At 41.7% G+C, this 113,764-nt stretch overlaps 2 protein-coding genes and 1 pseudogene across 11 annotated transcripts; 2 read left to right on the top strand and 1 right to left on the bottom strand.

Moving 5' to 3' along the window:
* The first annotated feature begins 3,454 nt into the window (after window positions 1-3,454).
* On the top strand, window positions 3,455-40,441 carry Nod2 (nucleotide binding oligomerization domain containing 2). Of its 4 annotated transcripts, none has more exons than XM_048355626.1 (12): window positions 3,455-3,479; window positions 9,206-9,672; window positions 16,926-17,031; window positions 19,222-21,034; window positions 26,091-26,174; window positions 26,395-26,478; window positions 28,881-28,964; window positions 30,410-30,493; window positions 30,996-31,079; window positions 33,907-33,990; window positions 37,401-37,484; window positions 39,067-40,441. In XM_048355626.1, exons 2-12 carry the CDS (start codon window positions 9,214-9,216, stop codon window positions 39,137-39,139), a joined length of 3,039 nt encoding a protein of 1,012 aa, XP_048211583.1. In that variant the 5' UTR covers window positions 3,455-3,479; window positions 9,206-9,213; the 3' UTR covers window positions 39,140-40,441. The 4 variants fall into 4 exon arrangements, with proteins under 4 accessions (XP_048211583.1, XP_048211585.1, XP_048211584.1 ...); XM_048355628.1 differs by lacking the exons at window positions 37,401-37,484; window positions 39,067-40,441 and adding an exon at window positions 34,388-34,726 and having other exon boundaries at window positions 19,222-19,361; window positions 19,812-21,034; XM_048355627.1 differs by lacking the exon at window positions 39,067-40,441 and having other exon boundaries at window positions 33,907-34,001; window positions 37,401-37,485.
* An 8,111-nt stretch (window positions 40,442-48,552) lies between these two features.
* Cyld (CYLD lysine 63 deubiquitinase) lies at window positions 48,553-112,755 on the top strand. 6 transcript variants are annotated; one of them, XM_048355631.1, is made up of 19 exons: window positions 48,823-48,984; window positions 49,250-49,329; window positions 55,473-56,098; window positions 58,301-58,603; window positions 61,291-61,396; window positions 84,676-84,774; window positions 87,220-87,336; window positions 97,427-97,522; window positions 97,613-97,806; window positions 98,615-98,780; window positions 99,605-99,746; window positions 101,151-101,273; window positions 103,213-103,304; window positions 104,417-104,483; window positions 106,987-107,119; window positions 109,132-109,240; window positions 110,083-110,201; window positions 110,461-110,677; window positions 111,766-112,755. In XM_048355631.1, exons 3-19 carry the CDS (start codon window positions 55,595-55,597, stop codon window positions 111,948-111,950), a joined length of 2,772 nt encoding a protein of 923 aa, XP_048211588.1. In that variant the 5' UTR covers window positions 48,823-48,984; window positions 49,250-49,329; window positions 55,473-55,594; the 3' UTR covers window positions 111,951-112,755. The 6 variants fall into 6 exon arrangements, with proteins under 6 accessions (XP_048211587.1, XP_048211591.1, XP_048211589.1 ...); XM_048355630.1 differs by lacking the exon at window positions 48,823-48,984 and adding an exon at window positions 48,553-48,609 and having other exon boundaries at window positions 97,427-97,806; XM_048355629.1 differs by having other exon boundaries at window positions 97,427-97,806.
* LOC125358474 lies at window positions 91,257-91,756 on the bottom strand (annotated as a pseudogene). The gene has a single exon (XR_007212313.1). The product of XR_007212313.1 is annotated as a 60S ribosomal protein L27a-like (transcript).
* Window positions 112,756-113,764: the final 1,009 nt, after the last annotated feature.

Genomic DNA, 113,764 nt, shown 5'->3' with positions numbered 1-113,764 from the left:
AATAAGCAAATAAATAAATAAAACAAAAAGATGAAAAAGTAAATTTTGACCGAAAAATAACAGACCCAAAGCAAAATGCATATATCATAAGCATTTAACTTTTACCTATTTTCCTAAGTATTCCCATTCATGCCAATACCATTCAGATCCAAACCAGAATGTTACCAAGAACCCAGATGTCTCCTTTGTCCTTGCTCCCAGACATTATTATGACCAACCTCCTTCCATTGGCAATTTCTATCCTGGCTCCTTCACTGTGATGTAGTTTTGTCTGCTTTAGAACTTGGTATGAAGGTTCCCATACAACATTTGAACTTAGCACTGGCACTTGGCTCACAGTTTGATTTTTGCAGGAAGACTCTAGTTGAGCTGCTGCTTTGAAGAAAGTTGGCCACTGGATTCTTGGTCAGTGACTAGAACCCGGCTCAGGGATGGAGGAGATTGGGATCCGGTGGTTGTGGTGGTACTGGTATGAAGTGGATGTATTTTGGACATACTTGGAAAGTCAAGGTGGAAAATGAGATGATGCCACCAGGGTTAGTTAGATATGGGGTGTTGGGGAAGATGGGTTTTCCAGTTTCCAGTGCATGTCAGCTTTTCTAATGTTAGGGCTGACCTGAAAACTGGAGTAACTAAATATAAGTTTTAGTGTTAAAATTATAACAGCTTCTAAACCCTGGTGATGACTCCATGATAGAGGGCTGCACCCCCACCCATGAGACTAGTTTGACATTTACAAATGTAGGGAGCACTTGTTCACCTCTGTACCTGGGTAGCAACCATGGTAACGGACAGTAAAATGATCATAGTCATAGGCTATAGAAATAACCATAATAGTAGTAGAAATGCCATGGTAACTGTCAGGTTGGTTTACTTATGATTGAGTACTGGATTGTTTTAGCCTGCTCAAGCTTGCTTAGTGGTAATGGGAAAACATGGTCGCAATTGTTAAAATAAAGTTGGTACTAGGTCAGCCTGACCACAATATTCTGCTTCTGTAAATGGCTTACTTAACCCATTTGTGACTTGCTCTACCCCCTGTACTAACCCCCTGCATCAGTGCTACGTGACCACCTGTTGTCAGTTCCTGATATCGAGGCCAGTTCCTGATATCAAAGCCAAAATAGATAACTGAAAGGGTAGATAGCCAATAGAAATAGGACAAGACTTGCTTGCTAAATGCCATCCAATCAAGTATCTGCCAAGTTGGAAATACCCTGCCCCGTTGTAATCACAATAAAAATCCTGCCTATCTGAGGGTCGGGACTCTCAATCCAGATCCATTGCATCGGTGACGGTTGGGAGTCCAGGCTCGAGCTTGCAATAAAGACTCTCGTGTGTTTGCATCGGTATCAGCTCCTTGGTGGTCTTTGGGGACCAGAAATCTAGGCATAACACTAACAAGCATCCTGTGTCCAGATGCATCAGGTGTTCCGCTCAGCTGGCTGGCTACCACCTGGACAGGTGTTTACCTGGAAGTGGTGTGGGGGAGTGCTTAGAGCATGACCTGTGAGGCCAGAGACTTAGGGCAAATCTTAGCCCTGTTCTCACTACTGGGCAGGTTAACTAAGTTTTGACCACCTCAGTTTCCTCATCTGTAAGTTAGGGATAAAAACTGCCAGTTTGGAAGTGGAGCTGTGGTCCACAGTGCTAGAGCACTAGCCTTGAGTAAAGAGCACAGTGCCCAGGCCCTGAGTTCAAGCCCCATGACTGACAAAAAAAAAAACCCCAAAACCCCAACCAAACTAAAAACCAATCCTGCCAGTTCCCTATGGGTGGGATGAACTGAGGTGGCATAGTGACGGCAGACACATGGGAAATACTATGCCAATGATAGTTATTTTCATCATTATTATTACTTTGTGCTGGTACTGGGGCTTGCACTCAGAGACTTATGCTCTCACTTGGCTTTTTCCACCCAAGGCTGATGCTGTACTACTGGAGCCACACCTCGACTTCCTATTATTATTATTATTATTATTTTGCCAGCACTGAGGCTTAAACTCAGGGCCTGGAGCACTGTCCCTGAGCTTTTTTTTTACACAGGTTGCTCTCTACCACTTGAGCCCTAGTTCCACTTCTGTCTTTTTGGTGATTCATTGGAAATAGTCTTCCAAACTTTCCTTCCTGGACTGGCTTTGAACCTCAGTCTTCAGATCTCAGCCTCCTGAATAGCTCTGATTACAGGCATGAGACACTGGCACCCTGTCCAATTATTTATTTATTTATTTATTTATTTATTTATTTATTTATTTATTTATTTATTTTTGCCAGTCCTGGGCCTTGGACTCAGGGCCTGAGCACTGTCCCTGGCTTCTTTTTGCTCAAGGCTAGCACTTCTGGCCGTTTTCTGTATATGTGGTGCTGGGGAATTGAACCCAGGGCCTCATGTATATGAGACAAGCACTCTTGCCACTAGGCCATACCCCTAGCCCCACCAATTATTATTTTTTAAACAAGACTGGGGTTGTGTTTTTAAAATAAAGTTTATATTATTGACTTCTTAAAAAGAAAGCCAGCACCACTTGCTTGGAAGTAAAACATAGTGAATGGAAACAAATCTATGCTGTTCTGTTCTAGTTAGAGATTGTTACAGAGCAGGCAAAGAGACAAGTGTTCAGGCTGGGTTAATCTAAATTCAGACTTTCCTGCTCAATGTAGGGAAAGGATTCACTTGGAAAAGAGGAACTTTAAACGCCCTGTCTCTTCTGCTCAGAAATGTCATCTGAGGTTTCACAGGACTGCGGCTTCGATGACTAAGAATTTACCAATCCTCAGAGGGCACAGGGGTTCCTTCTGGGCCCAAGGGCTGTCCTTAGCATTTAATGTCACGAGTGTGTGTGTGTGCCCGCGCGCGCGCACGTCCGTGTGCTGGTGTGTGTGTGTTTGTGTGCACACCCATGTTAGGGTAGGATGAGGCTTGTTCCTGTTGTTCACTTTCCCTCCTGATTGATCCAGTACAGCAGATGGATGCATAGAGCCCGAGCCCACAGCCCAGGCCGCTCAGTCCTGGAGGCAATCTGGCCTCTTTCCTGACCCAGACTCCCAGTCCACTTCCCAGGTGAGGTGGGAGGAGCCCGCAGGGAGGATGTTAAGATGGAGGTGGGGGGCAGAGGCCGGCAAGGATGTGGCCATCACCTGGCCTACCACACTACACTCAGAGGGAGGACCAAGAGCAGGGTGGGGGCTCCCCCGGGGCGGGACTAGGGAGGGGGCGGGGCCTCCTGTCGGGGGTTCCCGACAGGGGCGGGTCCCAGGCCGGGCCGGGCCGGGGCGGGGCCTCCCCGGGGCGGGCCTGGGGAGGAGGCGTGGCCTCCTCTTGAGGCCTCCCGCCGGGGCGAGGCCTCCTGATAGGGGCGGGCCCCGGCCCGGGGAGGGGCGGGGCCTCCTGTCGGGGTGGGTGGGACAAGCAGTGCTGCCGGAACTAGGCAGCCACTGAGAGTGCTCGGGCACCGCTGGATCCTGGCGCCGGCCGGACGGTGAGTGTCGCTGGTCATGAGTGCGGCGGGAGCTCGGCCCCTGGGACTCATCACCTGGCTCTGGAGCTTCCCTGGTCTCCCTGGTCCCGAGGTTGGGGAGCCACTGGCGGGCTGTGCCTGTAAGGGGGTGGGGAGGGGTAGGGCAAGGGCAGACTCGGAGGTGTACGGGAGGGTGTGGCCGGGCCTGTGGGACGCGAGGCCTTCGCCCCTGAGAAAGGAGACTCGTCTTCAGGCGTCAGAGAGGGCCGCTCCCACTCCCGGGGCTTTCCCTCTCTGCCAGCCTCAGTTTCCCCATCTTCACCCGCGGTAGGTGAGAGACTGCCCGGATGACCTGCCCTGTAAGGCTTGGGGAGTCTCCGGCCTCATCTGCTGCTCTGGGGCGTGAGAGCCGGGTTCAAGTTCGATCCCCGCCGGCCCACTGCCAGCCCAGAAGCCTGTCCTGAGGCCTGCTGGCCCTCTCCTTGGCTTGGCAAGTCGGTGGAGTGGCGTCTGGTCCTCGCCTGTGACACAGCAAACTACCACAGTCCATGTGCCCCCCCTCCCCCCACTGCCCACGGACCCCATGGTGGCCTTCCCGCTCACGGGCTCCTCTGTGCCCCAAGATTCTGCCTCTCCACACTCCAGCCGCCTCCCCGAGCTAGGGAAGGAAATCCCACCCTTTCATTCTCTCAAGTCATCTTTAGGTCCTGGATGGTACTCAGGAGAGAGCATCCGAAAAGTCAGACTTGCTCCTTGCCCTCAGGGTGGGCGTAGAGTCCAGAAAATAACCCTTGGCAATGGCATGCAAGAATACATGGCTTCTGGGTGGAGGAGAATAAAGCAGGGGAAGGGCCCAGGGTGCTGGGGCTGGGGGCTTCCATTATATAGTGACTTCAAGAAGGCCTCTCACAGACAGCACCTGAGCGAAGTCTTAAGAAGATGAGGGCAAGTCATGTGATTATTGGGGGGGGGGCGGTAACAAGAGAATGCTCACGGAGCAAAGAGACTATGCAAAGGCTCTGGGGCAGAAGCAGGATGGTGGCTGGGGCGAGAGACAGGCAGGCCCGGCTTGTCCTCACAACAAAGATGAGGCCAGGGTGGCAGAGCAGGATGGTGAAGAGTGGGTGGGGATTGGGAAGACTGGATGGGGAGAAGGGGGTGTGGGGAGGGAGGGTCCCCCAGTCCAGGATTTGGTTTCCACTCAGTAATATGGGAGCCAAGAGAACACAGCAGTGGAGTCCTCAGGAGTCTCCCACAAGAGGGTGGAGCAGGCTTTTCAAGCTGAGGGGTTGACAACAGACCCAAAAGGGAGAAGGCAGCAGAGAGGACCAGAGGGGCTGCTGCTGTCATTTTAGGGAGAGACTGTGGCACTTGCTTCATGGCATAGAGGGGTGGAGGGAGAGCAACATCCAAGCTTTTGGATCTGGGATGTCAACAAGGCTTGGGGAGAGTCATTGGCTCTGAGGGTTTTGGCCAGAGCACCTAGAAGTTTGGGGCTGCCATTGGCTGGAGGAGTTTGGGGGAAGATCAGGAGTTCTGCTCTGCGCTCATTTGCTTTCAGATGCCCCATGGTCACCACAGTTCAGCGACATCCAGTAGACAATGGGGAGATGTTTCTGTGGGGCCAGAGCTGGCAGTGAAGTTTGGGCATTGTCATGGTGTAGCTGGGGTTTCGTGCTAGGTAGGCTCACTCAGGAGAATAAGTGATGGAGAGAGAAGAGGAGAAGAGAAGGGATGGGAGGGGAGAGAAGAGGAGAGGAGATGGGAAGGGACAGGAGAGGGGGAAAGAGAGTAGGGAAGAGGAAAGGAGGGGAGAAAAGAGGTGGACAGGAGGGAGATCATCCAGGTCTGGGGGCTGCAGGCACAGAGGGAGCCCAGGATGAGATTGGGGAGGAATGGAAGAAGGGTGTTCTGGCTGAGGAGAGGGAAATGCTCGGGGGGGGGGGGGAATGGGGGAAGAAGAGAAGGAAGGAGAAGAGTTACAACAAATGTCTTTGATGGAGTCAGCAGGGGAGAACTGAGGATTGAGCTCAGAGAGGTGCTGGTGATTTTGAGCAGTCTGGGACCCCAGTTGGAAGGAAAGTGGGGAGGCCTTTGGCTCCACACCCATGGGACAGCAGACAAGGGGAGAAATGGGATCTGAGCTGACAAGGTGGGCCTAGAGAGGGCTTTGCCCTTCCCTTGGGGGAACGGTCTCCCCACGGGCAGCTTAGAGCCAGGGAGGACAGGTGGAGCCATTGCCCTGAGAGGCCCAGCCCAGGCTAGGACCAGGAAGCTCAGCAGTCCACAGGGGCTGGGGCTGAGACCTCAGTGCTGAGCCCAGTCCCTGGCCAGGGGCTGCAGGAAGCCAGCCTGGCCACCATCTTGATCACCGGAAGCAAGGAGGTGTCAGTGCCCAGCTGTGGACTGGGAATGGCGCTGTGGAGAGGGCTTGGGGGTCACCCCCTAAATCTGCTTTAGCAAGAGGGTACCCCTGTTTTTGCTTGGGCTTCACTTCAGGGAGAACAATAATGACCCCAAAGTCATAAAAATTGGAGTAGAGAAGAAAAGGCAATGAAACTAAACAAGGATGTGTGTGTGTGTATGTGTGTGTGTGTGTGTGTGTGTCTTGCACTATCCCTGAGCATTTTTTTTTTCTCTCAAGGCTGGTGCTCTACCATTTGACTCATAGCTCCACTTCTGGCTTTTTGTTGGTTCATTGGAGATAAGGATCTCATGGACTTTCCTGCTCAGGCTGGCTTTGAACCCTGATCATCAAGTCTCAGCCTTCTGACTACCTAGGATTACAGATATGAGCCACCAGCGCTCTCTTAGACTAATGTATTTAATCTGAAGAGGGGAAGAATGCCTAGTAAGGTCATCCAAGAGCTACCTTTTGGGATGATTCTTTTTTTACTAATAGGTGATAACAGACCATTGATTTGTTTTTGGTTTCCCCCACCCTCCTAATTTTAAATGAAGCAGGATAATAGTGAAGACAGCATGAAGGCCAGATCTTACTTTTCAGGTGTTTAAATGAGATAAAGTGATGCTAAGAGATGGAAGCTGGCCAACTTGGTCCATGAGGACAGATAATGCTTGTTCTGAAGTTTCTAGAAATCTTGTATGGCTGGGGCTTTCCAGCTACTGGGTGGGAGGACAGAGCACCAGGCCTCATGGCTTGGGCCTGTCCCTCTCTGTTCCCACAGGATCCTCATGTCAACAGCTAGGGTGTGTGTGTGTGTGTGTGTGTGTGTGTGTGTGTGTGTGTGTGTGTATGTGTCCAGGTGTCTGGCTGGAGCATTGGCCATCACCTGGGTATGTGTGGGAAAGACCCCTGCTTGTGTCTCCTTGAGGACGAGCACATTTTGGAGCAAAGGGGAGGAGCCATGTCGCCAGCGTCTGCACCTGGATGACTTAGGCTTTGGAGTTATTGCATTCTGGCCGGTTGGCAAACTGGCAAGCTCTGGCTTCTGGGCCCATCCTTTTGGGATTTCCCTAAGGTAGAGCTGTGACAAATTCAGAATGGCCAGGCCAGTGCCTCTGGGCTTTGGCCTCCCTATTGAAGACTCCCCCGTAGAAGGCCCTGGTGGCTTCCCAGCTCTCTGGGGCAGGTGGGCCAGCCTCTTCCAGGAGAAGGAAGCAGAAAATGCCCCTGCCTGGGATTCTGTAGGTAAGGGGCACTGCACGGTCACCTCTGTCTCACTCCAGCCTTCTTTACTTCCTAGCTGTGTACACACATGCTCATCAGGCCTGGGGCCCAGGCTGGCTCTTTTGGGGCATTTTCAGAGGGTAGGTGGTTATTTCTCCAGGACTTAGGGGTTTGGGCTTAGGCTGCCCTTGTTCTCCCCATCACCCTACCAGGGAAGAAGCTGCTGGGCCAGGGAGCATTCTTGTAGTACCCAGTCTCCAGTGCCCTCTGCATTGGGGCCAGCTTCAGAGTTCACCTTGCTGCCCCAGTTTCCCCCTCTGGCCAGAACTTGCTTGGTATCATTCTGACTTGTAGATTTCTCCTTTTGTTCCCTTGGGCTGTCTGAGGATGGTCACAGGGTGTTCCAGCCCCTGATCTCCCTTTGTAGGTTGGGATTCAGGAACATTCCATGGATCTTGGGTGTGACTTGTGTAGGCAAAGGTAGGATGAGGACTCGGGCTGCTCCATGGAGAAAGACAAAGACATCCCACAGAAAAGATGAATGCTCCAGGTCACTTGGCATCTGCTGTGGATGTCTGGGAATGTCCCCGGTGAATTAGAGGAAGCCATCGCCCATCTTCTGACTCAGTGCCAGTCCTTTTTACTTTAGTTTGCTCTGGGCACAGCACAGGCCCTGGTCCCCAGACCCTGTGACAATCACAAACAGACCTGCTGAGATTTCCTGTGTACGTGGGGACCCTCCCAGGATCTGAAACTCTGGGAGGTCATCTCCTGGTCATGTCCCAGCATCTAGAGTCTGGGGTGGAGCCCACAGCCTGTCCCTGATGACAGTGGCAAGGTGTGGACATTGTGGTGGACGCTGTGTGTGGGAGGAAGTGAGGGCCTCAGGGCAGGTGTGGGTGGGTGCTGACAGAACAATGCCAGCAGACTCTAAAATGGCATTGTATGTGCCATTATCTGCCACCTCCTCTGGGGTGGGGTCTTTACTGCAAGAAAGATTCTATGCAATAGAGCTTCCCTGTTGGGCACATGCACATGAGGGCACACGCTCCACAAGGAGCCCAGGCAAATGGCACTTAAAGACATCCTGGGGTCACATTGCTTGTACTCAGATTCCGGCTCTGCCACCCCAGGATGTGGCAAACTGTACAAGTACCTTCCCATGGGCCTCAAGTTTCTTCTTCTGTACAATGGGGCCAGTCATAGCACCCACATCTCAGAGTCTGGAAGGTAAGTGACTTCACATAGGAAAGCCCCTGGGACTATGCCTGGCAGGTCACCGGGGCTTCATGGCTATCAGCCATTACTGAAACTGAGTGGGACAGAGCCACCACACTGCTGTGGAGAATGAATGGCTGGGCTGGAGTCCTTGGTAGCTCTTGTGCCTCCTGTTGGCCCTCGCTTTTCCAAACCTCCTCCTCTTCCTTTTCCTCCTCCTCCCCTTCCTTCCTTCCTTCTTTCTTCTCTTTGTAGCAGTACTGTGGTTTGTAATCAGGGCCTGGGCACTCTTGCGTGGCCTTTTCACTCAAGTGTGGTACCCTACTATTTGAGTCATGCCTCGACTTCTGGCTTTTTGCCAGAAGTCTCGTGGCACTGGATGCTGGTGGCTCATGCCTTTAATCCTAGCTTCTCAGGAGGCTGAAATCAGAGGATCAAGGTTCAAGGCCAGCCTGGGCAGGAAAGTCTGTGAGACTTTGATCTCCAACTACCACAAAAGCCAGAAGCAGAGCTGAGGCTCAAGTGTTAAAGCACTAGTCTTGAACAACAAAGCTCAGGGACAGCACCCAGGCCCTGAGTTCAAGCCCTAGGACTTGACACACATAAAACAAAAAAGCACTTAATACACTTTTCTGCTTGGGCTAGCATTGAACCATGATCATCAGATCTCAGTCTTCTGAGCAGCTAGCTTTATAGGTATAAGCCACCAGCACCTGGCCAAACTTGTTAAAGCAGAGACCCAGGGGACTTGATATAACATTTGGTCGCTTCAAACCCTGAGGGAAAGATCTTGAGGCAGTTCCTGTCCTTCTCTAGGCCTAAGTTTATGTGTCTGCACACTTGGCAGCTTGGGCTGGATAGGCTTGAGTAGACATCAATGATGTGATTTCTCTTTCAGGTTGTGATATGTGCTCCCGGGAAGAGTTCCAAGCACAGAGAAGCCAGCTGGTGGCGCTGTTGGTCTCAGGGTCCCTGGAGGGCTTTGAGTGCATCCTGGACTGGCTGTTGTCCTGGGAAGTGCTCTCCTGGGAGGATTATGAAGGTCTCCGCCTCTTGGGCCAACCTCTCTCCCACTCAGCCAGGTGCCTGCTGGACATGATCTGGAGCAAGGGTGCTTGGGCCTGTGAGAAGCTCATCACTGCTATCCAGGAGGCACAGGCCAGCAGCCACAGCCCCAAGGTACATGCCTGCTGGAACCCCCATTCAAGACAGCCAACCCAAGACCTGCAGAGTCACCGGCCAGCCGTGGTCAGGAAACTCTATGGCCACGTGGAAGCGGTGCTGGACCTGGCACAGGAACGGGGTTTCCTCAGCCAGTACGAGTGTGATGAAATCAGGCTGCCAATCTTTACGTCATCCCAGAGGGTAAGACCCTCCAGTTCGGTCAGCAGAATTCCCAGGAAATGGGTGCTTAGTCACTAAGACTGTGGTCTGGGGAAGTCCCACAGGGGCTTCCTGATCTGTGCAGGGTTCCCTAGAAACCATCAGTCAGAGAGGCCAGGGTTGTTTTGGGTTCCTGGTGTATTGGACCTGTGTGGGATAGAGGCTGAGTGTGGCTGCCCAGGGCTGGGACTCTGCAGCCAGAGTGACGGATGTGTGACTTCAGCCTTCTCTATAGAGCTTCACCATCCTGGCCCTCCCGTCTCAGTCTCCTCACCTGCAAAACCCTGGCAGTAGTCACACAGGGTGTATCCTGAGAGGTTTGGGAGGGAACTCCCTGGGAACATCACCCCTGGTGGCTGTCATTTCTGCATGGAGTGAGCAATGTTCTCTCTTTGTACATTTTGATTGTACAAATAAGATGGTGGTGTTTTATTTTATTTGGGTACTTATTCTCACTATCCTCATTTGTTTAAGAATGGTGCTCTACCACCTAAACCACAGCTCTGCTTCTGGCTTTTTGCTGGCTAGTTGGAGATAAGAATCTCTATGATTTGTCTGCCTGGTCTGGCTTTGAACCACAGTCCTCCAGAGCTTAAGCCTCCTGAGCAGTTAGGATTACAGGCATGAGCCACAGGCACCTGGCTGATGGTTATGTTTTAAATAAACAGCTCAACAGAGTATAGCATTTCATTATATTAAATCTGTACTGAAATATATAGCACACTGAATTCAAATATAGTTGAAATGAATACCTAGGGGTTGGTTCTGATATAAAAGTTTATTAGATGAGTTATTCAGAGTTGGAATAAGCCCACACTTGAAAATGCAATGGTTCCACAGAGACCACAGGAGTGGAAAAGTGTCTGTTGGGTATGTTTGAAATTCCATTTTATTTTCCTTTGCACAGTGCTTCTTAGGCAGATGGAAACAGTCACTGTGTTCCACTTTGTAGATTGGGAAATGCAGAAGCAGAGAAGTCATCAGATGGATAGGCCTGGTGTTGCCCCCGCAGCCTTGGCTCATTCACTCTTCATTCACTTATTCATTCATTCATGCCCCCAAAGTCTATTAGGTGTGCTCAAAGTGCTCTGCCTATGATGTGTACTCAGTAAATACTTATTGATACAATAAATGAAGATTATCAAATGAATTATGGTGATATTGGAAGGGTAGGATGGGCTGAGTTGGGGAATGGTCTAGTTTTTATTTTTGTGTCTTAAAATACATATGTATGTGTATAATTCACATATATGTATATATATATATATATGTGAGTGATGTTCAAGTAAGTCTAAGTAAACCTCCCGGCAGTGCATATGAAACCCACAATTTTTTTTTCAAATTTTTATATCAAACTGATGTACAGAGAGGTTACAGTTTCATACATTAGGCATTGGATACATGTATTGTTTGTTACCTCGTCCCTCATAGCCCCCTCTCTCTTCCCCCTTTCCCTTTCCCCCCATGAGGTGTTGAGTTCACTTAGACCAAACAGTTTTGCAAGTATTGCTTTTGTAGTTGTTTGTCTTTTTTTACCCTGTGTCTCTCAATTTTGGTATTCCCTTTCAATTTCCTAGTTCTAATACCAGTATACATGGTTTCCAATATACTCAGATAAGATTACAGAGATAGTGTAGGTACAACCACAGGAAGGTGATACAAGAACATCATCAATAATAGAAGCTACAGATACACATGGGACGTTGAAAGTAGTTACAACTATGATATAACAATAGTTTCCATAACATGGAGTTCATTTCACTTAGCATCATCTTATGTGTTCATAAGGGTATAGCTGTTGGGCTCTTGTGATCCTCTGCTGTGACTTGCCTAAACCTGTACTAATTATTCCCAATAAGGGAGACCATAGAGTCCATGTTTCTTTGGGTCTGGCTCACTTCACTTAGTATAATTTTTTCCAAGTCCTTCCATTTCCTTACGAATGGGGCAATGTCATTCTTTCTGATAGAGGCATAATATTCCATTGTGTATATGTACCACATTTTCCTGATCCATTCGTCTACTGAGGGGCATCTGGGTTGGTTCCAGATTCTCGCTATGACAAATCGCGTTGCGATAAACATTGTTGTGCTGGTGGCTTTACTGTGATTTTGTTTGTGTTCTTTTGGATACATAACCAAAAGTGGGGCTGCTGGGTCATAGGGAAGCTCTATATTTAGCCTTCTGAGGAATCTCCATACTGCTTGCCAGAGTGGCTGAACCAGTTTACATTCCCACCAACAATGAAGTAGGGTTCCTTTTTGGCCACATCCCCTCCAACAGTTGTTATTGTTAGTTTTCTTGATATATGACATTCTTACCTGGGTGAGATGGAATCTCAATGTTGTTTTGATTTGCATTTCTTTTATGGCCAGTGATGTAGAGCACTTTTTCATATGTCTCTTGGCCATTTTCATTTCCTCATCAGAGAAGTATCTTTGTAAGTCTTTAGCCCACTTGATGGCTATTGGTTCTTTGTGGTTTTGTTTTGGAGGAAGGTAATTTTTTTTACTTCTGCATATATTTTAGATATGAGGCCTTTGTCCGTTGAATGGCCGGTAAAGATCTTCTCCCAGTCTGTGAAACCCACAATTATATCTCCATCACCAGTTCCTCGGATCTGGCTCACTCCAAGGAGATTCAAAAGACATATTACTTATTGTACTTATCTTGATGTGTGTGTGTGTGTGTGTGTGTGTGTGTGTGTGTGTCTTTCTGTGTGTGTGTGTGTGTGTGTGTGTGTGTGTTAGTACCAGGGCTTGAACTCAGGGTCTCAACCTTTCACTTGGCTTTCTTGCTCATGAGTAGAGCTCTAGCTGTTGAGCCACACCTCCAGTCTGGCATTTTTGCTGGTTCTTTGGAGATGGGGTCTTTTGGATCCTCCTGCTGGGGATGGCTTGAAGCTTCAGTCTTCCAGGTATCTTCCTGGGTAGCTAGGACGGGGGTGATCCAGAGATGTGCCCTGCTCCTTGGTGTGTCTGTGGTAAGAAAGGAATCAGCCCCCTCAAGAGGTAGTATTGTTGTGTCTTGTCATCTTTGGCTGAGTGTTCTCAGTGTATTCTGACTGGATGGTCTCGCGTGTTTGGAGAAGGTGGATGAGACCCATAGGGCCCAGAGGATATGGCAGGAATATAACATGTATCTGGATTGGTGAGAAAAAGAAAATGAGACAATTCATTGGCAAAAGAAAAAAATCACAATGGATACCAGGAAATATTCAGAACCAAACCCCAAAAGAAAACATTACTTGATCAAAATCTGTAAGAAGAAGTTAGGGCTGGGAATATGGCCTAATGGCAAGAGTGCTTGCCTCATATACATGAGGCCCTGGGTTCAATTCCCCAGCACCACATATACAGAAAATGGCCAGAAGTGGCGCTGTGGCTCAAGTGGCAGAGTGCTAGCCTTGAGCAAAAAGAAGCCAGGGACAATGCTCAGGCCCCGAGTCCAAGCCCCAGGACTGGCAAAAAATAAATAAATAAATAAAAGAAGAAGAAGGAGAAGTTAAAACAACACAGAGGGAAATTTATAGCCTAAAATTTTTAGGTTAGGAAAGAGAAGCTAGATTTTAATGAGCTAAGAAAGAACTCAGCAAAAGCCAACTTTGAAGGTTGGGGCTGAGCTGAATGAGTGGAAGGAACAGTGGACTCTTAGTGTAGATGACAAAGCCACTATATTGCTTGAGGTTTAAGCTTTTTTTACAACCCAACTTTCTCTCAGCCTTCTTCAAGCTTTGGCATTCTGTGGTCTCTGATTTGGTGGTTTCTCCTCAGTGGCTGCCTTTCTGATAAAGTATAAAGGGAACTTGTGGCATTGTCCCTCAAGTCAGCCTTTCTATTTTCTATATGAAGGTGACTGTCATTGACTGCAGGCCGGGGGACTGAAAAGAGTGGTGGAATGGAACAAATGCAGGTTAAACACTCAAACCCCTAGAAAGGCTGTGGCTGCTGTTCACTGCTCAAGTGCCTCTGGGTGGAGGCACCGTACTCAGCCCTTCCTGTATTGTTTAATTTAAGCTACGTCACATCTTTCCAACAATGTAGTGTGCCCACACTATTTGTGAACAGTGTACCCTTAAGGGCTAGAAAAGATCTGAATGCAGGTCTGCATTTCTCGGCAGCATGTGCACTTCTCTCTGTTGTCAAATCCAAGAGTGTCACGTGGCTTTGCTCTGTTAACAGTTGTTAGGAAACATAGGCTAGTTTCACCAGCTGTAATAGCAGCTGTGTGCGAGGCTCAGCCAGCTGCCACCACTGCTAGGGCTGAGGTGTCAGGGTGTGCTCTGAGATGCTTGCGCCCATCACAGTGAGGGTGTGTGTGTGTGGGTGTGTGCATGCACACACACACCTGAGCTGGTACTGAGGCTTGAACTCAGGGCCTGGGGGCTGTCCCTGAGTTTTATCAAGGCTGGTGCTGTACCACTTGAGAGCCACACCTCCACTTCTGGATTTTTGGTGGTTAATTAGAGGTAAGAGTCTCAGGGACTTTCCGGCCTAGGCTGGCTCTGAATCTCTCTCCTCAGAGCTCAGCCTCCTGAGTAGCTAGGATTATTGGTATGAGCCACTGGTGCTAGGTTTAACTTGAAAATGTGTGTGTATATATGTGTTTGTGCTGATACTGGGGCTTCCTCTCAGGGTCTGGGCACTGTCCCTAAGTTATTTTGCTCAACGCTAGCACTCTACCAATTAGAGATACAACTCTCTTGGATTTGCCTGCCATCACTGGCTTTGTATTGCTGTCCTCAGATCTCAGCCTCCTGAGTAGTTAAGATGACAGGTGTGAGCCCCCAGTGCCTGGCTTAACATTTTAAAGCAAGGAAATGTACCAGGCCTACAGAGGATTCACTTGATTTGTGCAGGATAAACAAGGTGTAGACATTGAATGCCCAGGCCTCTTTCAGTTGCTGCACTGATCCAACTTGAGCTCATCACTCATTTGCTTTTGTTTGTTGGTTTTCATACCTTTTACAATCAATTCCCAAACAGCGAATTGTTTCCTTTTGGATAAAAAAGGGCAGCAAGCCAAATGTATGTATGTAAGGAAAGAGAAATACTATCCTTTCTAGGCTCCCTGTTCAGGGAAGTTCCACAGGGCTTGGGGAGGTGGCCAAGGATGTAGATAAGTTTGGGGAAATGTAGAGTTCATCATGGCTGGAGGACCCGAAAAGGCTGGTGCGAGGCGGGTGCTGGGTGTCCGGTGGGAATGCTGTCTAAGGAAGTGGGCTGCTCTGTACACTCTGTAGAAAGACAACAAAAAAGGGCCCTAGCTCCCAGGACAGAGGAAGGATAAGAGTCATGGGCTGAAATGCATGGGATGAAGAATGAATGGTTGTTAGTCCATGGTGAAGTGAAGTCAACGTGGAAAAGGATTAGGGCCAGGCTTACCTGGCCATTTTGGTGCTCATTTGTCTCATTTTCTCCCTCCAGACTCTGCCCCAGCCTGGCAGTCAAGTGGCTATCTAGCATCAGCCACCATCCTGATATTTGCCTTTGTAGTCTTCCTCTGCCCTGGTTCACTCCATTTCTTCTATCAGATTTCCTCTACTTAGTTCTTTAGACTGAATATGAGAGGTGAAATTTCCTTCTTTTGCTCTTTCTCTCTGTCTGACTCCTACCTTCCTCCTTGACTCGGTCCCTCCCTCCTTTCCTCCCTTCCTCTTTCTCTCTCTCTTCTTGTTGCTGTGAGCTTACATGCTTTCTTAACATTTTCACTTATGGCTTGTGCTTGGTCACTTGAGTGACAGACAGCTCCACTTCCAGATTTTTGCTGGTTAATTGAAGATATAAATCTCATGAACTTTTCTGCCTGGGCTGGCTTTGAACCATGATTCTCAGATCAGCCTCCGTAGGATTCTGAGATCCTTCTAAGTTTCCTGAGTAGCTGAGATTACAGGCATGCAACACCAGTGCCTGGCCATAGTTAAATTTCAGAGCATGTTTAAAACTGGTGTAAAATCCTGAGTTAGTCACTATTTTCCTTCCAAATTTTGATGTCATTCTTTGTTCAGCTCATGCTCTACTACTTGAGCCATGCCTCCAATCTAGACTTTTGCTGGGTTATTTTTTTGTAGGTGTAGTCTTGTGAACTTTTCTGCCTGGGCTGTCTTCCAATGGCAGCTCTCTGGATCTTGGCCTCCTGAGTAGCTGGGATTATAGGCACGAGCCACTGGTACCCAGTGAAGTGACCTCAATTTTAAATAGAATAGTGAGAGTTGTTTCATCCAGAAGACAGAGTTAAGCAAAGACCCGAAGGAGAAGAGCCAAGTGGGGGCAGGGCAGCCTGTGCAAAGGCACGGAGGTAGAGAAGAGCATGCTCTATGGAGGAACAGAAAGCTGCTCTGAGTGGGGTGAGTGAGGGGAAGAGGAGTTGACATCAGAAGTGGAACCTGGGCCCAGTGTCACAGAGGGGGATTTTTGTCCATGTCAAAATAGCAATATTTTGGATATCTTTGGTTAAATAGAATATAGGATTAAGCCCATTGTGTGTGTGTGTGTGTGTGTGTGTGTGTGTGTGTACTGGGGCTTGAACTCAGGGCCTGGATGCTGTCCTTTAGCTTTTTTGCTCAAGGCTGGCACTCTACCACTTGAACCACGCAGTCCATTTCTGCCTTTTTGATAGTTAATTGGAGAAAAGAGTCTCTTAGACTTGCCTTCCTGCACTGTCACTGAACCTTCATCCTCAGATCTCAGCCTCTGAATAGCTAAGATTATAGGTGTGAGCCACCAGCACCCAGCCTTCGTCCTACTTTTTACCCATTCTTTGGTGTGTTATGAGAGAGTTCAGGTTAGAAGTGTGCTCACTTCAGTATCCAATACTCTATCAACTACTTTAAACTCAGGTTTGGCTGCTTGGTTTTCTGGCTTTTTATTGTGATAGAAGAGAGATGTAAGGTATTGCAGTAGAGATTAAATGTCTGTTATGCTAAATGCTTGGGCCACAAGTGTTTCAGATTTTTTCCTTCAAAGTTTGGATATGTATAATAAACATCTTAAGTTTTCATTTGTGTTTCCTATACACCTTATGCAAGCAGACTGAAGGTAATTTTATGCTAGATTTCAAATAATTCTGTGCATGAAACATAGGTTCCATGGCCTGGAATTTTATGTGTATGGAATGCATGGTTTTAGATTTTGGCTTTTCAGATTGAGGGAGGCTCAGCTGATGCTTGTGGGAAGGCCACCTGTACCACACCACCAGCCTTTCTGAATGAACAATGGCCTTTGCTTTTCCCATAGGCAAGAAGGCTACTAGATCTTGCCACAGTGAAGGCCAATGGCTTGGCTGCCTTCCTTCTGGAACATGTTTGGGAGTTGCCAATCCCATGGTCCCTGCCTTTTGAGGGTATGTATGTGTTCCTCTCTGTTAATCAAAAAGGGAAAGGAAATCCACACAGATTTGTAATTAAAGAGCAAAGCACAGAGCAACACAGATTTCCATAGATTGCTACACAAACTTTCCTGAGACTCCGTGTCCTCCTGGTAAGGCTAGCACAGCCACCTGGCTCAGTAGGCTGCTGTGTGGACCATGGGGATGGAATCATTCATGTTGGCTTTTCCTCTCCCTACTCTGCATGGCCTGCTGATCCCTGAAGTCCCCACGGGAGGAGACTCACCATCAGTGCTCCTTACTATTCAGTTCACATCAGCTGTGCTCAAAAGATACAGATACACCAAGTCAGGGTTGGAATCTCTTGATCTCTAAAATTAAGCAACTCATGATCAGAAACTCATGAACCAAGTAGACTGTCTGTCCCTGGCCACTAGCCCAATTGAAGAGCCTGTGAGGCTTGGCTAGCAGAACTGGGGCACAGCTGGCATTCTGTCCTGCTGGGTGCTTTATGGCATTCTCAGCCCTGTGTGAGAACCCTGAGAAGTAGGGGTGATTTCCACCTATAGACATGGAAACTGGACAGACAGGTTGAGTGATGAGGTCTAGGAAGATAGGCCTGCCAGTCCCCGCCTATACTTTCTGTCTTCTTAGAAGAGGAAATTGGCAGTTGCTAAGACCAGATGCAAACTTGGTACTCTTTTGAGTCTTGTTAGCACATCACTGAAGGGGAAGCTCTTAGGTGCTGGAGCCCCTTAAGTATTGGCCTGATGCAGTGTTGGATTTGCCCTAGCCCCTGCCCTTTGAACATCAAACTAGCCTGTGAGCTGGATGGCTGGGGCCCAGGGTGTGGCACTCAAATGTGAGCAATCTTATCCAAGAACAGGATATAGGTATCAATGCACAGTGCCTGACACACTCCTTGGTGAACGTTTGCTGATGACACCATTAAGCACAGATAGCTGCAGAGACATTGCAACAGCATGCCATGGGACAAAATATACTTCTAAAAGTGACACTAACATATGTTTTTCTTTAAAATGAAAAATTTTTAGGCTACTAATATTATTGGTAATGGCTGAAGACCTGTACTAGAAGTCAGAGTATTGAAAAGGAAAATGTGTGTCTTATTGCACTGGATATCCAGCAGGTGGGGGGGAAAGGGGGCGGTGAGGGAGAGGGGGAGGGGAGGGAGGAGGGGGAGAGAGAGAAGAAAGAGGAGAGAGAGAGAGAGAGAGAGAGAGAGAGAGAAAGAGAGAGAGAGAGAGAGAAACAGCACCAGTTCTGGGAGCAAGAGAGGCATCTTACCTTGGGTAGGGTGACACATGCCTGTAGCCTCAGCCACTTGGAGGATTGCTTGGAGGATAACACAACACAACTCTGTCCCGTAAAAGAAAGAAAAGACATGGCTGTAGGATACCTGTTTTGCATGGTTCTTCCTGTGCTGCAGTAAACGGAGAGCTCTCTGTGTGGAAAGTCCCTGCTGGCCTCTGAGTTGAGAGCAAATGGGCTCAACCACCATATTGAAGGCCCAGTCTGGGCCTCTGGGTCGGCACTTCCCTGTTTTCTCAAAAGGAGAACTGAAACTTGCAGGAACTGGTTGCCACACACTGGTATGGGGATAATAAAGGCAAGCGGCCGCTTTGCATGCTGGTGTGTGTGTGTGTGTGTGTGTGTGTGTGTGTGTGTGTGTGTGTGTGTGTGTGTGTGTGTGTGTGTGTAGATGAGGACAGGAAGGCAGAACCAGAGAGTCTTGTCCAAGTTGTGTGTGCATGCACACACACACACATGCATGGGGGCACACACACCAGTACTGGTGCTCTAACTCAGGGCCTGAGTTGTCTCTTACCTTTTTCACTCAAGGCTGGTTAATTGGAGATAGATAGACTCTCATGGACTTTCCTGCCTGGGCTGGTTTTGAACTGTAGTCCTCACATCTCAGTCTCATGAGTAGCTAGGGTTCTAGGTGTGAGTCACCGGTATGTGGCTTTGACTACTTCTTTTCCTCTAACAAGGGGGATGAAATGAAGGCTTCAGAATGTTCTGTGTGTGTCCTCAAAGTGCATGAGTGAAGGAGCCAGGGCCCGAGGGCCGCAGGCTCTTCTCTGCCCAGCAGTAGCTCAGCATTTCCCCAGACAGTCTCCCTGCTTGCCCAGGTTCCATCTCGTCCCCATTCCCCATTCATTCAGCTCTTCTGTCTTGCAGCTTCTGAATGTCAAAAGTACATATCCAAGTTGAGGACCACGGTGTCTGCTCAGTCTCGCTTTCTCAGCACTTACGATGGGGCAGAGAATCTTTGCCTGGAGGATGTCTACACAGAGAATCTCCTGGAGGTCAGGACAGAGGTGGGCATGATCGGACCATCACAGAACAGCCCCGCCACCCTAGGCCTGGAGGAGCTCTTCAGCACCCACAGCTACCTCAATAAAGATGCCGACACTGTGCTAGTGGTGGGTGAGGCAGGCAGCGGCAAGAGCACGCTCTTGCAGCGGCTGCACCTGCTCTGGGCTATGGGGCGAGACTTCCAGGAATTTCTCTTTGTTTTCCCATTCAGCTGCCGGCAGCTGCAGTGCATAGCCAAACCGCTGTCCTTAAGAACACTACTCTTTGAACACTGCTGTTGGCCTGATGCTGGCCAGCAGGATATCTTCCAGTTTCTGCTTGACCACCCTCACCGTGTCCTGTTGACCTTTGATGGTTTTGATGAGTTCAAGTTCAGATTCACAGACCAAGAATGTCACTGCTCTCCCCAGGAGCCGGCATCAGTTCAGACTCTGCTTTTCAACCTTCTGCAGGGCAATCTGCTGAAGAATGCCCACAAGGTCCTGACCAGCCGTCCAGATGCAGTGTCAGCCCTGCTCCGGAAGTTTGTGTACAATGAGTACCAGCTTAGGGGCTTCTCAGAAGAGGCCATCAAGCTGTACCTGAGGAAATGTCACCGTGAACCTGGCATGGCGGACCGCCTCATCCAGCTGCTACAATCTACCTCAGCCCTGCATGGCCTGTGCCACCTCCCTGTCTTCTCCTGGATGGTGTCCAAGTGCCACCAGGAGCTGCTGCTGCACAAAGGGGGCTCCCCAACGACCACCACAGACATGTACCTTTTGATCCTGCAGCATTTCGTGCTGCATGCCTCCCTGCCAGATTCTGCCTCCTGTGGCCTGGGCCCAGCCCTCCTCCGAAGCAGGCTCCCCACCCTGATGCACCTGGGCCGCCTGGCTCTCTGGGGGCTAGCCACGTGCCGCTATGTGTTCTCAGCCCAGCAGCTCCAGGCAGCACAGGTCGACTCTGAAGACATTTCTCTTGGCTTCCTGGTGCATGCCCAAAGTGTGCCAGGGAGTGTGGCACCCCTGGAATTCCTGCACATTACTTTCCAGTGTTTCTTTGCAGCCTTCTATTTGGTGCTTAGTGCTGACACATCAGCAGCTTTACTCAAACATCTCTTCAGTTGCCACCAGCCAGGCAGCTCACCACCAGCCAGGGTGCTGCTCAGGCTGTGTGTCCAGAGCTCCAGGCTCAAGGAGGACAGCGAGTTGGCTCTGCTGAAGAAGGCCGAGCCTCACAACCTGCACATCACAGCAGCCTTCCTTGCAGGCCTGCTGTCCCAGGAGCACCAGGTCCTGTTGGCCCAGTGCCAGGCATCTGAGAAGGCCCTGCTCCGATGCCATGCCTGTGCCCGCAGGTGCCTGGCACGAAGCCTCCGCAAGCATTTCCATTCCATTCCGCCAGCGGTGCCTGGTGAGGCCAAAAGCATGCATGCCATGCCTGGGTTTGTCTGGCTCATCAGGAGCCTATATGAGATGCAGGAGGAGCGGCTGGCACGGGAGGCTGTGCGTGGGCTGGACATCGGGCATCTCAAGCTGACATTTTGCAATGTGGGTCCAGCTGAGTGCGCGGCCCTGGCCTTTGTGCTACAGCACCTCCAGCGACCCATAGCCCTGCAGCTGGACCATAATTCTGTGGGAGACATTGGTGTGGAACAGCTGTTACCTTGTCTCAGCATCTGCAAAGCTCTCTAGTGAGTGTTGTGGGTACAGTTGCCCAGGTGTATGGGAAAGGCCACTGTCAAAGCCGGTTGGGATCAGAAGTCTGGAAACTCCAGCTCTGTGCTTCACAGGCCAACCACTGCCTTCCTGTTCTGGGTCTTAAGTTCCATATGAGATAGTGAAAGCTACTGAAGCATCCTTTGATTGTCCTGTGTGCTGGGCTTGGTGCTATACTTTCCAGAATGAACTTATCAGATCTCTACTCTGGGCTGTCAGCAGGGATGTTATTAGCCCTTTTATCCTTGATTTGAGGCTCAGAGAAGTGAAATAACTTGTCTGGAGTCACACAGGAAGTGGCAAGTGTGGGTTGTTTATTTTTAAATTTACTTTTATTTTTCTGCAGGTCCTAGGGCTTGAACTCAGGGCCTGGGTGCTGTCCATGAGCTTCTTTTGCTCAAGGCTAACACTCTACCACTTGAGCCACAGTGCCACTTCTGGCTTTTTTGGAGTAATTTATTGGAAATAGGAGTCTCACAGACTTTTCTGCCCAGGCTAGCTTTGAACCTTGACTTTTGTATCTCAGTCTCTTGAGTACCTGGGATTACAAGCATGAGCCAAATTGCCTGGCTCAAGTTTGGGTTAAAAAACCCCTCTCTTTCTGGTCCTGACAGGCCTGGTCCTCTCAGGGAAGCTAGCTGTGGATGCACTTCAGCAGCTCTGGGAAAATCTCAAGGTCTGGGGTTAAGTCTGTGTGGCACAGCACATCAGAGATGACTTGTGCCCCATCAGCCTTTAAAATCCCAACCAGAGCCAGGCGCCACTGGCTTACGCCTGTAATCCTAGCTACTCAGGAGGCTGAGATCTGAGGATCTTGGTTCAAAGCCAGCCTCTGCAGAAAAGTCCCCATAAGACTCTTATCTCCAATTAACCACTAAAGAACTGGAAGTGGAGCTGTGGCTCAAATAGTAGAGCGCTAGTCTTCAGCAAAAGAGCTCAGGGACAGCACCCAGATTCTGAGTTCCAGCATGACTCCCCCCCCCACCCCCCCACACAAATATTTCAACCCAATGGGGATTTTAGGACTTGAGAGACAGAAAGTGGTTGGGGAATCTCTCCCTTTTGCCATTACCCATGCTGCTTTCTGCCCTGAGGCTGGAAATGAGAGGGTTTGCTCTTTGAATCATGTGTCCTTGAAGATGTGGGCCTTTCCCCACGTTTCCCCACATGGGGGCAAGTGAGGACAGAGGATATGCCCATGTTTGGTGATGAGCATCAACCCCCCCCCCCCAACTTCCTTTCTAGACTCTAGAAGGGGATGTCCTGCTGTCTAACTAGACCTGTTAGAAAGGGGAAATTGGGGAGGACAGTTAAAATCTATTCACAGCTGCCAGATGCTGAGGGCATCTGGTAATCCTAGCTACTCAGAAAGCTGAGATCTGACAATCATGATTCAAAGTCAGCCTAGGCAAGAAAGTCTGTGATACACTTACCTCCACTTAACCACCAAAAAGCTGGAAGTAGAGCTGTGGCTTAAGTGGTAAAGCACTAGCCTTGAGCACAAAAGCTCAGGGACAGTGCCTAGGCTCTGAGTTCAAGCCCCAGGACTGGCAGGTGCACAGACACACGCACATGTGTGTACATATCCATTCATAGCATCCTGAGGCTTTTGGGCTACTTCCAAATAACTTTGATTGACCTTGAGCAAAGGAAAAGGCTTGAATGTATTAGATGGTAGATCTTCTCTGTGGCCAAGCAGCATGAAACAGGCATATCTACCTGAAATGGTACAGTGACCTTTGTTAACTCTAACATTGATGTCATAAGTTTATGACACAGTATGCTGCCAAAGTGCTGTTCATATATACAGTTAGTATATAATAGAAATTTGAATATTCACATTGGGGTCTTGAAGGAAATATATGACCCTTAAAGTGGGGAGAGTCCACCAAAGGGACTGCCCACACAGATGAGGCCATGAGTTAGGAAGGATACAGAGTTAGGAAGGGTCCAGGGTCCTGGGGTTCCTGCCAGGTAGAAGTGGTCTGAGGAATGGGGTGGGGGTGGGACTACTTACTAGTTGCGTGGAAGCCTAGAGAGGACCATCTTAGCTCCTGAAGCTTTGAATGGTGGGGTTGAGGGGAAGAAAGCCTGGTTATTTCTCTCCCTTCAGGCGCTGGCTGCCTCAAAGAGCCTGAAGTTAGCTGAACCTCATGGGGAGGGAGCAGGCTGCTTGCTGTCGTTTTGGAAGGGAAACAGGCAGCAACTTCCTAGGATCAAAGCCCAGGAGAGAGAGCAAGATTGGAGAGGGGGAAGCGTGTAGAGAGGGACAGTGTGGGAAAAGGGTAGATCTGGACAGACAAACAGAAGATGGAGGCCAGTAGAGTAGTTCATTCCCTTGGGAAGGAAGGAGGCTATTCTGATGGAAATTGAATGTGTGTTTTCTTTGCAGTGGGCCCTTAGTCTTTGTGTGTGTGTGGTGCACACACACACACACACACACACACACACACGTGCACCAGTATGGGGGCTTGAACTCAGGGCTTTAGTTCTCACTAGGTTTTCTTGTTTGGGGCTGGCATACTACCACTTAAGCCATACCTGCAGTCCAGCTTTTTTTTTTTTTTTTACTGGTTAATAGTAAATACAGTATGTATTGTGGACTTTTTGGCCACAGCTAACTTTGAATAGCAACCTGCAGATCTCAGCTTTCTGAATAGCCAGGATCAGACCAGTTCTCAGAGGAATCCTTGAGTCCCAAGAGGTCAGGCACCCCTGGCATTCTTGACGGGATCCCTTCTCCTCAATCAGGGATGTTCTTGTCATCCCATAGTATGCAAAGGGGCTACAGGTAGCTGGATTTCTCTCTCTGTTCTCAGAGAGAGAGGCTATCTTGTTTCCAGCCTGATACTCAGACTGAAGTGTGCAAAGATTCTGTGGAAATGCAGATTCGGGGACTTCTCTCAGGGATTCCTGTCCAGTAGATTTAATGGGTGAGGCTGACAGTGTCACTTGTGACTCAGGTGGTCTCACTGTGAGAACAACTATTGTAAAAGAATCAGCTTGGTTTTTCCATTCACACTTCTATGATTTGGATAGCATCCCCTTAAGGTCCATGTGATAAAGACTCGATCTCCAGGATGGCACCATTGGGAGTAGGCCCTTGTAGTAGGTCTTTAAGTCATTGCAGGTGTGCCCTTGAAAGGAATCATGGGATCCATCTCATGGAATCCTTTTCATCCTGGCCTTAGGATGTAGGCTGTTTTTCAAACACTCCCACTGTGATGTGTGCCTCCGCACAGGCCCAAAAGCAATTGGATCTATGGACCGTGGACTGGACTCTCCAAAACGAACCTTTTCTTTTTACAAATTAATTATCTTTGGTATTTTGTTACAGTAGCAAAAGCTGACTAACACAGCAATTTGTCCTTGATTGAGTTCTACTGCTCCTTGTTTTATTCACAATCATAGGATTGCTATGTGGGTATTTTGTGTGTGTGTGTGTGTGTGAGAGAGAGAGAGAGAGAGAGAGAGAGAGAGAGAGAGAGAGAGAGAGAGAGAGAGAGAGAGGAACAGGCAGCAGACATACAAAGATTGAAAGAGGAAGGAGGAAGGGGGACTTACCCCGCCCTCACAGTGCTAGGCTACATTGCTCCCACTCTGTGTGTTTCCATGCCAACCCAAATCCTCAGCCTCTATAAAACTACAAATGCAAAGTGCCCTATGCAGGTTTCTTTAGACCTGGCTCTCTGCCTTTAGGGTGATAGGTTTCAAAGTTTTCACTGTCACTTACAGTGAGAGAGAGAGCAAGTTAGAGAACCAGACACATGGTGTGTGGGATTGAAACAAAGCTTAGTGAATGACTTTCCTAATTAATTTGGATATGCTCTACTCTCTTTTTCTGTCTTCTATTTCAGTTTTTAAAATGCTTCTCAGGACTTTCAAAATTGGTTTTATGACCCACAAACAGATCACACACCTGCAACCTGCAAACCACGGATCCCCAGGGCCCATGAGAGGTGACATGGTGACTGCATGGTGCTTTGGTTAAGGCTGGGATTGCAGCCATACTACTTAGGCTCAACCCTATTCGTGCTGAGGCACTTCAGCAAAGTTACTCCACCTGTCTCTGCCTCAGTTTCTTCACATTATAGTAGCACCTCCTACATGGGCTGTGGTAAGGATTATGTGATGTTGCTATTGGGAAGTACCCGGGTCAGTGCTAGGAACTCACCGTGCTTTTGAGTGTCCATGGGTACTCTGATCGTATGCTAAGTGCTCCAAGGGCTCTGTGCACAGCCCAGTGAGATAGCAGTGCCATCATTCCTTCTTGTGAAGGGAGAGACCAGCACACAGTAAATGGCCCACCAATGGTCAGCTGATGGATGACCACTTAGAGCCTCCAAAGTGACTGAAGATAAAGAGTCATGTGCATGCAGTTAAAATATACAGATCCCTGTTTCTGGGTGTGTCTACAGGTATGAAATCACCAGTCCTGGGAAAAGGTCTAGGAACATGTATATTTTAGGGGCTTTCAGATGACCTGATGACCAGGTAAGATTTGGAAATGGTGCCTCCTAGAGGCTTGCTGGAAGGGATTGCTCTGCAGGATGTTGCCCTCAGCAGTGACAGGAAGGCCAGTAGGGCTTGACTAACCACACACAGCTCCATGCATATTCCCAAGGTTTGGTCACTTGTCCAACTGGTCTACCATCTACTGCTTGCTAGAAAATGGTGATGACAGATGTCCCAGTGGTGGCCTGCCTGGTTCTGGCTGTACCTCTCCCACAAGCCATACCCTTTCTGCCTTTGGACCCTTTGGGGGATTGCTGTGATGGTCATTGCCTTTAGCAGAGATGGGAACTGGGCCTGAAATGTGATCCAGTATTCTTCAATCAGAGTTCTAGGTCCCCAGTCTTTGGACTGTCCCCTACATGATCAAGTTCCTAGCTCAGAGATACTGATGGGCTCCCAACTTTCAGGGGTGTTCTGACCCGTGGTCATTCCCAGAAGCAGAGAGGTTGACACTCTACTTTTAATTGACTTTATGCTGTCTGATTTATTTGTATGTTCATTTATTTATGTTTTTAGTTTGCGAGATAACAATATCTCAGACAGAGGCATCTGCAAGCTCATCGAACATGCTCTTCACTGTGAGCAGCTACAGAAGTTAGCGTAAGTGGGCCTGTGCTGTGGACACTGGATCCCGTGTCCTTGAGTCTTGTTTTTTGCTGTGTTGCTGGGCCAGCTGAGTGGGTGATGAACTGGGCTGCAGTGTTGTCTATCTAGGGTGGGTAGGGTGGCTCCTGGGAGGAGAGAATGGGCACCCCTGGGTATCATCACTTCCTGGCCACATGCCTTGTCACCATGTCCCCTCTCCTCTGAAATTTAACAGTCTGTTCAACAACAAGTTGACTGACGGCTGTGCGGATTCCCTGGCCAGGCTCCTTGCATGTAAACAGGACTTCTTGGCATTGAGGTGAGCTCTGGGTTCCCCCAGTCCCCATGACCAGAATCATCTGATCTCCACTGAGGCCTGCCTCACGTGGCTTGGGATCCTTTACTGCACATAGGACTCCCTAGCTTTGAAGATTTCCTGAGAATTAGGATTTCCTGCCTGCTGGAACATTAGCCCCAAGGCAAAGAGGAGTTTCCAGGCCTTTTTCTTCCTGTGTCAGGCTCGATGAGTGTCAGGCTCTCTGGGTTACTGATGGTACACTGAGTATGTCCTGCTAAGGGAGGCCTGGTAGTCCCTTACCACCACAGCTGTGGCATTCAATTGCTCGGATGTCCCCCCAAGCTCCTTTGACCACTCTGAGTAGGCAAGGGTTGCGCTTCAATTCCAGAAGTCTGCTGCTCTCTTCCAGAGCCTCCTGGTCTCACTGGAGTCTCTCTCCTACCAGATGCCCTCAAATGCCTTCCCAGCTAGTCCCCCTCCCACCTCCTCTCCCTCTCCTATCCTCCTCTCTCCTCCTCTTTCTTCCCCTCCCCTCACATTTTCCCTCCTCTGCTTTCCTTTCTTCCATCTCTTCTCCCATCTCCCCTCTCATCCCCTTCCCTCACCTTTCTCCTCTGCTCTCCCTTCTTCTACTTCCATCTCCTTTCCTACCTCTCCCCTCCACCCCAACCCCATGTCTCCCAGAGCTATGTGATGCAGTAACTGAAGACAGCAGCTGGGCTGGGTTGGGGGAGCTGTCATTTTTAACTTGGCTATATATCTCAGGCTCATCCAAGGCTACGGAGACCCAGGCCAAGGTGCCCTGAGAATCAGAGTCTGTTCTGCCACTACCACTTGCTCCCCCAGGCTCACCTGGCCTATCCAACCAGGGAGAGCTATGGGTATCATAAGGGTGGTGGATTCAGAATTGGAGGCCCAGGTTTGTGGCCAGTACCTGGTCTGACTTGGGAGCAATGGGTTTGGAGCAAGGATGCCCACTGTGAGGGTTTGGAGGCTAGAAATCCCTGTGATTTGAATACTCATGAGCTTTTGGACCTTGGATCAGCTGAGTGTCTCTGCCTGAGAGTCTCTCTATAAAATGAGGATCATAATTATAGCCGTCTCATGGGTTGTTGTGGTGATGAATTTGATGAATTGAGTTAACATGCATGAGGAGCTGGTGCAGTCGAGGCTGTTCTTTATATAGTCCGCTCAGGGACTGAAGGATCATGGGTAAATTATATAAGCTCACAGCTTGTTATCTCTGTTTTAGTCCGCAAAGGATTGGACGTGCAACAAATGTATTAGGGAAATGCCTGTGCGAGGAAACAAGGGAAGGGGGCTGGAGTAAGCAGGGCATCAGACCCTGAGTGGAGGAGCGATACGGGGAAGGAATGAGCAGCAGGGAGGAAGCACGCTAGGCTTTGGTGCAGCTCGGAGAATTTGCAAGGCCATTGGGGCACCCTCAAGTCCTGTTTACCCAGTAGGACTCCCATGAGTCTTGATTAGGGCTGTCTGCTGCTGGGGGCAGCTTGTGGAAAGCAAGCCTTGCTGCAAGACCTTAATGTTAATTTCCAGAGCCCAGCATGCCATGCTTGTGGCCACCTCCAGGAAACTGGTTAGAAGCGTTTCAGGTGCATTTCCATGGTGCCACACACCTTCTCAAAAGGGATAATAATGATATGTGCCCTATATGGTTGCTGTGAATCAGAGAGGCTTAAAGCCCTTCACAGGCACCATGGCTCACACCTGTAATCCTAGCTACTCAGGAGGCTGAGAGCTGAGGATCTGTATTTGAAGCCAGCCCTGGCAGGAAAGTCCATGTGACTCTCCAATTAACCAGCAAACAAAACAAACAAAACAAAAACCTGGAAGTGGAGTTGTAGCTCAAGCGGTAGAGCACCAGTCTTGAGTGCCAAAGCTAAGAGACAGCACCCAGGCCCTGGGTTCAAGCCCTGTTTCTGGAACACAAACAACACTTCTCTGAACTCACAGAGGTGGCTGGGTTTGGTTGTCCCCAGAGGCCTCCTTCTCTTGCTGAGATTGCTCCCCAACTCCCCAGCTCCTAGCAGAAGTAAAATGCTCCTGCGGTGACACTGGATCTGGGAAGTTCATGCAGTGCATTCTGGGGTGTAGACTGAGGATGGCTGAGGTTAAGGGGAAAGAGGTTAAGAGGAAATCTTAAGTCATCTGCGTCCCTTCCAGACACCAACCTCCCAGGATAGCTCCCTACTATAGGTCCTGTCCAGACTGGTGCTTTGCAAAACAAGCCACTCCCACTTTGCCAGTGGACTATAACGTTGAAGTGGTGGGAGCTGTCTGTAAGCACAACTAAGGGGTACACAGTAGCCCTATGGTGGGAGAGGGTTCTCAACCCAAGGCTCTGTCCCGTCCAGCCCTTGCCTCTGGCTGTGCTCTCTCACCCTGCTTTATCTTCCTTCCAGGCTTGGCAATAACCACATCACAGCTACAGGAGCCCAGGTGCTGGCCCAGGGCCTCAAAGACAACACCTCCCTGCAGTTCCTGGGGTAGGCTGGGGTTCAGGGCCCAGGGGCCTGGGAGGCAGTTTGAAGAAGGATCAGGTGGGTAGAGAGTGAGTGAAGCTGGTGTCTTTGCTTGATAAACAGGAAGTTCAGCTTGGCAGGGTAGGGGCAGCGTGGGCCTTGCCCTGGGGATCTGAAGCCCTCTAGTCCTTGGGGCTGAGGACCCGGCTGTGGCTTAGAATCACTCTGTATTTCCGAAGAACCTCACCAGACTGCAGTTATCTGTAATCGAGCCAGAACACTTGGCCTAACAAAGGATAAGGAAAAAGATGAGAAAGGATTTGGGATGGGAGGGGCTGTTCTAGATCCTTCAGAGTGACTGCCCACTGTTGGGCCCTGATAAGTCCTGCCGGGGAAGGGAGAGAGTCCAAGCTGAGCAATAGGAGGGGGTCCCACATCCAGCAGGGCTGCAGAGGGGAACTGTCTCTGTCTGTCCCCTTAGTTTTCACCCATGCCAACCCCAGCAGTCCCTTCCCTGTCCTATGTGAGCTACTCACATCTGACAAGAAGTGGGAGTTTCAGAATCCAAGACTAAGGAGAAAACCCTAAGGCTCAGGTGGTTAGCTCACTTCCACTTCCGTGGCAGGGAGGTTGCCCACCAGCTCAGCATGAACCAGGAATAGGACTGTCTTGTGGCAGAACTTTGCCTTTCTTCAGTCTGCATTCAAGAGCCACCCTTGTGCCCTCATTTTATGAGGAAGAGCTGCATAGTATCCCACCACTTGGATGCCCTTGATTATTTATTTAATGTCTCCCTGCTTAGAACAAACTATTCCTATTTCATTTTTGCAATTACAGTGTCTCATCCATAGAGCATAGAGCAATGTTTACACGCAGCCAGAGCTCAAGAAGTATTTACCTGAGGAGGCAAAGAAGTACAGTGAGCATCTCATTCAGCTGTCATTCATAAGCAGCTGGATTGGGAGCTCTACCTTTACAAAAGGGATATGTCCAAACTACAGTGGGTCAGAGAGGAGGACCCAGAATGTGGAGGAGCTGGACACCATGAAGAACTGGGTATTTTAAGAATCCATAAAAGATAGGGAGCTAGCTTGGGAGAGAAGAGTTAGCCTTGTCCTGTGTGATCCCTAGGTAATTACAAACATGGAGCTACCAGGAAGAAAACCTGGTACATGTCAGGGGGAAACGGTCACAGTCATGTGAATTGCTATTGGGAATGGGTTTCCAGTCTTTGAGGGTATGGGGTAGATGGGACCCCATTAGTAAGTCTGTAGATTAAAGCTAAAAAGTCTGAGTGAAGTCTGGCCATCCCACACCAAGGATGGCAACAGAACCACTGTGCTGGGATCCCAGTGCCCGATCAGAATTCTCTGAAATGGATTGCCCAGTCCTCAACACTGGGGTGTAGCATATAGAACATACAGTTGGTGCTCATATACATTCTTTGTGGCCTCTATTGACCTTTTCAGGTTCTGGGGCAACAGTGTGGGTGACAAAGGTGCCCAAGCCCTGGCTGAAGCCTTAACAGATCACCGGAGTCTGACATGGCTTAGGTAAGCTACAGGTTTTTAGTGAATTGCTACAGGAAGGTCCAGGAGAGGAGGGAAGGAGGGATGTGGGGAATATTTTGGGGGTTATTGAACTTCGTTTCTAACACCCTCTCTGGTGTATTAGGTAGTACGGTGAGAAAGACCATTGAATTTAGAGTCAGGGAACTTGAGACTGTCTGAGTGACTTTAGGAGTGACTCCTCCCCTATTAGGGTCTCGATTCTCTGTCTGCAAATTGAGAATCTTGAGCTTTAACAGTCACTTTTTACCTTAAGGATTAATTCCAATCCATTACTATTGGTGGCCCAATGTGCCATGCTGGGAAGGATTCTAAAACCGCTCCTGGTCTTAAAAAGCACTGTCATCTATTAGTAGTATCTGAAATAGAGCAGACTAGGAGGGTGTTGTTCAGTGTGCCTTTCATTTTGCCTGTCATTGGTAAAATTATCTCCAACTTCAAGGTCCCTCCCTGCTCTAACATGTTTTTGTTCCATGATTATGTCCAGCCTGGTGGGGAACAACATTGGCAGTGTGGGTGCCCAAGCCTTAGCACTCATGTTGGAGAAGAACATGGCGTTAGAAGAGCTTTGGTAAGTTTGTGAGATTCCTCTGCCCTGGGGGGGAGGGGGGCAGGAAACAGCTGGTACCGGAGTTGGAATTCAGGGCCTTCTGCTCTTGCAGTGGCATTTTCTGCTCAAGGCTGGCTCTCTACCCCTTGAACCCTACCTCCACTTTCAGCTTTTTGCTGGTTAATAGGAGATAAGAGTCTCACTCACAGATTTGTCTGCTTGGGCTGATTCAGAACCGATCATCAGCTTTCAGCCTCCTGAATAGATAGGATTACAAGAGTGAGCTACTAATGCCTGGGTCCAAGCCTTTGTTAATTGCCTGACCTTAAACGTCATCAATGGGAGCAGCTATATACATAAGAGGAAGGTGGAAGGTTGAGTAATTTTGTCTTTTGTTTTGTTTTGTTTTGGCCAGTCTTGGGGGCTTGGAATTCAGGGCCTGAGCACTGTCCCTGACTTTCTTTTGCTCAAGGCTAGCATTCTACCTCTTGAGCCACAGTGCCACTTCTGGCCTTTTCACTTTATGTGGTGCTGAGGAATTGAACCCAGGGCTTCATGCATGCTAGGCAAGCAATCTACTGCTAAGCCACAGTCTCAGCCCAACTGATTTTGTCTTTTGTAGTATGAAACCTATAAATCCTAGGGTTAATGTAATTATATTTGTTGGTTTGCTGGTTTATTTACTGCCTGAATATGATATAATGGTGAAGGCCACAGACTTGGGAATTATACAAGCTGTGATCTTAGGTAAGTTAAATATCAATTTCTGAATTTCAGGTTTCTCACCTGTAAAATAAGACTGTTTCTAACTATAAAAAGACATTTGTAAGAGTTAGGTAAGGTAATGCTTGTGAAGGACTTAATATAGCCTGGCATGTGTGTCAGTTCTCCTTAAGTGTTAAATTATAACTGTGGCAAGCTTATTGCTACAGTTGCTGATGCTATGAAAACAATCTCTCCTAGTCCTCTGGCTACTACTAGTAAGGACATTTTGATATTTCAAAGTGATTTTGAGTACCTAAGACCTCTGAGTATTAAACCAAAGTCACCTTGAAAAGTGAATGGAGCACGGGGCCCTGCAAGATGACCCTTGATGTGTGCTTCTATTGTTGACTTGAAGTAGATCCTGGACTTACCCTCTTTTAGATGCTGCTTGTAGAGTCTTCAATTGCAGGGACATCTTGCAGATTCTAGATATATCAGGGAGAGAAAATGCCGACTGCTTGGTATTTCTAGGAAGCAGAGAAACACTAACGCATAAGCATCGCTACAGAGCAGATACTATAGCTAGGCAGTGGCTGTTGGCAGGGGTCACTGATGCTGAATTGTCATTGATTATGTCCTCATTGGATTGTTGTTGTTTTTAAAGAGTGGCATCTTACCATGAGTGTATCACTTATGGTTACTATTCAAATTAAAACTTATGACAAATTAAAATTAGCAGCATTTATTTGACCAAAGAACTCTTATGAATTGGGCAGCACTCAGAGCAGGGATGGGCTCAGAGAGCCCCACATAGCAATGTGGGCAGGTGGTATTGACTGTTATGCCCAAGTCGCGAGACGACCACCAAGAAGACCACCGAGAGCCAGACGTTCTGAAATGCAAAAGCAAGGCTTTATTCAGGCGGGCTGCAGCTCGGGCCTCGTCCTATACTCTGATGCAGTGGAGGTTAGGAGGAAGGCCCTGAGCTGAAATTTCACAGGGCTTATAAAGGCAAAAAACCACAAAGTTACAGCAATCAGGTGTTCAAGCAAGATTAGGATATAGGTACAAATCTGATTGGCTCAGGGCTGGAGACATTCCGTGGCGGTTAGAGTTAAGCATTCCCAGGCAGTTAGAGTTAAGCAGGGAGTTTCCTGGTACAGGGGGCTCTGTGGAGAAAATTCTCCTGCAAGCCTGGTGGTCACTGGGGAAGCTGGGCCCTAATAAGCAAGCTTGTTCTGCTAGCCGGGATAATTGGTGGCCTGGGTTACTCATAGTTTAAACAGTCAACAAAATGGCTACTGCCTCAAAAATGGGGTTTACTTCAACTCAACATTGACAAACAGGAAAAGGAATCGATATTCAGAAACAGTCTGATTGGTTACAGCTGCTCATTTGCCTTATTTGGGTATGATGTGAAGAGTTGGCAGCCTGTGATTGGCTGAGACTTAGTTACTTGTTACCAGAATATAAGCTTAGTTAGGTTGCAGTTTGTTTAGGTATTAAATTAGATTGTAGCTTGCTGCATAGGAGCATGTGGAAGCAGCATCTAACCAAATTTACTCTAATTTAACATTGCACTAGGCTTCAGCAGTGTGGAGCTGTTATGGTGTCTACAAAAGACTAGCAGGGGCCTCGATTCTCCTCATGGCAGATTGCTTCATTATCACAAGATGGCTGCTCTGCCTATAACAACTACTTCTGTATTCTGGGATCTACTCTGTATGTCTGAGAAGGGCTAATGGTATATGTCAGCTGGCTCTTGTCCTTTAAAAAATTCCCATGTATCAATTTCACGTGGCTAACCCTAGCTGCAGTGGAGAGGGAAATGTAGGTGGTTTTCTTTGTTTTGTTTTGTTTTGTTTGCCATCCAGCACATGGCTGTCTGAAATGAAGTAAGTGTTCCATTAATATGAAAAACAAAAGCAAGGGTATTGGATAACTGGGGATGACAGGTCTTTTATGTAGTAGTGCTTTGGAATGAATTCCTTGCACAGATGTCCTGGAACTGAGAATGATACTTTATCTGAAAGCTTGGATTTTCGAAATGGGGTTGGGGTGGGGCACATAAGGAAACTGTTGCTGACATCCTCTTCTGCTGTAAGTGTTATCAGATCAGCTGGATTTTCTCTTTGTTCTTCAGTCTGGAGGAGAACCACATCGGGGATGAAGGAGTGCATTTGCTCGCCGAAGGACTGAAGAGAAATTCGAGTTTGAGAGTCCTGAAGTAAGGACTCTGTAAGCAGGAGCTGGGTCTTGGGAGCAGGGTTGCAAAGCAGAGCTCAGGGCAGCGTCTCAGCCCGGATAAGGAGAAAAGCAATGCGTGTTGGTCTGGGAGGGGAGGGCTACACCACATTTGGCAGTCAGTATGGGAGGTGGCCCCAGGAAGTGTGGGGCCACTATCGTGGGGAAAGGAAGGTCACCAGTGGAGGTGGCATTGAGTCAATAAGCACAGATGAGGCTTCCTGTGTGGGCTTCACACACATCTGGTTACCACCCAAACAATACACCTGTATCTCCAAGTGCCTGACCTCCATGGTGCAGGGGGCTCTGTGGAGAAAATTCTCCTGCAGGCCTGGTGGTCACTGGGGAAGTTTCAGCCCACATCGACCATTCCTGTCCAGCTCCTGTCACAAAGCCTTCAGACAAAGTGTGGGAAGTCTGCCAGCATGCAACTCAGTGTTGGAAGAGCCAGCCGAAGGAACAGGGATGGGCAGGTTGCCAACTGCACCCACTGTGTGGCAGGCAGGGTGCCTCTTCCTGTTCCAGGGCCACCACTGCTAAGGAAGGAGGCTCCTGGCCCATCAGCATGTGCTCTGCAGATGTGCTAACTTGCCTGTATTTACAAGTGCATCCTTCACTGACATTCATTCATTCATTTACAAACCACTGATGTATCCATATAAGAAATCTCTCTTGTTGGGCTCTGGTGGCTCACACCTGTAATCCTAGCTACCCAGGAAGCTGAGATCTGGATTGTGGTTCAAAGCAAGTCCAGGCAGGAAAGTCTATAAGACTCTGATCTGCAAATAACCACCAAAAGCCAGAAGTGGAGCTGTGGTTCAAGTGTTATAGGGTGCTAACCTTGAGCAAAACACTCAGGAACAGTGCCCAGGCCCTGAGTTCAAGCCCCAGGACTGGCACACACACAAAAGGCTCATGTGGCCTATCTCTGTGCCTAGCACTGTTTGAGCAACAAAGGTAGAGTGATGAAAAGGACAGAACAGCCCCTATTCACCACATTCTAAGGGGACAGGTGACAAACCAATGAACCACTAAGCAAGGTCATTCCTGGTTCAAGAGGGATGTGTGGCAGAGGGTGGTGGTAACAACCTTGGGTAAGGCCTGTCTGGGAAGGTGGCATTTAATTTGAAACCTGAACAATGAGAAGGCACCTGCCCCAAATCTGGGTGGAAGGAATAGTGAGTGAACATGCCCTAAGGCAAAGAGATAGGCCTGTGGCTTTGAGGACAGAAAGTAACCTGGGCAATTGGAATGTAATGGGAGTGAAATGGGGCAAGAGGTAGGGAGCAGGCCCAGAAAGGTTTGGGATTTGCATTAAGGACTTTGGCCAGGGCTTTACAGGGTGCAGTGATACACACCTGTAATTCCAACTACTCAGTAGGATTATGGTTGAAGGCCAGCTTAGGTTAACAGTAGTAAGTCAACCCCATCCCCCACCTGAACAAAATAAGCCAGGTATGGTGGTAGGTGCCTGTGATCCCAGCTATGAACAAGGCAAGCAGGAGGATCATGGTACAGGCTAGCCCAGACAAAATCATGAGGTCCTATCTGAAAAATCAGAATGCCAAGGACTGGGAGTATAGCCTAAATGGTAGCGTACTTGCCTAGCAAGTACAAGGCCCTGGGCTTAAACCTTAGTACTGCCCCCACCAAAATAAATCAATAAATCAGGACAGCTCTGTATCATAGGAGGATCATTCCTGTTCTGGTAGCAAAAGCCTGGAGAATGGCCTGATAGAGACAGGAAGGTGAGAGACCCAGATGAGAGAGGAGGGCAGCCTGGATTAGGCTGATGATAGCAGAGCACTGAACAGGGCAGACTCATGGCTCAGTGGACATAGGACTTGAGGACTGAAAACAGCCTGAGCCAGAGGGTGATGGGGTCCTGCATCCTCTGCTGGCTTCAGGGGCCTGTACCACAGGGACAGGGATGGTAGATGAGAGCCAAAACCTACCCAGAGGCTACCGGACTTATGGCTGTACACCCTGAGCCTGAGGCAAAGGTCTCCCTTCTCGGAGATGGAGGACACCCACTGGCAGTGGCTGCTTTGGCTGAAGAAGGTGACATCTGCCCTGACAAATGTGGTCCAAAGAATATACTTGTCTTTGGAGATGGGGGGGACAGCTGCCTCTGGCCTGGCTGCCAGATTGTCAGCCGCTCTGGCAATGTGTGTTTATGGTGCTTTGCAGGCTAGGAAGTTGCCAGTGTTTAGAGAAAACACTTCCACAAGGTCTCACTTGAATGCAAGCAGGCGAGGAGCCTGGCTTTGTCCAAGAGAGATGCTCACTTTGCTCTTGGGGGGCCTTTGGTCACACTTGAGCCTTGATTTGGTCAGGTTTGTTTGGGCCAGGTTTGGATGTAGCAACTTTGTCCTCCCTCACTGTCACAGCTACCCCACCCCCACTCAGTCCCTACCGAGGGGGCCAGGCACTCACTGGTAAAGGGGAGGGGCATCCTGCCCTATCTTGCCACCAGCCACCTATTCAGCAGCTGGACCATATCACCTCTTCATTGTTTCCCCACAAAACCTCCTTTATTTTCCCACCATCATCTCTGCCAAGTGTTGGTGCGCATCCAGGCCTACAGCCAGATTATCTGCACCGTGGCTCTCCCATGCCAGCAGTCTCTCCTTGTTCCAGCACCTCAATTGCTCAAAGTGTAAATGGGGGTACTAATTACCCTTCTTCGTGGGGCTGTAAGCATTCACTGGCATAATGTAGGCAATGAGCTGCCACAGAAAGAAACTTTAGTACCTGCTGGTGGTTGACATAGCGGTAAGTCCTTCCTGACATGGGGAGGAGAGGGAGGGAACCAGAAGTTACTAGAAGGCAAAGCTGTAAGCAAAAGGAAGCATGGCAAATACTGGGCTCTTCTGCCCTCTCTGATCATAGCTCATCTTTTCCCTCCCATCTGAGTCTCCTGTTGTTTCTACCTTGTGTTCCTGTATACCCCCAAAGGCTCCCCCCCCCAAAAAAAACCCATTGCTGTCCATTGATTGTCTCCTGTTAATTAGATACTGTGCAGTTAGGCAGTTTTTTGTTCAATGTTCAATACTCCATAAGGTAGATACCTCTTAGAACCATTTCACCAGTGGAGAAATTGGGATGACTTTGAGGTAACAAAAGGAAGAGGGAGAGATTAGATTTGATCCCTGTTTGTCTAATGTTAAACTTCAGCCACTTAACCACAACACTATAATGTCTCCTTCAGGGAGGGCTGCCTAATTCCATCAACTAGTATGGTAAGTGGAAGCTAGAAGGTTCAGTCACTGAAGGTTCTGAGTTTGTAGAGATGCCCCTCAGCAGTCTCAGATGGGAGAGGGACTTGTCTAGGGACAGGTGGCTGCCACAGGCTTCTGTACCTGAACTCCACCATTCCTTCTTCTTCTCCAGGCTGTCCAACAATGGCATCACTCAACTGGGTGCAGAAGCTCTCCTGCAGGCCCTCCGGACGAACATCACCATCCTGGAAGTCTGGTAAAGCTCCCATTGGCCTGGGGATCAACTTGAACCTTGTTTTTCCTTTCTGTGAAATGGAGTGAGGGGTGAGAGGAATGGTGGAGGCCCTTCTGACTCTGACACTTGGTGTCATTTTGCATCTGATGAATCCAGATCTCTGTCTGAGAAGGGAGACTTCAGGTCTCCAAGCAGGAAGTGATTCTTCTACTTAAAACCCAGGGGTGTTTTCATTTTCTGTTTTAACCAACTGGGTAGATATCAGAGTATGGGAAGCATGAAAATAAAAGAATTTGGCTCCCTCCCTCCTGAGAGTCACATCAGCTTTTACAGGTAGAAGATGTTATCTTCAACTCCATCACTCGGGATCCTGGTTCTAGAAGGTGGAGACCAGGACATAGTATGGCCACACCTGTATCATTATAACCTATAGTCTTTCATAGACTTGAAATCAACAAACAAACATCAAGTCACAATTTCAAAGATGTATGCTCATTTCCAGCGACTTCAGATAATGAATAGAAAGGATCCATTTACTTCATCGCTCACTTGTGAGTGTTGTTGTGCATGTTTCAGGCACTGAGCTAGATACCAGTCTTTAAAAACTTAAATTTCCTGCTCAGAATTGTATTTCAGACTAGGTGTGATGGCACGGGCCTCTGTGTAATTCCAGTACTTGAAAGGCAGAGACAGAAAGACTGTGAGTTTGAGGCCAGCCTGGGAGATAGACTCTGTCATAAAGCAAAGCAAGACGAAACAAAGAAAAACAACAGCAAAAAATCCCAACACTGTATTTCAGGGTTTTCTCAAAGGAACTGGTGACTTTTGAGGTCCCTTGTCCATGCCAGTTATTAATTAGAACACAGGGACTGATGCTGCTTAGAGGGGCAGATCTGCTCAGGCTGGCTAAACACTTACCAGGTCTTTTGTCTTAGAACAGGCTACATGGTGCCTTTTAGCTGCCTCTCCATGAAAGCCTGTGACCCTTGTTTTAAGCATGTAGATAGACCTTGTCCCACTCTCAAAAAGCTTATCAAGGTGAGAACAAATTTTAGTTGAAGTTCAAAACAAAAACTCTGTCCCCTGTCCCCTGTCCCCTGGGCTGGAGAGCTTTTGCCTTGGGTAATGATTTAGCAAGTCTGTAGCCCATGAAGTCAGCAGAACAGAGGTTCAAGAGGGTTGTTTTTAAATCATTGCACAATCTTAAGAAATGTCACATTCTGTGTCCAGGGAACAGCCAGCCTCAGGTTGATATTTAAGGGCGGTGATGTCCTCATCGATGGAGCTGAGTGTCAGAACTTGATCCGTGCATTCTTGACAGATTTGGTTGTTGCCTGAAAAAAAGATTGACCAGCCTTGGGGAGTATGTGCCCCACTGGCCCAGTGTTGCACACTTTCTGCCAGGTTACTGAGTCTTGTTCATCATGTGGAATGATTCCTGAACTGCTCTGGGGACAGAGGGTTAAGAACAGAATCACTTTCTTCATTCCATGCTTGTAGCTAGGCCAGCCCCTGGGGCCAAGCCCCTCCCAGGCATAGGTTTAAAGAGTAGCAGCTTCCCTTTGAAAGACCTGTTCTAATTTTGTTCACTTTGTCTCTGCAGGCTCCGAGGGAACACTTTCTCCCCAGAGGAAATGGAGATACTCAGCCACAGAGACTCCAGACTCTTGCTTTGATGTTTCTAGGGCGACATTCATCTCACTGTGTTTGTGAGCTATCTGTAGATTTGGACCCTGGAAGCTGGGTGTCTGGATTTATTTTCTGGGAGCAATGAAGGTCATTTTACTCTGACTGAAGGCTCCTCAGGGCTTTCTAGAATTAACTTTTCCCAAACCAGCTTCTGACATCAAGTTCTTCCCAGACCATGGATAAGATGCCCAGAGGGGCTGCTGTGGAAGGGGGAGACAGGGAATCTTAGTGGGACCCAGAAATGCCTGTTGGTGTAGAAACCTAGACCCCCAGGAAAGGTGACTCCTGACTCCTCAGGAAGCAGTGCTCAGCCACATCTTGACTCAGGCCATTCTCCACAGACATTCTCTTTCTGGTTCTTCCACGTCTTCTGCCTGAAACCCAGTAGCACCCCAACCCTGGCATTCAGGTCATAGCGTACCCTGCTCTTCTTCCTGATGCTTAAAACATTGTTGGAAGGAGAAACATGGCAGTATTTTGTCCCTCAGACAGTCTGGATTTGCAAGAAAAATATGACCATGCTCCAGCTGAGATCACACATGGACATTTTATTTCCAGTGAAATCAATTACTCTCCAGTTAAGCCTTTGGAAGCAGCAACACGTCCAAAGGCAGCTTTTCAAAATTAATCTGGGCCAGCATTTCAAACGGCCCCACTAGGCCTCCGGCTGATGCCTATGAACTGAACTTTGACAACAAACTTCTGAAATCCATCCATAAAGCGATAGTTATAGTTCGCTTGTGACAGAATCCATTGGGATATATTAGTTAGGGATTAGAAGTTTTCAGGGGGGCAAAAACCAAGCTCCTCCTTCAAAGTAAATGTCTTTTTGGATTTTTTCCAAATAATGTAGGTCAAACCTTTGTAAACTGTTAGGTGCTCTGCAGATGGTATTACTTTAAACATTATTTATGTGTGAAAACTGGTGAATATGTGTAAATTCAATTGTTTTATACTCTCAAGCTGATATTTTGTAGAAAACTTGCCTGTGAACTTTATAGTGTAAATTATATGGAAGAAAAAAAGCTTATCGAGTTCCCAGCTTTCTTCATTGTGATCAAACATTTAAAAAGATTCTTTAAACGTGTCAAATTTTAAAGCACAATGTTCTCCTTGAATGGGGGGAGGGTGTTTTCAACCAGATAATTTACTGCTCAAAGCAAAAGCAATTCTTAGAAATAGGCTGGCAATCAGAACACACTTGGCTTCACCAATGTCTAACCAGCGTGAAGTGCTAAGCGACTGGGGCAAATGTGGAAAGGCTTCTGGGTCTTTCTCAAGTCCCTCCACGTGGCCCCAGGAATATGTTAATAGGAGAAAGATGGAGAAGGTTTGTGGGCAGTTTTCCTTTGCCAGCAACCTCCTGTGTAGGTCTTGCTGAGATCATTCTTAGCTTTTTAGCTATTTAATGAGCAAGGGCTCAGGTGGCTGCTGGCCATGGTGGAGTCTTGCTTCCTTGAAAGGTTTTGTGAGCGTCTGGCTCAATAAATGGTGTGGCATATTCCTGGGCTCCTCATGTGAGCGTGCATGTGGCACTCTTTGTTATTAGGCTCTGTCTTGGCTGGACTGTTGTTTCCAGCACAGTGATGAGGAAGGGAAAGGTGGATCTGTCTTCTCTGAAGGGGAACACAAAAGTCTATTTGCAGAGCACCATAATGGGCTGTGAATTCATCTTCAGCAGTGACTTAGTAATCAGTTATGTTATGGCAATCAGTAGTTGGACAAAGCAGGCATGGCCTCTTGATGCCTCTGAAGATACATAGTTTGTGCATAGAGGGGAAGGCAGGCAGAAAACAAATACACTAAAATACGCACACACACACACACACACACACACACACACACGCCTATTGCAGTAAGTACTAGAAAGGAAATTGCCCTCGTTTGATTTTGAATTGTCCATTAAAGTCCTCAGCATTAAAAGCTTGGTCCCTGGCCTGGGTGCTACTGGGAGATGGTGGAGCCTTTAAGAGGTGAAGCCTAGTGGAAAGAAGTTAGGTTCATACCAGGACACTGGACCTTGTTTTCCCCCTGTCTTCCTCCTTTGCTTACTTCCTGGCTGCCATGAGATAAGCGCCCTCCTCCACTGCATACTCTTGTCATAATGCTACATGCTGCCACCTTCCCAAACTATTACACACCAGTTGGCTGAGTGCCTTCTTTCCTCCCCAGACAGAAATTGGGGGTAGGCAAAGGAAAGCTTTTCCAGTGCCCTTTGTGGATAGTTGTAGGATGATCGAAGGCAGTAGCAGTCTCTCCTGGGCTATTGACAACTGGGATGAAGTCCAGCTAAGGTGGCAACACAGGATTTGAGGCTCAACAAAATTAGCCACTGTTTTGCTCTCTGTCACTTGGGTCAGTTTCTCTTGGTCCAATCAGCTCACCAGCCTTATCTGTCTTGCCTTCCTGCCACAGCAGCTTCTTCCTCTTTTATTCCTGTTAGCAGTTCAGCAAAGGTGGGCAAGACAATACACAAGAAAATCTTTATGTGATCCTGGTATTAAGATATCGAGGGGGATAGACAGGAGAGGGAGGGTTGGGTGTGATCTTCAATCAGGGCAATTCCATGATGTTTATACCAATCCTATGATAACCTGTTGTACAAATGGAAGATTGTGTTTACACCAGTCACAGACCTTCTGTTTGACTGAAGTGCTACCCCTGCCCACCCCCCAGTGGAAGGAGTGATCCATCTTATACTCAGCTGGAGTCTGGCACAAGGTGCTGATTAGAGCTGTGCCTTCAAGTGTCCTGCAGTGGGTGCTGGCATCAGGACATTCTGACTGACTGACTGACTTGAAGTTCTTTATCTCAAGGTAGCGAGGTCATGGAGAAGGCTCTAGCAATTAGCAGGTTAAGTTTGCCTTGCCCCAACATCTCAGCACATTTCAAGGAAAAAATAACTTGCAAAAGGATGATTACAATAAAGGCTTATCAGTACCAGGATCCCTCACCTATCTCGAAAGTAATTGATTCAGAGACTCCTACGATAGGTGAAATCCACGAAGATCTGCAAAGTAGTAGCGTTAGTCAGTCGTCCCTCACCAAATCATGGTTCACGTATTGGTGTGTAGCAGATTTTCAGCTATTGAAGGGATCTCTGCAAGGTAACACCTGCTACAGGTGAGGGACCCTTCCAGTCACAGGGAGCCAGCTATGTATATAAAAAAACAACTCTTGTTATAGAATAAAGGATAGTATGTGTGGCAGGCTGAGTAATGAGCCCTAAAAACTTTCAGGTTCTAGCCCCCAAGAACTTGTGAATGTTGCCCTACATGGGGAATTTTGGGTTACATTAGTAGATGTGATTAAGTCAAGGATCTTAAGAATTAAGGATAGGTGATTCTGAATGATCTTCTAGGCCCTAAATGCAGCAATAATGTCTTTATAAGAAAGACAAAGGGAGAGATGACGTGAGGAAGTCAGAACTGTAACTACTGAAGCAGATCCTACACTCCTGCCTTTGAAGACAGAGGAAGGAGCCAGGAACCAAGAACTATAGTGCTAGAAGCTGGAAGGAGCCAGCAACCAGATTTTTCCTGCAGAGCCTCAGAGGGAGAGCAGCCCTGCCTACTTAGCTCCAGCTCACTTTGGGCTTCCAGCCACCAGGACTGTAAAAGAATCACTTGTGTCATTTTAAGCCATCAGGTTGAGGTAGTTTGTTATAGCAGCAGTAGGGAACTAATACGGTCTGTTTCTGATGAGCTCAGAAGGGTGGCACTATATGGATTTGCTGAAGGTGATGGGACCAGTTCTTGAGGAATCTAGATAGCCATGGTGACAAATGTAATCTTGACCTCAAACTAGTAGCAAGTGAACAGAATAGTAAAAGGGAAGGTGTGGCCTAATTACACTTGATGAGGTTCCCTTGGTTCCTGGGTGGGAATGGGACTAGAATGTGTAGGGAGCAGATGTTGGGAGACAGCCCAGGAGCTCTTGCAGGTGCGAGGTAGTGGGCTCACGTTAGGGTGGGCTGTGAAGGTGGAGAGAAGACTCCCAAGATCCTGAAAATGATTTTCTAAGAGCTCTCAGGTGGGGTTTCGATTTGAAACATTCCTTAAAGTTCCCTGTGTTGAAGGCTTTGTTGCCAGCCTGTGGTGCCTTCGGGAGGTGGTGGAACTTGTAGGAGCTCTTCCAATCATTAAGGGTGTGCCTTTGAAGGATACATTGGGACTCTGATCCCTCCCTTCTCTCTGTCTCTCTCCTACATGGCTGCCATGAAGTGCACACCCTCTATCTCATTCACCTCACTATTGTTATATATGTATAAATTATCCAAGAAGCCACATACTGAAGGATCGAATCTTGGAGTTTTTATTAGAGCATTAGCAGTCTGCAGGCAGCCAGTTGTTACAAAGGCCTGCCACCCACACGTACTCATAACACTATCAGGAAACAGGTCAAAGAGGGATGAAAGAACAAAAACCATACTGACAAACCAATTCAGTTCCAGTGGAGAGCTGACTTGGGATGCCATGGTGATGAGTGATGAGCCAGGAGCCAGGATACAGGACATGAACATGGAGACACGTGGCATGGCACAATGGCACCTGAGCTGGCCTGACCCTAAATAGAGTCAGGTCAGGGGCAGAGTCACAGGAAAATCCCAGACCCAGGTACTGGAATGACAGGTTCAGTAACCGATAGGCCAAGTACCACCCCTGTCTCCAGGGATTCAGGAACACCCATCACTTGGGTGATGGGACTTCCCTTCCTCTAGGAATTCAGGCACACCCATAAAGACAAGATGCCAGATAGTATAACTTGCTATGTGGCCAATGATGGCCCTGGCAAGATCTGACCTCCATATTATACTATGAGGTATTGTGTGCAACCACAAGCCACAAACAATAGGGCCAAGTCACCCTGAGATAAAACTGTGCTTCAAAATAAACCTTTCCTCCTTATAAGTCAGTTTTATCAGGTATTTTGTCACAGCATCAGAAAGCTGACTAACACACTTTCCCTGGAATGTCAGCCACCAGTCAAGCTCATGTCATGGTCCTCAGTCTAACAAGGTGCCCAGCATATAGTGGTCACTCAATGAGTATTGGGTAATTTGTGCGAGTAATCCACTCTACTTAAAGGGAGCAGAAAATCAAAGTTGGAGCAGATTATAATGATGGGCTATCTTTTGTCTGACTCTGAAAGTGTTTCCTTTGAAAGAGAGGAAGGATGTGCTGGACATGGGACCATTCTTAATGTACCACCTTCTCCAAATAGGATTACATGCACACACGTGCACACACACATACACACACACACACACACACACACACACACACACACACACACCATTCATCATCCATAGCAGCAAATACCTCCAACAGGACAGCATGGGCTTACAGTTCAGCTGGATTATAAAGATGATCAAAGTAATAATTTTTATCTCATGAAAAAAAGGCTTTAAGAGAGCAGAGGTAAGACCCCCCCCAGATGACTAGGGTTTCCCTTCCCTGAGAGATAAGTATATCTCTAGGATAGAGAATTCTGAGCTTCTCAAGTGATGGAGACATTACATTGGCCTTTTATGGAGAAAGCACTGGGATGATATCATGTCTGTGAGGTGCCTGGTCCAGGTAGGTAGCCCCTTGGTTCGGAGCTCTTTCTGAATGGTTACATTCACTGGATTGGTATGAAAGTGATTAGAATTGTGGAAGGGGGCTGGGTGAATACCTGGGAAAGTCCATTGGCTGAAATGGGAAGGGCAGAAGGATTATACAGGGTAGGGTTCAGTTTCAGCTGCCTTATTTGCAGAAGCAGAGCAGCATTAGAAATCAACATGGAATTTAGTGAGCCAGAAGGAGAGGGCCTGTGGTGGCTCCTAGAAAGCACAAGCAGGATCTGCTCCTTAATTATGGCCAATGTTGCAGAGTCCCCTCCCTCCCTCCCTTCCTCTCTCCTTCCTTTTCTTTCCTTCTTTTACTGGTTTTGCAGATTGAATTTAGGGTGGTTCACTCTTCCTTAGTTTCTTCAGTTATAGTTGGTGCTCTACCACTTGAGCTATAGCACCACTTCCAGCTTTTGCTGGTTAATTGGAGATGAGAGTACCTCAGATTTATCTGTCTGGGTTGGCTTCAAACCATGATCTTCAGATTTCACTTTTGAGTAGCTAGGGCTGGTGTGAATCACCAGCACCTGGTAAAGGTTGTTTTTTACAGTCCTGCCTATGTGACTCTTTGTCATAGACTATGACCAGACTCTGGAATTTACCAATGCCTGGCTTTTTGCTAGGTTCCTGCTGGGGCCCTTCAAAGAGGCCCCACAGCTTTAGGAATGCGGATCAGTTGTCTGAAAGTAGGTTCACATTCTGCGTTCTCCTTTTTCTTTCTTCTTTCAACAAGTGTCACACTTTCCATTTCTCTTTGTTTGGAGTGCTTCCCCTCACTTCACTATCAGGAATCTTTCCTATTTCATCTTAAATGTGCCTTCCTCAACTCTTCCTTGGGAGCATTCCTATGTACTCAAAGACATTCTCCTTCCCCATCTACTATAACTGCAGTTAAATAGGTGATTGTGTAATTAGCTGTTTAATGTCTGCCTTCCTTGCTAGAGGCAGGAGTAGCATCTTGCTTGTTTGTTGTGTTTCCTGGTACCTGCTCAGTTTGTCATCCACTCATTTGCATGACCCTGGGGCCAGGCTGGGTGGAACAGGCTGAGAGCAGGTGGAAAGAGGTGACTGGTGAGGACTAGAGCATCTGCAAAGACTTCTGGGAGTGGCTGGACTTTGGCTGGACAGCAAGGATGTGCCTTTCAGTTGAAGCAGCTATTTTATTTTATTTTATTTTATTGTTAGCAGTTACAGTTTAAAATGTAAGGCAGTGAGTACATTTCTTGTTCAACTTGTTACCTCCTCCCTTATTTTTCCTCCACCTCCCTCCTCCCCCTTTCCCTCTTCCTGCCATGAGTTGTACAGTTGGTTTACACCAAATGGTTTTGTAAGTATTGCTTTTGGAATGGTTTCTCTTTTTATCCTTTGTCTCTAGATTTTGGTATTCCTGTCCCTTTCCCTAGTTCTAATAACACGTATATACAGTATCCAGGGTACTAAGATGAGATACGGTGATAGCGGGGGTAAAACCCCAGGAAGGGAATGTGAGAGAAAAAAAAGGGTATGGTTTCACATGGCATGTTGAAAATAATTACAACAATGATAAAACACTTGTTTCCATAACATGGGGTTCATTTCACTTAGCATCTTCTTATGTTTTCATAAGGTCATAGCTATTGGGTTATTGTGATCTTCTGCTATGACTATGATGCAGCTATTTTAAACAGAGGTGGGGAAAGTCTCTGAGTTGCAATCGAGAGACTCCGGGTCTCAGCTTGTCTCCTGAGTGATAGAGAAAGGTAGGGTGGTTATTTTCCCATTCTGGACCTTTCCCTTCTGTAAAATGAGAGGCTGGTAGATGAGGGACTGTAAATAATAAATAGCACCACAACACTATTGTCCATTGGCAGGCATCTCTTCTTCCTTGGACCTTGACTATACAATTTCAGGGTTGTGTCAACACACAGTTAGTTCTATTACCAATCACCTACAGGACATGGTAATTGAGACAAGCCTGTTTGTTAGGCTTGGCTTAGGTGAGGATTTCTTGGATAAGGTCAGCTTCTGACACTGATTCAGTGAGGGTGTAGCAATGAGCCAGGTGACTGGCCACTGTTGGGGGTGGACAGAAAGCCCTGTGAAGCAGCAGTTTACATCACTGTTCAAAAGGAAGTAAAGATGCTCTTGTCCAAAGGGTACAAATCGAATGCCTTCCAAAACCAATAGTTGGAAGTGAAGGTGTGGCTCAAGTGGTAGAATGCCAGCCTAGAGCACAGAAGTCAAGCAACAGTGCAAGACCCTGAGTTCAAGCCCTCGTCCCTGCAAGAGAAGTGGTCTAGGAAATAAGTAGGATGTAGTAAGAAATGTGACAAACTGGAGAAAGTGAGAGTGCTTGCCTTGTGTTAAGGATTCAAACATTCTCTTCCTCTGCTTCCCCGTCTTTTACATCCTCCTGTGTGGATCAAACACAGAAGGAAAATTCCCCTAGACAGCCTGAATGTGATGTATAAATCATAGCAGCTTCGTTGAAGAATGCAATATAGAGGAAAACTGTGAGGCCTGAGGCCACATTGCTTCGACCTAGAATATGCTAGGAAGCCTGGGCAACAGGGCAAGAATGGACTGAGACAAGACAGGAGTGGACTGATGCTGGAGTTTCTAAACGATTCCCATTTAATTGTGGCAGATTATGGTGAGGGAGAAGGGTGGCTTAAAAAAAAAAAAGGCCTATTGCTAGCAATAGCCGGTGTGATTAAATACTCCTTGGTTTCAATTCCCTAGATCATCAGAAACATGTTATTTTCCATTGGGGAAAATTTTCTGTCATAATTACACACACACACACACACACACACACACACACATCTCCTTTTTCAGTATTAATCATCTTCCCCATAATTAGTACATAAAATGTCAAAGGAGAAGGAATTAATTAACAGGAGTATCCAGCGCAGGAAGAAGATAGATAGACCACAAGGCTCTGGGACTGATTATAAAAAGCATTCCTTTAAATATTTTGAGTACTTTGGGGAATCAGAAGCCTCCCTTCTAATGGAAAGATCCTTAACTACACTCCACGTCCTGGCTGGTGGCCAGGGGTGTAGGACTGAGCAAGCCCCCGCGTGTGCAAACCCGTTCTTCCCCACTTTCAGGAAACCTGGCACCAAATGGCAACAGTGCAGAAGCACCAGGGGTCAAAAAGCCGCAGGGAAGGGGAGGGAAGCGCTTGAAGCTTTGCTGTGCTCCTTCGTGGTGCGAGGAACCTCAATGCAGCATTTCACAATACTCCCATAAGGCAGTGATTCTATCGCCTCCATTTTACAGATGAGGAAATTGAGGCTCAGCATGGTTGTCAGGTCCCCATGTCAAGCGGCGACTAGTGGAGAAAGCAAAACATTCAACCTTAGAGCCTTCGCTCTTCCACAGAATCCTAGAGAACGGCTCTCAGCTCTCTGGACCGCTTCCCACCCTAGTTTTGACAGCTTAGGCGAGAGCCAAACCTGGCGCATGGGGGGTGGAGCTGGGTACAGACAGCACCCCGCCCCGTCCTCGGCAGCAGCCAATAGCAAGGCGGCACCCGGGGCCTTTCCGCCAACCAGCCTTCGCGCCCCGCCCCCACCTCGGCTCTTTTCTGCCCCTCCTCTTTGCTTTCCCTTTGGCTCCACCGAGCTTGACACCGCGGAAAGTCCCTCCGTGGCTCCTCGCCGGCAGCCATTGGAGGAAGGTCTGCCACAGGAAGAGCCAATCAGAACGCGAAGAGGAACGCAGTTCCAGGTGCTATTGGTCCGCGCGGCGGTTGCGGCCTCCGCCCCCGCTCCCTCCCTCCGCCCGGGGCAGTTAGGAGGCGGGGCAGGTGGGGGCGGGCCCAGGTAGCAGGTTCGGCTGCGCGGGGTCCTCGCGTCGGAGGTAAATATTAGGGCGGTGGGTGTGGGGCCCGGGGTCCGAGGCCGGCCTGGGTGCGGGGTGGGATGGGCGGGGCGAGGGAGAGGCGCGGCCGGGCGCCGGGGGTGGGCGAGAGTGTGGTGGCCGCGCGGTGGGCGGCCCTGTCCTCCGCGGCCACCGGGGCCTCTAGGAACTGCGAGCTGAGCCGCTGCGACGACCGTGGGGCCTCGGCACCGGCCCGTTAGCTGCCCCGGCCGACTGCCCCCCGCCGAGCTCGCACGGAGCCGAGTCCGCTGACGTCAGCCCGGGCTCCCCCCTCCCTCCTCACTCCCCCGGTCTTCGGGGGTGTCCTGGGCGGGATCGCCATCCCCGGGACCCCTGGAGAAGTGAGGGCTTGTGGTAGGAGCAGCACCAGACTCAGTTTTCCTCATTGGCACCCTGCATTTGCGGATGGGGAAACTGAGGCACGGGCCGCTGGTTGATTCTCCGAGGTTCCCCGGGGCGTGGGGAGTCCTGTATGGCAGCACCCCACCTCTGTCTGAGCCTTGGGCACTTGGACCTGGCTATTTTCTTTGGAGTGGGAGGGTGTCCCAGCCCCTCTTGGAAGGGAACAGCAGGCGGGGATTCTGGTCGGGCTAATGGCGCTTTCTGCTTTTTCTTTCAGTTTCCCCCTTTTCTGGGTGAGGATGTTTTCCCACGGCAGCTGGGAGTTCTGTCGTTGAAAGGTGTTCCCCGATGAGCCAGGTACTTCTTCCTTTCCGTTTCTGGTGTCATTTGAAGTCTTGATGGAAGGAGGTTGTTGCCCCAGCATGGTCCTCGGCTGCCAGGCTGGCTCTTCGTCTCCTTGACATCTCTTCTATTCCTCCCCTCGATGTTTGCAATGTTTAGGATGATTGTCATCTTCCAGGCACCCAAGCCTCGTGGTCTTACAGTCTTCCAGCCCCCATTATCCCCGTCCCGATCCCTGCCACCACCCTGTCCCTCCTTTTCTCTGGGCACTTGTCTCCTTAGCTTGTTAAAGTTCCAGCAACGTCCCTTCCTTGCTTTTGAATTGGGATTAATTAGGAATCTTAATATGATTGCTCATTTTGGAATCATTGGCTCCGTAGAAAACTCGGGCCCTAAGAGGGCATGCATCCAAGCGTCAGTTTCCTACACTCCCCCTCACACCCCAAAGAGATTGAATGGCCCAAAGAATTCAATTTCTTCCCCACTGGGTAGTGGGTGGATTTACATTAGAACAGAATTAGGATAAAATGATTTGCTGGAAATTCTTAGTGAACTTTATGTACTCTGAACGTTGACAATACTCAGGACATTCTCTAATGTTTGCTGCAGAGTGTTAAGGTACTCTTGAAAAGAAGCCTTGTTTTGGGTAGAAACTTTTGTGAGAAGCCTATAAGGCCAGGGCACTTCTTATATAAGGCAAACATGATTTCTGTGGTCTGGCAGTCCTCAACTGTGGTTTTAGTTGATTTTAGGAAGTCTTTAAAGGAGAAGAGAGAGTAATTATCCTATTAATCAAGCTAGGTATTACTATTTTGTCCCTGCTTTTCAAACTACCATCTATTTGTCTGGGGGATTTTACATTGCTCATGCAAAATTTATAAGCATCATACATAGTGTGAGGTTCTAGGAAGCTAGTTTCAAATTCACCTCAAGACAATTTGGTTTCATCATTGTTAAAAATCACCTTATTTGTTCCTACTTATGCATGTCACAAGGAAATAGTACATCAATAGTCATTTCATTTGGTCAGAGAATTAGTGATGGATTAACAAAATGATTAAATAGTCCCAACTCCTTAGTTGTTTCTTTATAATTTTTCTTATTATGGAAGATACTGTTAATCATTTAAGCAGGATGTGCCCAAAAGGTCCAAAGATGGAGGAATTGGGAAGCCCACAATTTGGGAATGGGGTGGTGAGGTGTCACTCTTAAACACACTTGTAGGTTCAAGAGCCAGAATATGCTTGTTTTATGTCTTTATGTCCTAAGTTAATCTGTCAGAAAATTAAAACCAATTATATATTTTCTGGGCCTGAATTTCTGTTAGTAGGACTATAATAACTCATTCATTTAGTAAGAGAAGTTCTTTCTTAAAGTGATAATTGTTCTAGACATCTAGAAGCATTTGGGGGAAAAAAGACTCATGTGTCTTTTTCTTGGGTGTTCATGAAGACCTTCCCATCCTTTTGCCATTTGTGATCAGTGACAGTATTATAGTGTAGTAATTTTCATTCTGATTTACAGAACTTCCTGTGGATTTTAGAACAAATCAATTTTATGTACCTAATGAGGATTTGTACTCCGCGCAAAAATTTGTACTTGGTATTTTGAATCTTTAATATTTTTGTGAGACTTATTTCTTGATTACCTCTTTTCCATTTCCTTCATGGGGAACTGAGCAATATTTATAAAGACCTTCAACCCTCATTTTGGCTGAATAGTTTTATCTGAGTACAGTTAAAGCCTCCTGTACTTACTCTAAATCTAGACCATTAGCAAGTTCAGATAATCAGGCATGATTTCAAATCTGCGACTCTGAATTGTTTCTCCATCTTCAGGGTCCTCAAAAGAAAGGCCTTATGTTCATCAGTGTATTGGGCTGAACAAGTGGAGGCTGCAATTGTGTATTCCAGCTCTCTCGCAATCTTCATTCACTACATATTCATGCTCACTATGTTATCCAGCATGAAATAAGATAGTATTTAGATGAGTCATTTGTGATATACTAACTCTTAAAATGATTCTACCTGCAAAGTCATGAGACCACAAATGGAAATGTCTCCTTCATGCTGACCAGTTCCACCTCCATTTTGAATTTAGCCAGGCTTCTTTTTCTTTGTGTGCTTATACTCCTCCCAAGACCTATGCTTAAAGGCAGAAGTTGAGTGAAATGAGATGACTTGTTGAAGGCAGTCCTGCCTTAGAGCTTCCATAATTATGTGATAAATACTTTATCATGTGATTTGAACTTGTTTTTGTGGTTGTACTTGAGCTCAGGGCCTCTCACATTTTTGCTTGGCTTTTTCCTCCTCCTTCTCTCCCTCCTTCATCTCCCTCCCCCTCTCCCTCTCCCTCCTCCCCCCCTCCCTCTCCCTCTCCCTCTCCCTCCTCCCCCTCCCCCTCTTCCCCCCCTCCTTCCCCTCTTCCCTTCACCCTCCTCCCTCTCCCCCTCCTGGTTCTCCCCCTTCCCTCATCACCCTCCCCCTCATCCCCCTCCCCCTTCCCCTTGTTCTTTTTTTTTTGGTAGTACTGCAGGTCTGTGAGACAAGGCTCTACCACTTGATCTATCCCTCCCCCCCCATCTCTAATTTTTTTTTAAATTTTGTTTTTGAGTCAAGATTTCTCTACTTTTTGTTTGGTCTGGCCTTGAACTGAGTTCCTCCTGTCTCTGTCTCCCCAGTAGCTGGTGCTACAGGTGTGCTCCAGTACATCAGGAATCTTCTGCTGTGTATTCCAGTGAAAGAAGAATATTGGTATTACATGTATTACTATAGTGTGAGGAAATATATATTACCATATTTTGAGAATATTAGTAACCATTAAATTTGCCATTGTTTTTACCTCTAGAAAAGTTCCCATTCAGCTTTCTCTACCCGTTGTAATGAAGAGAATTAACTTTTAATAGGTATCATCAAACTTATTGAGTGTATTTTCAAAAATGGGAAAGACCACATGCTTTTTTAGTTTGGGGTCATGTTTTAAAATAATTTATAACCTTTGTTTTTGTTATTAACAGTTTGTCTAACTGCGACCCAGCCTGTTATTGAATCTAAGATCATTCCACTTGTGTTATTACAAGTTAGCAAAATGTACCATTTTTTTTTGTATAGTTCACTTTAAAAATAGTACTTGGAAACTACTATATTGCCCTCAACCTTTTTATAAACCTAGTAGTTATTTTCAGTTTTACTGTGTACTAACTTTCTTAATTGAGTTAGAGGAAACAGCTTAAAGTAATTTAAAATATAATGTCCTGAGTATGAGCATGGTTCAAAACCAGCCTGAACAGGAAAGTCCATGAAAATCTTGCCTCCGGTTAGCAACCAAAAAAAGCCAAAAGTGGATATATGGCTTAAGTACCAGTCTTGAGTGAAAAATCTAAGACGCAGCCCCCAAGCTCTGAGTTCAAGTCTTAGTACTAGGACACTCACGTGCGACACACACACACATATGCACACACACAGAGTCCTGATGCATTACATTTAGTAATTTTGTTTTACATTGATAATATTTTATTAGCAGTAATGTTTTTTTAATTTAAATTGTGATATTGAATGTTGTTGGGGAACCACTAATATAGAAATTGGTGACATATAAACAGTGATTAAGATTTAAGGAACCTAATTTTAGTATTTGAAAATAAAGATTTTTGGAAATTACAAAATATTTCTTTTGAAAATAGTACCTTAAAATTTTATTGTAGGCGGGGCTGGGGATTTAGCTCAGCGGAAGAGCACCTGCCTGGCGAGCGCAAGGCCCCGAGTTTGGCCCTCTGCTCTGGGGAAAAAAAATTATTGTAGTCTCCAAAATTTAGATACATGTTAAAGAGAAGCAAAATAATAGCTCACTTTTTCTTGGTCTGGTCCTTGTGCTTGAAGTCAGGGCCTGGGCTCTGTCCTTTAACTTTGTGCTCAAGACAAGACTTTCCCACTTGAGCTACAGCTCCACTTCTAGCTTTTTGGTGTGTAGTTGGAGGCACCAGTTTCAGGGACTTTTCTTCCTGGGCTGGCTTTGAACTTAGATCCTCACATCCCAGCTTCCTAAGTATCTAGGATTACAGGTGTGAGCCAGCAGTGCCAGGCTGTAACTCACTATTTTTAGGTAATAAGTTTTGACTACTTCAACCTCTGGGAACAATCAAAATGATGTTTGTGAAATGAGGCCTTAACACCCTTCCAGCATTTGTGTATTCCCCTTTGTTATTGTGGTCTTGCTTTTTTAATACACAGCACATCTCATCATCTGGCTTCTTAGAACTGATTAGAAACAGTATGCTGGAAAGCAGCAAGGTCACAAAAGGAGTCTACTGCACACTGCAGGAAACCACAGAAAATGGCTGATTACAAGAGAGAAGTATAGATTGCAGTTCTATAGAAAGCAGAGAGGAGAGCTGGAGGGTGGGGTATAAAGCCTTTAGCAGAGAAGCAAACAGCCTTACACATTGAGAGTCACATATGGTTATTTATTTTCCTAACGATAATTTAGTGACCAAGAAAAACATAATTTCCTTGTTGAAAAAAATGCTGACATTTTTAAAGCATTGTCATCACCCCTCCCCCACCCCAACACTTCATTTTGGTACTTTAAAGGCACAGAGCCAAATTATAGTCGAGTAGCTGCTTGGGCACTCTTTTTCAAGGGTTTTGTTTATGTGGTTTCAAGATGGAGATGGCCACAGGTGTCTTATATAAGTGGTAGATATAACTTGATTCCATTTCTGCTGAAGTAGACAGTGCCCTCAAGTGGAATTAAAGCAAGCACATTCTATTAAAAAAACAAAACAAAACCGAACAATGAGAAGTTACCTGCCTCTGCCCTCACTAAACGTAGTTGTTGCACATGTAGTTCAGTAATACTTGTTTTAGAAGGTGCCAGACTTAGAATGTATTTGGTAAGCTATGTGGCTCATTTTGGCTTGTTGAAGGACAGACTTGTGAAAGCTTTACTGTGGTGGAATATTTCATTACCTAACAATTCTTTCTAAAAGAAATACTATTCTCTGTGTATGGGTTTGCTGGATTCTTTCAACATTAAGTTAGATGATTAAAAGTTTAATTCCTTGGTTTTAGGTGTTTGTTTTTTTTTTCATTGCAAGATTGAAGTAGGTAAGTATGATGGTGCTATATCAATTGCTACCATCAGCCAAACTAATAGAAGTTGATAGTACTGTCTCAAAGAAGGATAGAATAAGTACTCTGTTTAGAAACCAAATGTCTACATTCTTGTGGCAAAGATTACACAGGAGCTATTATTTTCAGCATATTTAATGAAAACAATGAGTTTCTCAATTGGAGTGAATGGAAGTGTATAGCTTTTAATCCTAAATTAAAGTAGGCTTGAGGGGGAAGCTACTTAGTTGTGAAAGGTTGTTATTTTTGTAAAAATGAAAAATTGAAGCTGAAAAAATCTTTTGTGTATTTCTTTCTCTTATACATAGTCAAAATTGGTATAAAAACACTGTAGGTTTGATATAAAGATCAGCATCACTATGCTGCAAATGTATTTCTTTGTTATGCTACAAAATGATTTTCAAAAATGTCTTTAAATGTAATCGGATTTTAATGGTTGATATTTGTGATTGTGAGAAATTAAACGATAGCTATGATTAATATGGCTAACACTTGTCTAAGAACAAAATGTTCAAGATTAAGGAAATGAAATGGAGTCTGAGGTAAAATGTTCCATCATAAAAATAGAGCATACATAAATGAGTTGTGGTTTAAATTTCATGTTAGGTTATTTTTATTGATAAAAGAGGTTCAACACTATAATGTAATTCTTAAAATGTATTCAGAAATAATAGCCTTTATTAAAAAGGTAGATTATGCATGATATAGCACTTACCTGTTTAAATTAGAATCTATTAAAATGAAATGTTTTTGAAGTTCAATGTCAAACTATATATATATATATACATAAATACATACATACACTTACATATGTATAGATTTCCTTAATTAAATATATATCATCACAGTAGACACAAGTTAGCCCTTTTAGATACTTTTAGAAATTGTGTGTGTGTGTGTGTGTGTGTGTGTCTATATGCATTAGTCAAATGAGATTTTTACATCTTTAACTGCAGTTTAAGATCATAGAATGAAGGCAAGTTTGCTTTGCTTGCTCAACAAACATTTTGATTTGCTGTCTTTTCACAGCATGGCTACCAAATTGCTAAAAACCTGCTTTGGGACTGCCAGTGAGTTTATCTTTTGTGATTGCACAACAGACTTACTAGTGCTTCCTTTTTCTGAGTTGCTGTTCTGAAGTTGCCATCACAATGAGTTCAGCCCTATGGAGCCAAGAAAAAGTTACCTCACCCTACTGGGAAGAGCGGATATTTTATTTGCTTCTTCAAGAATGTAGTGTGACAGACAAGCAAACACAAAAGCTTCTTAAAATACCGAAGGGGAGCATAGGACAGTACATCCAAGACCGCTCTGTGGGGCATTCAAGGATTCCTTCAGCAAAAGGCAAGAAAAACCAGATTGGATTAAAAATCCTAGAGCAACCTCATGCAGTTCTTTTTGTTGATGAAAAGGATGTTGTAGAAATAAATGAAAAATTCACAGAGTTACTGCTGGCAATTACTAACTGTGAGGAGAGGCTCAGCCTATTTAAAAACAGAAGCCGACTGAGTAAAGGCCTCCAGGTAGACGTGGGCTGTCCTGTGAAGGTGCAGCTGAGATCCGGGGAAGAGAAGTTCCCAGGAGTGGTGCGCTTCAGAGGACCCTTGCTAGCTGAGAGGACAGTGTCAGGCATATTCTTTGGAGTGGAATTACTGGTAAGTTGGATCAGCCATCTGTGTGACTGTGTGTATCTATTTATGGGTATACAAATGTATTTATATGCATATCTGTGTTTTTCTTCATTAAACACAAAAGTTTTTCCAGAAGTCTTCTGAATACTTTTAATATTCCTGACCCTTAGGATTTCCTTTCTGCTGCTGTTGCTGCAGTGGTGGGAATAGATGTCCCAGCCTGGGGTTGATTTTTGAAAGATGCTTAGAAATGATGTATAGAGGATGCTTGGAAGTGTTTAAAAACTGCCTACTACAGTAGGAATATAACAGTTATTGCCATTCAGAGCTTTTTTCTTTCTTTCTTTTTTTTTTTTTTTTTTTTTTGGTAGTACTGGGTGTTGAGCTCCGAGCTTCATTCTCATTAGGCAGGTGCTCTATCACTTGAGTCATGCCCAAGCCCTTTTTGCTAGTTGTTTTTTGGTATAGTGTCTTGAGTTTATGCATAGATCAGTCTGGACCTCCATCCTCCTGTTCATACTCCTTGTGGTAGCTGGGATAAGAGATGTACATTCCTAGTGTCCAGCTATTGGTTGAGATAGGGTCTTGCTAACATTTTCCCCAGGCTAGCCTGGAACTTTTGATCTCTGCCTTCATAATAGCCGGGGTTGTAGGTATGAGCTACAGTGCCTGACAGATTTTAGAAATTTTAGCATTGTCCATATTATAAGTTAGCTCCAACTGTAATTAATCACTTCATAATTATTCATTATGTTGCATTATCAGTTATAGCTTTCTCAGTTCTTTTTTTTTTTTTTTTTTCTCAAATTTTTATTTTCAAACTGACGTACAGAGAGGTTACAGTATCATACGTTGGGCGTTGGATACATTTCTTGTACTGTTTGTTGCCTTGTCCCTCATGCCCCCGCTTTCTCAGTTCTTAATGTATACTATTTAATAATGCCAATTTAGATCTAAGGTTTTTAAATAAGTTGCAGTAGCTTAACTTGCAGTAACTTAACTTTCCTGATTTTATATATGTATACATATATATATATACATGCATACATACATACGTACATATCATCTTAGAAACTATTTGTGCTAAGTCAGACCCAAGATCTTTGTGAGTATTTCCAAGAGGAATATTAATTCTCAAGAACTGAAATTTGAGTTGCTACTTGACATTCTTCATAAATACAATTTCATGCCTTAATTGCCTCTTGATTTAATATTTCAGTATTTTCAATTGTAAAATTATTGAGGATTTGGCATTACTAGTTGTGTTGTCAGGTTACTTAACCAATGTATCTAACTTCTCTAAGTCTATTTTGTCATCTGTAAAATGATGATAACAGCACAACTTGGGTGTTTTTGTGAAACGATGATACAGGATTTAGCAAAGTGGTTGACAAATAGTGATTCTTCAATAAATGGAATTAATTAAGGTGAAGTTTTATAACAGCAGTAGTGCTGGGATCACTTTTTAGACAGCTGAACTGTTTTACTCTTATGGTGGAACTGAGGTTTGAACTTAAGGCTTTGTGCTTGCTAGGCAGGCACTCTCCTGCTTGAGCCATGCCTCCAAGCCCTAGGTGTTCATTTTAGACTGCCCCTTTCTTTTGCAAAGTTTTGCCTTTATGTAGCTTTTATTCACATGACTACATGAGAGTTTTATTGTAATCCTACTGATTCCAACCTAAGACTTAGGGTTAAAAAGTTCCATTTTGGACTATGTTCAAGAAAATGAAGCCATGCCCCTGACCAGTTTTACTCTGGATATTTTTCTCATGGGGTTTTGCATTTATGTTCTGTCTGTTCTGGACCATTATCCTCCTATTTATGCTTCTTACATAGCTGAGATGATAGGCCCGTGCCACACTGCCCAGCTTTTTATTGGTTAAGATGAGGATTCCTTTTTTTTTCCCTGCCTAGGATGGCTACAATACTTCTGACTTCTGCCTCCCAAGTAGCTAGGATTATAGGTATGCATGAGTATCTGGTGAATTCAGTCCAACTCTTACCAGAGATTGATGACTTAAAATTACTAGGTAATTTTACTTCAGATTCTTCCTTAAACACCTTATTTCTAATAGCAACTGCTAATAATTATATTTCTTATAAGAGTGAGTCATTTGGAATTTTTCCAAATGAAAATGAAACCCCTAGAACATCCTTTTACCTGTGGATAACCTTTCTGTATCGGTCTTACTATTCTTACTTTTAAATCTCTCCCTTAAAAACTAGGAAGAAGGTCGTGGACAAGGTTTCACTGATGGGGTGTATCAAGGAAAACAGCTTTTTCAGTGTGAGGAAGACTGTGGAGTGTTTGTTGCATTGGACAAACTAGAAATGATAGAAGATGATGACAACGGGCTGGAAAGTGATTATGCAGGCCCAGTGGACACAATGCAGGCTGAAGTTCCCCCTTTGGAAATAAACTCCAGAGTTTCTTTGAAGGTTGGAGAAACAATAGAATCTGGAACAGTAATATTCTGTGATGTTTTGCCAGGAAAAGAGAGCTTAGGATATTTTGTTGGTGTAGACATGGTAAGAAAATTTTGGATTATATTATCATTGTAAATATATGTATTTTATGGTTAAATTTAGATACAAGTTCATTAAATATTTAAAATGGACTAATTTGGAGTACTTTAAAGAATATGTTCTTGTTTGTCTTTGGTAGCAGAACATTGAAATGCACAGGAATCTAGATTCAGAATTACTTTTCCTCCTTTTGTTTCTGGTTTGAATAAATTGGAATCATCTTTCCACTCTTTTTTTTTTTTTTTTTTTGGCCAGTCCTGGGCCTTGGACTCAGGGCCTGAGCACTGTCCCTGGCTTCTTTTTGCTCAAGGCTAGCACTCTGCCATTTGAGCCACAACGCCACTTCTGGCCATTTTCTGTATATGTGGTGCTGGGGAATCGAACCCAGGGCCTCATGTATATGAGGCAGGCACTCTTGCCACTAGGCCATATCCCCAGCCCCATCTTTCCACTCTTGAAATTTGTCTAAGTAAAGCTGACAAGTAGACAACAAAACAAAAACAAGAAACAAAGCAAGAACAAAATCTAATTAAAAACCCACCACCAACCCAAATATATTATGTGATACCTTATTTTTCTTTATATTGAAAAGTTCTTTCTGTAACATGTATTTTTCTCCTAGTATATTTTACAAAATTTTATCTGCTAGTTTGATTCTAATGAGTAATGTAAAAAATTATAGAAAATAACGTAATATTTTTAGGAAATTTGTATTGCTTTAGGGAATATGATTTTAGGCTATCTTAAACAATCTAATTGAGGTAAAGTGTACATAACATACAGTTTTAATTATTTTTAAGTTTACAATTCAGGAGCATTAAGTACAGTCTCATCTCCTATCATTTTTATATAGAATTTTTTTATCATTCTAATCTAAAACTTTGTACTTGTTAAGTAAATTCTGCCTGTTCCCTCTGCTCTGTGTTAACTGCTACTCTACTTTCTGTCTCTGAATTTGCTAGGTACCTCAGAAAAGTAGAATCATATGATGCTTGTTCTTTTACTTGTCTTATTACCTTATATTCATACTTGTTAATAGTTCATTGTGGTACATTGAATTATACATGTGGCATTGGGAGCCTGAAAGAAAAAGTATGAGATCATTTTTATCAATGAAAACACAGGAAAATTTTTGTTATTTATAAAGGGGGATATTCACACAGAATTATTGGGCACTAAGATATAAGAGGAGGGGCTGGGAATATGGCCTAGTGGCAAGAGTGCTCTCCTTGTATACATGAAGCCATGGGTTCAATTCCCTAGCACCACATAGAAAACGGCCAGAAGTGGCGCTGTGGCTCAAGTGGCAGAGTGCTAGCCTTGAGCAAAAGAAAGCCAGGGACAGTGCTCAGGCCCTGAGTCCAAGCCCCAGGCTGGCCAAAAAAAAAAAAATACAAGAGGAGAGGATATGAGTAATAGACTTGTACTCACGATGGGGATGGTTTTTAATAATCATTTAAATCTATTTAGGTATAATCTGCATAGAGTGGTAGAGGCTGAACATTCTAGCATGTTTCTGTTATGTGCTTAGAAATTCCAGAAAATTGTGTTCTTTAAGATTCATTAGGTGCTAAACAAACATTTGTTGAACTGTTACTCTGTGAAGCTGGACCCAGAGTAAACATGTGGCTCCCTTGGGTTTGCCAACAATCAAAACTTACTAATCAAGAATAATCAATATTTTTTAAATCTAGGTCAGTGGCTTAGAGGGGAAAACATAGGCTGGGAAGATGAAAGACTGGAAAAACAGGGCCACTGGTCATTGGACTAGTTTCCTCTTACTTGGGGGAGCCCTTCAGCTCAGTCCTTTGGCCTGGATCCATACTTAGCATGAGTTGTTCAGGTCTTACCCTGCCTGAGTGGTGGCCTAGGAATCATCTTGCTTACCCCTGACAGCATGCCTAAAGGTTTGCCTGAAGTTCTTCCCTCTGCTTTGTCCAGACACTGTATGGCTTGTGCAGACATTTGTTCCAAATACTTTTTACAGACTCCTTGAGGGAAGGTTCTAGTAAGTGTACCTTTCTTCAGAGCTTGTTTCTAGGGACATTTTAAGCATACACACAAATTGGTGCTCAGGGTAATTGTATGGCTGGCCCATCTACAAACAACACTGTAAACTTAGTGCAACATGCAATGTTTGGAAAATAACCATTTTGTAGGAAGTCTTTGTGTACCCAAAAATGACAAAAGAGGACTTTTTAATACATGGAAAGAAAGGTGTACAATTGACTTAGTGCTCAGGGAATATAAAGCTTTTATTTATACCTTGTTATCAGCTTTTAATGTCAGGTTTCTGTGTGAGATAATGTATTACTAGCAAATCTTCCTATGAAAACAATGTCTTTTTAGATATCAGATGAGTGTTAGTCCATAGACTCGTATTTATTTAGTACTAAATGTTCAGTAAAGTATAAAGAAACCCACCTTGTTCCTCTACAATTTGCTGTAACTTCATTCTTCTTGGTTCTTAGTTTTCCAAACGCAAACTAAAAATGCAAAGCAAACCGAAATAAAAACCCAAAGTTTTGTTACTATGGTAATTATTTCTAATATTTTCTCTCTTTCATTTAGGCAAAATAGTTAAAATTTTCTGATGTAAAATAGTTTGGAGGATTCTTTTGTAGAAAATACAGGCTTTTATATTTACATTTTATCAAGGCGAATATCAAAGTTTATTATGTAATTTCTAGGATAACCCTATTGGCAACTGGGATGGAAGATTTAATGGAGTACAGCTTTGTAGTTTTGCAAGTGTTGAAAGTACAGTTCTCTTACACATCAATGATATCATCCCAGGTATGTTTTCTTTATGTTTTATATATTTATGAATCAGAGTTTCTACCACATATTTTATTAATGAGAATGTAAATATACTCTTCAAGATGCATTTTTTGAATTTGTCTCTTATATTTGTAGAATTGTTATTTAGTAGAATATCCTTTCTTATCCCCAAATGAAAACAGTAAAAACTTCTATTTCCAGAAGTATATAAGTATGGGGTGATATATATATATCATCTTATTTTTTCTTCTCTATCATTGTAGAGAAAAAGCCCCTGGTGATAATTAGAAGGTTCTGAAAATAATAAACTGCTACCCGATGGAGTAAGAGCTTGTTTTAAACTGGAAGACTTTAAGCAGAAATTGGTCACTTCATTGAAACTAATTAATGCTAGACAGGAATCTTAAATGATCTCAGATCCTTTCTAGTTTGAGATAGTATAACTGATCATGCTTCATGACTGTAGTCAGAAACAGATTGTGCAATTTGTTCTTCTATTAGTGCTAGGGATGGAATCTGAGCCTTGCAAATGCTAGGCAAACATTTTACTACTAAGCTATACCTGACTAAAAACTTTTTGCCTCAAGTAGCTTTCAATGACAATTGTCAGGTAATGGACAGATTCTCAGCAATAGCAGCAGCAACTGTACTATTTCTTGCTGTTAGAATCCCTGATGATAGGCTAGATAGGGGAATGGCACTGGCAGGAAAAGGTTCTCTAATCCTGTAAGAGTGCAATAATGCTAATAGAGGTAATCAGAGATAGTGTTGACATTGAGCATTCTGTAGCCAGTTATGTGCTAGGCCCTCAATGAGAGGATTTGTATTCTTATACTTTCTTTTCTGTTTTTGTTTTGTTTTGTTTTCCTTGGTAATACTGGATGTTAAATTTATGTCCTTGTACTAGGTTTCTAATACTTGAGCTGTGCCCCCAGTTCTCTTGATTTTAGTTTATTTTTTTCAGATAGGGCTTTGTGCTTTGCCTGGGCAGGTATCTGTCCACAATCCTACCACTAGCTCTTAAGTAGTTAGAAGTTCAGGCATGTATACCACATCCAGCCCTATTTTCATTGTTGACCAACTGAGAAAGGTAGGGTTTAATGATTCCCATTTTGCTGACAAAAACCACAGCTCAAATAGGGCTAAAATTGCTTACGGCCCAAGTAAGTGATTGAGCCAGAATTCAAATCTAGACCTGTCTTGACTTTCAAGAGGTGCTCTTTTTAGTACCACTCCTCTCCAAACTCAAAGTTCTGTATATGCTCAGACAATGTAAAAATCTGCATTAAAAAAACATACTTTTCAGTTTCTCATGTTTGCGAATATTGTTTCCATGGAGATGTATTTTGCCTCTAATTCTATACAAGCTGAATTTTTACATTAGCAAGTATCACAGATGAACAGGAAGACTAAATTGATTTCCCTTCTGTGTTATTCCATTAATTGTGACACAGAACACTATTCGGTTACCTACAGGTCATTTCTAGCCCCCAGTTTCTTTTGTAAAAATAAAAGGTGAACCTTAGGGTTCCTTGTAGACTATACTGTGTGCCTTCTTGTTTTCCTGTTAATGGGGCAGGACATAAATGGTTGGTTTACAGAGTTAGGAAATGCTTTTTACTTAGTTTTTAGCTTTATAGTGAAAGTACATTAATTTAGTTGGAGGTATAGGACTCAAATTATAGCTTTATTTCAGTTTGCTTTTGAAAATTCTGACCTACTTTACTTTTCTTGGTTTCTTTTAAAGCTAGATTGGATTTCAGCCAATTGGATTTCTGGCTAATTTTTTGTTTCCATTTGGGAACAAATGATTTATACTGAAGGGAAAGCATACATGTGCTTCATATTTTATTTAGTAGTGATATTTAACTTACTTTTCTATGGCTGTTTGTTGAGGTAACATAATTTATGATTTTATGAATCAAGATTCCTTTTAATATTAGAATTAATGCTATTACATTAAGCATTACTATAATATACTAGAGCCCTTATAGATTTCTTATAGGAGATATAGAAAGATAAAAATTCTCACATGGAGCTTTCATTCTAGTCAGTAGAGACAGACAATAAGTAAAATATGTGTTCAGTTAGATGGTGATGAAGATGGAGAATAATAAACAAGGTAAGTGAAAGAGCAGTGCTGAAGGGTGAGATTTTTTTCTATTTCATATACAGTAGTCCCAGTAAGTCTCTCTAATAAGACATTTGAGCTTCTAACATGAAGAAAATTGGGTAATGAGCACATAGACTTCAAGAGAGGGCCCAGAGTTACAGCCAGCTGTTAGCAGTATCAAGAATTCCTTATGATTGTAGCCATCGGTGAGAAAGTGACAGCAGAGAGTGGGAGTTGGCACAGGTAGAGTTAGCTGAGCTGTGGGGCAGGTTCTTGGCTTTTACTCTTGAAGATGGGTTTTGGGCAAAGGATAGCTAACTTTATTTCCCAGTTTGGAATGCTGGGTGTGGATAGAAACAGGGGGCCCTATGAGGGACTGGTGCAGCTTTCTCTGCTGGGTGATGGTTTTTGCACTGGGATGGTCAGATGAAGTGGACGAAAAGTGAATGGATTTGGGGGATAACTTAGAGAAGTAATAAGACGTGTGTGGCTTGTGTGTGGGGTTTGAGTGAATGAAGAAAGAGGGGAGTGGGGAAAGATTCACAGTTGGATTGAGTACCTGTTAAGACTGAAATATCTATTAAGTAATTTAAATTGACTTTTTACATAAATCTTAGAAGACTTTAATCCTTATAGTGAGTAGTAGTGTTGAAATTGTTCATATTTAAGAAACTTGTTAGGGATGTATTTGTAAAAGGATACATAAAAGCATTATCCAGATTAAAAAATAAGACACAAATAGTAAGTATACATGTAATGTCTTCTCTTTAGGATTGTAATCTCCTGCCATTAGTAACCACTATTTTGATTTCTTCACTGACATTTTTTTTCTTTACAGCTTAATCTTTTCTCTAAGCCTAAATACTATATTGTTTGGTTTAGCTTTTTTTTTTTTTTTTGCCAGTCCTAGCACATGAACTCAGGGCCTAGGCAGTGTCTCTGAGTTTCTTTTACTCAAAGCTGTAGCATTCTACCACTTGAACCACAGCGCCATTTTTCTGTTTATGTGGTACAGAGGAATCAAACCCAAGGCTTCATGCATGCTAGGCAAGCACTCTACCACTATGCCACATTCCCAAGAAGTTTGGCTTCCAAAAAGAAGTTTAGCTTCTTTTTTATACTTACTATAAATAGAATCACATTGGCTGTTCATTAATTATTTGCATCATTTATCTAAAATGTATTTTGAGATTATTTTCTGTGGGTGAGAGCATTGATAGTTCATTTGATGTTACTGCTGCATGGTCTATTATGGTCTATTATTATCCGTGGTCCATTGTTTAGTGATCTGTTCTGATGATAATGTACATTGGTGTTTGGGGACCTTCATATTTTCAACAGGTGATTCTGATTAAAATTTCTGCTAATCTGATGACTGAGAAATGGTATTCCAGGGGGGTTCTAATTTGTAGTTCCTTGATTACAAGTAGGGTTGCTTTTTATATGTTTATAGCACATTTGTGTTTTCTTATATTAAACATCTGTTGTGTCTTTATGTTTATTTTTCTGTTGAGTTGTTGATTCAGAATCCTCATTTTAACATTTTTGTAAAATGCTTTTAGCATTTTGTTTTGAAACTTCAAACACACTATCAAGTTGAAATATTTTTATATTGAGTATTCCTATACCTACCACCTAGATCCTATAATTAACATTTTATAATCCCATCTCTCTATACATTAATATCTCTCTCTCTGTCTCTCTCTCTCTCTCTGTCTGTATCTCTCTCTCTCTCCTGTCCTGAATATTCCACTTAGCATAATATCTTCTGATTAGGCTTTTGGCCGGTCAGATTTTGCCATGAAGAATTGTAAAATATTATGCAATTGAGTATGGTTTGGATTTTGAATTTTGAGTTACTCCCAGGTTATAAATGATTTCCCTATGATTTCTTATAGTACGTCTTTTTCTTATAATACTGTTTTTTTGCATATACTTCTTTGATTCCATTTTATTCTATGTGGTGTGTGATGGAATAATAGGAAACTGGTTCTTTCTTTTTTTCAATCCCAGATAAGTACGAGTTGCTCCAACAATATTCATTAAAAAAGCCATCTTTTCTCTTCTGGTTTGAGATGCCATTTTCATCACACTAAATCCCCACATGTACTTTAATATCTTTCTGGACTTTCTGTTTACCTATGTATCAATACCACATTGCTAGTAGTTTTTCTTTGTGACTTTTTTTTTCTTGTCCTGGGACTTGAACTCAGAGCCTGGGCACTGTCAGTGAGCCTCAAAGCTAGCACTCTGCCACTTGAGTCACAGCACCACATCTGCCTTTTTCTGAGTAGTTTATTGGAGATAAGAGTCTTAAGGACTTTTCTGCCCAGGCTGGCTTAAAACTGTGATCCTCAGATCTCAGTCTCCTGAGTAGCTAGGATTACAGGAGTGAGCCACTGGTGCCTAGCTTGTAATTTGTTTTAATATATTATTAGCAATGCTACTCTCCTTCATCACCATTTTGAATTTTTCCAGCCTACATTGTCTTCTAAAAGTTTTTTTCCTTTGTTACTGGGACTTGAACTAAGGACTTTGCACTTTCTGAGCTTGCTTATTTGATTGGCTAGCACTCTATCACTTGAGCCGAGCATCTAGCCAGTTTTTTGCTGGTTATTTTGGAGATGGAGTCTCACAGACTTTTCTGCCTGGGCTGACTTCAAGCTGCCATCCTCCAGATCCCATCCTCTTGAGTAGCCGGATTACAGATGTAAGTGACTGGTGCCTGACTTGGCTTCTAAAAGCATGATAGTTTTACTTGTCATATTTGAGTCTATGCTCTACCTAGATTTGATTTTCTATAGGATATGAGGCACAGTTAAAAATACTCAATTTGATCTGCTAGACATGCTATGATGTAAAAATCTATTTTCTACATGTGTATGTATGGATCTCTATAATCTGAACTCTGTTCTTTTTATTTGTTTATTTCTTTATTGTCAAAGTGATATACAGAGGGGTTACCATTTCATATGTAAGGTAGTGCATACATTTCTTATCCAACTTGTTACCTCCTCCCTCATTTCCCCCCCTTCACCCCTTCCCATTTCCTTCTCCCCATGACATGTACTAGTACTAATTAATTCTGATGAGGGAAACCATAGAATCTATATTTCTTTGGGTCTGGCTCAGTTCACTTAGTATGATTTTTTTTCTAAGTCCTTCCCTTTCCTTACGAATGGGGCAATGTCATTCTTTCTGATAGAGGCATAGAATTCCATTGTGTATATATGCCACATTTTTTAAATCCACTCATCTACTGAGGGGCATCTGGGTTGGTTCCATATTTTAGCAATGACAAATTGTGATGCGGTTAACATAGTTGTGCTTGTGGCTTTAGTGTGGTCTTGCTTGTAATCTTTTGGGTGGATGCCCCAAAGTGGGGCTGCTGGGTCATAGGGGAGCTCTATGTTTAGCCTTTTCAGGAACCTCAATACTGCTTCCCAGAGTGGTTGAACAAATTTACCCTCCACCCAACAGTGTAGTAGGGTTCCCTTTTGGCTACATCCCTCCAGCATCTGTTATTATTAGATTTCTTGATAATGGCCATTCTTACTGGGGTGAGGTAGAATTTCAATGCTATTTTGATTTGCATTTCTTTTATGGCCAGTTACGTAGAGCACTTCTTCATTGTGTCTCTTGGCCATTCTCATTTCCTTTTCATAGAAGTTGCTCTTTAGGTTTTTAATCCATTTATTAATGGGGAAGTTGTTTCTTTGAGGATTTGTGTTGGAGGAATTTAATTTTTTGAGTTCTACATATATTGTAGATATGAGGCCTTTGTCTGTTGTATGGCCAGTGAAGATCTTCTCCCAGTCTGAGGCTGTTTATCTTGCAAGCTATGTCCCTTTGCCATGCAGAAGCTCTGCAGTTTGATGCAATCCCATTTGTCCAACCTTTCTTTGAATTGTGTTTCTGGGCCTTTATTAAGGAGCTTTCATCCAGTGCCAAGGAGCCCAAGTATTTCTCTTATTCCTTCCTGCAATGTTTTCAGGGTATCAGATATTACCTCGAGATCTTTGATCCATTTGGAATTGATTCGGGTGCAGGGTAATATATAAGGATCTATTTTTAATTTGTTGCATGTGTTGAATCAATTTTGCCAGCACCATTTGTTGAAGAGACTGTCTTTCTTCCATCTTATTTTTTTTTTAGCTCCTTTATCAAAGATTAGTTGGCCATAGGTCTGCAGGTTCATTTCTGGGTCTTCAGTTCTGTTCCATTGCTCCTCAGGCCTTTTATGCCAATACCAAGCTGTTTTTATTACTATAGCTTTGTAATAGAGTTTGAAGTTTGGTATTGAAATTCCTCCAGCACTGTTCTTCCTGCTTAGGATTGTTTTTGCTATTGGGGGTCTTTTATTATTCCATATGAATTTTTGGATTGCTTCCTCTATTTAATTAAAGATTGGTGTTAGGATATTGATGGTTACTGCCTTCATTATTTCACCCAAGGAGAAGTCTTGCCAGTGATGTTCTTTGTGTCTTTGTGTCTTCTTCATGTCTTTTTAAATGAATTTCTTGGCAATTCTTTGCCCTTGGCCCTTCAGTAAGTTTAACTCTCAGATTCTCAGATATTATTAGAATGTTCAATTATGATTGTGACTGGAATTGCAGATAATTTTAGGGCAATTTGAGAAAAATTGATATTTCTATTATAAAACTACTAATAACATTGTATGTTTTTCAGTTATTTACCTTTGTTAGAGTAAAAATATAATTTTATCCCTGAAATGCTTATAGGCATTATTGATACAAGATAAGGTGAAGCACATATGTTTTAGTTGTGTTTACTGATATATAGAAATACATTTTTTTTAAAGATAGCCTCATTAGCCAGGCATGCTACTGCATGCCTGCAATCCCAGAACTTAGGAGGCTGAGGCAGGAGGATCATGAATTTGAGGCCAGTCTGTTCTGTAGTCACATTCTGTATTAAGGAAAAAAAAAACTTTTACTGAGAAGTAATTCATATGCTTAAATTTCTCACTTAAACTGTACAATTTGATGTACTTAATATTATTTACAGATATAAGAGGTCAGTTTTAAAACACATTCATCTCCCTGTACAGAAACATGTATTTTTAGCTGTCATCCCCTAACCCTTGCTGTTTGTTAGTCATAAACTATTACTGATCTATTTATGTATTCTCTCCTGATGCATCAATGACTTTTGCTTTTATTCTATTTGCAGTAGTTTGACTATAAATAACTATTTTTTCATATTTATCTTCTTGAATTTGCAAGCTCACAAGGTTGAAAATTTAAACTATTAAAACCTGTCAAGTAAATAGTTATTATTCTGTCTTTTCTTCTTTCAATTAGATGTGTGCTATAATCTTTGATGTTGTTCCTTAAGTCCTTGTGGTTCTGTTTTTTTTTTTTCCAAATTATTTCTTTCTAGTTCTCAGATGCATTCTGCTTTTCTGTCTTCAATATTATTGACTCTTTCCTTAGTGTGTTGTTCAACTCATCTATCTTTATTTGTTTTTGGTGCTATGGAAAACAATTGAGGCTGAATACTTTATAAAGAACAGAGGTTGCTCTAGCTCATGAAAGTCCAAGATTGAATATCAAATTGGTTTGACTTCTGGTAAGAGCCTCATAGAAGATGGCTGTTTTATAAACCTTTATTTATGATTTCCAACATAAGGATTATGTAGATTAGTAGCCATCATGATTGTTTTGAGAACAAGTCAGATCTCCTTATCTCTCTCTCTCTGTCTGCAAATTGAGCACTTTGAATTATATATCTATATTGTTCCTTTCTTTTAACTTTTGATTCTTATCAATCTGCCTGCTATTGTTCACTCAACAATGCCTGCAGATAGGTGTTTTGTATACTGTATCAAAGTTCATTATCAGTAGGAGAAATGGACTGTTAGGAGTTTCCTCTATTATAGCACTTATAATTTTAAGTATTGTACCTTTTGGAATATAAAGACATTTATATATTGTTATATATTTATATATTATATATTGATTTATATTGATTATATTTATATAAACACATCTATATTCCAGAAAAGAAGGGGTTCCTTTAGAGGTGTCATAACATTTATGATTAGCTTTTATTTTTGTAGTGTTTTATTATTTGAAACACAATATTGTCACTATTGATAGTACCTTTATAAAAAGAAGGTCCTTTGAGGTCTCAGTCAGTAGCTGGATACTTTTTTTTTCTGAATAATTATTTATTTATTGTCAAAGTGATGTACATAGGGGTTATAGTTTCATACGTAAGGCAGTGGGTACATATCTTGTACAATTTGTTACCTATTTTCTATTTTGTTACCTATTTCCTATTTTCCTATTTTCCCTCTTCCCCTCTCCCCCTTTCCCTCTTTCTTTCAATTGGCTCTCTAAGCACACGATGGCTATTTGTTCCTTAGTGTAAGCTGTAGCTGTGGCCCATCCTCTTTTCAGGCTTTGTGTGGGGTCGTGTCTTCTGTCCTCTTCCCCATATTCAGTGGACTCGGCTTGCCAGTAGCTGGATACTTTTGCTCTCAGGGAACATTTGGAATATCTGGAGATGTTTTTACTTGTGATATTGGTGGTGGGAGGGTCCTTACCTGGATCTGTACTGGTTGCTAGTGAGTAGAGACCAAAGCTGCACAAGGGAGCCCCTACAACAAAGAATTATCCGGGGGCAAAAGTCGAGTTTAGATGCCCTGTTCTGAAAAACTTTTTGGAATTATGCTAATTTCATAATGATAATTTGCTGGCAAAGGGAAATAGCCTTATGAAATGTTTTCTTTCACTAAGTATTCTTGCAGAGGTAACTGATTCTAGCTAGTAGTATTTCCCCACAATCATATATGGAAATGGTATTCACTTCATTTAGCAGATCAAATATTGTTTTGAGGTTTCTTTTTTATTTTGGGGGGAGTGGGTAGGAAATGTTCAAAGGGTACTTTTGAAAGCTCACAACCGAATCTCATATTAGGTTGAATCTGTCTTTTTAACCTACCATGATTACATTTCTTTGAATTTCGTATTTTACAATGGAATAGACTTTTTTTTTATAGTAAGTTGGGAGACTGAGAAATCATTAGTTCAGTATTCTTAAGAAAGAAAGAGATACTTGAACTGTGAAGTTGACTTGTGTATAGTTATTTTTTTTTTCTTGGTCGGTTTCAGAATAAAGATTTGAAGTGCTTCTATCCCCTGACCCCCCACCATACACTCTGAAGCTGTATTTTTTTCTTTATATTTTTTCCACCTTTACAATCTGGTTTGAAATGTGAATTACCTTGGGTCTGCAGTAGCATTTAAAGAGTAAAGATGAGAAAAACAGAAAAAAACCTACCATATCTTTCTGTGATCAAATTGAATGTAATCTGATAGAGAATTCCTCTTTAGTAATATGTATTCTAAGAACATTTGTAATTATATTCAAATATTGGTATAGTATTGAGAATAAAAATTAGCTACATAGCTGCTTAGGAGCCACTTGTTAGGCATAGTAGGATCTTCTACATCTCAGATTGTCATTGATGTTTCTGGCGCAGAGCAGTAATGAGAAAGGAAAATAATGCTTTTTCTCCTTTCTTTTAAAGTTTGATATTCATAATCCTTGAATAGGAGTTAATTAAGAATATTACCAGTTTTTATAACATAATACATAAATTATACTTATTTGCCCACAAAAATAAAGCTTGAAAATAGACTATAAGAAGTAAAATTGTTGAAATGAAATTAGTTTATTTGAATGAAGCTTATCCCTATTGCATGTCATCATTAACACTTTTCTTGAAGGGAAAAAAAGAATCATAGTGTTTCCTTTTTGGTTCCTTGGTTTCTTTTTCTTGTCCAATTACCATCATTTGTGGGACAAAATTAATATTTCCAGTACTTAAGAAAGATTCTTTTTGGAACATTTGAACAGCTGGTGAGATTAGGGAAGAATAATTCTCAATTGCTTGTTATTGCTGGCTTCTGGATACCTTTGCTGAAAAGATGCAGTAATCTGAAATGTGCTATACAATGTTCCTGTCTCTTGTTGTTTCTAATGCTTAAAAACTTGAATACATCTAATTTGACATTATGTTCAGGTTCTTGATGTTGTTGTGATGAAGTATATCAATTAGTGCCGCCCATGAATTATACATTTTGCTTTCCAAGCTTCTTATTGTGGACTTAGGAGTGTAATGCTATTTGTTTTTCATGTTAGACCAGCCAGTTCATTCTTACACAGATCTTATTTCATTTTTAATTTTTTATTGTAATTATATAGGTGCTGGGCAGAGGGTTACAGTTATATAAGTCAGGTAATGAGTATATTTATTTTTGGACAAAGTCACACCTTCCCTTGCTGTCTTCCAGTTCTTTTCTTTGTGTTATACAATATTTTTGTATGCCTTTATACTTCATGAACCTTTACAAATATCAGCTTTGTGTGGTATAACGACACACAGTGGGCTGCATATTTAAAGTATGTAAACTGGTAAGTCTGGGCATATACTTATATTAATGAGACAATGACAATAGTTAAGATGGTGAACATGTTTACTGCTCCAAAGTATGCACTTTAGGACCCTTCCCCTCTGCCCTTGCCTAACTCGGGCATCAACTGATCTACTTTCAGACACTGTGTATTTGTGCATATTTTCTAGAATTGTATACTTGTGGAATAATTTATGATATACGTTGTAAAAGTCTATTTTTATTTTACTCAACTATTTGATTCCATCTGTTGGTGGAAATATTCCAGCTTGTTTTTCCATTCACTTACTGGTGGAAATTTAGGTTATTTCCAGTTTTTTAACTATTACAAGTAATGCTGTTAGGAAAATCTGTGTATGAATCATTGTATGGACATAAGCTGTCATTGTTTTTGAGTCATATGTAAACAAGAATGGCTATTGTAGGTGATTTTTAAGTAAGTAACCCCAAATCTACCATAATGTCTTTCCAAAGTGGTTATAGTGTTTTGCATTTCCAGAAATTATACAGAAAGTTCATTTCTTTTACATTCTTGCTGCCACTTGCTATGATCTTTTAAAGCTTAGCTGTTATCATAGATAAGTATTGGCATCTTATTGTGGCTTTAATTTACATAAAAGTTAATTATGTCAGCCACCTTTCCATTCTTACTTGTTGTTTGTATATCTCCGTTCAGGTAGTGTCTGGTTAATCTTTTGACACTTGTCTATTTTTTATTGAATTGGGGGAATTATGTATATTTATATATTCTCAGTATAAGCCCTTTACCAGATAATTATGCTTTTCAAATACTTGAGAGTTTTATAAAACCCACCTGAAGAATCAGCCTTTTAACCCTTAGTGTGTCCTAATTCAACTAACACTTTTTTTTGGCAGTACTGTGAGTTGAACTCATAGTCTTATTCTTGCCAGGCAAGTGCTGTACCACTTTGAGCCATGCCTTTAGCACCTGTTGATTCTGTTATTTTCAAGGTCCACAGCCTGTGCTGTGGTCCTCCTGCTTCTGCTTCCTATGTCACTAGCAATGATAGATGTGTACCACTGTACCTAAACATTGTACTTTCTTTGTAGTTGGGATAACAGGTAAGTACCACCATGCCCAGTCATTGGTCAAGATGGAATCTCCCCAACTTTTATGTCTGGGATAGTCTTGAACTTTAACCCTGATCTCCTCTACCATGTAGTTGCTAGATTAAAGGCTTGAGCTACTGTGCCTGGTTCCAGTTGTAACATTTTGCAAAAATATAGTACCCAGGGTACTGACACAATTCTCATCACCACTAGAATCTCTTAAATTGCTTTTTTTTTTCAGTAAATGTATCCATTCTTTATTACCAGTTTTACTTGTCAGAATTTCCAGAACAGCATTGAATGACAATAGTGACAACAGGCCTCCTCCGTTGTTCCTTTTCTTAAAAAAAAAACAACTTTATTTTTAATATTATCTTTAAGTAGTTGTACAAAGAAGTTATCATGTCACAAAGCAGTTTATGACTACAATGTATCTTGATCAATATAACCCCTTTCAACATTCTCACCCATCCCTCCCTGACCTACCTTTTACCTCGCTATTCTTAATGTTGTATAAAATTCATTGGATTTTTGACTGCATTCTCCCCCTCTTCTCTTCATTTGTACATCCATTTCCTCTTGACTCTACCCCACCCATTTTGAGTAAACCATTCCTGATGTTTTATTTTGCTGAATGTTGACTTTACCTTTCTGAGGGATTACATGCTTTGAGTTCTCCCTTGAATACACCATATTTCAGTTAATACATGTGTAGGCACTTGCATACCACCCAACATATTTACTTATGAGTTTATAAGATAAATCTAGCTTATAATCTGCATGTAAGGGAAAACATGCATCCTTTCTTTGTTTCTGTGGGCTTTACTTACATCACTTAACATTTTTCCAAGTCTTTCCATTTTTTTACAACTGATACAATATCATTCTTTCTAATGGATGAGTAAAATATATATCACATGTTCTTGATCCATTCGTCCATTGAGGGGCATCTTGGCTGTGGTGAGTAGTGCTTCAATAAACATGGTTGTGCTGGTGGCTTTCCTGTATCTTATATTACCTTTTATTACCATACTACTTCCCTCCTATTCCCACTTCTTCTTCAACCCCTGACAACCACCAAACTTGTCTCCCCTTCTCCAAGCTTTTCATTTTAAATATGTTATTTAAATTCAGTTATATCGAATGGGACTTTGGGGGTGGTGAGGAGTCTGGCTTTTTCCCCCCACTCAGAACAATTCTCTGCAGACTTGTCTGTTTTGTTTTGTATGTTAATATTTTCTTTTTTATTGCTAATAGTCTTTGTTATGCCATTCTTAGTTCTTCAAGTTACTAATTGAGCTCCATCTAGTTTGTTCCAGTATAAACATTTGTGTGTGGACTTTTGAGTGAATGCAAATCTTCATTTTTCTGGCATAAATGTTCAGGTGTACTTGCAGGTCATGGGATGTTTCCATTGTTAATTTTTAAACAAACTCTTACAGTTTTTCAGCCTGACTGTACTGTCTGATATGATTACTGTCAGTGCATATGCGTGATCCAGTATTTCCATATCTTAATTTTCATGTTAGCTACCGTGGGATGATTGATTTCCAACTCCCAAGAGGCTTGAGCCTTTGTGCCTTTTTTAAGAAAAAAAATCATTTCACAGTTTTACAATGTACAATTTAAATACATAATTCTTTCTGAGTTAATTTTGTAGAACAAATGAAAATTAAATCAAGCTTCTTCATTTTGAACCTATGGATATCTAATTATTCTAAAACAATTTGTTGAAAAAGGCTTTTCCCCCATTACATTGCTTTTGTACATTTATCAAAAATAAGTTGGAGAGCTGGAGATATGGCTTAAGTAGTTGAGTAAGTTGTAAGTAGTTGACTAAATGGTTGCCTAGTAAGCTTGAGGCCCCAAGTTTACATCCTAGACCCACCCCATCTCAGTTGGACATACTTCTGTGGGTCTATTTCTTGGTCTCCATTCCATTCATTGATTTATGTGTTATGTTCCACTGATAATCCCATACAGATTCAATTACCTTAGGGAAATACTGTTTTGCCAGCAGAAATTGATTCTTCTTGGTTTATTCTTCCAGAAAAATTATTTTAGCTATGCTAAATCTTCTCTGTCTCCACATATGCTTTAGTATAAGATATTTTAAAAATGAGAGTTGCATTAAACCTGTGTATACTTTTAGGAGAATTGATGTCCTTTGGCTAGAGAAAGATGGCTTTTCTTATGGTTTCTTTAGTGAGCTTATGGTTGTTTCTGGGTTTCTGACTTCTGTAGCTCTTAACTCTGGGATCTATCTATCTATCTATCTATCTATCTATCTATCTATCTATCTATCTATCTATCTATCTGTCTGTCTGTCTATCTATCTATCTATCTATCTATCTATCTATCTATCTATCTATCTATCTATCTATCTCCTATACATAGAAAATGTAGGGAACTCTTCTCCATGTCCTTCATTAAGTCCTGAGTTCCCTAGCAGGCTTAACCTTTTCTTCCCACTTAGAGTTTTTGTTAGTCATGGGGCTTGAACTCAGGGCCTGGGTATTATCCCTGAGCTTTTTGTGCTTAAGGCTAGTGCTCTACCACTTTGAGCCACAGCTCTACTTCTGCTTTTTAGGTAGTTAATTGGAGATAAGGGTCTCATGATCTTTCCTGAACAGACTGGCTTTGAACTGTGATCCTCAGTTCTCAGCCTCCCAAGTATAGGCATGAGCCCCCAGTGCCAAGCTTGTTTTATTTCTTATGTCTAGACTTTTACATCTACTTAGCAGGACAAATGAAGAATCATACCTCCACTATATCTTCCCAAAAGTGGATATTGTACCCTCTTCTTTTTAACTTAACAGTGGATATAAAATCTTTTCATACTAGTACATAAATCATATAACTATTATTTATATTATTGTATTTCACATCAAGAATGTACCATTAACTTTATATATATATATTTTTTTATTATCAAACTGAATTACAGAGAGTTTACAGTTTCATACATTAGGCATTGGATACATTTCTTGTACTGTTTGTAACCTCGTCCCTCATTCCCCCTACCATAAACCTTTTAAACCAATTTTCTATGAATGAGTATTTAACTTACTTTTATTCTTTTGCTATTATGAACAGTGCTTCCATGGATAGCTTTTGTGTGTGTGTGTGTGTGTGTGTGTGTGTGTGTGTGTGTATGTGTGGCAGTATAGTATAGCTATAAGATAATGTCTTAGGAGTACGATTGCTGAGCCAATGGTATGTGTATTATAGTTTGGTACGTAGTGATAAATATCTTCCATAAAGATTATTTATCTGAATAGACCTGCATATTGTCTGTGGAGGCTGAATTTCAGGTTATTTGAGATAGAGCCCTCACAAAAGAGAATTTGAAGTACCAGATCTCAGTATAAAACGCAGATGTTTTCTGTAAGGTTATATGCAGATACATATTTTATACAGCATCACATAAAATGTTAGTAAAGTATTTATTCTGACCACTAATCCAATCTTTTGGAGATATTTGGATATGTGCTATTTGTAGTATACCTAGTATAATAGTATACCTAGTGTATAGTACCTTAATCTATTCATGTAAACATAGCTTCACTTTTTTTTTTTTGCCAGTCCTGGGGCTTGAACTCAGGGCATGAGCACTGTCCCTGGCTTCTTTTTGCTCAAGGCTAGCACTCTGCCACTTGAGGCACAGCGCCACTTCTGGCTTTTTCTATATATGTGGTGTTGAGGAATTGAACCCAGGGCTTCATGAATGCTAGGCAAGCACTCTACCACTAAGCCACATTCTCAGCCCAGCTTCACTTCTTATTTGGGCTTAAATTAGGCCCTGCAACTGAAGATGTCAAATAGTATGTCAATTAAGCAATTTCTCTAAACTTATTGAGTCAGATTCAGATTTCTTCTGGTTTGAATAATAACTTCTTTCCTAGTTTATTATCATTATTTTCAGCTCAGTATTCTCCAAAGGATTTTTCTTTTCTGATTAAATAAAAAAGTAGCGGGGTGGGAATGTGGCTTAGTGGTAGAGTGCTTGCCTTGCATGCATGAAGCCCTGGGTTTGATTCCTCAGTACCACATACACAGAAAAAGCCAGAAGTAGCACTGTGGCTCAAGTGGTAGAGTGCAAAAGAAGCTCAAGAACAGTGCCCAGGCCCTGAGTTTAAGCCCCAGGACTTGCAAAAAAACAAAAACAAAAAAAGTAACAAATAAACTGCTGATTTATCATTTTGAATGCAGTTCATATATATACATTCTGTATTCTTTAGATCTGGTTTCTTTTGTTTATCACATTATTCATGTTGTTATGTATTCCTTTTTATTGTTACATAATAATCTACTGTCTGAATAGACCACAATGTATTCATCTTTCTGTAGAATGGATTATTTCTAGCTTTTGTTTCTTATTAATAGGATTATTGTGTATAGTTTGTACATGTGGTTTGATGGGCCTATCTTGCTATCTCTTTTAATATTTCTAATCAGGACCATTGTAATCTCGTAAAATTGTCTAGTGAATTTACCCCTTACTTTCTTTTATTTATTTATGTCAGAAGGCTTTGCTGGTTACAACCTAATAAGAAACTTTGGTTTGTTGTTGCTGGAGGCAAGGTGGATGTGGTATGTGGCCCTTTATCTGTGTAGAGTTCTGTTGGGATTCCTCACAGTGGCTTTTTGGCTTCTTCCAGTCTTTGGCAGACAGTAACATGATTTCTACTCCAGCGCCTTCTAGCTCACACTCCTGGTCTTTGGAGCTCTTCTCTAGCAGTAGCAGCAGATCTGGTGTTAGGCCTCATCCCCTTATCTGTTTGGCCATGCTGCCTTTGTCCCTTCACAGCAGGAGTACCCATGGCCATGTTTGCTGTAATTGATCCCTTACCATGTAATGTACATATGTTATGGCATAAGTATGGATTTCTCTTTCAAATACAGTATGTGCAATTGATTACTGTTAATAGTGGACATTGTCTTTAGTCAGTTTTTCTGCAATAATTTGGGAACTTTTCCTAGAGATAATTTCCTTTCTGTAGTAGCTACCATAGATAACATTTATAGATATCAGAATGATAACATCATAAAAGTATTAGTAATAATATTTCTTTTCCTATATCATTTGTTGAAATAATTTCTTTTACTATATCCCTTATTAAAATATGTTAGTAAGTATACTTTTTGAATTAAAATATTATTCAGGTATTCCATTTGATTATATTCTGACTTGTTTAAGATACATAATCTAATAGAATATTCCTTCATCCATCCATAAGAAAAATATACCAGGCATTATTTACATATAGTTTATTCACTATGATTTCTTTTTTCTTCATGGCCTTTTCTTTGTGTTTAAAATGTAAACATTTTCCTATTTCTTTCTGTCCTCGAAAATCTACTGTGGGTGATTCCGCTTTTGCTGCTATGCAGCTTTTTCAGGCATGATTTGTCAGTGGCATGTTGGACTTCACAGCTCTGCTGTTGACCTTCCCAAGAGAAAAACTTGCCATACTGATTGGTCTACATTTACACAAACAGTATTTTTTTTATTTTTATTGTCAAACTGATGTACAGAGAGGTTACAGTTTCATACGTTAGGCATTGGATACATTTCTTGTACTGTTTGTTACCTCCTCCCTCATTTCCCCCTCTGCCCTCCCCTTTTCCCTCCCCCCCCATGTGTTGTTCAGTTCATTTACACCAAACTGTTGTGCAAGTATTGCTTTTGTAGTCATTTGTCTTTTTTACCCTGTGTCTCTTGATTTTGGTATTCCCTTTCAGTTTCCTAGTTCTAATACGAGTATACACAGTTTCCAATGTACTCAGATAAGATACAGAGATAGTGCAGGTACACCACAGGAAGGAGATATAAGAAGATCATCAATAATAGAAGCTATGGTTACACATAGCATGTTGAAAGTAGTTACAACAATGATATAACAATCGTTTCCATAACATGCAGTTCATTTCACTTAGCATCATCTTATGTGAGGGTATAGCTATTGGGCTCTTGTGATCCTCTGCTGTGACTTGCCTAAACCTGTGCTAATTATTCCCTATGAGGGAAACCATAGAGTCCATGTTTCTTTGGGTCTGGCTCACTTCACTTAGTATAATTTTTTCCAAGTCCTTCCATTTCCTTACGAATGGGGCAATGTCATTCTTTCTGATAGAGGCATAATATTCCATTGTGTATATGTACCACATTTTCCTGATCCATTCGTCTACTGAGGGGCATCTGGGTCGGTTCCAGATTCTAGCTATGACAAATTGTGCTGCGATGAACATTGTTGTGCTGGTGGCTTTAGGGTGTTCTTGTTTGTGGTCTTTTGGGTAGATGCCCCAAAGTGGGGCTGCTGGGTCACAGGGGAGTTCTATGTTTAGCCTTTTGAGGAATCTCCATACCACTTTCCAGAGTGGCTGAACCAGTTTACATTCCCACCAACAATGAAGTAGGGTTCCCTTTTGGCCACATCCCCTCCAACAGTTGTTATTGTTAGTTTTCTTGATATAGGACATTGTTACTGGGGTGAGATGGAATCTCAATGTTGTTTTGATTTTCATTTCTTTTATGGCCAGTGATATAGAGTACTTTTTCATATGTCTCTTGGCCATTCTCATTTCCTCATCAGAGAAGTCTTTTTTTTTAAGTCTTTAGCCCACTTGTTGAGGGGGCTATTAGTTCTTTGCCATTTTGTTTTGGAGGAATGTAATTTTTTTAGTTCTGCATATATTTTAGATATGAGGCCTTTGTCTGTTGTATGGTAAAGATCTTTTCCCAATCTGTGGGGCTTTCTGTTTATCTTGCAAGCTATGTCCTTTACCCTGTAGAAGCTCTGCAGTTTGATGCAGTACCATTTTTCCAACCTTTCTTTGATTTGTAGCATTTCTGGGTCTTTGTTGAGGAAGTTCTGTCCTGTGCCAAGGAGCTCAAGTGTTTCTCCTACTCCTTCCTTTAGTGTTTTCAGGGTGCTTGTTTTGATTTCAAGGTCTTTAATCCATTTGGAATTGATTTTGGTGCAGGGTGATATATAAGGATCTAGTTTTAGTTTGTTGCATGTGTTGAGCCAGTTTTGCTAGCACCATTTGTTAAAGAGGCTATCTTTCTTCCAGACTATTGTTTTAGCTCCTTTATCAAAGATTAAGTAGACATAGTTCTCTGGGTTCATTTCTGGGTCTTCAATTCTGTTCCATTGGTCTTCAGGCCTGTTCCGGTGCCAGTACCAAGGTGTTTTTATTACTATAGCTTTATAATACAGCTTGAAGTTTGGTATTGTAATTCCTCCAGCACTGTTCTTTCTGCTTAGGATTGTTTTTGCTATTCTGGGTCTTTTATTGTTCCATATGAATTTCTGGATTGCTTCCTCTATTTCATTAAAAAATGGTGTTGGATATTAATGGGTATTACATTGAATTTGTAGATAGCCTTTGGCAATATTGCCATTTTGATTATATTAATCCTCCCAATCCAAGAGCATGGGAGGTTTTTCCATTTCCTTAGTTCTGCCTTAATTTCGTTTTTCATATTTTTAAAGTTCTCATCATAGAGGTCTTTCACTTCTTTGGTTAAGGTTATTCCTAGGTATTTTATGTTTTTTGAGGCTATTGAGGTCTTTCACTTCTTTGGTTAAGGTTATTCCTAGGTATTTTAGTTTTTTGAGGCTATTGCAAAAGGAGTTGCTTTCCTGATTTCAGCCTTGGCATTCAGGTCATTAGCATATAGGAAGGCCATTGAGTTTTGAGGGTTTATTTTATATCCTGCAACTTTGCCAAAGTTTTGGATCAGCTCTAGTAGCTTGGGAGTAGAGTCTATGGGGTTCTTTAGGTATAGGATCATGTCATCTGTGAAGAGAGAAAGTTTAACTTCATCTTTTCCTATTTGGATCCCCTTTATATTTTCTTCTTGCCTAATTGCTCTGGCTAGGAATTCTAGTACTTTGTTGAAGAGAAGGGGAGACATCCCTGTCTTGCTCCTGATTTTAAAGGGAATGGCTTTAGTTTTTCACCATTTAGAATTATGCTTGCTGTTGGTTTGTCATAAACTGCCTTTATTATATTCAGGAGTGTTCCCTGGAATCCCAGTTTTTCCAGGGCTTTTAGCATAAATGGGTGCTGGATTTTATCGAACGCCTTTTCCACATCCAGAGATATAACCATGTGGTTCTTTACCTTGCTCTGGTTGATGTGGTAGATTACATTAATTGACTTGTGTATATTGAACCAACTTTGCATCCCTGGGATGAATCCAGTTTGATCGTGGTGTGTGATTTTTTTGATGACCTGTTGAAGTCGATTGGCCAGAATTTTATTGAGAATTTTTGCATCAATGTTCATCAGGGAAATCGGTCTATAGTTCTCTTTCCATGATGAGTCCCTGCCTGGTTTTGGGATGAGGGTTATACTGGCTTCATAGAATGTGTCTGGTAGTGAACTTTTTCTTTCAATTTCATTGACGAGTTTGAGAAATATTGGTGTGAATTCTATTTTGAAGGCCTTGTAGAATTCTGCTGTGAATCCATCTGGACCTGGGCTTTTCTTGGATGGGAGATCACTTATTGCCGTTTCTATTTCAATGCTGGATTTGGGTCTGTTTAGAAGGTTTAAATCTTCATGGTTGAGTTTGGGGATATGAATTTTTTCTAGGAAATCATCCATTTCTTCCAAGTTCTCGAATTTGTTGGCATAAAGGTTTGCAAAATAGTCCCTTATTGTCTTCTGAATTTTGGTTATTTCTGTGGTGATGCTACCTGTCTCATCTCTGATCTTGTTTATTTGAGTGTGCTGCCTTCGTTTTTGGTCAGGTTTGCTAGGAGTCCATCTTGTTGATTTTTTCAAAGAACCAACTCTGTTTTGTTGATTCTTTCATTGTTTTTTTTTTGTCTCTAATTCATTTAATTCTGATTTGATTTTAATTATTTGCTTCTGTCTATTGACTTGGGGTTTGGCTTGTTGTTCTCTTTCAAGGAGATTAAGGTGCTTCCTTATATTATTGAGTTGCTGTTTCTCCAGTTTGTTGGTGTATGCACTCAGAGATATAAATTTTCCTCTGAGTACTGCCTTTGCTGTGTCCCAAAGGAGTTGGTACTTTGTGTACTCATCTTGGTTGAATTCCATAAACATTTGAATTTCTGTTTTAATTTTGTCAGTGACCCACTGATGGTTCAGCAGTGTGTTGTTTAACCTCCATGAATTGTAGGATTTTCTGTGGTGGCTGTTTGAGTTGAGCTCTAATTTTATTCCATTGTGGTCTGAGAGAATGCAGGGAATGGTTTTGATACTTCTGAATTTGTACAGATTTTCTTTGTGCCCTAAGATGTGATCTATTTTGGAGAATGTTCCATGTGCTGCTGAAAAGAATGTGTATTCTGTTGTTGCTGGATGGAATATTCTGTAGATGTTGGTTAAGTCTAGTTGGTCTATGCAATTGTTTAGTTCTGTGGTTTCTTTGTTCAGTTTTTGGCGTGTTGATCTGTCCAGAGGTGACAGTGGAGTGTTAAAGTCCCCAACTATCAATGTGTTTGGGTCTGTGAGTGTTTTTAGAGTCAGTAGTATTTGTTTGATGAAGTTGGGTGCTCCCGTATTTGGTGTATAGATATTTAGGGTGGTTATATCTTCCTGTAGGAGAGATCCCTTTATTCGGATGTAGTAACCTTCTTTGTCTCTTCTTACCTTTTTAAATTTGAAGTCAATTTTGTCTGATACTAGGATTGCAACTCCAGCCTGCTTATGGGGACCATTTGCTTGATAGATTAGATTCAGCCTTTCACTTTTACAAGATGTTTACTTTTGCTGGATAGATGTGTCTCTTGGAGGCAGCAGAAAGATGGATCTTGATTTTTGATCCAACTTAAGAGCCTACGTTGTTTAATTGGAGAATTAAGTCCATTAATGTTAAGATTAAGAGATGTTAAGATTAAGAGTGTTAAGATTGAGAGATGATCATTTGTTCCTTTCATTATAGCTATCTTGTTAAAAGCTGTGTCTTCCCTATTCTTGATCTAACATTCTGGTTTTCTATTTAGGGTGCATTTCTCGGTCTGTATTGTGATCTTGATTATTTTCCCTGTATAGTACATCTTTGAGGATTTTCTGTAAAGCTGGTTTGATGGAGATATATTGTTTCAGCTTTTCCTTACTGTGGAAGACTTTTATTTGACCTTTGGCTATGAATGAGAGTTTAGCTGGGTATTCTTGGTTGGTAGTTATTTTTATTTAGGGTTTGGTATACCTCATTCCAGGCTCTCCTTGCTTTCATGACAAACAGTATTTATGAGTGGCTCTTAAATTTATACTGGACTTTAAGAATGGTCTTTGTGGGCTGGGGATATGGCCTAGTGGCGAGAGAGCTTGCCTCATATACATGAGGCCCTGGGTTCAATTCCCCAGCACCACATATACAGAAAAGGGCCAGAAGTGGCGCTGTGGCTCAAGTGGCAGAGTGCTAGCCTTGAGCAAAAAGGAAGCCAGGGACAGTGCTCAGGCCCTGAGTCCAAGGCCCAGGACTGGCCAAAAAAAAAGAATGGTCTTTGTGGGCTGGGAATATGGGCTAGTGGTAGAGTGTTTGCCTCTTATACATGAAGTCATGGGTTCAGTTCCTCAGTACCACATATATAGAAAAGGCCAGAAGTAGCGCTGTGCCTCAAGTGGCAGAATGCTAGCCTTGAGCAAAAAGAAGCCAGGGACAGTGCTCAGGCCCTGAGTTCAAGCCCCAGGACTGGCAGAAAGAAAAGAGAGAGAGAGAGAAAGAGAGAATGGTCTTTGTTTCAAAAACAAGTTTGCCAAAGAAATGACAAAGGGAAGTTTATAGTGATTTCTTTAAGAAGTATCCCTATTGTGTGTGTCTGGCTTTCTACATTATTAATCTGTGTGTAACGACTACTTTTGCTGTTTATGTGTGTTTGTATTGATATATATGTTGTTCTTAATATGCATGTGTTTTTTTAACATGCATATTCCTCAGCAATGTATTCCTGTCACTGACCCACATTTCCACCAAGGTTTTTTTTTTTTTAAACTATGTTCTATGAAATGTATTAGTCTAAGATAATGAATAAAGTGGCACACAATATATTGTTAAATAAACTTATTATATCCATCTTGGGAGATTCACAAGACACACCAGTATATAAATATTCTGATTTTATGCAGTAAAGAAATAGGCAAGTGGTGCTGTGGCTCAAGTAGTAGAGCATTACCCCTGAGCACATAGAGGCTCAGAGACAGCACCTCAGCCCTGAGTCCAAGCTCCAGGACCAGAAAAAACAACAACAAAAAAACCCCAAAACTGTCTGTTTATTTCAGCATCTTTTTAGAAATATCTGAGTAAGGAATTCTTCATGAGACTTGGTTTGTGCTGAGCATACTGGTTTGGGAAATGTTGCAAAAATGTAAGGTTTTCTTTGTAGTGTTTAAAAGCATCAAGTAACATGGACTACATGTGATTACATGTTGAAGAATCTGAAACAGCAAAATTGTATATTTTGGAGTGTATTTTTTTGTAGAAATTACATCTTTCAGAATAGTGTTGATTTTTTTTGCCTCTGAAATAGCACTTCTTTTTATATTTTTGATAATTAGAAATAATTTGTAAAACTCTAAGCATTGTACTGTTTTGCTAGAAAGGGATTTTTTGTTCTGTTGTCATTATTTGCTTATTACTTTTATAGAAGAATCATCTTTAAAAAGCATGTTTACTATTTCAGATAGCGTGACACAGGAAAGGAGGCCTCTCAAACTTGCCTTTATGTCAAGAGATGTTGGGGACAAAGGTTCATCCAGCCATAATAAACCAAAGGTTACAGGTATGGCATTATAGGGTACAAATCTTGGTAACTTACCTGATTACCCCCACCCCAAAGGTTATAAGCTATTAGGTCTTAACATCATGCAGACATTTTTCTCTCAACTATATTAAATAAACTAAAATTTTATACACATGGTACTGTTTAATACCAACTAAAAGTTGCCTACATTTTTTTTCTTTTTTTAACCTGGTGATTGAGATGTTTCCTATGAAGATGTTTGCCTTTTCTGGTCCCTAACAACTGGATTTTGAAACCCTTTACTTGCAATAGAATAGTTATATTCTATACTAACTGGGTATTATAGAGTTGTGACTGTATAAAATAACTACATACAGATAATGTTGTGTAGGATAAAGTATTCTAGAGATTAATTGCGTTCATTTTACCAGCTAGATGAGGCACAAATTAAATTCTAAAATCCTAAGAGAAAAATTTGTCTCTTTCAGAAGGCTCCTTGTGATACATGTGAATTTCACACTTCTTTTTCTGTTAGCTTCCAAATACTTTGAAGATTTATAGGGCTATAGCTAAAGAAATTCAATAGCTCATTTAAAAACTGTAAGAATTTTTGGTAACTCAGATGTGGGTTAAGAAAATAATATTTTTCCCTCAGTTCTCCTGTGAACAAAGCTACTTTGGCTTGTTTAAAGGAAATTTAAGAAATATTTTATGTGATCTTAGGCCCCAAGACTTAGAATTAATTACAGTATATATAGGTATTGGTATTTTTATCTTAACTATAGATATATGATAGCTCACACTTGCTCCTTTGGCTTTGTTTTCTAAGCTAGCTTTGAACTCCTGGACTTGGGCAATCTAAGAAAGCTAAGGCAGTCAACTCCTTCCTTAGCTTCCCAAGTAGCTGAGATAGAAAAATGCTACCATTATACTCAGCAGTGCTACATCAATTCTGAGTTAAAACTATAAAGTATACAGCTATCAGCTATAAAAAGAAAAATGATGGCTTTTGAATGAGTTCTGGAAACCACACTACTCTCTACTACAACACAACTTGTTAATACGGAGGCAGGGCAGAATCTGGAAATATGTGACATAGCTGTAGTGACTCTTGCATTTGATAAATTTGATATATGAGACATAAAAGTATTTCTTTTTTCATACCTGAGAGAGTTAAGGAAGAAATGTGATGACTAACAATTCTGTGATGTTTGAATATTAAATCTCTTGAAAAATGTCTAAATTAAAATAAATTTTTGGAATCAAGCCCAGGGCTCTTTTGTGTTGGGAAGCATTCCACCGCTCATGTATATAGTCTCACCCAGCCCCTAAAGTTCTGTCTTTTTTGGTGCTGGAGATTGAATCCAAGGCTTCAGGTCTGCTAGGCAAATACTCTACCACAGATACACCTACTTCACCCCTCTACCATAGCGTTAAGTATTCTTAACTTAATTCATGAATCAGTAATGTACAGCATTGGAAGGTTAACTTCTCTTTCTCTTTTTTAGTGGTACTAGGAATCAACTTGGTTTATCACTTTTGTGTTTGCTGTTATTTTTATCAATTAGTTAATTAATTATTGGTACTGGGGCCTACTCAATGTCCCATAACTCCACACTCAGCTTTTTGGGGGTTAATTAGAGGTAAGAGCCCAGACTTTTCTGTGTGGGCTAACTTTGAATTGAGATCTTCAGATCTCAGCCTCCTGAGAAGCTAGGTTACAGTTATAAGCTTCCAGCACCTGGCATTTTTATTATCTTTAAATAGCTTTATAAAGGTATCAACTCAATCTGTCAATTTATGTGTACAATGCTTTAATGCCTAAGCTGGCCTGCTCTGTGATCCTCCTTGTGCTTCTTCACCTGGGTGGAGATGATTGAGCTACATACCATGGCCAAGTAGCTGGGATTATAGACTGACTTGCTGTGCCCAACAAAAGATGATCTCTGTAAAGGATCTGTTTTAAAATGCAATCATGTGTCACTAATGGGATACAATATGAGAAGTGCATCATTAGACAGTTATATCTTTGTATGAACACCTGTGTTATTTACACAGGCTTTGATGGTATCGTTTACTGTAGACCTTGGCCAAGTGATATAACACTGAGGTATCTGCAGACTGCCATCAACTGAACGTCATTGTGCATCATTATGGATAATTGTTGGGAACCAACAGATTCATAAAATGAAACTTGGGAATGGTGATTTTTGACAATGAAGCATAAACTGCCCCAGAAATGAGAAAATGAGCAGGCTCTCATTTGCTCCCATTTTCTTCCTGTATTAACTCTAGGAGTGAAGGATCTTTGTATTGTCACCATATTGGTTACCAAATTTTCAAAAGCTGAAGGTAGCAATAAAAATGTATTGTGTACCTACTGGTTGTGTGAACAGTTGTTTGCACTATATGCATATTCATTTCTCTTTAAAGCCTTTTATATCCTACTGACTACTTTTTAAAGGAACTTTTCTTGTTCCATAGGATCTACCTCAGACCCTGGAAATAGAAACAGATCTGAATTATTTTATACCTTAAATGGGTCTTCTGTTGACTCACAACCACAATCCAAATCAAAAAATACATGGTACATTGATGAAGGTAATCTATAATTTTAGTGTTGTTTGTCATAAATTAACTTCTGATTTCATCAGAAAAAAATGGCTTTTTAAAAAAATTATCTGCAGTTTGGGGGAAACAACAAATAGGCAATTATTAATATGGCTTAGCTAAAATATTGTATATAACTTAAAATGCACCGATATTAAGATTAATAAAACAATTAAATTGTGTTGTAGCTTGTTCTGATCTCATAGCCAATCTGCTTAAATTTGGTCTCTACTGTTAGTACTCATTAAAGACTTTTCTGATTGGGTCTTTCTTGATCTCTTTTTAAAAATAAAAATTAAAAAAATTGTCAGCTTACATTATCTATACACAGGATTTAATTGTTACATTTCCATACTTTTATAAATTCACCTACTCTATTACTACTGTCCTTTCCCGCCTTCCTAAAATAATTTCAACAGGGTTCCTTGTTTACGTAGGTGTAAACTATCTATTTCACTGTATTTATCCTCTCAAAATATATTTCAAAGTTCTTCACCCTCTGTTATTCTTTTTCTCTTCCTTCTTCCTTATCTCAGGAAGATTCCTAAGTAGTCTTTTAGTTAGATTCATATCCTGTGTGTATCCGTATGTAGTTATAAAAATATTATATGTGTGTTTATGTCGTATATATGAACATGTCTATGAATATGTAAGTCAATAAGTCTCCTTTCTACATATGAGCAAAAACAGGATATTTTGTTTTTTGAGACTGACATATGACTTAGTATGATGTCTTCTAGTTGTAGCTATTTTCCTTCAAATTACATGATTTCAGTTTTTATTATGTCTATGTAACATTCTTTGGTATTCCTTAATATTTCACATTTTGTTCGTACACTCATATGATGTTGGGCACTTTAGCTGATTCTGTCATTTATGTATTGTGAACAATGCTGCAATAAACATATGTATGCAAGTGTCTTTCTGGCCTACTTATTTACTCTCCTTTGGATATATGTCTGATAGTGGTAAAGCCAGGCCATAGGGAAGGTCTATTCTTAGTCTATCCTATTTCCATTCCCACCAAGAGTATATGAGGGTTTCTTTTCCCCCATAGCCTTGACAGTACTTGTAATTTTCTTTATGGCTGCCATTCTGATTAGGGAGACATGGAATCTTTGTGTGATTTTGATTTGCATTTCTTCTATGGCAAAGGGTATTGAACATTTCTTCATGCATCTGTTAGCCATCTGTATTTCTTCTTGTGAGAACTGTCTTGATTAATTGAATTATTCTGTTTCTACAAATTTTTAAGTTCTTTGTATATTCTGGGTATGAGTCCTTTATTAAATATGTGGCAAAGATGTTCTTCTGTTCTGTGGATTGTTCTCTTGGTTCTGATGGCTGTTTGTTTTCCTGTGAAGAAAAACCTCCTTAATTTGTTATTTTCCTCATTTGTCAATTCTTACTCCCATCCTCTGACCATCTGGAGTCTTACTCAGAAAATGCATAGTTTGTGCCTATATCTAGAATTTTTGTTACATTTTCCTGTAGTACACTTAAAGTATCACATCTCAATTTGAGCTCTGATCCAGCTGGAGTTGATCTTTTGTAGAGGGTAAGAGTGGAGGTGCAATTTTGATTTTGTTTTGTTGGTTCAGTTTTGATGGGTCAACTGTATCTAAAAACGTATACACTTCTTTATTTTCCAGCTTATTTTGATATGAACTTTCAAAGTATACCTTCAGGACCCTTTGGATTGCTTTGGTATTTTTTGTGATTTCCCCCTTGTTTATCTCTAAATGTATTGATCTGAATCTTTTCTTCTTTTGGTCAAATTAACTAGGAGGTCTATCAGTCTTATTTAATTTCTGTTTCATTGATTCTTTGTATTTTTTACTTTACATTTTGTTTAATTTCTGTCCTAATTTTTACTATTTCTCTTCATCTACTAGTTCAGAGTTTAGTTTGTTCCTGTTTTTGTAGAAGTTTGAGTTGTATTACAAAGCTGTTTGTTGGAGTGCTTGCTATGTGGTTTTTTTATGTACACATTCATGGCTATGAATTTTCTTCTTAATTTTCCTTTTAACACTTCCTTTTCTGTATCCCAGAGGTTTTGATAAGATATATTTTCATTTTCATTAGTTTTCCAGAGCTTTTAAATTTCTCTAATTTCTTCATTGAACCACATGCCACTCCAAAGTGTGTTGCTCAGTACCCATGTGTTACAATATTTTCTGTAGTGGATTTTTGCTGTTGAGCTCTAGTTTTTTTTTTTCTCTTTATTGTCAAAGTCAAGTACAGAAGGGTTATAGTTTCATATATAAAGCAAGTACATTTCTTATTCAACTTGTTACCTCCTCTATTACTTTATTTTTTTTCTTTATTGTCAAAGTGAAATACAGAGTGGTTACAGTTTTGTATGTAAGGCAGCTCTAGTTTTAAGTCCAGTTTGGTCTAATTTCCACAGCTTCATTATTCCTTTCATGAATCTGAAGTGACCTTCTTTGTATCTTCTAACTGACTTTAGCTTGTTGTCTCCGGTTCTCAGCATCCATTTGGAAAGTCTTTTTCCATCTCCCTCCATCCCCCGCCCCACTTTTAGCCTGTTTGTCAATGAGATGTGCTTCTTGTAGGTAACTAATGCTTGAATCTTGTGTTTTGATCCCAGTTTCCATCCTTGTTTTTTATTTGAGAATTAAGGCACTAACATTCCCTGGTAATGTTAGGAGGAATGTTGTACTTCTTGTCATTCTGTTGTATTTGTTGTGTTCTTCATTACTCTTTCTGCTTTGAGAATCTTCTCTTCTAGTAAGATTTGTTCTTTCTTGTGCTTTTAAAAATTTTTTTTCTTCTTCTGTAGTAGGATTCTACTAAGTAATTTTGTAGTGCTCATTTAGTTGTCATGAATTTCTTTAGCCTTTATTTGTCATGGAGGGTTATTTCCTCATCTGTTTTGATGGGTACTTTCACTGGATAAAGTAGGCTAGGTTGGCAATTATGTTTCAGGACTTAAATTGTGTCTTTGCATGCCCTCCTTGCATTTAGTGTATTTGTCAAGAAATCTGCTGTTATTCTAATGGGCTTCCATTGTAAGTAACTTGTTTCCTCTTTTGTGCAGCTTTCAATATATATATATATATTTTTTGGCCAGTCCTGGGCCTTGGTCTCAGGGCCTGAGCACTGTCCCTGACTTCTTTTTGCTCAAGGCTAGCACTCTGCCACCTGAGCCACAGCGCCCCTTCTGGCCATTTTCTGTATATGTGGTGCTGGGGAATTGAACCCAGGGCTTCATGTATACAAGGCAAGCACTCTTGCCACTAGGCCATATTCCCAGCCCGCTTTCAATATTTTTTATTCTGTGTCTTTAGTATTTTTATTATAGTGCATCTGGGGCTCTTTGTTCTTTGTGCTTGCTTGTTTGTAGTTCTGTAAATATCCCTCACATGTTGATACTCTGTTTCTTGACATTGGGAAAGCTTTCAGCCCTTATTTCCTTGGATAGGTTTTTGATGCCTTTAGTTCTTATTTTTAATTTATCTTTCCCACAGTTTGTAAGTCTGACCTTTTGATTAAGTCTAAAAGTTCTAACAAGTCCCGTTATTATCCTCTAAGTGTTCCTTCGGTATCTTTGACTTGATCTTCAACCTCTGATACACAGTTTTCAACTTCTTCTGTTCTATTACGTAGGCTTTCAATTGAGTTTTCCTACTTGGAAAACTGAATTCATTTTCAAGATTTTGATTCTACCCCCCACCCCCCGGCAAAGTTTTCATCTCTGTTGAATTTTCTTATATCTTGCATTGCTTTCTTTAACTCATTTAGCTTTTTGTTTTTATTCTCTTGCTCATTTGATTTCTCTAGTTATTTGTTCAATTATCTTGTTGTTTGTTTGAATCCTCTGAATTCATCTAGGTTTTTAAACCTCTGCTCTTTTATATTATTAACCAATCTTATCAATTTTTTTTAAAGAATGTAAGCATTTAATGAGCCTCCTCTGTGTAGCTTCAAGCCACCAAGACACAGACGCCCCCAACACCCTCAATCTTCTCCTCAGCTCTTCTGCTGAAGAATTTGGCTTTCACGATGACAGGCTGCTTGGGGAAGTTTCCTTTCCCCAGAACTTTGTAGTAGCCTGATCGAACCACATCAATGATGGGAGCAACTCCAGTCTTGTTTTTGGCAGCATTCACCCGTGTCTGCTCGCTGACCAAGGTCCACAATTTATCAAGGTTAACAGTTGGACAAAAGCTCTGGTTCCTCTTTAAGTGGTAATGCCGCTTACCAACTTTCCCAAAGTAACCTGGGTGATATTTGTCAAAGTTGATCCTGTGGTGATGCATGCCACCAGCATTACCGCGTCCTCCTGGGTGCTTCCGGTGCTTGCCAATGCGGCATGGCCATGGCTCACGTGCCCCCGAAGTTTCCGGGTCTTCCTCACTCTGGATGGCATGTCGGCAGCCGAGACCAAAGAGCCTTATCATTGTTTTATTGCACTCTTATTTAGACTTTTTTTCTTTTTTACTCTCACTTAAGTCCTTTATAGTGGCATTACTGGTTTTTGAAGGAGATGTTGCCTTGTTTGTTCATGAGTTTTATGATCTTTCATTGGGATTTATGCATCTTGGACCTGGATTTGTTAAGTTTTCAATCCCTATATACTTTAAGTTGGTGGCTTCTTACAGATTTATTAAGCTAGGGTGATGGATCAGTGGTGGTATATGGATTGGGAGGGTGGGGTTTGGTTGACAGTTGATTTAAGTCCTGGAGACACTGTCTGTGGGACTCTTTTCCATTCAAGACAGGAAATTTTGTTTCACAGGCTATTGTAGTTGGTAAACCTTAGCCTTGTATTTGTGGTAAGTTGAAAAAAGACCAACCTCTCCTAGGGTTCTAATCTTTTTAGAGTCATATAGGATCCAAGGTGTATCTTTCTTTATGCTCTAAGATATCCCTTAACCAAGAATATTAAAAAGGAGATAAAATAATTAGTCCTGTTGGATTGGTACTTGGTATTTGGTTATATAGTGGGAAAATGTGGGAACTAAGCTTTGTGGGAGACATTAATTAGAAGGTGGAATGAGGTAAGTAGAAAAGAATTTTGTATAATGTTGTGTTGGCTTAGAGAGTAGAAGAGGAAAAGTGAGGAGAGTTGAATATTTATATATGTACACAGAAATCTTCAATAACACCAATGCTCAAGAAAGAAAAATAGAGAAAAAAGAAAGAAAATGAAAAACATAAACAGGTAGACAAACAAGAAAATAAAAAAGCAAAACACAAAATGATGTGTATTTAATGTGGTTGCTAAGTGTAAGTTAGGTAATAAGGAAGAGATGGGTTGGGGAGCTGGAGTAAGAGAGAATATGAGTAAGAGAAGAGTTCCACCTAGAGACATAAGGAGGGCATAAATGGGGAGGGGCTATGAGCAGGGAATTAACCTTTATTCAAAAGAGAATACCACAAAACAGTTCATGGGATTGAGAATCAAAATATAAGATTAGATGGAACAGGGTAAGGGTCTGTGCTACAATGTAGAAATTAAATGGTATATTGCCTTCATCTGATTTACAGAAAACATAAGCCTTTCAATCATATATAACATTCAAAACATTTGAACCAACATAGAAAGACAAATAGGGTTATGTATAACAAATTTATGATTATTCTTGTTTCTGAGGATTGCAACTCTTTCAAGGATGGGACTTAAAGCCACTGCTGAAGTGTTTGTGTTCTCTGGTTCAGTGAGAATTCCCATCACTGGTCTTCTGGTATATTGTCTATCAGCTTTTACAGCCTATGGCTTTCTGACCGCAGTGTAGTTTGCTATAGCACACATGTGTGATTCTGTTTTCTCCGTGCCTCCAGTCCTGTTTTTGTCCTGTGAGTACAGGTAGTCCTCCTTTCCTAAGAATTCCTCCTTGCCACAAAGCTGGAGGCTTGTTTACATGATGTTCCCCAAGGAAGTACTGTTTCTAGTAACTTTCTTTCACAGGATTTGGCCTATATGTTAGCAGTTCTGGAGAATTGTTAGCAGTCCTAGAGAGTACGTGGTAGGACCTTTGGAGACTTTGAGCTTTGCTGGCCTCTGGTACACTCAGGGCCTATCCAGACTGTCCATGGTTCAGATCACTCTTCCCTTCTCTTTTCCTGGCAAATTTACCAGTGCTTTTCCATATGGTGATTTTTTTTTCTAGGAAAAGGAACCTAGTAAAACCATATGTTTTCATAAGCTATGTAATGATGATTCTTCAAGTTTGTCATAACTTTATATTCTTATTAAGACAGATTCTATAGTATATTAGACTTGATTCTCCTAGAGTCTTGTCTAAGGCATAATAACATGACATAATATTGGCCCTAAAAAGGCCTCTGTGGACCATATGAGGTAATGGAATCTATATGGCATTGGTCTTTATCCTTAAACCAGGAAATACAAGAAATTTAGTTGTCCAAGACTATAGTTCCTATAGTTAGTTTTATTTATATATTTGGAAAATCTTTTCTCTCCTGGTACTGGTGGCTCATGTCTGTAATCCTAGCTACCCAGGAGGCTGAGATCTGAGGATGGTGGTTCAAGCCAGCCTGGTGGAAGGTCCATGAGACTCCTTATCTCCATTTAATCACCAAAAAAAGCTGGAAGTAGAGCTGTGCCTCCAGTGGTAGAGAGCTAGCCTTGAACAAAAAGAAGCTCAGGGATATAGCACCCAGGCCTTGAGTTCAAGCTCCAAGACCAACACACATACACACACACACACACACACACACACACATACACACACACACACACACACACACACTTTACAATATTTCATCCATTTGGACTAAATTTTTTTTATTTCTTTTAATGTTGTTATATTCCTAGTAAAGGAAATGGGGTAGTTGCTGTGTTGAAGAAATATATTTGAGAAACAGGAAGTGTGTCTATAGCCAAAGGAAGGAAAAGTTAGTAGTATAGGATAGCTAGGAGCTAGATCATGCAGGATCTTCTAGATCATGTTAGGAAATTGAGTATTTCTAAGAATACAAGAAAAACAATTGGAAGGTTCTAAACTTAGGCATGGAAAAATATGATCACTTGTTACTGTATCATGAATAGATTGAAGAGGAGCAAGAAGGGAGATAGGAAAGTTTGGTGAGAGACAGGGACACAGAGGAATAATTATAGTGGTCTACAATGGACCAACAATAGTAAAAGTGGAATAGACAAACTTCAGATAAATTGATTCAGGTGTCAGACTTAGGGGCTTGAGAGCTGGGGAAAGAAGAGACTGATTAGAAACACTTAGATTATACCAGGTGGTTCATGCCTTTCACCCTAACTACTCTGGAGGCTGAGATCTGAGGGTCATGGTTTGAAGCCAGCCCAGGCAGGGAAGTCTATGAGACTCTTACCTACATTTAACCATCAAAAAGCTAGAAAGTAGATCTGTGGCTCAAGTGGTAGAGTGCTAACTCTGAGCAAAAAAAGCTCAGGGTTAGTGCCAAGGCCCTGAGTCTGAGCCCCTAACCCAGCACATGTATGTGTGCGTGCATGCGCATGTGTACAACCCCCGCCCCCACACACACAAAGGAAACCTCAAAACAAAAAAGAAACCAAAGCCAGAACCAAGATATTTTGTATTGTATTTTGTTGTTAAAGAATTTAAGAGGGTTCAGGTATAAACAAAAATAAGTAGAAATTATACTAAATGTCCAAGTAGTCAATTTGCCCTCTTTATGTAAAAGATTATTTTAATTACCTTTGGAATCCTTTGGACTCCTCTTCCTAGTCCAATTCTTTTGATTCTCTCCACTGAGCTTCCAGCATCTTTACTTTCTTCTTTTTTTTTTTTTTTTTTGGCCAGTCCTGGGCCTTGGACTCAGGGCCTGAGCACCATCCCTGGCTTCTTCCTGCTCAAGGCTAGCACTCTGCCACCTGAGCCACAGCACCCCTTCTGGCCGTTTTCCATATATGTGGTGCTGGGGAATCGAACCAAGAGCTTCATGTGTAGGAGGCAAGCACTCTTGCCACTAGGCCATATTCCCAGCCCCCAGCATCTTTACTTTCATGTTTTGTTGATCTGTTCCTTTTTTATTATATTACCAGTTGTGTTCATATATTGAAGTGATGTACTGTTAGTTTTACATGTTTTTAAAGTATATATGCAAGGAATCAGATTACATGTATTGTTATTTTCTCCTAAGATTCATTAAGTTGTAATATTAGATTGTTTTATTCGGTTTCATTGTTGTGGCATGAACATACCGTATCCACTTTACCATTGCTGGACGTTTGGTTTTTTATTTTCTTGTGATTGTAAATAGTTTGGCATTAATATTCTTACACATGTCAAGAGTATATAACTAGGAGTGGTACTATTGGGATATGGGATTTGCACATCTAGTGATGCCAAAGTGTTCTTTAAAGTAGTTATGCTGGTTAACACAAGAATTACTTTTCTCATAGTTTTGGAAGCAGGAAGTCAAGGCATTTACAGATGTATTGTCTGAAGACTCATTTCTTGGTTCACAAACAACTGTCTTTTTGCTATTGCCTCACATTGCAGAAGGGCAAGGGAGTTCTAAGGTCTGTTTTTATAAGGGTATGGATCTCATTTACATGGACTCCATTCTTATGACTTAATCACTCCCACAGACCTCACCTTATACAATCACACTGCAGATTAGGTTTCAGTATACACATTTTAGGGACAGAAACATGCAATCTATGGCATACTTCCATCAGTATCAATGACCTATGACCCTGAGGCTTGAACTCAGGGCCTAGTGCTTGTGTAGCCTATTTGCCCAGCTGGGGATTTTCATGCCCAGATTGGCTTCAGACTATGATCTTCCAAATCTCAGCCTCCTGAATAGCTCAGATTACAGATGTGAGCTACCAACACTTCTGCAAGACCTGTAACTTTCTAGATGAGATCTCAGTTTAATGTTTTTGGCTTTTATTTGTGTATTAAGCAATACTCTTTTCATTGATTTGTTAATTATTTGGGATTCTATGAGTTACTTTCAAGTCTTTTGCTTATTTTGATTCTAGTTCTTTTTCTCTTCTTACCAATTTGTAAACCTCTTCCAAGTGCTAATCTTTCGTCGTGTGTGTGTGTGTATGTGTGTGTTTCTATATCTACATTTGTATACACACATACCTGTAGTGCAAATCTATTCTCTGTCTTGTGGTTCAGGATTTACTCTTTCTATAGTATCTTTTAGTGAACAAGGTTTTAATTTTGATGTGCTTATATTTATCTTTTTTCTTTATGATTTATATACTTATGACTAAGAAATTTCTCTTTATCCCAAAGTCATGGAGAGTGTTTTACTATACTGACTTCTAAAAGTTTGGTTTTACCTGTCACATTTGTTTTGTGTACCACCTTGAACTGATGAATAGGATTTCAATTTAATTTTTCAGAAGATATGGATATGTCATCATCTCAGCACTATTTATTAAGAAGCTCATTCTTTCCCTATGTAGTTACTGCCTGTTTTATTAGTCATTTTAAGAAGACAGCTTTTGACTATGATTGCCTTCGCTGTAGGTTTGTTTTTTTATTCAGTTATGTTCTCTCTGTGTTAGTTTTGGGCTTAAGCTTCTTTATTGTATATTTGTTTTCTGTTTCATTAATTTTGTTCTTTTATGTATTCTTGCCTACTTTGAGGAGAGTTATTTGATTTCTTCTAACATTTTAAGTGGTATTTTGAATTCATTTTAAAATAGTTTATAAATTTCCTTTGTAAATATTACTTTTATCTGTGTTCCACATGTGTTTTTTCCTTTGTTTTCTCTTTCCTTTTTAATTAATTTTTAAAACTTGCATTATCATCTCTTCTTTTGGTCCATTAATTATTTAGAATGACTTTCTCATTTTTTGCTATCTTTTTATGTTCATTTCTGACTTAATTATATTATGGGAAAATAATATAATCTATGTGATCAATCAGTAACATATTTTTTAGCTTGAGCAGTTGGATGTTGTTTACTGCGATGGTGGGGAGAAGAAGCAAGAACACTTTCAGAGATAACATTTGTTGTGTTTGTAAGAATTCTCATAAGTCAGGTGGACAGTTGTATTTTTAGAGATGTTGGGCACATTTAACATTCTTGACGGACTTTCTCTAATTAAGAATAATTTCCATGCAGTTGCAGAGGATCCTGCAAAGTCACTTACAGAGCTATCTCCAGATTTCGGACACTCTTCGCCACCCCTGCAGCCACCTTCCATGAACTCCTCATCTAGTGAGAACAGATTTCACTCTTTACCCTTCAGTCTAACGAAGATGCCCAACACCAATGGCAGTATTGGTCACAACCCACTTTCTCTGTCAGTTCAGTCTGTGATGGGAGAGCTGAGCAGCGTGCCTGTCCAGGAGAGCCCACCTGTGCCCATCTCTTCTGGTAACTCACATGGCCTTGAGGTGGGCTCGCTGGCTGAAGTGAGAGAGAACCCTCCTTTTTATGGAGTGATCCGTTGGATTGGTCAGCCACCAGGACTCAATGACGTGCTAGCTGGACTGGAACTGGTAATTGAACTTGACATAACAATTGCAGTTCTTTATTTTCATATGGGGTTTTGTATAGACCTTTATCTATTATATATCTTTTGGGGAACCATTATATTTGTCAAAAAAGCCATTAGTAGAGAAAAATATTTTACTTCCCTCACTACTCCTCAGGTTTCTGATTCAATTAATCTAAATACTGGTTGATCTATGTTCAAGGAATAAAAACAATTTGGGCTCATCTATTTAGGTTTCTTATGTTAAAGAGAATGTACTAAAGAAAGCAACTCTGTTAACAGTTAATCTCTTTGTTCCTCCGCCAGCTGACCAGAGAATGTCTAGTATATGTTCCCAAAGGAAATAACATTGAGGACTTCTTTCTGGACTAAGGAATTGATTGTTTCTTTTTTTTTTAACCAGTATTTTAATTTTAATTTTTGTGGGGCACCTGCAATGTTCAGCAGGACCCAGGCCAAGCAAGATCTCTTCTCCGTGCTTTCAGGACTGCCAGCACAGATGGGCGGGAGCATGCCAGTCCCATCATGACTTTTTAAATTAGCATTGTACAAGGTTGGGAGGTGATTCACTGTGAATCTCACACATGAATACAAAGTATTCCAGCCAATCTTCTGAAATTCATTGTTTTAATTCATTAGCTCAGGGCTGAAGCACTAATGAATCAACTTTTTTTTTTATGTAGTTGCAATAAAGGCATGAAGAGGGAATCTAGGGGAAGGTTAAGCTAAGAACACATCTGAGACACCTCAGACCTTTGGGTGCTCTGGCTGTAAGGCGTGGGGTAACGCAAGTGGAAGCCTTTCTTTTGCAGGAGGATGAAAGTGCAGGCTGTACAGATGGAACCTTCAGGGGCACTCGGTATTTCACCTGTGCCCTGAAGAAGGCACTGTTCGTGAAGCTGAAGAGCTGCAGGCCTGACTCTAGGTTTGCGTCCCTGCAGCCTGTTTCCAATCAGATTGAACGCTGTAACTCTTTAGGTATTTGGATCACTTCCATTTATTTTCCAAGCTGGAATGACTTCATTCTGTTTTGTATTAAATGATGGTGACAGTGTTTAAATGATTTTCTTTTCAGCGCTCTTGAAGCTTCTAAGTTGGTATAATTACTTCGTTTATAACCAGGTTAGTTATGGTAGGAGACATATTTTTTTTTTTTTGGTCAAAGAAAGTAGGACCTGAAACATAGTGTAATTAATTTTTCTCTTTCTGTTGGTTACAGACATTTAGTTTTCAGTACCACCAGAGGTAGAAATTGGAATGTGGCTATCTTTCTGGCACTGGTAGCCCCTCAGTGTTTGGTTTAAGTATCCCAGTCAGCATATCTTATCAGAAATTAGTACCCATCTGAGTAGTTTTAGTTTGATGGATAGAGGGCAATTCTTGTCACCCCCTGTGATGGGTGGCAGTTTCCTGGTTTGGTCTTTTCCCAGGCCTGGATAATAGTGGTACAGCATCTTGAGTGTTAAGCAGATCTAAATAGGAAAAACTTGTCCATGGAAAACATTTTTCTTAAATGTTGAAAGTTCGTTGGAAATTGTGTTCTCTTTTTTGGACTTGAAAGTAAAATATTTTCTGACAGATACTTTTATACATAACAATACTCCAAATTATGGAGGAAGTGAGGTTGAAAATGAGCAGTAGCAATTTTTACAAGCCATGTTGAATAGCAAGTAATCAAAGGTTGAGGAACAAATATTGCTTCAAAATAACAAAATATAGTTTTAAATGAAGATATGTATATGTGCTTATGGGGATATATAGTATAGGAGCTTAAAATAGATAATTTTTTAAAATCTTTTCAGCCTTTGGGGGATACTTGAGTGAAGTAGTAGAAGAAAATACTCCACCAAAAATGGAAAAAGAAGGGTTGGAGATAATGATTGGAAAGAAGAAGGGCATCCAGGGTCATTACAATTCTTGTTACTTAGACTCGACCTTATTCTGGTAAGTTCAAAAGTAATACCCTAGCTACAGGCAGTGTCATGGGGCAGGGCCATATGTGTATGTGTGTGTATGTGAGAGAAACTGCTGTCTGGGTAACTAGGAGTCAGGAAAGAAAGGGAGATTCACACTCCCTAATTTGTTTCTTGGAAGTTATGGAATGTTGTGTCCTATTCCTGTATCCAAAAAATAATGTAAAAATAATACAGTGAACAATGATGAGTAAATGGTACAGGATAGTGTGGTACCTGTTGAACAAGATATACTGTAAGCATCTGCAGTGAATTAAGCACAGGGTCTTGGGGCACATGTGGAAAACATGACTTGTAATAAGCCATTGGCTGATGTGTACTGGATTTGTTTTATATAATCATAAAAGTACTTTAATTTTTTTTTGCCAGTCCTAGGGCTTGAACTCCTGAGCCTTTCTGTGCTCAAGGGTAGTGCTCTACAACTTGAACCACTGTCCCAGTTCTGCTTTTTTAGAGTAGTTTATTGGAGATAAGAGTCTCACAGACTTTTCATTCTGGGCTGGCTTTGAACCATGATCCTCAGATCTCAGCCTCCTGAGTAGCTAAGATTACAAGCATGAGCCCCGGGTGCCCGGCTTAAAAAATATTTTTAATAGAACCACTGTTTGTCTCATACATGTAGGGTTTTGCCAAAGAGGAACTTAACATGGGAAGAATTATTGGGCTCTGAAGATTGTACTAAGAATATTTAGGCACTGTACACTGCCAGTTAAATAAAGTGTAACCTGTAAGATGTGTGCAGCTATGTCTTAAGAGTTAGGAAGTTAGTAAGGAATATCAGAACTTTAAAACTAGGCAAAAGAAGAAAGATAGTGGACCATTTTTTGATAGAATACTTTTGCCAAGAATAAGCCTCATTATAATAATAATACAATGTTCTTTAGTTTTCCTGATAAAAATAGATATTGCAAAAATATTGTTTTCTTTGATAACCATCCACTTTCTGGTTTTAGTCACTCAAAAGTGATTATAGGGAAACTTAGGTCTTTTGTAAAATGGCAAAAAGGGGAGTGAGAAGTATTATACACAGTTTTGTTTGGCTTGAGAAATAATTTCCAAATTTCCTCCTGTGTTGTCAGATTAGAAGGCTTTCTTCCCATATTCTCCATGTCTTTTCTTCATGTACTCTGGACAGGTTTTGGTCTTTTAACACAGTCAATGTATAGTTTGCCTACTTAGCACTCATGATCTCCTTAACCTGGAAGGATCAGTGAGCCCTTACAATTGACCCATAGGAGTCTCCACAGAATCTACCTGTGTTCACAAAAACCATGAATTTTATGATGTTCTTTTTTCCTTTAATTCTTCTTGGAATCTGTTTCTCAAAAAAGATTGTGTTTATAGCAAGAAGAAAATGATTGTTTTTATTTTACAGCTTATTTGCTTTTAGTTCTGTTCTGGACACTGTATTACTTAGACCCAAAGAAAAGAACGATGTAGAATATTATAGTGAAACTCAAGAGCTACTGAGGACAGAAATTGTTAATCCTCTGAGAATGTAAGTAGAAGTTGCATATATGATATGTTTAGATGAGGTTCTGCTTGCTGGTTTTGGTACAATAATTTGAGACCCTTATTTATGTAATAAGAAATGGGGAAAGACAGGTGCTGGTGGCTCATTTCTATAATCCTAGATACTTAGGAGGCTGAGATCTGAGGATCATAGATCTAAGTGAGCCTGAGCAGGAAAGTCTATGAAACGTATCCTTAATTAACCAGCAAAAAGCCAGAAGTGAAGGTGTGGCTCAAGTGGTAGAGCACAAGCCTTGAGCAGAAAAGCTAAAGAACAGAGCCATACCATGAGTTCAAGCCCCATGATTAACACCCCAAAAAGGGGGGGGGGTATTTGTTATCTTGGTAAAATACTGATTTGATTTGTTTTAACCTTTGATCCTTGTACTTCTGTTACTTATTTAATTTATTAATCTGATCAATGTATAAAATGTAGAACATAAAATGTGAGTGATTTAAATCATTTCAGTAGAGGATACTATGAGTTAGCAAGCAATGGCAACATGTTTATATTCTGCTTGGGCTTTTGATCTTTTGAAATAGTTTGTTTCATCACCACTCCTTACAATAATCATGCTTATTTGTCAAATTGATGTGGTATATCTTTTTAAACTAAATTTAATCTGAAAGAAAAGATATAAGAGAAGTTTTTATTTACAGAATAGCTAGTATTTAATAGATAGAAACAATGAGATCTATTTTAGTAATAGTTTTTCTTTCTTTTTTCCTATTTTTTTTGCCAGTTTCTGGGGCTTGAACCCAGGGTCTGAGCACTGCCCCTGGCTTCTTTTTGCTCAAGGCTAGCACTCTACCACTTGAGTCAGAGCACCACTCTGGCTTTTTCTATATATATTGATTCTGAGGAATCGAACCCAGGGCTTCATGTATGCAAGTCAAGCATTCTACCACTAGGCCATATTCCCAGCCCCTAGTTTTTCTTTTTAAAGGTATCCATTTGCATTCCTCTACATCTTTTACCAAAGTGAGTCTTTCTCTATTTCCTAGTTCAGAAATTATGAATCTGTCTTTTTTGGGGGGAAGAGGAAACATAGGAAACAATTTTAATGGAAACAAGCACACATGACAGAGGACTTTTAATAAGTGTTGGTGGTGATATGTGAGATAAACACATTATATAATGTAAATCATGAATTAAGGCCACGAGTCATAAAGCAAAGTTGTTAATTCAGGAATATAGAGAACAAACTATGGAACTTAAATTCGAGATTTAGAGAAATTTAAATTTTGTGACATACTTTTTGCCTTTAACAATTAATCAAAATGAATTTGACACATACACACAAAAGCAGAATACTAGAATATGATGTGTAATCTGAATGGCCTACTACAACATATGACTAGAAAAATAAATTAAAAAGGAGAATAAATTGCTTACTCTTCTATTTTCCATACTTCTGTAATGAATTCCACCATCAGCTTATCTTTTAAGATGAGTGTTGATTTTCTCATTATTTTTTTTATGCAAACTTTTAAACAGTCTGTCCCTCCCTCCCCCCAGGACTTTCTCTCTCAAAATGGTATATTCAATTTTATAAAGTGACATTTGCTAAGCATTTTTTTTTTGCCAGTCCTGGGACTTGGACTCCACTAGGCCATATTCCCAGCCCTTGCTAAGCAAATTTTTAAAACATTAAAAAAATTAAAGTTATAAAATATGATTATCTATTATAGCATATGAGTTATTTTTAGGGAATATAATAATGTCATCTAGGAAGTTTTTGTCTTAGATCTTTAATTTTTCAAGCCTCATTAAGAAGCATATACTTGTATTCTTGGAAATAATTGCCTAGCCTATGGATTTGTGTCATTTTGGAGTTGTATAAGAAATGTGTGATTATTAAGATATGTTATATGGTATGCTATATTCTCCAGTGTCACATAAATTAAATTTTTTGCTAATACAGATATGGATATGTATGTGCTACCAAAATTATGAAACTGAGGAAAATACTTGAAAAAGTTGAGGCTGCATCAGGATTTACCTCTGAAGAAAAAGGTGACCATCATAATTTGTAAACATATCACTTAAAATAATGAGAGCAGATTACTTAGTATTATGCTAAATTATTGGCTGAAATGTGTATTTAATTTTAAATAAGAGCTTTTTGAGGGGCTGAGGTACAGCTCAATGGTTCCCCAGAGACCCTGGCTTGCTTTCATCTGTAGCATCACAAGAGCAAATACACAAATAAGACCTTTTTAAATCTGATGTAAGAATTTTGCCCTAGTTTTTAATTCTTCCTTTTATCTAAAAGCATATGGTGATGTGGATTAACGAATCATTTAAGAAGCCAGCTGGTTCCATAACAGTAGATAACTTAGTAAGCAGTTCTTTCCTTTCTATGCAGCAATGATATTCTGACTTATTTTCTCTTTCTGTTGGTAAAGGAAGGGTGCATTGAGTTAACAATATTTTCCCACTTAGTTTTTCCTTGTAAGAGGGAATCCGCAAATGAAGAAATAAGCTTAAGTTTATAGCTGATGTTTTAATCTATTCATAGCTAATGGCTTCAATTCCTAGACAGGTGCAATAGCGTACTCCAGTCATCCTAGCCACAAGGGAGACTGAGATTGGGGGATCACTGTTCAGGTCAGCTTTGGCAAAACAAAAAATAGCAGAGCAAAGAGGACTGGAGGCATGGCTCATGTGGTAGAGCTCTAGCCTAGCAAGTAAAAAGCCCCAAGTTCAAACCCAGTACTTAAAAAAAAAATTCCACTTCTGACTTGGAACTGGTTAGCAGTGTACTATAAGCGGTAATGTTTAGAAATTTGATAACTATTTAAACATCAGGGGAAAGTTGAGCTTATTTCATATTTTATTCCATCTAAAATCCTTCAATTAAAAAGTATTTTTCTATACATGAAAGATTATACTCTTTCAAGTACAATAAAGTAATGACAAAATTGAAGCATAACATTTTACTATAATTTTTAAATATTATTTATAATTTTTCTTTGTTAGGAAAACTCAGAAACTATGCTTTTAATTGAAATAAGATTGAATGAATTAAATTGAATTCAGACATAGAAATATGACTTACAAACAAATATTGGAATGATTTTAAGATTTTGCCTATGACTAACTTGATTTTTAAAATTTTCTCCTAGATCCTGAAGAATTCCTAAATATCCTGTTTCATCATATTTTAAGGGTAGAACCATTGTTAAAAATAAGGTAACTCTCAAAAAGGTTGTAGAAGGATTTGAAAATAGATCACTCTCATTTACAGTATAACTTTTCACTAGGATGATTTCCTTACGGCTTATTTCATATTCTATTTGTTTAGGACTCTTAATTATTCTAGGTAAGTATAAATGCAAATTAATGTTAATAATTATCTTCTCTATAGTACCATGTGTAACTTAAAGAACAAGACTAATGTAAATGTGTACTTTTAATTAACCCTAGAAAGAAATATTATTGTGATTCATTTTTAATGAAACTATATGAACACATCAGCTATTGAACCTTTTAGGAGAATCTCATTCATACCTAATCAAGCTCTGTGAAAACATAGCTTTTGACAACCTGTCACTGAAAGAATTAAGTTAGCCTTAGCCTACCTCTCTTGCCCTCTCTTGCCTTGTTACTTGGTCATTTTCTTCCCTATGTGCATTTAAGGCAGTGCAGTATTACTAAGATGTTCTCAGTGATGTAGCTCAGTCCTTCATGTATTGAGTGTATGCAGTTCAATTGGTGAACCTTTCTCCCTTGTAGTCTTGCTTTCTAGGTTGACAGTCTTGGTAAGGTACTCCTTGTTTCCCTAAAAGCTGCTCTCACCTCTCTGTGTAGGTGATTTTGTTTGAAGTTAGTGTTGGAAAAGTCATTAGCATCTTTGTACACTTTTAGGCACATGGAAAAAAGAAATAAACATATGGTTCATCATAAAAGTAAAATCAACTTTACTAAGATAGATGATATTGAGATACGTTTTTTCAGAAGCTTTATGACAAGCTGAAAGGTGGCTTGATTAATTGTGTTTTAAGTAGGAAGTTTTAAAGATTAAAAATATTAATGTTTTACAAAATAATTTACACAGAGCAGAATCTTAACTTATTTTTTAGTTTAGGTCTTCCAGAAAGTAGCTTATAGTGCTTTATAAAATGAAATAGGTGAAAAGATGAAGAGTTCTTTTATCTAAAAACAAGTTCCATTATATTTTGTTTTCATGAAATAATATATATTAAAACAGTGTGTAATACTGGTATAAAATTAGAAGTATTAATCAATAGAACTGAATAGAAAGTAGCACAGTAATATTTCAGTATCAAAATATTTAGCCTTCAGACACAAATGGGAAAGGAAAAGGTATATATATTTCATATATAAAATAGGACATCTATCCATCAGTTGGGGAAGAGAAAGATAAATTTTTGTTTTTATCTTTTAAAAGAATAATTCTTCAGAGAGTTATTTTTACACTAAGTTTTTCTCCTAGCCCAGTATACCTAAGAGATATCAACCTCCCAGTGTTAACACAATTGGAAAACTGTAGTGATTCTCAAGGGAGTTTGTCAGGGTTAGACATGGATCCATCTGAAGGCCTGTGAGCTTGGGAAGGGTCCTGGGAGGCGCTTACACACTCAAGGGCTCCACTGTCCTCTCTACCCCTAAGCAACCCCTCCTATCATATTATTGTATCTAAGAATTACTAAAAAGTATTTTAAATTAGTATGCTTCTCTCAAGGTTCATTTTCCTACTGTACTTGTTTTTCTTTGGGACTCAGCAAGAGTCAGCTTCCAGAATAAATTAGAGGATGAGTACCTTAAAAATGAGATTTAGTCAAATGATACAAAAGAAGGGCTAAATAACACTGGAGGGCAAAAGAAGATTTGGTCATCAAATAAACAGCAAAAATAGACTTTCCACAAATAAGGAAGTGGCCCCATACTGGGGGAAAGAAAAGCTGAGAGTGGAGCCCAGGAGTAACAGTTGGACAACCCAAGAAAAAGTTGGATGGGAGACGTGGAAGGTGGATTCCAGTCAGAGCTCCTGAGGGAAGAAGCAGTGCTGAGATTTTCAGAAGTTTGACAGACTTAAATTCTAAGAATAAAAATATACTGAATTCTTTAAGAACCAGGACTAAATTATCATTCACAGACATATTACAAGATGTACTTTAGTAAGATAAACTGAAATTAGAATAACGATGTGGGATGTAAGAAACAAGAGTCAAGAAATTGGTAAATGTGGGTAAATTAGACCTTCACATTTAAAACAATACCAGTGATAGTAATAGTGACATAGCATCAAAGACAAAGTGACAGTAATGTCATAGCTACTTATCAAAGGAGCAGACCAAAAGGGTGACACTGGGAACCAAGAAGCAAAGACAGGGGATTTTCCCATTGTGTGACTCAGAGCCTCTCATTACAGAACACTATGGAGATTCTTCCTTGGACATGCCCTGTCTGCATTGTAGTCAATCCTGCTAGGTAACCCAGATGTGTGAAGGACCTCAGTAGCCACCCATTATGGTCTGGGTCACAAAACCAAAGTTATACAAATGCATAAGTGAGCTGAGAACCTATAATCCTAGCTACTTGGGACACGGAAATCAAGTGAATCACAGTTTTAGGCCAGCCTGGAAAAAAAAAAATGGTTTGCAAGATCCCATCTCAACAGAAAAAGCATTTAATAGATAAGTTACCTGTGTTTCTTTATTCATGCTCTTAGATCAGCAGGTCAAAAGGTGCAAGATTGTTACTTCTATCAGATTTTTATGGAGAAAAATGAGAAAGTTGGAGTTCCTACAATTCAACAGTTACTGGAATGGTCTTTTATCAACAGTAACCTGAAATTCGCAGAGGTTCGTTGTATTGTTTTGTTTGCTTTGCAATGTTGGGATGAAACCAGGGCTTTTGTATTGTGCTGAAATAAGTGCCTTTCACTGGGCCTCGTCCTACCTTCCCTGGGTTTTATGTGGAAGTGGGTAAGGGTTTTAGGCTCCTGGTAGACTCAGTGACTTGATTTGAACCAAGAACAGTTTGAAAAAGCACTGTTAAGAAAACACCGGCTGGGGGCTGGGGATATAGCCTAGTGGCAAGAGCGCCTGCCTCGGATACACGAGGCCCTAGGTTCGATTCCCCAGCACCACATATACAGAAAAACGGCCAGAAGCGGCGCTGTGGCTCAAGAGGCGGAGTGCTAGCCTTGAGCGGGAAGAAGCCAGGGACAGTGCTCAGGCCCTGAGTCCAAGGCCCAGGACTGGCCAAAAACAAACAAACAAACAAAAAAAAAAAGGAAACACCGGCTGGATGCCGGTGGCTTATGCCTATATTCCTAGCTACTCAGGAGGCTGAGATCTGAGGATCGAGGTTCAAAGCCAGCCCAGGCAGAAAAGTCCATGAGACTCTTATCTCTAATTAACCACCAGAAAACTGGAAGTGGTGCTGTGGCTCAAGTGGTAGAGCGCTAGCCTTAAGCTGAAGAGCCCAGGGACAGTGCCCAGGCCCAAAGTTCAAGCCACATGACTAGCAACAAAAAAGAAAACTAGGGCTGGGGGTATGGCCTAGTGGCAAGAGTGCTTGCTTGTCTTGTATACATGAGGCCCTGGGTTCGATTCCCCAGCACCACATATACAGAAAATGGCCAGAAGTGGCGCTGTGGCTCAAGTGGCAGAGTGCTAGCCTTGAGCAAAAAGAAGCCAGGGACAGTGCTCAGGCCCTGAATCTAAGCCCCAGGACTGGCCAAAAAAAAAAAAAAAAAAAAAAAACAAAACTAATTTTTGGTTTTTGTCCAAAAAGAAATGTACCCTATACCTGACTTATGTAACTCTAACCCTTCTGTACATCACCTTTATAATAACAATATAATTTTTAAAAAGAAAAAAGAAGAAAAGGTTTTAAAATTGTGCAGTGTTTCACCATTGTCCTCATTATAGAAAATTCCTTAGACTTAAGATTGAATTTTTTTTAGACTTTAAGAGCCAAAGAAAATATCAACCTAATTTCCAACTTGAAAATGTTTAAGTAGTTTAGCACAGGAGAGAGACTTAGGTTTGTTTTTGTCATTTTATCCATGCATGTTATCAAACATATTAAAAGAGAATGTTTACTTTCTCCATTTGTTAAAGAGACAAATGTCAATAAATTGATTCCATATTGGTTTGGTAATGACCAGGCCATGCAGATTGATTTTCTTTACTGTCTCAGCATCTGTAGGGTTGTAGTAGCTCATGCTGGTGGTTTGATTTTGCCATGCTCATCTCCCAAGGGATGTTTTGGTAACACCTCAACAGCCATAGTTATAAGGATTAGCATCCTCTATAAGGATGGTTTCTGTGTAATAGTTACAAAACTAATTTTCCAAAACATTTATTAAAAAGAAACCCACAGGGCTGGGGATATGGCCTAGTGGCAAGAGTGCCTGCCTCGGATACACGAGGCCCTAGGTTCGATTCCCCAGCACCACATATACAGAAAAACGGCCAGAAGCGGCGCTGTGGCTCAAGTGGCAGAGTGCTAGCCTTGAGCAGGAAGAAGCCAGGGACAGTGCTCAGGCCCTGAGTCCAAGGCCCAGGACTGGCCAAAAAAAAAAAAAAAAAAGAAACCCACAATAAAGAGACAGCCGACTTATTGAGTTGTTGTGATCTGGTGTTGTCCTGGCCCTGGTGTATGTGCATTCAGGGTGGACCAAGGACTTCTGGCTTGGTGCTGCTCTGCGCTCCCTTTTCTCATGTATGTGCACACTGCATTTTATAGGCTCCTGGCCTTATGTGAAAATTACTGCTTTGCTTGTCAGCCATGACTGTTCCAGTTTCATAGAGAAACACTTTGTCTCAACACTTGGAGTTCTAAAAATGTATGTCTTTGTTTCTAGGCACCATCATGCCTGATTATTCAGATGCCTCGCTTTGGAAAAGACTTCAAACTGTTCAAAAAAATTTTTCCTTCCTTGGAATTAAATATAACAGATTTACTTGAAGACAGTAAGTACAAAACTTTTTCTGCTTGTGTTGCTTGTTTTTTGGTTTTTAGAAATTATCTGGTCATGTTCCTTGTTTTTGGTGGTTTGAATATCGAGGTTCATGCTAGGCAGGCATGTTTACTACTGAGCCACACCTCTAGCTAGTCTTTCTCATTGCTAGTTGTAGATTAATATTTTTATTAGGCAGTTTGACACTAGACCAGTAATTTCAGTTTGTGGACTTCATTTTGAAAAAATAATCAAAGATTAAAATAAGTACTGCAATCTTCTTGCTATGTGATCAAGAAATTAGAAACAACCCCAATGTTAATGAAAGGGAAGTGGTTGAATAAAATTATATGTCTATATAGTGAAACTACTACCATTAAAATTCCTATTTTTGAAGACCAGTGTGTATGAAAATGGTCATGTTGCAATATTAAGTGAGAAGCATAGTACATTCCACAAGAGGAGCTTAATAAAGACGTGCCTGGGGAAGCACACATGCACCCAGAGTGAATGTTCAGATGTAAAATTATTAGAGGGATCCATAATAGCGAGAGTGGTTATCTCCCCTAACTAAAATTGTACACGCTTTCAGTTTTCTTCTCGTGTTTGAATTTTCATCACTGGACATTTTATGATCAGAGGGAAAAAGCAACCTACAAAAATAGTTACTTGGTTTAAGAAAAGGTTTTAAAGATATCCCAAACTTGGGAAAATACAACCGTTTTAAGAGAAGAATGGGAGAGCATTTCTGAAGCCTGAAATATTTTTTTTCTAAAGCACAACTCTTCTTTTTAATGGAAGAATGCATTTCTTAAAGGCCCCTCCCTGCCTCCTTTCCCCCTCCCCACTCCCCAGCTCCCAGGCAGTGCAGGATCTGTGGCGGGCTTGCCATGTACGAGTGTCGAGAATGCTACGATGACCCGGACATCTCAGCTGGAAAGATCAAGCAGTTCTGTAAGACCTGCAACACTCAAGTGAGTCTGCCTTCACTACTGGATGGAGCACAACAAGTCAGTTGTGGCTAAAAACAGGTTTTAGGTTTTGAAAGTTTTGAAAATCATAGCTAACTTCAATCCCCATAGTAAAATGGTATCATCTCTGCCTCTTCTATCTAGTGACTTGACAGACATTTGTGATGTCCTTGCTTGCTATTTGGAAGAGATCTGAGGAGTCCATCCAGTTAAAATACTGCATTTACTTTACTCATGGTGTTCTCTTCATGGTGCATTTCAGGTCCACCTTCATTCTAAGAGGCTGAACCATAAATACAACCCAGTGTCCCTTCCCAAAGATTTGCCTGACTGGGACTGGAGACACAGCTGCATTCCCTGCCAGAAGATGGAGTTGTTCGCAGTTCTCTGCATAGAAACAAGCCACTATGTTGCGTTTGTGAAGTATGGGAAGGACGACTCTGCCTGGCTCTTCTTTGACAGCATGGCTGATCGGGACGGTAACTAAAACCCTTCCTCTGCATACCACGGCCTGTTAGCTCTCAGTGGCATCACTCACAGCAGGACAGCCTGCTCTGAGTAATAAGATATTTTGTCAGGAAATCCTTTGAGAATGTATCTAGTGACAGAGACTTACATTTTTGAAATTCATGAACAACCCTCATATCTAAACTAAAGAAATATATTGTGATTGCCTGACAGCCATATGATCTTGGTTAAGGCAAAGAGACATAACATCCTTAGAGCTGAAACATTTTACCTTCTGCTTCCTTTCAAATTGTGTAGCCAAACTGAGCACCTTGCACACTAAGCTATCTGGGAGTGCAGTGATCGTTCTACTGAGATCCTAGATTTCTGTTATTTAAGCTGAGGTTTAAGGTGGCTAAGATCACATGGCTGGTATTTAATGCAGTATTTCTGATATAATAAATATGTTTTTATACTAAACTATAAACTGAGAGCAGAAATAAATGCCCTCTTTAGAAAAGTAAGCCCTATTTCTTCCTGAATTGGGTGATAAACTGAACCTTCCAGATCTTTTTCTTTCTTTTTGCCTGTATTGGGGTTTGAACTCAAGGTCTTGCTCTCATTCAGCTTACTTGCTTGTGTGGCTGTCACTTTACCATTTGAGCTATACCTTCTAGCCCAGCTTTTTGCTGGTTACTTTGGAAATGAGTCTCATGGATTTTTTCACCCAGAGTGCCTTTGAACTGTAGTCCTCCAGATCTTAGCCTCCTGAGTAACTAGGATTACACACCCTGTAGGCCGTTTTCTAGCATTTCTTAGGCATTATTTGGTACATGAGTGCTCGAGGCCCAAGGATTCAGGAATGAAAAAATCACCACAGCAGCTCCTCTCCCTGTCTGAGTTGGTGGATTGGGGCCAACCCCAAACATAGTTGGGAAGTATGACATCTATTCCTTTTCTCATACCCCACTTCCCTACTTGTCATTCTAATTCCTAATCCTCAAGGTCTTAGGTGGCACTCTCATCATTTCAGCCACCCCAGAAGTAGCCTCTTAACCAGAGGCATAACGAAGCTCTAGGCCAAAGAATTCCTAACCTTTCCGTTTCTTCTCTTTCATAGGTGGTCAGAATGGCTTCAACATTCCTCAAGTGACGCCTTGCCCAGAAGTGGGCGAATACTTGAAGATGTCTCCAGAGGATCTGCACTCACTGGACTCTAGAAGAATCCAAGGCTGTGCCCGCAGACTGCTCTGTGATGCTTATATGTGCATGTACCAGAGCCCAACAATGAGCTTGTACAAGTAGCTGGGCTCCTCCGGAGCAGGGCTGAGCCTGAGCACAGAGCACAGTGTACATTGGCCTCCAGCTGGTGGGTCTGTCCAGCGTTCATTGCCGGCAATGGGCGTCGGGCATCTTGGTGGTGATGGCTCTCAGCTAAGGATTCCTGTGTTTCAAAACAAGTTACTTTTGTGTTCCCAAAGTATTTAATAAGAAGCATTTTGCACTCTAGAAAGAATGTTTGTGTTGGTTTTTTAAAAAGTCTAAATGAAGTTATTAATACCTGAAGCTTTAAGTTAAGTGCATTGATCATATATTTTTGGAAACATAAAATTTTAATTGTGACAGTTTCAAACCTCTTTTAGTCCATTGAGAATGTAAATAAATATTTCTTCTTTATGGACCAATGATATGAAATAATTTTTCCATTGTAACTAGCAGTTGCCTTGAGGAAAAAACAATATGATTTTAAGAATTTCATTTGAGTCCAGTTGTTAAAGATGTACTGAGTGAGTTTGATTGTTAATTCTTCCCTCTATAGTGCTGATTTCCTGCATGTCCACAATTTGATGAGTTTTCTGTGTTTCTACAACAGTGGTCAGAAAATGCTGGAATTCCCTTAATGGTGGTGTTTTCTGTGTGTTTTGATTTTGAGATAAATGAGTGATTCTGTTATAAAATGTCCATTTTCAATGTAATTTTCTTTGAGGATTAGGATACTCAGCAACTGAAGCCGTTTGGTCACAACACTAACTGTCATAACCTAAGAGTGTTGTTTTTAAGGAGCTGTAATTATTTTGTGAAATAGAGAATAATAAATTTTATGAAAGGATTATAGTGATCAGTAAATAATACGTTCTTATAAAATTACACAGTTCATGTAAAACAAATTGGTATATAGAATTACTTATTAAAGTTTTCTTGAAGGGATATTTTAGATATTTAAACCTCCTATTTTAAATAAATAAGAGGTTTATTTTAAACAGGACTATAATTTCCAGCTCCATCCATCTCACTAAACACTTGCTAAAGTCGACTTGGTTTCACCCAAGATAATGACAGTCATATATCACATCTGCCATTGGCATAGTAGCAGAAGCTCTGAGGCACTTCCCCTAACATGTATGTACAGGCCACAGCGGAGGTAGTAGCCTAGAACCAGCCATTATCAGTGTCAGTGGGATGTGTATTCTTTGAGGTCATTTTCAGGTATTATCTTTCTGGGATGACTTCCCAGCCTTTCAGAAAGACAGAAAAGATGTCATGTGTAAAGCATATGACTTTATAAAATGTCAAAAAATGTTTAAAGAGGCTTTTAAAATTCTGCAGTTAATTATTTATGTTCGCCAGTCCTGGGGCTTGAACTCAGGACCTAGGCACTGTCCCTTAGCTTTTTTGCTCAAGATTAGGACTGTACCACCTGAGCCACAGTTCTGCTTCCACCTTTTTTGATGGTTAATTGGAGATAAGAGTCTCATAGACTCTCCTTCCCAGGCTGGCTTTGAACTGCAATCCTTGGATCTCAGCCTCTTGAGTAGCTAGGATTACAGGTGTGAATCACTGGCACGCAGCTGCAGTTATTTAAGACAGCCTTCCCATTTGGTTTTCTTATTCCATTTTGCTAGTATGTGTTAGGTTTATAAATACAAAGCTCCTGATGAAACTTTTCACCTTTGCAGTGGAACAGTACATCCATTTTGTGCAAGGCTTTGTAGGCTGGTGCTGAGGCCAGGCCAGATGGGTGAGGACGTCTGACCACTGGCTGGTCCTGCCTTCATTGCCCTGGCACAAGCAAGGGCTTTTGGTGCAAGGTCTCAGCTCTCCTCTGCCTCTGGCCACCT

Source organism: Perognathus longimembris, chromosome 10 (genome assembly GCF_023159225.1).
Source record: "Perognathus longimembris pacificus isolate PPM17 chromosome 10, ASM2315922v1, whole genome shotgun sequence".
NCBI lineage: Eukaryota > Metazoa > Chordata > Mammalia > Rodentia > Heteromyidae > Perognathus > Perognathus longimembris.
The sequence above is the reverse complement of the archived record's forward strand: the minus strand, read 5'-3'. Positions and strand labels throughout refer to the sequence as shown.

What these genes read in the sequence shown, in the direction of transcription:
- Cyld (XM_048355630.1), top strand. Translation starts at nt 55,595, where the DNA reads ATGAGTTCAGCCCTATGGAGCCAAGAAAAAGTTACCTCACCCTACTGG. An exon ending in CATCAATGATATCATCCCAG is followed by an intron (nt 61,397 to 84,675) that starts GTATGTTTTCTT and finishes TTACTATTTCAG; the next exon opens with ATAGCGTGACACAGGAAAGG. An exon ending in CAGCATGGCTGATCGGGACG is followed by an intron (nt 110,678 to 111,765) that starts GTAACTAAAACC and finishes TCTCTTTCATAG; the next exon opens with GTGGTCAGAATGGCTTCAAC.
- Nod2 (XM_048355625.1), top strand. Translation starts at nt 9,214, where the DNA reads ATGTGCTCCCGGGAAGAGTTCCAAGCACAGAGAAGCCAGCTGGTGGCG. An exon ending in CAGGACTTCTTGGCATTGAG is followed by an intron (nt 26,479 to 28,880) that starts GTGAGCTCTGGG and finishes TCTTCCTTCCAG; the next exon opens with GCTTGGCAATAACCACATCA. An exon ending in ACCTCCCTGCAGTTCCTGGG is followed by an intron (nt 28,965 to 30,409) that starts GTAGGCTGGGGT and finishes TGACCTTTTCAG; the next exon opens with GTTCTGGGGCAACAGTGTGG.